Here is a 133,943-nt window from a genome sequence, read left to right as displayed (position 1 = left end):
TTGGGAAGCATTGGCATAAAGTTCCGATCATGCATGATACTTCTTTGAGATCGATTTCTTTAGTTTGCCATGTCACAAGGAGATTATGCATTTTATGCTCCAGTATGAGGTCGGCAAATGCAAATTTTAAATCAGTTTATGGCCACGATCCCAGAATATTATACTCTGCCTGTAGGTGACACTTCAACCCTCCCTGTGAGATAACAGATCATTCACATGGTACAACATAACGACTGATCCATAAGACAACATTCTATTGAGCTTTCCAAACATCTTGGACGTTACATGCTCAAAAGCAACTTTTAGTTATTGTAGGAGGAAGATTTGGAGCAACAAAGATCATTTTTCAGCTAGCTGATTGGCACAAGGAGCTCTCAGATTAATAATAGCAACCTCTAATTTTCAGGGCTATGACCAGTCCTCAGCCATAACATGTGACATTACTAGCAGTACATTCCGTTAAGAACTACACCATTCCTTTCAATGAATGGGGAGGATAACGATGGCAAACACGACATGTGCCTCTACTGCCTGCCAACAAGCATTTCAGCCAAAAGTAACACTCAATCCAATTCTTAAATATCATTCAACAAACATAATTGCAAGAAATACACATTACTCTTTAATTAGGTTCACTTTAAATGAAACAAAGCCACCAGATAAAGAGTACTAATGCACAGAAATTTTCTCCTTGGTGCTCAGACACAAACAGATGGCACCAGCTGTATTGAAGACTCGATATTAAGTAATATAACCTCTTCGTAGAAACAGATACACTGCAAAAAGTATATTTAAAATCTTCAGTGAATGCCAGGATGATTTGCACAAGGAATAACATTAAGCAAGCACATGTAATATATCTGATAGCCCAAAACAGAGTGAAGTGCCAACAACACGGCTAGAAAGGAAACCAATACAGAATCTTCTAACTTGTGCATAAGCAAGCTAGCTTGATTATAGCACATTAATGACCTCCTATCTACAATCAGCCATTTTATATATTTCAAGCCGGATAGCTGAATCCAATCCCAAGAAGCTATAGGCAGGGTCTAAGTTACATTCCCCAAATACCACGAGCTGTTGCCACCTTATTACTTGGTCGTGATGTCAATTCAAACAATATCCTGGCAAATGTATCAGAGTATCTCCCATCAGAGAAAAGCATCTCAGCAAATGCATTTTCATATACTAGCAGCAGAGGCTTGTTTTGTGGCTCTGAGACAAGGTTCTCCAAAATCATTGCAGCCTTTCGGCAAACTTCTGGCACCGGATGTGGTGCCTTGATCACTTTTAGTAGCCGATCAATTGCCCTGATATGATTTCACTGAATGTTAGAACAATATAAAACTTCCTTTTCTCAAAACAACTCTATTTTGTGTTGAAACCCGAAACTTAAAATATTAGACAAAGCATCTAACCATCTCTCACTTCCAAGCTTCAATCGGCAGTCCATATTGACTTCTGCAAGGTTATATAGCGCACCAACAGCAGCCCCTTGGGCATTAGTATCTGGCAGGCTCATGATATCAACTAGTCGCTTATGCACCTGCAGATTCAAAAAAAATGGTCCTTAACAAGTTGAGTAAAAATAACTGTAGACTAAATGGGGGATACAGTAAAAAGGTAAACCTGTGGAGCAAAAGGAAGAAGGAAAGGTTCATTATCAGGATTTATTATCAGACGTCCAAGTAATTCCGCAGCAGCACAATGCCAGGCTTTTACAGCAGATCCCAGCACTCCCATGATGGCCTGGACTGCTCGTTTTTCCCTAGTAGATCATTATACATAATTCGTAACATGTCAACAGGAAGTGGTATAGACAACACAGAAATGAAAATCTTACGTTATCTTAATGTAGGAAGGCTTTGAAGAGCTAAAAATCCGAAGATCCAGCAGATGAGCCAAATTCACAACCGTCTCCAAGGCATTTGTTACAAGCTCCTCATCCTCTGCCAAAACAACAAACATGAGACCAGGACAAGTATTTGGATATATCTTTCAGAAAACAACTGTGCTTATTTGACGAGAGAAAACATCATCAAGGTGAAGTTCCTGAAATGTAAGAGACAAACATTTAGCAACTCAATTTACTAATTTCTTTACCTGTCACATAATCTTCTATACATTGAAATAGTGTTTCCAAACAGTGACGATGCTGGGCCATTATGACCTCATTATCTGGCATGAATGAGAAGTTGCGTATAATATTTGAAGCACCAACAGCACACAGCTGCTTTTCAGCCCTCCCTTCCTCATCCATATTAAACAGGCCATCTTCTTCAAACCACCAATCAGCTGGGCGGGGATTACTAGTATTCTTCTGTACAGAAGCCTCTTTACTGCTGGAACCAGCCGCAGAGCTGTTGCGAAATAAATTGTACAAATCAGGTGTCCAGTCCATGTGATCATTATGAACATAAAACTTTCAATTTCAAGCATAAGATACTCATGCCAAACAACCTATGAGCAGCTTCATTTTTGCTCAAGGCCTCATATTCATTCCCAAATCCAGTAACAGCAGAATTTGCACCTAGCATTCTCACTCTTGGCGTTTTAACTAGCACCCTTGGCAAGGATATATCACGCCAGTCATCTATCTGCCCGAATTTAGATAATTCAGTGCAACAGAAATTACTCATATGCATAAGTTTTGCTGAATGACAAGAGACATACAACTTGTAATAAAGCATCGAGCAAACCAGGAATCTTGGCAAGAGGAGTTGCATCTTTACGAACTTCATCTTTTTCTTTGAAAGACAGCAATGTGAGAGTGTTCAATGCCCATGTCAACTCACTCTTCAATCCACTCTGAAGAGCGAGAACTATCCTTTTGTTATTCTGCTCTGGTGAAAACAATTGAAATAATGTGAATGAAAATCCATCAAATCCATAAGGGCTCAAATCTGAAGCATCCAAAATCCATTTTATTAGGCATAATGCAAGCCTATACAAATTTTCATTTCTATATTCCACATTCAATCATGAAAAGTATCCTCTCTTTTGCACCTGTTATCTGTGAACCGACTAAAGTGACTTGCACAGTTCCCAAACACTATGATAAATTAGCATTTCATCACATCACCTATGACCAAATAAGATATTAAAGAGCCCAATAAGCCTAACACAATAAAATACAAGCTTAGTTTGATATTAATAACGGGCTTAAAATTGTTTTCGAGCTTGGCTAGATTATTGTTCGACCAAGCTCAAACTAGCTTTGAACTCTAGTAACTTGGTTTATTAATTCGTAAATTTTAGCTGATATTCCCATTTTTTGAGATCAAATCAAGCTTAAAGAGCTGATATTCCCATATTCAATCTTCTTCAAACTAAGCAATCTCGAAAAAGCTCTTTTCCAGGCAAGCTAGCTGAGTTCATCTTTTTCTCCTAATGACCTTACTAACAGTCCTTCACTGATTGCAAACTTTTGTAGATATTCGTAAACCTAACTTTTTTCAGCGAATTCCAGAAAAGTTAAAACCCTGAAGGTACTTAAACCCCTCTGCGAAAGAATTGACGAATCACAACAATTTAAGGAAATTTTCACCATAATCTCGGACAGAATGAAATAAAGATCAAAACTTTATTAATCTATCCGTGTGTAGACTGACCGGCAAAGGCGGAGTGTACTTGTAGAGAAGGACCGAGGAGAGTAGAGGGAGCTGCAGAATCAGCTGAGCCAGCTGCGCCAGCAGCTGTGGCAGCATTGCCGCTTCCGCTCCCGAAAGGACGGCCTCTCTTCGCCGCCGGCGTGGCGGAGCCTCCTGCTCCTCCACCTGCTTTGCTTTGGTCTCTCTTCTGCATAGCTGCGATTCGGTGACGGTCAGGACTGGGCCTTAAAGTTGAGAAAAAGAAGGGGGAGAAAATATCATTCGATGTCGGCTGACGGACGGATAATGGCGCAAATATGAGCCCAATTAAAAATTTTAGGCAAAAAAAGTGGGCCGCAGAAAAACTGGACTTGGGATGGATTTCCATGTGAATTAATTCACTTCTAAATTATTTTCACTCTGAACAGAGAGTTGATGATTGCCTTGAAAAACCCACCCATTCTACATCTATTCAAATTATTCCTACAAAAATAACAAAATAACATGTTCCCAATGCAGAATATTTTGTTATCCATCATACACTGTATAGTTCAATTATACGTTCATACTCCAATTTCATCCATAAATGAAGGCTGAGTAATGAAATTTGTTTGGACAAATTAGTCTTTTGTGGTGGGATTCGAGTTGTGAACTTGATTTGATCCTAAGACTGTTTAAACTTGGCGTAGAACAAAATTTGTTATGCACTCTTGAACTACCGACGGGTAGAGTCGAGCTCTACTCGAATAAAAATACTCGAACTCAAGCTTTGTCGAATTTCTCGAAAATTGAGGTCAAGTTTATACTACCTTTCTCAAGTTTGATCAAATTGAGTTCAATCGAATTTAGTCAAATTTAACCGAATTCAATTGAGTTTTCAAGTTCAATTTTTGGTAAATTCTATAACCATCTTATCTGTTAATGTAACTTCACAATAAACAATTATAAATTATATTATAAATGTACTATTCGATGAAATTCAACGAGTGCTTTAATTTTTCCTACTCATACTTGACTCGAATTTTCATCTGAACTACTCACGAATCCGAATCAATCAAGAAGCTTCGTTAAGTTACACCCCTCCTCTCACTCTTTTCCACTGTGCTTAGCTTAACGACATTTATTAAGTGGCAAACGTATTAAAACCTTATCACATCTTCCGAAAAATTACTGATAGATTGAAAACCTGCTTGTATGAAAATTTTATCAGCCGAGGCACAATTTTTGCTGTTGCATTTCTTAAGCAAACGCTTGAAAGAGGGTATCACTACTATTTTTGCTGTGAATGAGACAACGTACGTAACAGATCCGATGTATCTTAAGCAAGAAAATGAGTATCACAATTATACTAGCAAGGAGTCGAAAGGGCAAGGATCCATAATTTGTCCTAAAAAATGTGTGCTGCCTTCGTTGTTCATTTCTTGAGGAAACATTTCTTTAGTAATTCAGTCCCTAGTCTTTACCTCTCATGATATCCATTCTGGTTTTCTGCCATTTCTACCATGGTTTGGTAAGGCCCCAGTTTTCTTAATTGTTTTTCCATTCTGCTATCTCCTTTGAAGGCAATATATTCGCATTTGGCAGCTTGGTTTTATGTCATTTCAACCATCATTGGATCTGTTGAAGATTCCCTGCACCATAACAATGGATTAAGACGTGCACCAAAACCTTCTATCATTCTTGTTGCTTACAAGTTTGATAGAGCAAGCATTAATTCTGGTAATTCTAATCTGCGGAGTCAGGTGGCCAGCGTCCCTGGAATTTTCAGCGATATCCTTTTTGTTATTATCATTTGCTATGCTCGCAAAAAAGGCCTTCTTGGATCCTGAAATTCAGAATTCATCCAGTAATGCCATGTTGAAGAGGATGCATTCTACCAGTTGCGAAACAAAATTATTGCCTCTTTTTTGTTTTTGGTTTCTTGGACTCGTGTGTGGTGCCTGCCATACTTGCTAGTTAGTCCTTTCGTAAGATTTCAGATGGTAAATATTGGACAAGTAATTAGAATTTGGATAATATTTGGAGTAATCGAGTGATTGTTAAATGGAACCGGACCTCCTTTCAATGAAAAAACAGAGAGAATTTTTTTTTTTTTTTTTTTTAAAAAAAGGAAATCCTCATTAGCTCTCATTTCTTAGTGAATGATAACTTTTTCAAGTAATAAGTCGTAAGCTTAGTTATACAAGTAGTGAGTTTTGTTATCATATCATGTAAAAAAAATGTTTTATTATCATAAAATATGCTTACTTATTACCAAAAACCCAATCTTACAACTTCTAAAATATGCGATTGGTGATAATTCTAATATTTTTATAATGGGCTCTTTTTTCTATTATATTCTATGATCGGCTGGTTCAAAACATGAAAACATTTTAAATAAAATTAGTTTAAAAAGTAATATTAACTTTTTTTTTTTATGATAGGAAAAAGTTTGAATGTGTTCAACTCCGATATTACAAGCTAGAGACTATAAGTTGCTCGTAAATTGCCCACCAAAACCGTTCTCGGATCGGCAGTAGATTCCATGCGCACGACCTTTTGTGCAGATGTAACACTGAATCCTTGACTTTTTCTTTTTTTTTTATATTAAAATGCATACAGGAGAATTCGACAGAACTCTTTCAACCGTTTCGTTTTTGCTAACAAAATTGCTGAAGTCACTCCTCACGTTCTATTATATATCATCAAAAAAAAAAAAGAAAGAAAAAGAAAAGAATCAGAAGAATAGCTCAATTGTGTACCAATTACATTATTAATGAACTTTAGAAGACTTCACAAATTTATTTTTCTCCAACTTATTCTTCTGATAGAAATGCCCCTAGAGGAGGAGTACAGTCCTACATATCATAATAATAGGTTTTAACTTTTATAGAACATATAAAAGATTCTTCAGTGAAGCAGCGGCTTCAGTGATGGCTAGACTTGCAATCCACAGAACTGGCAGATTCTTCGCTCCAGATGTCATCAGTTGGCTGGATGAGAAGCTTCTTCTTCATGCTTCCATAGGATTTTTCAATTTTAATCACGGGGACGTGACGGATTTTGTCACGATCCGGTCCTCCACGCCCATCGATCCCATGAATTCTTTGGACGATGAATTCTTCAGGCATTCTAATTTCCAACTTTCTCAGTGTTGTAATAAACCTCAACCCATCAGGAATCATCTCCAGTTCTTCACAATACGCGATTGCAAGATGAGATAGGTTAGGCATGGATCCTTCGGCCACCACCCACTTTTCTAAGTTTTTTATACCAATGATCCGCAGAGCTACGAGTTTTGGAAAAGCATTTGCATCAATAATCATCACATTTCTCTCCACCAAGTCCACAAACGCCAAAGTCAGCCTCCTCAAGTTTGGAAGATTTCCCAAGACACTCATTGGATCTCCTTCAATTGAACACCCCTGCAAAAGTAACTCACTGAGGTTCGAGGGGGAAAGGGGTGGTTCAACTTTTTGAAACTCATACCTTCCCCCGATTATGTCCAATTGGTGGAGACAATGGCAGGACAAAAGATCTAGAAAAGGAAGCACTACTTCTTTACCAGAAGCATAAATCACCAATTGAGCCTCCCGTAGCTTGTGTAGGTTGGAATTCAAGTAATTGAGCATCTGAGGGAGATCGTTCTTCTCTTTACTGATATTCATAATTGCATGGAGGAACCTTAGATTATTCAACCCTGACAAATGTTTCAAGTCTCCGACATCATCGTCAAAGCCAACTAAAGTCTCCAGCTTACTTAAGCCAAGAAAACTTACCTCTGTACGGCGGAGGACTCCAGAAAAATACACATGCTTCAATCCTTTCAATTTGCACAAGACATCAGGCACCCTCATCGTTACACTGACTCGTATATCAAGTGTCTCCAGGTACTGTAATTGACCTATGGATGATGGAAGTGTCTCCAAGACACTGTCCTTTACACTGAGGAACCTCAAATTGACCAGCTTCTTTATTCCTTTAGGCAAACCTTTGCCCGTGAAATCATAACCCTCGAATTTGAGAACCTTTAGATATTTGCACTTGTTTGAATCAAATATTACTCGAGGAAATCCACAGCCACCACTTAATGTAAAAGAACGCAGTTGTCCACTGGCTTCCAGTGCCATACTTATCATAGAGTCAACATCACCCAGACCATGCTTTTCATCATCTTCCGTGTGAATGGAACATCTAGGCGTACTGTCGTCGCGCTCTGTAGAATAATCCGACAAGGGGTCATTTCCTCCTCGAAAATCAAGCAACTTGAGAAATTCAACTTCTTTTCCACGGGCCAGGCAGAAGTCCCTCATCAGATCATGAAGGTAGCATGACCTAACCTTTCTCGCTGGCGAGAACTCATACAACTTCACCTGAAGCATTGACCTACTAGCCATCTCGTACAAGTACCTTTCAGCTACATCTGTCAGAGTTTCTCCTTTTCCGCGATGATCTGATGAGACCATCCCTTCTGCTGTCCACATTCGATACAACATCTCTGCATCTATGTCCTCATCCTCACGAAATTGCCCCAGGTAAAGAAAACATGGCTTCAAGTGGTTGGGTAGCTCGTCATAACTCAGAGCCAACACCTGCAACACGGCTCCATACCCTTCTTTGCCACCTTCACTCATCCTTATATACGAATCCACATCATTCTTCACTGTCTCCCACTCCTCGAGTGAAGTCTTTTGACTCAAAACTCCTCCAATTGCAGAGATTGCTAAGGGTAGGTTTCCACACTTGAGAACAATTGCCCTCCCTACTGTTTCCAACCGTGGATCACTTTCACAATCTGCAAGAGAGAAAAATGTAAATTACGTTCCTCTATAATTTGTCAAAAAGATGTACCTTTGTTTTTTTGGATGTGAAAATGTAACTATTCCACTTGGTTTGGAGACTAACGCTTCTAAATTTGCCAAGTAAAAAAAAAGCTAACAGAAATGCATACAGGTATGAACGGCATAGAATCTATAGGAATAAGTATCAAACTTTTTATTCTGTTTTAACTAATGCAAGTCAGATATATGTACTTCACTAGAGAAAAGCTAACCTGCGCCATTTCTTTTGGCAAAAGCTCTCTTTTGAAGTAACTCCCAGCCTTCATCCTCGTTCAGAAGGTTGAGTGGATAGGGGAATTCAACTTCTGCGAGTTTCTGGTTCCGAGTTGTAATCAAAATTTTGCTATCCGCCTCTGCAAATGGAAATGCTACACTGAGACGCTTCCAGTCCTCAATTTCCCACAGGTCATCAAGAACAACTAAGCTTTTTGTCTCTTTCTGCACTCTATAAAGCTCTCCTACCAATTCCCCCTCATCCATCTTCTCAACACTTTCCTTCCTCTGCTCCAGGACAAGCTGCTTCAGAATGTCTCGAAAGACAGTCATCGTATTGCACTGTTGGGTAACGGAAACCCAAGCAAACTGTTTGAAAGCACGTTCTACTTCAATGTGCTTGTAGATCTTCCTGGCAAGAGTGGTCTTACCGAGACCGCCCATCCCATGTACTGAAATAACTCGATGTGATCTAAGTCCCTCATCAGTGATGAGGGACACAAGCTGTCTTATATCATCTTCCATCCCAACAAAATATTCCTCAACGTGATGGGGATAGGTTTGTCTCAGCCGCTGTTGATTCTGATCCAATCTCGCATTGGAACTTTGCCCGTCTTCAGTACTGCTCAATGCTATGACACCATAAGTTTCCAGATTTGTGGTGAGGCTGTTGATTCCTGATTTGATGCTAGCTATCTCTGAACCAACTCTGTGAAGAGATATTCCTTCAGAAATTAGGCACGCAAATCTTCTGAAAGCCTTACGGAAGCCGTGGCCTCTTCTCCTGGATTCGATTTCAACGGCAAACTTCTCCAAGACATCTTCAGTTCTGTAAGCAAGACGCCTGATCTCCCTGACATAATTACGGACTGTCGAATCATTCAATTGCTTTTTGTCGGCGTCTTTCAAGAAACATTGCATCCGTATCAATTCTACTTCAACTTCCTTGACTTGATCCGCCACTCCGCTCAAGAATCTGGCTTCTTCAGCTAACAAATCCTTCACCGTTCCCAAAGCAAAGGAGACAGCTTCGCTACCCATTTTGGTGCAACAAACAAAAATCCACTTTTTTTTTTCTAATTCAATTTGCTCTCTTACGAGCTGTATCTTGGATGATGGATACCCAAACCGATGCAATATAAGTATGAGATTGGTTTGTACGGACTAGAACTTGTCTGAAAATAGTTAGTTGAGACGAAATAATTGAGCAAGGCAATCAAAATAACAACAGAAAAGCATTTGTATTTTATGCGTACCGGAGTAAGAACCCAGATAAGTTTTTCATGACCTGTTGCTACCTTTATGGCAAGCCTGCTGATGCCTTGCACACCAACTTTCAAATGGCATATGTTCCTTTGCTGGGTTGCACGTCACTCTGTATACAACTCAACTCCTTTCTTTCTTTCTTTCTTTGTCATCCAAAGACCTCACAAGAAGCAACAAAATATGCTCGCTTTCTTTCTTTCTTTGTCATCCAAAGACCTCGCAACAAGCAACAAAATATGCTCGCTTGCACGATGATCATCCTGAAACCACTTTAATTGTTCTTCTAGTCGTGCTAAAATATGTTTCTTTTCTTGTCCTGCGTGATTAATTGAGCCAACCACATGTGTGTGGGATCGTAAATAGAAAATTTTGAGTTCTAAACCTTTCACTTTTTTTTTTTTCTAAAAACAAAGCCAGCCAAATAAGTTGTTATGCATGAGCATTAAATCTGACCTTTTAAGAAGTTTGATTATGGAGAAAGGCATTGCAATGGTAGGATGGAACTTTCCTAATTCCTCATAATTAAGAAACCATTAGATTATTTGTTTATGTACGTGAAGTAAAAAGGTGATTGAAAAATATAAAATAATTTTAGAAAAAAATGACAGTACAAACAAGGTAATAGTACTACTTTACATACTAAGGTAGAATGAGAGAATATGCTTCAAAAAACAAAAAATGAAGAACCAGAGAAGGCATAGGTGTAAACCGCAAGGCTTAGAAGGGAAAGCAAAAACAGAGTATCATTTGAAATATTATCTAGAATAATTTTTGTAATATTTTTTATGATGTGATGTATATAAAATAAAAACATAATATTATAGTCTGTAACACTACAATTGATGCTTGATGTATTCTTGAAATAACGTTACAATTGATGCTTGACGTATTGTTGAACAAATTAGATTTACTTATAAAATTTGAGGAGCTATATTCTAAAACTAGACTTTGAAATCAACCCCAAAACGAAAAGGAAAAATTTTCTAATTAGGACTCTTGGTTTTTGAACTGTGACGATCCCATATTAGAACAGAACCTTCTGGCCGGTCCCAAATTGAGGTCAATTATGGACGCTACGAGATGACGTCCTTGTGATCTTATACCATTTTGTTGAATTGGATGTTCATTTTGAGTATTTGACCAAAAAAGAAATATTCGTTTCCAATGATTGCAAAAATTGAAGGGAAAAAATAGTTATACCAATATAAATAGTTATTAAACCTAACTCTATCCATCCGGCAATTAAATTGCTTGCTGTGATGAACTGGCTCAAATTCTTAATGTAACTAAATAAGGAATTGATCGAGTCAAACTCATTATATCCCGCTTGATTCAATGGTTCAACCATAAATTTTGTCGATTTTTTCATAACCTAGTGGATTTTTTTTTGTGCCACAAATGTATGCTTTTATCAAGATTTGAACCTTAGATCTCTTAGTTAAAGTTTTCACTCGTTGATAAGATGTCTCTTCAAATATATTTTTATTATACAATCAATTCAACTTTCAAACTAAAATTGTTATTTATTGTGTATAATAAATAAAGTAATCTTATTTTATCATTAAATACATTATCTATATTTGTTAAGTATGATATAAGTAAATTGAGTGATTTATTAGTATTTACATATTCGTAATATATCTTTTTTAATACAATCAATGATATTTAAAACACTTTACTTATCAATTAATATATTATATGTATTTATGAATAATCTTTTAGTGACCTACTAGTCTATCCATCGATCCATCAGTTGAACCATCTTTTAATAATATAAGATTATACCTCTTTAAGGTTTCGGCAACCAACTAACATAATTGGTAGTGGTATATTAAAACAAGAAAAATCATAATGAGATCACATTATCATGATTGAATATTTTCCCCAAAAAAAAGAAAGAAAGAAAGATATTCAGCTAAATTATGAATCAAAATAATGTCATTTTGGTTTACAAGTGGAGAACTCTAGAGAAACATCAAAGAAACAACAAAAATAAAGCTTAAAAATATTCCGTTGGCTAGAGGTGCAGAAAATCAAAATGTAATACAGCTGGTGGGTAAGCAACTCGTACTAAATAAAATGAGGAAAATAAATTTATTAATTCTCAAAAAATAACAAATAAATACATTTTCCTAACCAATGATGTATGGACATTGGACAATAATCAATATGTAATTTATTTATATTTAAATGTATAAAAGCACAATTATTGTCACCATGCATGTATAGACTTTCCCAATTTTAACTTCAATCCTTTCTTTCCCACCATATTGGAAAAGAGTTAGTTCCTCGAAAAAAAGGTAAATATGCATTTAAAAAACATTTAAAAGCTTAGCCGCCGCTTTGTCATCTGTAGCACTACAAATAGTAGAGCAGGGAGGAGAAGTGAACGGCCATAATCAGGGATCCAGTTTTTGACCGAAACAACGACTTCTATAGCATATAATCTTCGTCTGTCTTATCCCATATATCATTCGCATATTTGTGGACTCCATAAGGCTAGCTTTCTTTGGACATTGAGGTAATAATTCAGTATTTCAGTATCATCTCTTTTTACTCTGACCATAAATGCTAGTCGTTATTGATTTAATCAGTTTCTGCTTTTGAGTTTTATTGAAACTTTTCTGGGTTTCTTGAAGTTGACCATGATCGATAAAGGGTCGATTTTGTTTGGTTCGATTTTGATGGTTTTGGCTGTTAGTTTGCATCCTTTGTTTCTTTACTGGCAAAAGCTCTAATTTTTTATATCCCGTGCGTTTGATGCTCTGCATATGTAGAATGGATGATTTGTTGGATTATTTTCTTATGTAGTTAATCCCAGTCTTTCCACTCTAGTTTGTGAAAGCCGGGAAAACGTTTGTTTTTAGTTATTTCAAGTTTCCCCCCGTTTTTGTAGAATTTTTAGGATGCTCTGCTGTTTCTCCTTCTCTGGGATGCTGGTTTTATATCTTTCTCTTTAAGGGTTTGTTTTGCATGTTCTTTGTCAGATCATAGTAGTGCTAGAATGAGTTTCATTACCTTTTAATAACATTCTGTAAAGTTTTGTTCTTTAGGCTTCTTTTGTTGTGTCATGGTTTTTATAATTTGACTATTCACTAGCTAAGAGGTAATTTTGTTACTGGACCATTTACTTTCCTTGAATGAAATCTGAGTTATTGTTCTATTATTAGCATATCTTGTTATCTGGCAAGTTTCCATCTTTCAGTGTTTTGGCTGTTTCCCTCCACGTTATTATAGCAATGATGATAGTTACATTTGTCTAACTTTCATTCCTAGTTCCTGCTTTCCTTCCATTTTGTTTCATCTACTATCATTAACTGTCTATTGCATGCTTTCGGAGAAAATGGACCAATCATCTCTCACATTTTGCCACTTGACTTCCTAGGAGCGTTTCTTCATCTGATATTGTTCCCTACGTTTGTGTGCTCCATCATAAGAACTGTTCGTGGTTGTCTAATCTAGAAATTTCTTTCTTCCACCCTATTGATACGCGTAGAATGGGAAGTAACTGTGAAACAAAATATGCGGCTTACACCTACGAGAATCTTGAGAGGGAGCCCTACTGGCCTTCGGAGAACCTCCGAATTTCAATTACTGGAGCTGGTGGATTTATTGCATCACATATTGCCAGGCGTTTGAAGAGTGAGGGCCATTACATCATAGCTTCTGACTGGAAGAAAAATGAGCACATGACAGAAGACATGTTCTGTGATGAATTCCACCTCGTTGATCTCAGGGTTATGGACAACTGTCTTAAAGTCACTAAAGGAGTTGATCATGTCTTCAATCTAGCAGCAGATATGGGAGGCATGGGCTTCATACAATCCAACCACTCAGTCATCATGTATAACAACACAATGATCAGTTTTAATATGATTGAAGCCGCAAGGATCAATGGGGTCAGAAGGTCTGCCATCTCTACCTGCTTAATATCCTTCAATGTGTTATTATTCGCAAAGAAGATAAAAAAGACATACCTTCATGTTAGCGTTTCAAATTTTCACAGATTTATCATGAGATAAGATGTCTAAGTTATCTGTCAAATGTATAACTTATTGCCTTTTGGAGAAGTTAATTTAGACATTGTATGGTAAAGTTGATCTTGACGGAAGTTGAATGACTATCAAACCGCTTTAGAGTCTACCTGCTTAATAATTACTCTAGTCCATCTGAGGTCTGATCATATGAAACAGAGGGCTGTTAGTCTTACTTTTTCATGCTAATAAATGTCAAAAGAACTACATGTATTACGAAATTTGAGTTTACATCTGATAAATATTAACATCTTTCATCGTGTTTATAAATTAAAGTTTTCCCTTTTGGTAGCAACACTTCCACGTCATACGTCTCTAGTCCTTTTAGTTGCCAATGTTTTCTTATGCATGATGTTTACTTCTTCATATTTGAGTTGCAGGTTCTTTTATGCATCCAGTGCTTGCATCTATCCTGAATTCAAACAATTGGACACTAATGTCAGCCTGAAAGAGTCTGATGCTTGGCCAGCTGAGGTCCTCCCTTGTTTCTAGTAAAAGATGAATATTATTCAATGGGGCAATTTTTAGATTATGATTTAGTTTTGTATGAATTGTGTTTTAGCCCCAAGACGCTTATGGCTTAGAGAAGTTGGCAACTGAAGAAATTTGTAAGCACTACAACAAGGACTTTGGAATTGAGTGCCGGATTGGAAGGTTCCATAACATTTATGGTCCATTTGGGACATGGAAAGGTAAGCTTCGACTTCTGGTAGCATCAGATAATTGGTATCTTGTACTCTTGAGAAGTCTTCCATGATATCTATTAACTTCTTCATTGACACCTGTAGGTGGGAGGGAAAAAGCACCAGCTGCATTTTGTAGGAAGGCCATTACCTCCACTGACAAGTTTGAGATGTGGGGAGATGGGCTACAAACTCGATCTTTTACCTTCATTGATGAATGTGTTGAAGGTGTTTTGAGGTATGCTCCTGTCCGTTGTCCAAATACATGATTTGGGGCTTGTGATGAAATGATGGTTTAGCTGATTGAATTGCTTGCTGATGATAGCAGCATGGTAAAATGGTGAACTCTAGATTCCTCTCATGAGTTGTGAATTATCAAAAGGTGCTAATTCTTAAAAGATAGCAAAATCATTCAGGAGGTCTATATGTCAAGCTAAACCTAGAACATGCTCACTGTCAAATTCATAACTTCAAAATGGCAGATCTGGATTAGTCTGATATCTTCTAAAACTGTGATTTCATATGCTGCTTCCTGTTCTTCAAATGTGCACTCCTTTATGGTCATAGAGAAAGTGCTCATAGGCTAATTAGAATGCCTGTTGATGATTGTGGTCTTTATGCAATGCTACCCTAGACATTAATGGAAAAATCATGTAGGAGCCTATATGCTAGTGCATATTCACTGAAGAATAGTTGTGCAGTCTATTCACTGCCAATGTTCAAATTTGTGAATTTAGAGTAATCATGATATGAATTCTGATGTGGTTGCTTCATAAGCTGCTTCTGGAATCCTTATATGAACCCTTCTCTATGTTCAGGTTGACGAAATCAGATTTCCGAGAGCCGGTAAATATTGGAAGTGATGAGATGGTGAGCATGAATGAGATGGCTGCGATGGTACTGAGTTTTGAGGAAAAGAAGCTTCCCATCTATCACATTCCTGGGCCGGAGGGTGTTCGTGGTCGAAACTCAGACAACACTCTCATTAAAGAAAAGCTTGGTTGGGCCCCTACTATGAAATTGAAGGTACCACCAAGTTGGAGCCTTTGGTTATCATGCCTTTCCTTTCACCCCCTGTATGACTCACTGATCCTATCTAGACCTTCTAAATTCTATAGGATGGGCTCAGAATTACATATTTCTGGATCAAGGAACAAATTGAGAAAGAAAAAGCTCAGGGCACTGATGTGGCCATTTACGGGTCATCAAAAGTGGTGGGAACACAAGCTCCCGTTGAACTGGGATCTCTTCGCGCTGCTGATGGCAAAGAATGAAATCAATGAGAACCAGCTTGTTTTTCACAGTTTCAGTTTAACGATGATGCAGCTTTTAGACATTGTGCCACCATATTTCCCTCGATTGAATTGTTTAAACACTAGTGTCATTTTCAATCTTCAAGCCCCTACTTGCATTTTAATCTTGTTGGCACTTAATCCTGAACAAACTGTTGATGCCCGCATTTTTTCCATCTTTAAGCCACTTTGTAACCAGGGCTTCTGCAGAGGAAGAAATGAAATCATAATGAGGCCAGTGCACTAAACTGAATGACCAGTTTTTCTGTGTCTTTTATGTATAAGGATAGACAGGTCTAGTGAGATTGGTGTTCATCGCATGTGGGTTGGGGAGTTGATAAATGATAATCTATAGCATAGATCGACCTAAAGAGGATAACGAGAAGAAAGGCAGATTCCACAAGTTGGAAATCGAGACTATACACGCTATTTTTAAGGTTCCCAACATTGCAGGGCAAATTTGAAGTTGATTACCATCCCAGAAAATGGATAGTGGCCCGCAAAAGCAACGTGTCTACAGCAATTCATGGGCCTGGTTTTGTTAGGAGACCTGTCCTGCACATGCCTATGGACGGTTTCCACTTTGCAGGAGAGGTCCTGCTTGTCTTCAGTGATTGTACAAATGAAAATGGTGTATGGGTTGGAGAGGAAAATCATTGTGAAAGTTAAGAGTTCAGCATCTGCTACCTGCCGCATTTAGAGGTCATCGACTCCTGCTTAACTGATGAACAAATCTGACAATGAGGTTTGGTAAGGATGAGAAAAGTTACACAGTAACAGTCAACTTTAAACCAAAAGGCAAAAGAGAATTAATTTTCTATACACTACTAATAATTTGAATATGAATTTGAAATCCGAATCTTATATGCATCTAACTGTGATTGTGTATACATTGTCATTGGTGTATATAAGACTAACTCAAATAAATAAATAAATAAACCCTTGAAATACTAAAGTGGGACAATGTCTGGGGCTGACCAGCTGAAGTAATATGGTTTAATTTTAGTCAGTATACCAAAAAAAAAAAAAAATTGCACCCTATTGAGATCAATCAACGATTAAGTGATGGAGATGTATAGCTTTACTTGCTAGTAGTTAATCCAAAACCGACACGGGATAATCTCTGAAATGAGCAATTCTTTAACTTTTGTATTCTTAGTCCGCTACAAATAATAGTTTGTTTGGATTGTACATTATTTACACCTTATTTACACGTACTGATTTGTTTGTATTATCTGTAAATTTTTCAACCATCTTCTTATCTCACATCTATCATATCAAAAAAGGTCCTACAGCATATTTTTCAAAAAATTATCCGAAATAATCTCTTGGCGCTAAAAGCTGCCTGGAGTTTGTCCTATTCAAAGGACAAAAGAGCCTCACTGATTACATTACAGGCATTTGCCAATTATTCAAGATCGGGCAACACTTTCGGATTGTTGGAATTGCAGATTCATAAAATATAGCACCATGTCAATGGGAAAGCAAGTTGATTCTTGAAAATTAAATATCCTTGTCAGAGTCAGACTTTTGCCAGGGTACCTTAGTTCAACAAGAAAGGAAGCTAGCCACTGATTAAAGTCCTTGACAGCAGAAAATAAATGATGCAATTGCACCCACCATAATATCTGGACACTGAAAGAATCAATCAGACCTTAAAAATATGAAGATTTTAGGAAATGAGATTGTAAGGTATATAAAACATTCATTACCTATTATAGATCCCCATTTGTCCAATGGTTTACTACCTTCTAACTATTCAAGTCATTACTGGTAAACAAAATCAATGGTGCTGAAGAGGTTTAGTTTAGTGGTTAGAGTTGAAACTCCAAAAATTAAAATCTTGGGTTCAAATATTCCTTCCTCCTCCTCCTTGTTTTTTAATACATCTCTCCAATCTCATCAACCAGTCAACTGTCCCTTCATCCCTGAACCTCCGTTACACCCTAAAGAAAAAAGAAAAGAAAAGAAAAAGAAAACTGAATTGGGCTTAATATGAAGAATTGAACATCGAGGTGAAATATGTGCTGGTACAATATTTATTTCGAAGTAAGATTAATCTGATATTTCCTGCTGAGATGCAGAGTCTTTTCTTGTAAGAACAAGAGGATTCTTAACCTAGGTCGCACGTATAGGCTAGCATATGTCATATTCAGAAGCTTCAGTAAAAAATTTTCTGAGACAGAATTCAGAAAAGTTGCTGACTGCAACATTTATGCATGAATAAAGATATTACTACCATTATTGCTGTTTTACCATTCCTCCAAGAATATCTATTAAATAATATTGGTTTACTTTTAACATTTTTTGATGGTAAGAATTCATAGAGATATATATATATATATATATATATATATCGTTGTTGTAAAGAATTTTACCATGCAGTAAACCCTTATATGTTGTAGCCTGCATATAAATCACGTACACTAGGTATAAATTTTTTTTATATATGAACTCACCCATAAAAGTTTGAATCTTGGTACTAAGGATAGCCTGGCCAAAACTTTTCCGTATGGATTGCTATTTGTTTGGAATTTTTGTAAAAAAATATACTGTAGCGATTTGATATATGTGAGATAAAAAATTAAAGAAAAAAAAATATGTTCACAAAAAATGTAAGAATCTTTTGATAAAAAACTGCAATCCAAACTGACGTTCTCGACCATCCACTGAACTATCATTTTTTTTTTCTTCTCAAAAAAGTAATAAACTAAGCAATTCCTTTTGTAATTATAGCGTAATTCATTATTTTCAATAAACTTATACACATTAAACAAATTGCCGCTGGTTGATACCTACTCAATCATTGTTGCCAACCAAATTTTATCGAACCACAGAACAACAAACAACAAGGGAACAAGATTGGTTTATCAATATACCTATCATCTGTTGCTAAATATTCTTCAATCATCTTTATATATGTTTTTTTTTTATATTGCTATGAACAACAAATAAAATGATCATGTATGTATTCATGAACTTCGGGTTGCCTAGAAGCAGTTGGGAATTTTTTTGACCAAAGAACTCTTTGGTTTTACTTATTTTCTCAACAACTCAACAAAACTAAGCCAAAGTTACTGATAAAAACTTGACCATTTCCAATACAGATATTAACCAAAACTGGCCACCAAGCCTAAACCACTTCAATGTCGCTGTCCTCCTGATGATTATTATTGACAAAATTCTCTTAGGAAAACTACCCATCAAAGATTAAGCAATAATTTAACACAATACCTACCAATTATTCCCTAATCTACGTACCTAAGATGCTTGCTTGACGTTGTATAATCTTGTGATACACTACTATTTCAGTAAACCTAATCAATGGTGTATTAATTTTGCAGTTTGAAGTTCATTATCAGCCACTGCTTTTGATTGACTTGGAGAGTGCGTAGAATTAGGTTTTATTACCCACTTGCCTATTTATTGTGCTTGATTCCTGGGTCGACCTGGTTTGGCTGAATTCCTGCTAAGCATCTAATAAACTAGTTTTGCATATCAATACTACTGTATCTTAATCTGGATTAGCTAAGAGAATTGCACAATACATAACCATTGCTCTGGTTATGTATGGTGGATGCAATTATAGGCCACCTACTTATATCAAAGCAAAAAAGCTTATAAACACAAAAGGAATTATTGCAGTTCAATTGGGATTCGAGAAGATGAAGGTTGGGTTCTTGCTGCCTAATTAATATTCTGCAAGTCGTCTTCTTAGCACAAGACAGTAGTATTTAAGATTTGCACTAGATGCATAAAAAATGGAAAGAATACCTCATAGTGCAGACAATAATTACCGACTTTGACGCAGTTGTGATAGGTTCCCCAAATCAAAGGGCAAAAGAAAAATTTGTGAACTAATGATGCTCAATTTGTATAATTTTTCTGGCTTTAATCTGCATTATCATTTATACCATCCTTCCATCAATCTCTGGATCGCATGGGGTGCTCAAGTTACTTTTACTTCTTCTTATTTTTTTTTTTAAAAATTAAAGGTTCGTCAAAACAACTTATCAGTTATCACATTGATGGATTTGTAAACCACAAACCTTTAGAAAAAAAAAAACTTGGATAATGTCAAGCACCTTTTTATTGACTTAGCTAAGTGGTAAAACTTAACAAGTAAGGCATTCGTGTGTTGAATCCATCATTTAATTTAGCCCCTTTTAGGGTTGCAGTAGCTTATAAAAAAGAATACTTCTGATACAAGTATCTTTAATAAATATGCTTTTAAATTACCAAAAATTGGGCTAGCAATTAGTTACCAAACACGCTAAAAATATTTTAGTGTTTAAAAGCATTTTTTTTCTATAAACACATCGCAATCCTAAGCAGAGACTTAGATAGTAATTTTTAATGTTAGGACTTAGGATACGGTTGAGCTCATGTAATATATTACTATCTGCATTTAACTCGTTGGACCACGGAAGAAGAGGCAAGTCTCAGCTTTATATAAATCAGAACCTGATCTTTGACCTTTCTCATTGTTTATGTCACCGAAATCCCCTGATTTTGCGTACATGTAAGAGCCAGCTGATGCCACAATTGCAATTGTTATTATTTGCTTGCTGAGTTCGTGTGAACTCTGAGTTTAGCTTCAGAGTTCAGACTTTAAAAAAGTTGAAAATGCTTTTAACTTAGGGCAAAATGTTCCAATGATCCTCAAACTATTATAAATTTTAACTTTTGCCTATCAACTACTAAATGAACAGTTTTAATCTTCCAACTAATTAAGATGTACATTCATAAGTACCCTTCCACTAATTTGAGTCGTTATGTCCAACAGAAGCGGCACCAAAAGTGTCAAGAACCACCACCATTGTTCTGTTGAATATATTGGCTCAAGTTGAGGGAAGGGTTATGAGTATGCGTTTTAATTAGTAAGAGAGTTAAAAGTGCCCATTTAATAATTGGAGAGTTAAAAGTTGAACTTTATAATAGTTTGAGGGTTATTAGGGCATTTCGCGTCTAACTTAATACATATGGAATCGGTCTTCCTTCCTTGCAGCAGCACTGACAACATATTAATTAGAAAATAAGCAACCAACCAAAGAAGCTAATATTCTAATGAAACATTAGTGTAAGCAAAAGAATATTTTTTTGGCCTTGATCCTAAATATTAGACAAAATGAGGGAATTTTCAACGGCAAGTATGTATCAAATATTCCAAACTCTTAACAGATTTTATGCCGCCACATCTTACAATTCTATTGCAAGTGATCCTATATTTCGTTTTAAACTTTGTCACCATTTACCATGCAATGAGGCCTCTTGACATTTTATTGGTGGCTTCACAATTATTGGATGGCCCTTTTAGTGGTTATGAAAATTTTCAAGTGTAAAAGATTCTTGGCAGAGTGTCATATACATCTTTTCCTGATTTACACAATCCCCATTGAAACGGCAAGAAAACAAGATAGCGGATGCCCTTTGTTTTTTGTAAGTACTATCAATGTCTCTTATGATGATCTTATCTTGCCTGATGCCGCCCACAATAAACACCAGAGTGTAAATTGTTTTAGAAAGCACAGTAGTTAGGATTTGGATCGTCGTATTGTCATGCTTTCAAGATAAACGACTGGTGATTTGGATCAAGAATCTCGACTGATTATATGAAATGTAAACATAACCAAACCGATCAGATCAGGCTAAGTGCATGTGGTTAGACAACCCATCTATTAATCAAATACAAACTTTTCATCTTACGCAAGTACCATCGAATTAATTAAAGAAAATTTAAGAAGGTAATCCCATATGAGCTAGGGTGCCAGCCTTTTAATCGTGCTTTATTTACACGGGGATTGTTGCCTTGTTCTTGGTTGTTTTAAACTCTACAAAATCTGATTATAGAAATTGAATATAGAAAAAAATCAAAATTAGTAAAAACTACTCTTTTGGGATTATATATTTCAGCTAATCTATAATCGGAATATAAAAGTGATCGAAAACATTTCAAAAGTTGATTATTTAAAATCAAAATCTATAATCAGTTAAAACAATCAATCAAGAGGGAGTCATGTATCCTTTTTGGAGAGAATTCTCGAATTTCAATACATATTATGTTCTAGTACTACCTGATTCTCATGGCTCTATATACAAAAAGTATATATATTAACGAGTATGGCCATTAGAAAAGTGATTCTAGTGCAAAACCTGCAACTTTTTTTCACTTCCTAATTCCTAGTTTTGTATATGCAAACAACAGGCAACCAATTTTTTTTTTTTTTGGTGCTTTCCTTTTAGACTAAAAATGCTTTCTAGTGGGACTTTCTAAATAAATTCAGCTGGCAGCATTAACAGCTCCAACCAGGAAGAATTTGAATGATCTGATTGATTGTGAAATAGGGAAAATGATGAAAAAATGGAGAGCTAAAGGGGGCGTGGTGACCTAAAAATTGGACCACATTTGTCATCCAACGGCAGAGAACATTTTGTAACGGATAAATACAAAATGCTTTAGTATGCAAACCTGTTCTCTCCCAGAATGGATAAAGTTTTATGAGCACTCAAGTGGGTTTTCATCAACTTTCCCTTCTTTTGGCACAAATTTCTATCAACTTTCCAATGTGCCTTCTAATGTTTGGTACATTCGGTGGAATATGTTCTGTTACAATCAATTAAAAGCCAATATCACAAGAATGCCATGGTATACTGGATAGAACCCTAGCTAAGATATGTAAAACGCTCTGGATTAGTGTATGTTCTCCCTTCTTTAAATGTTCTTTAGCAAATCCTAAATTTTCTAAAAGTATTTTATGATAAAAGTTTTCTATAAAAATAAAAGAAAAATATATGCAAATAGGCTTTTCAAAATGAAAAAATCCTTTAAAACGTACTTCATATTTTGTCAAATGAGTTTTCACTTTCAAAATGTTAATTTTACGTTCCTTACAAATTCAAGTTAGTAAATATTGGTCCCAACCTAAATATCTAGTCACGTTTCAGCTTGAATCATTATGTGATCCACATGTAATCATTCTTTAAAAGGCAAAAATAAATACAAGTTGGGTCAGATCTCACTTTTTTAGCGAAAATATAAATATGGTCAGATCTAACTATAAGTGAGATCTAACCATTTTGTCCTTTAAAAAATGACCATGCATAGGTCACATGATAGATTGAAAATAAAAAGTGATCGAAAATCTAATAAGAAAGCAAATTTTATCGACTTAATTTTGTATAGGATATAAAGTTATTATTTTAAAAATGAAGAACGAAAAAATTCATATAACGAAATTTGGGAGGCATTTTGAACTATTTTTCCTTTTAAAATTAAGTTTGCTTAGGTCTCAATTTATCTGAAACTGTGTAAATAAAAAGGAAGAACACCTTAAGGGGGAAAATAGCCAATTCCATCCCTGACCTTTTCACTAGTGTTGATTTAGTACTTAACTTTTGTTCCTAACCAATTTGATATGTGAACTTATTTTGTAGTTCCAATTAAGGACTTCTGTGGCGGTTTCACCATCTAAAACTAATCTAGCACTTAATTGACCAACTAAACAAGGGTATATTGGGAACATCACTTATGGGGCTATGATAGATCAAGTAAATTGTGTAAAAAATCACAATATTAAAATTTTAAAAAGTTTTACCTAGTATTTTTTTACACGATTTAAAAGTTTTATTTGGTGATTTTTTATACGTTTTACTTGTTTTATTACAGTTTCGTGATAATACCTTTAATTAATTAATTAATTAGGAGCCAGATCAGTTTTAGGTAGTGGTGCCACCGGGAAGGTCCTTAATTGGAATTGCGAAATAAGTTCATGTATCAAATTAGTCAGAAATAAAAATTTGGGACTAAATCGACACTAACAAAAAATTTAGGAACGAAATTGGCCATTTTTCCCACCTTAAGGTGTTTGTGACTTTGCCATGGATCAAATCTTCCATCCTACAAAGATAGACACAACCCTTGTAACACGTGGCAGCAACCATGCTAGCATATCCTGACTGATATAAGAGTGAACAGTTGAAAGTAATATGTGGTTTCTTTCTTGTGGTCTTGGCAACCCCATCACCTCAAATCCCCCCTCCCCCCCCCCCCCCCCCCCCCCCTCCCCAAAAGATGTTGAAATCAAATTTACACTTCACAAGCAATCTCAGAGTAGGTGGGGTGTTGCTTTCATAAAGGCATTATTATTGTCAAACTTTGGGCAATCGCTTTTATTATTTGCTTTGTACAAAGAAAGTGGCCCTACCGCCACTAATTTTATAGGGGAAAAAAATTAAACAGATAAAGAAAGAGACCCCACAACTGTCTAAATTTAGTTCTGACAGAACTTTGTTACTGACCCTACCCACTTTGTGTAGTGTATGAGATAATAGTATGATATGCACAGCATAATGGATTACATAAGCCCCACCACAATGATTATGAGAGTTTATTTTTTAATATTATATTTACCTCCCTGACTTATAAAATGATCATAATAATCTTAATATATTAATATTTTTCATGTAATTAAACAATTCACTCCTAATCTTATACATATAAATGCATTTCACACAATTAGACTTTTAATAAAAACAAAAACAAGATTCACTTATGGAATAACCAATTATGTTCTAGACATAATTTTAACTTAGGGTTAAAAACAAAAAAACTCCATGTGGTATATCTAATACACTGAAAACCCTCAATGGTTTCAAAACATATAAAACGACACCTTATGTTTTGAACTAAATTATAAATTAACAGAATTCGTTAAATTTAACGGAATCCGATAAATTTAACGAAAATGATGGTTTCAGAAGTTAAGTTTAACGGATTTCGTTAAATTTTCCATTAAATTTATCTGATTCCGTTAAATTTAACGAATTCTGTTAGTTTATAATTTAGTTCAAAACATAAGGTGTCGTTTTATATGTTTTAAAATCACGGAGGATTTTCTGTATATTAGATATACCACATGGGACTTTTTGTTTGTAACCCTTTAATATATTATAAATTAATTTTAGCTTTACTTAAAGGATCTAGAAATGAATAAAAAAAAGATCTAAGTAAAAGATTTCAAAAGGATGGGACTGGCGTTGATACTTTAACATTTGAGAAATAGAATATTATATCAATGCAGTTGGTGAAATTTTTTTAGTTTAATAGTGCTGATCTATTTTTTTTTTTTTTTATCTTTTTTAACTTTGGTTGAGGTTTTAGAAGTTTGGGACTGATGGTGGCCGCTATGGTCATGGTGATAATGGCACTAATTTAAAATGTGGAAATATGAAAGATCTAAAACAGTAGAGATAAAAGTTGAAAGTGGATTTGAGATTTTGTACATGTTACAAATTTTAAAAAAAAAAAATTTTATGAGAAGGTAAAATGAACTTCATAATTTCATGAAAACCTTTTGGATTATTCATTCAAATTTTTTATCATTGAATAGTTTTTGTTACCAAAATGGTAAATTCAAGAGAAGTGTGTGTAATTATTAAAATCTAAAGGAAACTTTGTGAATTTATCAAAAACCTCAAAAGGAGGTTTCTGAAATTATCCATTAAAACAATCCATATAGTCTCTCATCTTGCAGGAAATTCCAGTGTTATTGAAAAGCCGCATTTCTTTTTACAAGTACTAGTATAGCTTATCTGGTAAGGTGTCAAAAATTTCAAGTTTGTAGTTCTCATGTCTTCGGAAATAGGCAAAAGATGCAGTATATTTATCCAAAATAGTGAATTTACCCGAAAACAGAAAATTTACCTAAATCTCTAGACTCATTACCTTGTAATGGGCTGTTTGGCCCTCCTCAGGGCCTTGAGAAAAAAAAAAAAAAAAGAAAGTCATGTTTCGATAAGTGTAAAAGATAAGAATTTTTAACCACAATCCCCTTAATCATTTCCTGCAAATTACTATCCAATAGTGTTGGAGTGCAAGAGGTAATACTTGGAGCTAAAATATCATTAACCGACTAAGAGGCGAGTGACAGATGCCAATTGCACTTATCCGTATTTGACCGCATCATATATAAGACGTCTCATTGACCAACGTGGTTTAACCTAATTGGTGTCAAAAAGAAGGTTTTTACTAATGAAAAATTAAGCCTTAAAAGCCTTTTTTCTTAAAAAAAAAAAAAAAAAAAAAAACTTAAAAGGCAGACATTGCCTCCAAGCTGAGTTCAACCAGGCCAAAAGTGTGATTTTGTTTTTGTAATAATTTGGCAAATTATGGATTAAAATAATTGAGGAATATGCTAATTTGCACCTGAAAAAAGTACATCACATCACATTGTCAGATATAGAATAATATGTTTGATGCTATTGTGTAAAGAAAAGAACGAAAGATAACTCAATCAATAGTCTTCTTAATCCAAGTTACTGATTAAAGGCATAAAGCACCCACACACGAAAAAAAAAAGAAAAGAATTACTCGTTAAAAGCAACTTTAGAAAAGGAATCAACTTAAATTGACTAACTGAGCCTAATCAACCGGTTAATTACTTGATTATCTTTGGAAAGGAGTAGATAATAAATCCCCCTCAAGTAAACCAAGGTGGGTAAATGAATCAGTGGCCCTAGTAAATGTAAACGGACTGATAGCAGCAGTTAAATTCTCGAAGATCAAAGCCAACCGTGTCAAGCAGGAAGCAAACGGTCAATAGGAGCAAAACCAAGAAAGTCAGAGTATTCTTTGCTTTGGGCTTTGGAGCTCTTACTACTTACTACTCTCAAAATCACAACCCCAATGCAAATCTACCACGTGTAAATGGTTCATGGAAACTCTTCAAGGACTCTAGGTTTTTTTTTTTCCTATCTCAGAAAAGATTGATAAAGACCCCTCTATCCCACTAGATCTGTATTCAAAAGCACACACAGAAAGAAAATAAAAAAGAAATTGAAAGAAAATTTGGAAAAAGTAAAAGTAAAAGGCAGCAAAAGCCAAGTTTGCTAACTCCGGTGAAGAAAACAAAGGTAAAATAACCTAACCTATAGGCTCTTACTCAAGAACCAAGGTTTTAGAACTTCAAAAACATATTAGTATTGTAAATGGAAAATTAGAAAGAAAAAAAAATCAAATTTATGGCAAATTGAACTGATCCCTATGAAGTTTATCATAATTACTAGACCTCCTCTCTAGTCCTTAAAGTTTATAAATGACCTCCCTTGAATGGTAAATTATTTGAGATAATTTTATCATATTTAATGTAGCATTTTTTTTTATGTGATGTATGTGAGTAAAAAGTTGATTGGAAAGTTTATTAATGATGCAAGCAAATTGACATGTGTAAATAAGGTGTAAATAATATGTATTCCAAACACACTTATTGTTGCGTTGGAAAATTTATCGTCTAATCCTAAATCCATAGTAGAGACAATTTCCTTACATGTTAGTACCACCTAAAAGTGAATTGCAATTCCAACCCTTTTATTATGATTTAAATAAAAGAAAAAGTTGATATCAAGTTTAAAAAAAAAAGGAGAAAGTTAAAAAGAGGTCAACTCTAATTTCAAAAACTAAAGAGAAGGTAATGTAATTATGGTGACTTTTAAGAAAATCAGTGTAAATAAAGTACTAAAATTTAGAGCACAACTAGGAGAATATTATCACATCACGGTATTCTAGTGTTACATCCACTCCCCTGGCTCCTATACACACCGTCCAAGATAGCACGAGCCTGCCGTCATCTCCATCTCATCCGCCCCTTCCTTCCACGCTCCCCCAAAAAAAAAAAAAACTCTTCATTTTCAGCTCCCCATGCTTAGCATTATTTTAGCCTCACACTTTCTCCCAAAAGATATTTACATATTTCGAAAAATGGAAAAATTAAATAAAACCACATATATAATAATTAAAATCTGCTTCTGTTTCCTTGATAGGAACATCTGGATATGGATCTAGCAAGAGGGGGTAGATTTCATTACTAAAAATTGATTTTGATTTTTTTTTTTTACATTTTCCATTATATTTTCTAATTTATTGGTACAATAATGATGATCTAGAACATTCACTTCATCATCACTTGATTGCTTCTTACATATCCCTTCTAAGAAAAAAGGAAGGGAAAAAGTCCAAAATTACAAGGAAATTAAAAAAGAAAAAAAGAAAATATCCGGTTATATCTAGTATATAAAAGCTCCGACCGATACTATACTTTTTTTGTACTTCATAAAACAGTTAGAAAATTCCCAAAAGAAAAGGAAAAAGATCCAAAATTTTCAAGGCTTCTCCTTTAGAAGAGATGCCAAGCCGGTGACCATAACCCGGTTGCCCCTTTCACAACTCTTGGGTTTTATCACCGGCGGTTGCCACGTCCCGATCGCCGGCGTCGGCCCTTTTGAAACTTCGCCGGAAATCCTCGCCGGCGACGACAAAGACGACTCGGGTTTCTCCGACGGCGTCGTTTTCTCCCCAAAAATCAGCTCCAGTTCTCCACACTCACTCCTCGCCGGCGACGACAAACCTGACTTCGGTTCCTCTGACGGAGTCGTTTTCTCCCCAAAAATCAGCTCCAATTCTCCACACTCACTCTCTTCTGAAGCCTCCTCAACAACCACCTCCTTACTCTCATCTTTCTCCTCGGTTTCAACAACAACCTCCTCAGCTTGTTTTCCCTCAACTGCAACGGCATCGTTTTGAGGAGGAACGGTTGTCCTAACGTGCGGGCTGAGCCATTTAGCTTTCATGTACTCAGCTTTACGCCACGGCGCAATATGCATTCCTTTCTTCTTCAAGCTTTGTCTGGCGGCCTCTGATACAATTCCGATGATCTGCTGCAACCTGTCCACGTTCCCGACGAAAATGAACGGCAGAGCATGCAAGATGGCTTTGTAACTTCCGGTTGATCGAGCAATCTCAAACTCTGATCGGAAGTCAATGTCGATCAGCACTCTTTCCCCTTCAGTAATCACATCAATGTAATCATATTCGCCTGCATTTTAATTTGCCAAATACATCATCAGACCAGATACTCAGATATGGAAAGCGGAACCCCCTAAAATAATGGGATCAAAAACCAAAACTGGTAAGGCCCTGATGTGATCTAGGCAAATACCTCACAAAATTTTTTAAAAAAAAAAATTTTCCAGGCACCAATAATAGTGCTACTTAATTTATTTATGAAAATTTATATAAAGAGAAAATAGTAGTGCTAATTGTGTCAAAGGAAGGGGATACAAGTCAAAACCCACGACAAATATGCAAGAAATTATCAGGTAAAACTGCAATCCTTTTCAATTTCAAACCCAAAAAAAAAAAGAATCATAATTTATACTCATGTTTGGAGGCGAAATAAAACCCATAAACGAACAAGAAATATCAGCGTAAATATGGAAGGTTAGGAAAATAATGCAAGAAACTATCAAACTCCAGAATACAAATAGATTAGGATAGAGCATAAATTAGGAGAAAGAGAATAGGGGTCTACCGGCTGGAATGGAGGCAGATTTGTCCCATTTAGATTTGCAAATGGAAGCATCGTATCCAAGTGCTAATAGACCATCAGTCACAATTTTCCTCAAATCATCTTTCCTTTTGCAAGTTTTATTCTTTTCCACCATTTTTGAAGTATCAGCCAACAGATTCCTCTCCACAGTTGTAGAACAAGGAATCAAGCTCTACAGACAACAAATAAGCCAAGAATTAATCCCAAAATCAGCAAAAATAATTTCAAGAATTTCTCAAGAAACTTCAAGTTTTAAGGGAAAGGGGGCATTTTGATTATTACCTTGAGAAAATCAACGGAATCGCCAAAAGAATAAGAGTTTGAGTTAGTGACAACATCCCCAAATCCAAAATCAAATTCATCATCAGAACTATCATTGCTATTTCCATTGAAGCAATTGCATCTATTTCTCCCACATTTCTGAGCTGTCTGAGACTGCTTCTCAAAAGCATTCTCCTCAATGAAATTCTGCACCATATTATCTAGACAAACTGAGCTGAGCTCAAACTCCGGCACTCCTGCCGCCGGTGGGGATGGTGCTGCAAAATCTTTAACTTCGCCGGGAAAAGACGCTTGCTTTTCTGTTGTGGCTGATGATATCCTCAAAACACTGTTGAATGGCCGATCAAAAAGCCGTTTGAGCCGCGATTTAAGCACCGGCGGTGGCTTCAATGATTCCAGGTAGACTTGGTCGGAATCAATCGGCTGAACCTTCATCTGAAAAGGCATTTTTTTAAAAATCCCTCTACTCAAAATTCTCAAGTAATTGAAAAATGGGAAAAATCCCTTCTACTTCCCTCAACTGAAGCTCACTTTTTCACAGCCAAAAAAAAAAAAAACTAAAAATCTGAGCTACTCATCGATAAGAACCAGGAAAATTAATGCTTTTGCGGCCAAAAGTTAGTGTTCTCCGATCATCTACTGCATATACACAAAAATCTCTTCTTGGGAAGGCAAATTGGAAAAGAAAGAAAGATTTTTTTTCCTTTAATGGGGTGGACAATTTGTATCTGTACTAGGGCTTTTCACGGAAGACGTGACGGTGGTGGACTGAAACACGGGCATTTCGTTGATGGAGAAAGGAACAGTTCGCCGGAATATTCATTTTCCGGCTAGATTTCGACCGCCGGTTGGGTACTTCTGTTTCTCCCTTTTTTTCTTTCTTTGAATTCAAGTTTTTTCCTTTTTTTTTTTTCTTTTTCTTCGGAGATGTAAAAACTAGGAAAGAATGGATAGAGTTGAGGCGTTGGGCGTATTTATATAGGAAGAGATCAAGTAGCTGACTAGGATTTTCCCTGACACGTAAAATCCTACGTGGCAGAGAAGATTGGTTTGCTCACGTGACAGCAGTTGATTAGATTTGTCGTTATTCGAGAATTGTTTTGCGACACGTGTGATCAAGATGAAACGTGGAGACAAAGCAGTGGATGAGACTGGGTGAAATTACTTTTCATGACCTGCTGGATGCCCTCACTGCCCAGTGTAGCGTGGATGACATACTTTGTGAACCCCAAGGTTATCGTGTGAGGTCGAATGGATTAATTTTGAGAATTTTATAGAAAAAAGAATTTGATTAGGTGCGAAGTTTTGGCCCTTTTTTAAGAGTGATTGGGTGAAATGGGTTCATTGTTTGGGGTTAGTGGTCACACCTAATAAGGGATATGGGGATGGTGGGGCTGATTAATTAACCTAATTGCTGCTGATTAGTTTTCTTTATCAACTGTTTTTCTCAAAGCACAGCAAAAGAGCTTTCTCATAGATCAATGGAAGTACATTTGTTTTGGTGATGCAATGTAGCTTGCAGTACAACTATCGAACTCCATTTTGTACATTGCTATTGTAGTACACTACCACAAAAACATGAGGACCTTAACCTTGACAGGTGCAGTGTTCCTGTATGAATGAAACCCCTTGGCAAAGAGTGAAAAGCAAGAAAATGAAATTGTGGTACATCAATACACTCAAAAGCTCTTTTGGATTGCTGTTTTTAAGCGTTTTAGAAGAAAATGTACAATAGCGATTTAATGTATGTGAGATAAAAATAATTATTGAAAAATATGTTCACGTAAAATGTATGTAAAAGCTTGTCTACGAAAAACTACAATTCAAGCCTAATTTGTCTAACATATCCATAAAACTGCATATGCAACAATATATTGTCAAATGTGGCAATTTGACGGCAATAAAAACGCCTTTCAATTACAGTTAGACGTCACCAAAAATATATATATACAGACATGTGATTCCAATTAATGACTACCAAAATTTTCTTACTTTTTGGTAAGTCCTAATTTATGTGAAAAGTCAAAAGACTCTATCTTTAACGTTTAGTTATCAAGAACAGACTTGCGATGAAATATAAAAATTAGGGTAAAAATCTCAACCGCCATTAAACTATTGGTCGGATCATGTTTTGGCCATCAAACTATTTTTCATCAGTAATTGGCCACTAAACAATATGATCAATAAACTCGTGACTATTTGATCGATAATTACTATTAATCTGTGAAATTAGCAGTTAGTCTGTGAAATAGGATCATGTAGTTGTTGGACAAAAATTGCCCTCACACTTTGTCACGTGTATGGCTAATTTCACAAATTAAGAGCAATTATCGACTAAATGGTCACGGGTTTACTGATTAAGTTGTTTAGTGGTTAATTACTGACGAAAAATAGTTTAATGGCCAAAATATGATCCGACCAATAGTTTAGTAGTCGTTGAGGTTTTTTGCTCTAAAATTTTTTTTTATTTTATTTTACTATTATACATGATGACAAAGTAAATTTACGCGTTGCCTTCCAAGACACGGTTAAATGAGCATTTGAGAGGCGAATAGTAATTAAGACATTTCTTATCATATTAATGTATCATTATAATCTACAAAAGCTTATCTTTAATTGTAATGTGTAATTGTAATTAGCACAGAGATGTTTTTTTCGTTGTTCTATTACCATTTTCATAGTTTGTTGTAGATAAAGTCCTTGTGTCTTCTTCTATGATCAAAGAAACCACAAATTTCAGTTTAAACAATTTCAGAACTTTTAGGGTGCTCTATCTTATCATGCGCGGTTTTTTTTTTCTTTTTCTTTCATGATCGAAAAAAACTAGAGTCCTTAAATTTCATGTTAAAATAATCCAAAGTGTGCCATTTGGAAAGTTAGATTCCGATAGCATCACAGACTGGACATATATAAAACTCTCCGAATCGTGATTTTGTATTGTTTGGATTTATAAAAATTTGTAAAGGGATTTAAAAATCAGGGGTAAAAGTACCTATAAATTGTAGATATAAGGAGATAGAATACCGAGAGATGCAGAACAATTAGTAAGTAACTCAATCTGTAAGTTTCAAAGTCAATGTTTATAACATTTTTGTCTTCCGTTTGAATTGTTATTTTTAGAAGTTTTTGTAGAAAAATATACTGTACAATTTTGATGTATGCGAGATAAAAAAACGATTGAAAAATCTGTTCACGAAAAACGTAAACATTTTTCTGCAAAAAATCATAATCCAAATAAGGAACTCTGCTTTCATTCTTCTATGTCATTAGGAAAATAGAGAAAATATATATATATATATATATATATAATCTTTTAAACTGCTTTCATCCTTCTAGATATTAACAATATCTTAAAAATTGAAATATCCCTCACCAATCCAGGGAGCAATAGTGTTAATGAAGTGTTGTTTATTGTTGTGTGTTCGTGTACTACAATCATTGATTGAGTATTTTAGACATATAAGTCACCCTTTGGTTTCCTTATCACCACTTGAATGCGTATTCTACGTTCTGATTACAACATCTACGAGGGTAGTATTAGTCTCTATATATTATACGTCTACACCTGTAACTATATATGCTACAGTTTCTGATTGCAATAACAACATCAGTATCATCCAGCTGATCAGACTCAGAGAGAGTAGCATTAGATGCATTTCTCTTCTATACATTTTTGGATTACGAAGTTTCATGCATGCATGTATGGTGCCAGTGGTCCTCCAACTTCAATATTGCAATCAATTTATGAACAAATTTTTAATGGGGATTCTTGCATCAAGTGATGAACTTCAGCATCAGTACAGCTAAAGCATGATGATAATGGAACCAAGAAATCAATTGGCATGATGTATATGTATAGCGCAGCAGCTGAGTCATGATATGTATGACCTTTGAGTTGCGGATACTTCTCCTTTTACTTAAAATAGAAATTCAGTTTTTCTTCTTCTTTTCTTTATTCAAATAAAATTTGTTTCGAAGCGTTTCAGTTCATTTTTACCTAGGTTTAAAATTATTTTTTGTTAAAGAATTTGAGCTGTACTTCTCTTTTATTCTCCAATATTTTTTGAAAAAATTTTACATTTTTCATAAACACATTCTCAATTATTTTTTTATCTTATATACATCAAACCTCTACAGTGTGTGTATATATTACAAAAACTCTAAAAAAATAGCAATTCATATTGATAATTTTCAAAGTATGTGCAAGCTTTGGCTTGAGATTTGATCCTCATTGTGTTAAGCCATGCGTCAAGGCCGAAATCAGAAGGAAACTGTACCAAAAATGCACTTTAGTCTTGAAGAGTAAGTGTATGCTTGCTCTTCACATTTGCCCTCAGATAAGATCAATCATAAATGATAGAAGAGCACTAGCATAAATGCACCAATATGCATGAACAAGTCAAATTTTGAAGTTTGGAAAAACAAAGAGAATAAAAGAAAACTCCAAAGAGCAAAACTTCACACAATTATTCCATCGTTTAATTTATTAATTATCTGTATGAGTTCTTCTTAATTGGCATCTTATGTACTACAATTATCCCATCATTTGTTTTTTGGTTTTAAGGCTTCTATACAACATGTCTTGCCAAAAAAATATGCTGAAAGGATTCCAACAACCAAACCCACGCTAGCCGTTGGATACTACATTCAAATACAAGGAGGAATGCCCAAACCTTGGGCGGAAAAAAAAAATTCTGCATGCCACTTTTTTCATAATTAGGTCATGGGAAATAAGATGGCCCACAAACACTGCACTTTCTTTCTTGACTGTAAAAATGTTCTCTTTACTTGATGCTACTTCCAAAACCCTAACCATTCCATACCATACCATATCTGCATATCATACCATACATAAAAAGGACAACCACCACCTCTAGAGTCTATAAATATGGAGACAATGGACAAGTGTTGATGAGAAAGGTAATAATGTGATGGCGCCTTCTTGACAAGTATACCACACAGTGACCATTTGAAGTTTTGGAGCTTTCTGCCTTTCTATTTGCCTTTGCTTTACCACAAGTACCCTCCAAACCCCAAAAGTCTCCCACGCCATTGAAATAAGCGATAGTTTTTTAATATTTTTTTATCTCATATACATCAAATCAATACAGTGCATATTTTTACAAAAACTCTAAAAAAAAATAACAATACAAATGGGCTAAAATTTCTCGCCTTCCAGATGTCCAATTTTGAAACAAATACAAGAGACAATATAATTGCGACGTTATCAGCACCCCACTTTTTTTTTTTACTAGATTCTCTTTCTTGATTTCACTTTCAACAGCGGAATTATTTTAGTGAAGATGATTTCTTTCGGTTTGGTGCGGTTGTGCCCGTCGCGTAAATGGCCAATCGCGATTCGAGTTCGCCACAAATGAACGATATAGAAGTCTTGGTAGGGAATTTAAATGGTGCTATCAATTCTTGGAAACGGTCAAGCTAGCTAGGCTATAAAGGTAAATTGCAAGGTGGGATGGGGAGATTGATAAGGACAAGAATTTGGTCAATTTACATGGTGTACATGGACTCGTTAAGATTGAAGAGTCGGTTTGCTATCCTGATCATAAATAAATTGGGTCAATTTGTTTTAAAATAACTTATCTTGATAAAGAATAGTACTCCATACATCTTGAAGCATTTGAATTTGGTGGACGTGTCTTTTGTAATAATTTTTAGTTCAAGTGAACTTTTAGCGAGTTTTTCTTTTCAAGTTTTGGTAAACGATGGTGGAATTTCCTTTTCTCTTTTATAATGGTTCACACAGAGTGCATTATGCTCACACAAATTAAGTGCCTATATTGGTCAATATACTTTTCTTCCTTTTTCTTTCTCCTTGATGCATTACATGAGGGCCGAATCAATGAATGGCGTTCGTTCCCCAGCTGGTAACTCTCAAATGATAAGAGACTTAAATGAGGTTTCCGGAACCTTTGAGATACGAACTTGAACTCTCACTATCATTCTTGTTATGTTTTTCACCCAAAAAAAAAAAAAAAATCATGAGTAACAGAAAAAGATTAGCCAAATGGTCATATATGTTTATTGACACACTAGATGTTTTGTTGTTAAACTGTAAAATACTACATATTTGCACTATTGTTCGTTTTTTCTTCAATGAAAAAAAGTTTAAAAGAAGAGGAGATTCACGTCATTTTAAGTTCAAGACATATTACAGACACATTAAACGATGTAAAATCGAGACATGAAACGTATTACTATCACAGTAAATAATGTAATTCTTACGAATCGTCTATCAATAATTTTTTCTTACAGCCAAAACACACACACGCTCACCAAAAAGAGGAAAAAACACACGCTCGCCATTTTAGGTTACCACTTACGGTACGCACGCACGGGTGTGTTTGGTTTGAGATGAGCGGACGTACAAAGCGCTATTACGAAGTTGAAAACTGCATGTATCGGAATTATGGTGGGCCAAACACACGTGTAGCCTAGGTGTTGTATTTTAAAGTTTAAACCCACACGTAATGGTAATGGTACAAGATTTCTGGGCTGTTTTTTTCATGTGAATTTAAAGCTTTAAGACGATTGTTGAAAATGCGTGCAAGAAACAGTAATGTTAGCTTAAGTAGTCGCTTAGACTTGATCCGTACGTACCTTTTCTTAGGTCTTATCCTAAAGCAAGATTGTCAGCCAAAGAAACCAATCTCACCCCAAAAGCCAAGAGGATAAAGATGAAACCAACATTCAATTGCTAAAATCGTTTGGGTAGACCGCAAGGTTCATAGGTAAGATATTTTCTGTAATTGATCTAACTTAGTCCAATGTCTTGTACCATAATAGTGGAATGCATTTGCAGAGTTCATGACAGAAGGGAAAAACAAAAAAGAATAGTTAACTAGTAGTCTGTATTTAGTCATGAAGGCCTTGGTCTAGATTCAATCCGCTCATTCTTCCTTTACAGGTTCTTAAATCTCATCCCTTTTCAACTAAAAAAATAAAATTGAAATAAAAAGAATTCTTGATAAAAGACAAGATGAAAAGCAAGAATATTTAACTAGTAGTCTGTATTTAGTCGATGATAAGGCATTGGTCCAGATTCAAATCGCTTATCCGTTCTTTTCGCTTCTTAAATTTTATCCCTTTCCAACTAAAAAGGAAATTAAAATAAAAAAAAAGAATAGTAGTCAATACTTTGCTTGGAAATTATTTCCTTCAATGTTTTGTCCAAATTAATAAAAGAAAAATCGAGAGTTAATAAACTATAAAGTGTCTTGTCAGAGTAAAATTTACTCTACCATAGCCCGGATTTGACTCTGAAAGATGTTTTTATCCAAAAAGCAGATAATACCTGCTTGTACCTGAATTTTCTTAATGGCGTTGTCGATTCCAACGGGTGATTCACAGCTTGCTCTAATTATTGTTTGAGAAAAGGAAAGAAACAAAAGCTTATTTTTTTTTTTTTCGACACGATAGAATTCCTATAACCTAAACTAGCCTATTCTAGAGGGGAAGGGGAGGGGACTCGATGTGAGTAGAAACTCCATCGAAACTGGTCAATGAAGACCGTCACATATTGTGACAAATTTTGTGGGAGGCAAGGTTCGAACCCTTGACCTCCCGCACCACCAAGCCTAAGAAGGCTTGGGATGACCACCGGACCAAAGGCCCAATGGCAAGAAACAAAAGCTTATTTGCTTGCAGTAAATTTGTAGAATTCAATGGGTGGGCCTTCAATTATGCTGATTTGACAATTATGCTGATTTGACTTGTAAAAAATTATTTTAAAAAATGTACACATAAAACTTAACATATCAGTTGAACTGTTGGAGGAAATAAGGGTCTACAGTGTCCGAGTTTATTAAAGAAATGTCAAGAAACCGTGAATTCCAAACAGCCAATCAAGGAGACGAGAAATTAATTGGTTTGATGGACATTTTCTAATTGCTTGAAGTATTTTTTTAATTGGGTTTTATTGAGCTACATCATTGCATTCACAACGGTAGCAAAAGCCTAGTTACTCGCAGCGGATCTTCTGTCCCATACTCTGTGCCACTTTTTATTATATTGCTATTTCTCATTCATAAACATCATATTTTAGTTCTTTTTTGTTTTCTTAAAATTCAATAACTATTAATTCAGTAAAAAATAAATACAACAGGTTCAAAAAAGTAATATATAATAGAAAATTAAAAAATACAGCAGAAAATTCATAAAAAATCTCATTTTTTATGCATTTTGATTTTTTGAGTTTGTTAAATTTTGTGTATTACCTGAATTAATAGTTATTGGATCTTAAGGAAACAAAAAAGAACTAAAATATGATGTTTATGAAGGAGAAATAGCAATATAATAAAAAGTGGGACAGAGAATGGCACGGGATGTGGGACAAAAGATCCGTTGCGCTAATTACTTGAGGCCGTTTGGATCGCTATTTTTTTTTTAATTTTTGTTAAAAAAAAATGCATGGTAGCAATTTAAATATATGTGAAGTAAAAAAAGATTAATAAATATATTCATGAAAGACATAAAAATTTTTCCTAAAAAAACTGGAATCCAAAAATTTCTCGGTATTCTTTTTCCCTATTCATTCTTTCCCCATCTAAAAATTTCCAAAAATATAGAAAGCAAAAGAATTAGAATTGTTGGCATTTCTTTAATTCTATACTTTATGAGATATGCTAAGCCTAGGTAATTAAAATTGCATTTCTTCCTTTTGGAAGGTGCCTCATATGAACACAAAAGAAAACAATTCGTGGGAACACAATGAATATAGATAATAATGATGTTTGAATCCAAAAAAAAAAAAAAAAAACCAATAGTGAGGACATCAAGAATTTTCAACACAGATTCGGTGAAGTATAATGTAATGTACTATAGTCTAATAGAAACGCTACCCTTTTTCTGCAACATAAAATGAAACAAAGGCGTCCTAACTTTTTCCCTCCTTTATTTGCTTTCCTACCTCCATTATGAGTTAGTCACTAATCTACTCGGTTTGATCTCTGTGTTGTCACTTTAGCTAGACAAGAGTATTGATGACAATTTCTTTTATGGTGTCCCTTGAAATAATTGAAACACTTTAATCCTCGTTACATCTTTCTTTAATGACTCTTAGGAACATGGGCCTGTCATTAGCTTTGGAGACTCCATTGCTGTTGTTTCTTTCACCTTTCCGTGACAGAGAGAAAAGTTTCAAATTTCAAGGAAATTTTGCTTTTGAGGGCCCAAAGTTCATAATTTTCTTAAGATTTGATATTTCCTCGAAACCTTAATCTTGATACTTCTATGCTTAATCATGAATGATCTTTAACTTTAGCCGTATGAGCACGACGCAAGTGATTAACGTTGAAGTGAGAACTGAGGACTTTTTTTTTTTTTTTTTTTAAAAAAGGTTGTGTTTGGATTGCAATTTTCTGGAGTTTTTGTAGAGAATATAATATAGCGATTTGATATATGTGAGACAAAAAAAGTGATTGAAAATTGTATTCATGGAAAACGCAGAGATTTTTCATAACTGTATTTCCCATTATTCACAAGTGTTATTTTAGCCAATTGAAGCTAGAGATATGAAGTTAATTCCGTTTGGATTGTTATTTTTTGAAGTTTTTGTAAAAAAACATACTATAACAATTTGATTTATACGAGTAGAAAGGTGATTGAAAATGTGTTTATGAAAAAACGTAAGAATTGTTAAATAGAAAACTGCAGTCCAGACACTAGATTTTTATTTAATGCCAGTCAGGGGCCAGGTGGGAAGTCTTTTGTGGTGGCTGTCCTTCGTAGCTAATTACTCAATCTATCAAACGGCACTGCCATGGCTCATATGCCGGGATGATGGCAACAGAAATGTGTCGTCTCATTCCGGTGGCTTCTTTAAGCAAAAAGAAACGAAGATTTCTTTCTTTCTTTTTTATTTTTAATTTAAATGCAAGAACTTGGTATATAGATCCATTTAATGACTAATTCTGAACAGGGAAGTTTGATTGTAGTGAAATTCTCATGCAAACTTCAATGATGAGCAATTAATTTGAAGAGATGTAACCGTATCAATGTAATTTTTTCATTTTATTGGGAGACTGGCAATAAAGCCTAATTAAAGATTTTGTTGTGTTTTCAATTTCTGGGATCTCATCACTCGACCAAGACAAAATTGACTTGTTTCCCAGATGAAGGCGTCAAGGAGGAAGTTGCTAGGAAAAAAAAATATGATGCAAAGAAGCTGAAAATTGAGATATTTTAAAATTTGTGGAGCTCCTCCATTCTTGGTTGATAGTGTAAAATTCAGCAAGTTTTCTTCCTGAAACTGTGATCTGCCTGACCAAAAGGGGGGAGAGGGCAAGGAATGGTGGCAATTGGACCTAAAAATCAGTGTCATTTTCGATCAAGTTAAAGCTGTTGATGGAGGTTTATAAGGGAGTGATGAAGTGGGTCCTCTTTGCTTATATTTTACAGGTAGATGAGGCATCATAGTCCAAGTTGAGAATTATGATGGTACTTCTTGTAATACATTCAACCAAAATGATAAAACATGGGGTCATGAATTATTGTGCATCTTAATTATATCATATCAAATATCAGACCAGGCTTATAGACGAAGTATTATCTCATCAAATGTGAGATATAGGATCAAATCAAGGGCTTTTTTTTTTTTAATTTTAGGGAAAATGACTTGTTTCATCCTTCACATCTTGCAAAAATATTCTTTTAGTCCCTCACTTTTAAAATGAAGTAAATTTGTTCCTGACATTTAAAAATTAAAGTTATTACATTCCTGAATCTAATTTTCAATCTGAATCAAACCATTCAATAACCCAGTAATAAATTTCGGAAATAGAATTGATAGATCACTCGGTCAATTTCATCATATTCACATGACATTTATCAAACCAAAAAATAAAAATTATAACATAAAAGGCCATTCTTTATCTTGAAATAGTAGAGTTTTTTTTTTTTTTTTGTAAATCTTTTCATACACCGTTAGTATATCCACTTGCGAATCTAGATGTGTATCGTAAATATAAAATTTTGTGTTTAAATTTAAATTGAAATGATATGGCGGTACATAAAAGTCACTGTATACAATGATAATGTAGGAAAAGATTAATCTTTCTTTCTTATGTTATAATTTTTTATTTTTTCTTTTTGGGTTCATTAAATTTTACATGAACATCAAGTTGAGTTAACCAAGTGATCTACCAATTACACCTCCAAAATTTCTAATCAGGTTGATTGGTGGTTTGATTCAGATTGAAATTTGGGTTTAGGGATGTAAGAACTTCAGTTTTTAAATGTCAAGGACGAAATTGCTTCGTTTTAAAACTGAGGGACAAAAAGAATATTTTTATGAAATGTGAAGGATGAAACCGATCATTTTTTCTTAATTTTATTTTTAAATTACATGTTGTTTTGATCTGCAGATTCTGGATTCTAATCCTCGCACCCCCTTTTGTTTCTTAAATTCCACTCTCTCTCTCATGTTAAAAAGAAAAGGTTCAGAGATAAAAGTTTGTAAACATTCTAAGATCAATCCTAGTTCTTGTCAGATCACGCGGTAGATGAATTTTGGTTCTTGACAGATTTAATTTACCTTCAAACATCCTAATACCCATTTTAGTGCTGAATCCATATGGATGAAGGGCTCCTACTTTGTACACGTTTACAATTCTCCTTGTCCATCTTTAGCCAATTTTCCAATATTTCTAGATGGCATCTGGTATTCCGTCAAATGATTTCGAATAAGCACTTGAAAAAGGCCATGATCAATTTTCAGTAAGTGGTTATGCTCGAGCATAAACATTTATCATGCCAAATAAAACTTTTTCGGCTTGAACTTTTTAAAGCATATATATGCAAATTTGCATCAATAGTCCATTAATTTACATAAGACCCAAAAATTTGGCATTACTAAAAAAAAGTTCTATCAATGAAAATAATGAAAAGAAGGGTTTTGCTGATAAAAATCCAACATTGACGTGTTTAATATGCAGATATCTCTAATATCAGTGCCAGATTCAGCAAACAGAGTACAGGTATTTCCTTTGAAAATTCCCTTTTCACTCTAATAAATCTCTTGTATTCAATTTATAATTTTTTTCCTTCTTTAAAATAATTTTCCACTTCTTGTTTCTCATATTTTTAAAAGAATATTTACTTCCCCATTATATTTTTATGACATACCAGCAAATGATGAAACTCTTGCCACGGTCATGACCTTCACGGCTTCACACAAGGATAGACTTTGCCACTTCGGTGACCAAACCACGAAGCTACACTAGAGAAAAATTATTATTCTTGGCGTGGTAAGTGACCTATAAAGGATTTAGATACAAATAATGAGAGGGATTAATTTTTTATGCACTGATCATATAGTAGTGAGTTTTTTACCCTAGCAATCTTGAATTTATACTATATATGCATGATTTCAATTTTAAATTTGAATTTATTTATGTCACATTATTTAGACCTAATTGCGTAAAAAAAAAAAAAATCGCCAATGACATGAGCTCTAGGATTAATTTTAATCCGCGAAAAAGAGGAAAAATAGGAGTGGTTAAGAAGTGAGACCTTTTTTTTTTTTTTACCTCCTACCCTCCTCACTTTTCATCTTCGACTGTCAAATCCAAGATTCGAAGAGTTGCCCAATTTTATATCACTTAATTTTATATCCTTTTCCTTCAACCAAAGCCTCATTTGAAAAGTTGCCCAATTTGTTCCTCATAATCTTTTATACCACTCTCCTGTACTTGTAGTAGGTATACTTCCAGAGGAATTTAAAAATTTTTATGCTGTGATATATATAATCTCCAGCAATAGTCTCCGTCCCACACAAAATAGAGTAAGTTTACTTCCTTAAAATTGGTACTTTGCTTTGCCTTGTGATTATCGTTGTTCTTTGGGCACGTAAGAAGATTTTCAAGATAATGTTTTCAATTCGTGTTCCTTACCATATGCTCTAAGACTATTTGCTGCCACTATTTACTAATAAATTTTAGCAACACGAACACTTAATCCAGATGACAGGAGAAAGGGACCATCAATGTTGATAAAATTCATTTTCCTACAAAACAACCTTGGTGCTATTTCTGCATCATCTTGGTTGAAACTACCAAGATTGGGTTTAACTTACTTATTCAACCTTCACTAAGTAATCAAACTAATACACTACTATTAGAGAGGAATTGCACTTCTTGATTAGTTTTATACCCAATGTTTGTGACGCCAAGATGGAAACCTGTAGTCTAACGTTTGCTTGATAATTTAGTGATTATCTGTTGCTTACGTTCGTAATTAAGAAAAATTGGCCTGTTTGTTTGCATCGATGGTAACAAAGTAGGCGTCACAGCCTTTGAAAAATTTATGATTTGTTTAATATCAGATAAGGACTGATGAAGACATAAAGGGGTTTGACAAGGAAAGCTACATTAGATGATGTCTTTGTATTTTGCTCATCCCACAAAAACCCAAACCCCTCCATTAGCCATTGGGTGATCATAAACTGGATTCTTGTTTTTAGATTTTCCAGCGGGAGCCGAATGAAGACTTATTTTGCTGACATGAAGATTTGCTTTAGTTGTTTGCTTTTCAACTGAGGTTTAGGTCACTCTTCCTAACAAGGCACAAAAGAACTGCCCTTGCTGTTGATAAAATCCAACACTTGGTCCATTAGCTAGCAATACGAGGTTGAACAAGTCTACCGAAATGATTACTCGTTCGAGAGATAAAAAGCATTTGTACCTTTCATGTCATTTATCTTTTTAGCAATTTTATGCTTTCCTGATTAGATCAAAGTCCTAGAAAAAAGTAGGATGAACTAATAGTAGTATATGTGTTTACTCAACTCATGAGATGTGATCAAGATTAATGTGGAGAAGCAGTGAAGCAGGTAGAATAGGATACGCTTTATGAAATCAAATCAGCTCCAAAACTTTTTTTTTTTTTTCGAGACAGGTTTGTAAAAAAGCAAGTTGGGATGTGCAAGGAAAGGGCCCAATGAATAATGAAGGTTGATGTTATAGCCTTTATCGTGGCTATTGCTGCTGCTGCTGTTGTTGTTGTGACCTGTGAGAAGGAAGCATGTGGTTATGAATCAATGGCCCCTTCAAGCCTAATGCATTGCCCCAGCCAAGATGTACTGCAATTTTTTCAGGAATATACTTCCAAGTGGCGAAGTTCTGAAAAGCACTTTTTCATTTGTACCTGCACCAAAAAATGATCTACTACAAATTTACTGAAAGTTAGATGAATCCTCAACTAAGTTTACCAGTTGATTCATCATAGGAGTACTTCGTTCTTTTAGTTCTTTTCTTTTGGCTTGAAAGAGCCGTTCGTGAGCAGCAGCTCGAGAATGCAGATTATATCGCTTCTGCTCCCTACGTTGTTCTTTTGTTTATATATCATTACTGATATATTATTATATCAGTAATAATCATGATGATTTTTAGTTCAATTTTTATCTCAGAGCTGATAAGGACCTAGAGCTTGGCCCCTTTCTTTTTCTTTTTTTTTTTGCAATGGGGTTTTCTTTCTTGGGAGATGCCAATCGAAGTAACTGGCAACCACAATCAAAGGTGATGTTTGAGTTTCATGGTCCCTTTTGCATACCGTTCTACATCCTTCTCAATCGGTCCACCCCATCTACTCTAATCATACAAAGAGTAAATCCCTTGTTTTAGACAGGTAACTACAAAATCCACACCAGCATTACCCAAGAAACGTAAAATAGATAACAAAATTATATTTTTGGCCCAATAGGATTTTGACATTATTCGAGCACTCAAACAGTTTTTACTGATTCAAACTCCACATCAATGCTGACATTTTGCTTCGGGGCCATCCAACTAAGTTCAGAGCATGTTCCAACAAAATCGAGAAAAATCTGTGGCCCCTGTGACAACATAAACTTTGTATTTAGCTTCTATATTTTCTGAGTTCCCATCCATATATATATTTAACAGTTTACAATCTCATGTACGTAATTACATTCAATAAATAAGCTTAGTGGACAGAACGGATGGTTACATTAGGATAAGTTAATGGTTTAGTCATTGATTTTCCTTCACAACAATCAATCTATCACGGGTTTCTGCTATTACATTTTCCATTCATCTTTTAAGCAACCAAAGAGCGGCGGCTAATAATTAATCTCTCAGAAAGCTACAGTTCTTTTTTGTTTGAAATTCACCGTTCAGTAATTAGGCTTTTAGCTGCGGAAGGAATTTCTCCAGATGAGCCTACTCTCTGATGCCAATGGTACTACGTAGTATTCATTTGAAGGTTCGGTGTAGGTAACCCGTGCTGCTGGCTTTGTACTACTAGATTGCAGTAAATGTTTCACGAAGGAACCTTACACTCCCCAGAATTCGGATTTTAGTGAGGAAAAATTTTCAAGAATTGTCATCCTTTATAAGGAAGGAAGGTAAGATGTAAAATACCTAGCAGAGACATAAAGTAAAATGTTTGTATTTGCAAACTTGTACTTTGAAACAATTCCAGGATCTGAACGGGTACAATCACCTCTATGTTTCCTGCTCAATTATAAGAAAAATTAGCCCAGTTGAAATCTCTTTATATTTGATTCTTTTATTTATCAAGTACATAAATCGGAACCTTTTTAGATGCCAAATTAGATTTTTTTTTTTTTTACATTTCAAATTATGGTTAACTTCATTTGTAAATGGCTTAATTGTTTCTCATGTCTAAATCCTTTAATTTATCAATTACATTACGTCGGATTTCTTTTATTTGTCACGCATATAAAAAATTTATAAAGATGCACCCAATATTTTAACTCTATTTTTAAATGGCAACTTAATTAACCTTTTGCAATCCAAATTATGGTTAATATATTTTAGCAAACATTTAACTCTCTCTCTCCTTCACATATGAAACATTGAGTGGAGTCCCAAATGACTGAGAGGAGAAGAGACAAGTGAAATTGTTAAAACCTTAGAAGAGCGTAGTAAAATTGTCAGAAACCTCAAGGGAGGTTTTTGACATTATCCCTAATTCATTGGTAGATTAGATTGGCCCGCAGATTTTTGGTGCCCAGCTTGAACACTGTACCCGAATTGGAGTGCATCCGACAAGGTCCACACCCTACACCTACAGCAAAGAGTGATGGTAGGGTAGGTACAACTGAAATACCTCCCGAGGCTGTGAAATTATTCTGCCTTTTCCAAGGCTGTCTTGATCTTCCACAGAGACAATTAATGCATTATTAGATGCCAATTACTTCCAAGAAATTGTTGGTTTTATCTGACTAGCTACAAGAATGCTGCCGGAAATAAATGTCGCCGAGGTCCCCAAGAGACTTCTAGCGGATGCGAAAATTGGGGAATAATTTCAACAGACAAGAAAGGACTGATGAGTAAGATTGAAGGTTACTCGTGAAGGTTCTATTATTGTCCTTTGTGCCCATAATTCTACAACAGAACGACTCAACCGAAGCAAGCCTCGCTATGACAATAAACCCAAGTACATCTCGAAACTTCTGGGTACACTTCGCTACAGGTTTCAATTCAATACACTAGTAGATAATGCTTGCGAACCAGATGGTACGATGGGGTAAAGAGCGGACTGAAACTGCCATCCCTCCTTTTTTGCTTCACTAGCTTAAAACAAACCTTTGCACCCGATGAGACAGTAAATATGATGCTCTTGCAGAAAGTGGTGCTAGATTCTCAAGGAACATTCATGACTTGTATGGATTGTAACATATCAGAAACAGCAATTACCAGATCACCTGATTTGATCATTCCCCGAGCCTTGAGCAAGGAGAAGGTTTTGTTGAGGTTACTTTCCATATCATCAGCGAAGCTCAAGCGAAAAGGTATTAGACCCCACTGTAGATTTAACCGTCTGCGGACGGATGTTGTGGTTGTAAATGCAAAAATTGGGCAGTCGGGTCGGCAACGCGACAGGAGAGATGCCATGTGTCCATCCTTTGTGTAAACAAAAAGTGCATCCACCTCTAAGTTGTTAGCTGAAATTTAATTGTAGAAAAGTTTTTAAAAAAATAATAATCAGAACTAGAAGGGCACTGAATTAGGCAAAAGAAAACATTAAAATAAATTTTCATGTATGTTTTAGACCATACGAGTCAGCCAGAGGGCAGACTCTGGAGCATGAGCAATGATACAACAAAAGGAAAAGGAAAAGACAAAAGAAAGAGGAGGAAAACATATAAGCAAAAAGAAATACTAAGAGATACAGCTCGGTTCCTAACAGAACACCGGAAAGAGAAATGTCCACTGGTCCCTGTAAGAGGATTCCTTAATATAGAAGAACCACAGAAATGTACAGCCATGTTAAATTCAAAGAACATCTGTGTCTAACAATGACTTAAATGGACAATGTTAAAGAGAAATCACTTGAGAAAAAATGAGGAAGAAAAGTAAGCCGGGAATATGACAACAAAATGCAATGAATTTCCTAACAAACCTAAAGGTCATTCAGAAAAGAGATTAAAAGAACTAAGATGGGCAGTAACCGCAATTGCTACTAGTAGTATTGAGAATGGAAAGGAACACCATACCAATAATGTCTCAAGAAAATGGTACACATGCTATGACACCAGCAAATTCCAATAAGATTTTAAGATGGAAAATAAAACTTTAATATTTAACAGCAACATCTTTCCAGTAGAATCTTAAGCATGAATAAGTTCAAGATAAAGAGTAAGTCATATTAGGCTTATTCAGTCCTCTGTCTTTTCTTTCTTATCTTTTTTTTCCCACCTTGTTCCTCTATTCATACAAGAAAGGTCCGAGTAAAATAAAAAGCTGGGAGCAATTTTTTTTTTTTTCATCTCTTGTTTTTCTGAGTACTTTATTATATCCTTCTTGCTTCAGCCATTTTAAGTGGCCTCACCTCAGTAACTCAGAGTCATCTTTGTCTGGTAATAGATTTAACAAAAAACAGGGACATCACTATTCATAAACAGTTGCCACTCCTACCAAGAGGAAAAAAAGCTCCTATGGCCGCAAATACTCTTTACATTTCTCTTTTAAATATTCTGGCCTCTGGTCACTTTGCCTTCAACAATATAAATAGGAATTCACAGTAGATTCAATCTCAAACTGTGCGCCAAAATGACGATAGAGCTAAAACAATCCAGTTTACCATGCACTTGTCTAACCAACCATTCACTCATTTGACTAACAGATTTAAGAAAGGTCTGTTTTAATAACCTTTGGAGAGATGGACTTGGTTGCCATACTAATCAAGACACATAACGTAAATGCAAACATCATACCCATCTTAGCTGCAGAGTTGCAGATCTCTTCCGATATGCTGTCGGCAAATGAAGAAGCTATGTCAGGGAGTTCCATAACTTCATGATGTTTCTCTTCTCTCCACCACCTCTCTATTCTCAGACTAACATTTCTGAGAACGGTCAGTGCTTTATCAGGGTACTGACCCATAGCTGACTCACCTGAGAGCATCAAAGCATCTGCTCGTTGCCTTACTGCTTCAGAAACATCAGCCACTTCAGCTCTTGTGGGTGTAGGGTACTCAATCATAGACTCAAGCAACTGAGAAGCTACAATAACAGGCTTATTCAACTGTCTACAAAGCTGAACAATCTTTTGCTGCTCTGAAGGGACCTGTTCCAAGGGGATCTGTGCACCCAGATCTCCTCTTGCAACCATAGCCCCATCGGACGCTAGAATGATCTCCTCTAAGTTCCTCAAAGAGTCAACACTTTCTATCTTTGCAATGACGGAAATATCACTGCACCATCAGACAAATATGCACATAAAAATAAACACAATTAACAAAGGCAAGAAAAAGTAATCAAAGACCACTTTTTACAAACGGGGATTCCTGCATCCCACCCACAAGAATAAAGGAAAAATTAATAGAAGGGAAGACAGACAAAAGAAAAGAAAATTTAAGCAAATAGCATGGGTAACTGGAAAGGTTTTGCAAGGAGGAAAAGACAGACTTAATGCGTAAAAGAATAGTTCCAGTCTCTCACAAAAATATTGAGTATTTATCCTCGATAAGGGAAGGCTTAAGCTTTTTCCATCCCCCAAAAAGGCATATGAACATCTATGTGCCTCGTATAAACAAAAAAAGAAAATGTCAATAAATTATACCTATCACGAGCCCTTGCTTTTATATAGCTTCTAAGGTGAGTAATGACTTCAGCAGACTTGACAAAGGATATCGCAATGAAATCAACACCTTCAGCAATCCCAAAATCAATGTCTAACCAATCCTGAGGAAATGAGATGCTGACATTAAGATTTATAATCAAACATTCACATTTATAAAAATAACAAGAAGCCTAGCAACATCATAAAGGCATGATTTATGCATCTTCGTATACATAAAAGGCAAAATGTGTCACAGGCAAAAATACATTTGCACATGTTATTTTAAGTTAGTTCACATCTGGATTAAGAAACTTCAAAGATGCAGCACACAGCTCCTGCTACCCCTATGCACATGTAACCAACATTTTGTTTAATTCCCTCAAGGCAAAATAACTGTTCCATAGAACTGACTTCAGCATTTACAACTGATCCAAATCACAGTTCATACTTCCGTAGAGTTTGAAATGTTTCAAGGAATCAAGTAATTAACAGACTAAAATTAGTACATAAATAGTCAAGAGAAACAAGATCTGAAATTTTACCAAGGACTAAACCTGAAAGAGCATTTAATTCTCATTAAGACACATTTGAAGAGTTCAGTTAAGTTGTCAATAAAAACTTGTGTCCTTTGTTTCAACGCATGCATAAGTTTCATGCGTAAGAGGACAAACATGGCAGTTCATAGTCTAATAAAATCTATGCTTTCATTTTCCAAGAGAATCACCTCATCGTCACCGTAACCATAAGATCTACTTTTCAAGTACACAACTTTCTGAGCCCTCAATACCAGTAGACTCCTACACATTTCTTCCTATTTATGTTAAATTTTACCTAAAGTATATAGAAAAGAATAGTCCATCTCCCACCAAACAAAAATACAGTTGAAAATACTCCAAACCATGAGTCCTGTCCAAGGGAAATAACTTAACAGCTCTTCACTGAATTCTTGGAACCTAAAATAACTCTTACACCTCAATCTTAAATAAGTGCAGATGACGATGACTATGCTCATTTAGAATACATATGAAAAATCACACTAAATCAGGTGTTACACGCTTATTTTGTCAAAGAAAGAATAAAATATTTTCCAGACAAAAAATTTCCTCCTTGTCCAAACACCAAAGTTGAACAGACTAATACTTAGTAACAGGAATCCTATTCCTAGCATCAGGTTGAGAATATGATATCCATTCCTGCTAAAGTCAAAATTATCTGCAGGCACTGTGCAAAAACCTTTCTTATGACCAGTTGTCACATTGATTAATACATATAACTGTTTCCCAAAAGGCAAATCTGTCTCAATGGATGAATGCAGCAATTTCAGGAAAGAGATTCATTCTTAAAAGGCAACAAGAACAATAAAGAAAAGTATTTACCTTTGAGGATATTGTCGGTAACATGGCATTACGTTCCCGTACTAAGCTCCCATGTCGCCAGAAGGTAAGATTAGCCCGAGGTAGTAAGAGTCCAGGGTCTGTGCATCTGCACTTGACATCTGGACCAATTTTCTCAATCACCTCAAACCTTACCATTCCACCATCTACTAGGAGATCATCCCCGACTTTCACATCTGTCATGACATGGATAACACAACTTTTTCCAATCAATGAAGTAAATGAAAAAATTAGAGGACATAAATAATGTTATCTTCTTTGAAGCACTACTCTCTGCAAGAGTAAGATCAGAATGTGGGTCACAAAATTTCTGACCTTCAGCAAAGCCCTCATAGTTCACATGTATAGTGCGTTCTGGAAGAGGTGACTCAAAAGCTCTAACACTGAAAATCCAAACTTCCCCATCCTGCACAATAAACCAATGCCCAATTAAGCACACTTTTCTAAATTCATTAATAACAAAATATACAATGTACAATTCCGTCCTTTTTTATCAACTACAACACACCAAACCAATTCAACTCCAATGGTTCCACATGATCTCAGATAGACAGATGGCAGAGAAGGAAACCATGTGTAAAGTTAGAGAGAACTCAATTCAGATTGAAATCAGAAGAAACCTATCCGGACACGAGATTCTTCTATTTGTCTGGAATGGAGAAGAACAACTTCCCTTTTTCCATTTCAAGCAGCCAATTATCAGACATTCATGAGAAAGAATCACAATTTTCTCAACCAAGTGAAGCAATTATGATGAATGAGACTAACAAAATTACCTTTTTTACCCGTCCATTATGTAAAGATCCAAAATTACCTCTATCATGAATATAAAAAAGTCAGATAATACTAGCTTTGATACACCAACTCTTTTGGAGTGTGTGTGTGTGTCCCTTTCGAAAGTCTGAAATTGCTGATAATGCGAAAGGATGTGGGCACTGAGTACTGTACCATCTTGCATATTTGACAACAGTTCATTCCCAAAAAGTACATCATCGATAGAACAAGCAATTAAGCAAGACAGCATCACTATGCTATGCCAATTGCATAAGCAGGCAAAGCTCATTTAAACATCATCTCATCAGCCATTATTTCACTGCAGTTGCTGCATCTCATTTTGTTTCTAACACCCCACAGGTGTGGGGAAGAGAGCAAGTGTTCAGGCTTTAACGAATAAGATATTTATAAAAAATTCGGAAAAGTCACACCAACTGAAGTGGCCAATAGAAAACAATGCCTCAATTGTTTTCACAAATTTAAGACGAAAACTTCTAAGAAGGGCTTGAGAGCACATATCTAAACTGGGAAACCATAAACTTCTGAAAACCCACAAGCTTCAGAAAAGATGGGGGAAAAAATATCCCCTCTTCAAAACCCAGAAACTTGTAACCAATTGCAAATGGACAAATTCAAGCAAGTACCACAAGATTGAAAAGCCATTTTTTTTTTAATCAATTTCATAGTAAGTAATTCATCTCAAATAAAGATGGATTAAATTGCCACTCTCCCCAGCACCTGATTCAAGAAAAACAAGCAGTTCAACTCATAATAGACCAAAACTTGTATAGATATATTGGGATACAAATTGAAAGCTGAATGAAGCAAATTCCTATCATGACAGAGGTCTGAAATTTTTCTTAATCTTCTTCTTACCAACGAAGTAATTGCAGCCTTAATCAAAAGAAGTCACTAGAATAGACCTTGATAACTCAAGTACATTTGACACGGTAACAATTCCCATTCCGAACCCCCCCCCCCCCAATCTCTTGTAGGTAAAAAACCTAAAACAAATAGCCGAATAAACTCAATTTCATACTCACAAAAAGACTAATATTGAATTCATTCCTTGTCCATGAGAAACACAACCCCATAGTTCTCTCCTGTCAGTTCTCAAGTAAACTCAGCAAAACCACCCAGAAAGCATATCACTATTTCTAAGAAGTTAACCATATTCAACTCCAATACCCCTATAAAGCACCTAACTTTTAGCTCATTATCCACTAATAAGCACAATCGATAAAATTAACCTGACATTCATATCCCAAATCAAATTAGTGAATCAACCAAAAAAGCAATCATTTTTTTTTTCCAATTCTTTACCTCAGCTTTCACGGAAGAGGCACCACCAAGTTCCCCCATGTGAATTTCACTGCCTTCAGTATCCATCATAATAGCTACCGCGTAGCCTTTCTCCTCATTCAACCTCCGAACCCGCTCGATCACTCTCCGGTGCCACTCCCTCGTCCCGTGACACATATTAATCCTAGCCACATTCATTCCCCCAACAGCCAACGCCTCCAGCTGTTCCGACCCGCACGTCGCGGGGCCGATCGTGCAAATCAGTTTAGTCCTCCGTGTGCTCCGAAACCCATTCTCCTTCAACTCGGCCTCCGTCACCGCATCCACCTCAATCGAGCCCGTGTCCGCTGGCGGCACAGCCGATAACACCCCTCCCACACCATTATCCGAACCTAGAGTCGCAGCTGCAGCGGAAGCAGAAGCAGAAGCTGAAGCTGAAGGCGCCTCCGGATCGGAGGAGGCTTTGGTAATGAGAAGCTCCGGTGGTGCTGGTGTACGTAGGCCGGAGGGTCTGAATTTGACGGGGAACCGGAAACTTCCGGTGAGGAACGAAGTTGAGGGTCTTGAAAGGGATGCGAAATTGGGGGAAGTTGGTGAGGAGGTGGAAATGGATAAATTGAGAGACTGCGACATTTTCCGGTGGGAGTTTCACTATTTTAAGGTGGCCGCTGACGGAGTTAAGATTACGCCCGGAGACTGCGGGTGCGTGACGTACTAGCTAAAAAGGGGAGAGACAAGGATGAAGAGAGTTAGGGTGGAATCGTACCAAAGAAAATAGGGGAGTGTGCGAGTTTGCTTCTAATTTGGAGGGCGGAGAAAACGAGGCGAGGGAGGAAGCTTTGAAGTTTCAGTCTGGAATTTGGGTGGAAACTCGGAAACTTGAAAGTGATGGAGACACAAATACAATGGAAAGAGAGACAGACAGAATCAGTAACCCCTCCAAAGTGAGAATTAAAAGTGTCGATTCACTTCAGGCCCAAAAGTGCTTGGAGTCCTTGGCAAAACTGGGAATGTTGTCCAAGGAGGAGGGGCTGGCAACCTTCACCAAAGCTTATGGCCAAGATTTGGTCAAAAAATATATATATATATATATAAGGTGTATATTTTACACCACGTGCAGAATTATAAAAATTTATTCTATAATTATATTTTACATCTAGTGCCATTTTTGCTCCTCTTATTCTCACGGTTGCCTGAATTTATTATGTTTTGGATTTACCCAAACATGTTTTTGGTTTGTTCGAAGAATATGCATCATAAAAAAGATATTGATTGATTTATTTATACAGACAAATTAAAAAGTGGAAACGATCATAATAGCAAACTAATCGCCCCCAACTGCTTCTCCAAATCAACTTCAAGCTCCTCATTTTAAGTTTTTTTTTTAATGTCATCAAATTTTACAGTAGTATCTTTTGGGTTAAGCCCAAGTCCGACCCTTTCTTCAATTGGTCTCAGATGGACCCAAGCCTAACTTGAATTGCTTCCTCTAAAATTATTATCACTACTCAACCCTCCACCAGGAGATTGATCAATGTTTTACCCCCAAATTTTGCTAGTAGCGAAAGATATCCAAAAGAAAATATCCTTGCAAGGTCCAGTCTAGTGATATTTAATTGCTCCTCCCGTGCTCCTCTGTTTGGATTAACTGTTTTTGGGAGTGTTTTTGAAAAATTTTATTGTAATAGTGTATATGAAAAATTTTTACTATAAATATTTTTTGAAATATTTGATATATTATATGGAAGAGATATTTTTATTTATGTATTACTGTAGTTTTTTACTTGAAAAATGACCAATCCAAACGGTTCTATTTTTGGACGTTTTATGTCTTTAACTCTTATTAACAAGAGCAATATCGTTTGTACAAGAAAGAGACTCCAAATTTGATATTACATCAAAACTTCCCTACTCCGTTCCCCTGGACAAAAGTCCAAACGCATTTTTGGTTGAGGGAGTTGAAAAGTTAGGGGGTTACTTACAAGTAAATGATAGTTGAGGGAGTAAACTGTAAATTAGCTCCTATAAAAGTTCCCAAGTTGCAAACTTTGATTAGGCGTTGAAGGAACAACGATCCTACCCGATCTCGAGATAATTCCCCAGAGAACCTCTTTCGATTTCCCCGGCTCCGATTTAGGGTCTCTTTCAGTTAAATTTCTCAATTGGAAAGGTAAAAAGAAAGCAATTTGGCTATATTATGTTCTTTTTATTAAAAATTTTGAGCTGAATTATTTGTTGGCACTCAGTTGCTCAATCGGAGAATTTTCTTTTTCGAATTGTTTCATTGATAGTGATTTGGGAATTAATTGTGCAGGTGAAGGATGGGAGCATTTTTGTCTAGGTTTTGGTTTATGCTGTTTCCGGCGAAGGAGTACAAGATTGTGGTGGTTGGATTGGATAACGCCGGCAAAACGACAACGCTTTACAAGTTGCATTTGGGGGAGGTGGTTACTACTCATCCTACAGTCGGCAGCAACGTCGAAGAACTTGTTTATAAAAATATAAGATTTGAGGTCGGTTGCTTTTTCGATTTATGCCTTGGAATGTGTTTATTTCTTAATTTGAATTCTGCGGGAAACTAGGTCTTGATCAATTTCAGGTTTTGTCTTGGAGAATTTCTTGATACGTGGCTGGTTCTGGACATGGTTGATGTAGCTGATGTTTTATATACTCAAATGCATTTTTAAGTGTGTTCGACTTAGTTAATTGACAATAAGATGTAGGAATTTCGAAGTACTAACTGATTGATATATGCTTGCTGCTTAAGTGACTTCATTGTAGATGTTATTGTTTGTCAAATTGTTACTTCAGGAAATGTAAAATTAGGTCTTAAAGAGTTTGTGGGTTCTATGTGAGATTTTGGATTCCGTGTGAATTAGAAAGGTGGATCTTTGTAGCAATTTATGGCACTCAGGAATCTTTTTCAGCTGGAGAACTGGTAGTTTGATTTAACTAGGGAATTAGAAAATATATATATTTATTGGTTTTTCGGATAAAAGTCCAGCATCAATTACAGATAGTCAAATTTTGTGCAAGATATACTTATCCTCTGTATATTGGTTATTTCACCATGATGGATGGGAACAAGGTGGTTATTACGAACCGTCATCAGTATGTAGGCAGATCACCTGTACAGATTCTTCCTTCAGTCATGAGGAAAAGAAGATGTAATAGTTGAAAAACTGAAGTAGGTTTTAGTTTGTATTGGCAAAAGGTTGACTGACATCATTGGTCTCTTGTGTCTCTTGGATGGTGCAAAATGAAGTGTAAGTCCCTGTGGTTGTACTAGCTCTTGGAGGGAAATATTACACACAAATACAAATTTGAGGAGCTTGACTGTACAGTACATATAGATCCTATATTTTCTAGGGCACTTCATATTTGCATTTCCAGAAACCTCACCTGAATCTAGCATTGGTTTCATCCTAGTCAACAAAGCAAAACTTGTGCATTCTGATGTCTTATTTCAGCTAATCTGATCTAATTTATTTGCTGATGCTACTCAATCAGGTTTGGGATCTAGGCGGTCAAGATCGGCTTAGGACGTCATGGGCTACCTACTACCGTGGAACTCACGCTGTGATTGTAGTAATTGACAGCACTGATAGAGCCAGGATTTCCATAATGAAGGATGAACTCTTCAGGCTGCTCCCGCATGAGGATTTACAAAGTGCAGTTATCCTCGTCTTCGCAAATAAACAGGACCTCAAGGATGCCATGAGTCCTGCTGAGATAACTGATGCGCTTTCCCTTCATAGCATAAAAGATCATGATTGGCACATCCAAGCTTGCTGTGCCCTTACTGGTGAAGGTTTGTATGATGGTTTGGGTTGGGTAGCACAACGGGTTAGTGGAAAGGCTCCAAGCTTGGAGAGTTGATATAAAGAATATTAAAGTTCATGTGTAGAAGTCCTCGCTCCTGTGGTTGGAATACGTTGTTTTTATTGGTTTCCCTGCACTTGCAGATTGAGTTCTCCTGTGCGTGGAAAAAGAAAAGGGAAAAACCAGAGCTGTATGTTGTACCTTTCATTTCATTTTCTCCTGAGTGAATATTTGGCAAGTTTGATTGCTAAAAAATATGTTTTAATCCTAGTCCTCTGTGCTCCTGTTGATCTGTCGGTTGGTGATTTTTAGCGGTCGCTTTGCTTTTTCGCTTGGCGGAAGACTATCGTGACATACGGTTCTTCAACCAGATTTTGCTTCGTGTGAGTGAGATTTGCTTACGTTAATAAGGAGCTTTTGGATGGACTTCAACCGCTAATGGAATATATCTGGGATAACGTCTCTGGTATTCCTCCGCTAGCTAGCCTTTCAATCACAACTTGGGTTGGGACCGCAGAAATTATTACAAATAATTGATTGAAGACCACGCATGAACTAGAACTCATGCATCGTCGACAGCGTAGGGACGAGCAAATTATAACAAATTATCAAAAATTGAAACCTGATAATATGGATGAACAACAAATAGTCGAAAATATTCGACAAATTGTAAATTTGTTTTCAGGTGGAGCTTCTAATGTTTAGCAGTAACTAAAAAAAAAATTGGAACAAATGTTATCGATTGAAAGGTATTTATAACTAATTGTTGAACGGAATTAGTCCACAACTTTTTTTAAAGTTTAAAAACACATATTTCTAATTAACATTTACCTGGTTTTAACTTGGGTTTCAGCTCATTTTTGCAGTAAATTCTTTAGACTTGTAATAATCACTAAAATGATAAATTATGCCTCTTCTTTGTTAATAACTGTTAGTATCAAATTACTTTAAAATGCATATGGAAATTTTTCTAGATGCACACTGAACACATACAGTCATAACCAAGAAATGGGCGCTGCAGCAATTAAACTGCCAAAATCACAAAGGATACATATATGGGGTGGGGTAGATAACAGAGCCAAGTCCTGTTCCTCCTGTTTCCCCACATCAGAAAGGAAAAAACAACAAACTGAAGGAAGGGCAATAAAGAAATATATGAGGATACAAAACAGAAAATTATCTCTTGGTTATAAGGTGAAATTTCTTAATCATGTTTACAAGAACATAAATGGGCATTTGTACACGATGCTGTATTCCATTCCATTTCTAGGGGTAACTGAAAGGGGAGAAAACATAGAATTTTTTGATATAGAATAATCTAGAGTAAGGAAAAATTGTGAATCTCTGCACAATGGATCATTTGATAACCTGACAGGATATTCCTATCTGTACTCTGTAACAAGCTCAACCATCAATTTAGCAAACTGCTCTAGCACCAACAATCACAGAATCCAGCACCTGCATCCTGATTTCTCTTGAGGCCCCTCAAACCATCGATCCCAGGATGGATTGAGCGGGCCATTCGTCCTGGAAGAAAGAAATGAGTTCTTTTAGAATGAGGTTTGAAAGGAACGGCAGACTTTCAAAGCATTGAAAAAAATACAAGGAGGTGTACTACGCTGGAAGTAGCGGATCCGGTCTTGTCTCCACCTTACTCAGCATCCTAGATTGCATTACAGAAAATTCATTTGAGCCATTACCATAAATGTAGAAAGGATTGTTCAAACAATTATTGGGTCAAGTAAATACTATTTACAATATTTACTTACTCCTTGCAAGAAGCTGAGGCCTTCTCCATCTTCTCAAGCTGTTCTAGTTCTTCCTACACAGAAAAACATCATCTTTAGGGAATGAAATATTATTCATGAAACACTATCGCTGCAGACAACCCGAATCAGTCATTACGTCAGGTGAAATCTCAAGCAGTCTCACAAGAAAGGATCAAAAGGTTAACGAACTAGTGCGAGTTAATAAACATGACCACCCAATATCTATCTAAAGATAATGGGGAAGCAGTCCTAACTACTACTTGGTCTCAGTCTAAGCTTAGCACTACTAACCACATTAATAGTCTAACATCACCAGTTCCAGTCCTGATCCCAAAATCATGATTATAAAATCGACAGTGAATAAGCTTAATCCAAATGTAAAGCACAAATTCATTTTGCAGATGCATTTGCTTGCATAATTCACGAGAGGATGAGGAACCCTTGCCCTTGCCATCATTTATATTGGCACCAGAGCAAGATCCTTGCTAAATTCTTTTGAGCTACACCAAAAATTAAACTAATCAGGTACAAAGAATGGTGAAATGTGCTGGTTTCTTCTGGATAAGATGAAGAGGTAGAATATAAGGAGGAAGGGATAAGGATCTCAGACAGACGCATTTTATAACAGTCACCACGAAACTGGCACCTTTTTGCAACCTATTAATCAACAAAACCACCCAACTATAAACACCAGCCACGCCCTTCACCTTCTTAGGACTAGAAAATCCAAACAACCATCAAACATGAGCAGTTTGTTAAACTGCAAACCTCCTCTTCCAAGTAGCATCATCTAGTGTCTTCTTCGAAACTTCATGCAAAGGAATGAACAGGGCCACTAAAAAGTAGTAACAGTGTACTTCTTAGTTCAGTAAAAATGTCTAACAACTGGGAAATAGAGAAATATCATGTCATTTTGGAAAGAAACCAACCGGTGCAACATTCAGCGTCTCCATACTATATTCCAACTAAAAAACAAGAAGAGTAGCTTACTTGCCACCAAACTTATAAGACAAATCCTCAGAAAATCCACTGATTATAAAACTCAAAAGCTAATAGACTGGATTGTATTAACTTCAGCTGTTAAGCAAGGAAAGAGAAGGAGAATCTCAAAGAAAAGACAAGGTTTACTCTATATGTGAAGTGAGAGGAGTTACATATAACAGGGTTTAGATGAAAACTACTTCTTGAGGTTAGCATTCACGTGCTTCATGGTCTACTGACTGACTTATAACTGCATATACATATTTTTGCCTTCACCTTGGAAGGTGATTACTGAGGTGTAATCACTGGCTTACAACTGGTCAGCCTTTTGAGTGCTTCATAATGGAGTCAATCAAAAACCTCATTATCTTAGCAGAGTCGATTCAAAATTTTGGTGATGCTGCAGGTCATGGCACGGTGCCATTTCAGATAGCAATGTGGCTTCCTTTTAATTGACCTTTGTAAGTACGAATTCTAGTGCCCTATATACAATGTGTCAAGTTCCTATCGACTAGGATCTTACATATCAAGTGTTCGTTTGGAGCAGAATAAAAGGCTACCACAACAAAAACAAAAAGGAGGGACAAGTGATACGCTGGATTTTCTCTGGATAAAACAGTGTATTATGAACTAAATGATGCTTTGAAAGCATAAAAGATTCAACACAACTTAGCCCACCAAGCCTTTGCAAACACTAATAACCAGCAGAGAACCTCAACCCAGAGCCTTAACAAATTGCCGAGGCAAATTATTACTCAAAACTACACTGATCAACATCAGAAGTTCGTCCACATGACAGAGACTAGATAGTCACGGGTCCATAGTGGGAAAAAACTGGAACTTTCTATTTTGAAGCAAGAGGCTTATATTTGAACACAAACTCAAAACTGCAATCAACTTCAACACTTTATTCACGAAAACTGCAATTGCAAAACGCACAAACCCACCTCAAAGTTCCAATTTACAGCAGCAATCGGCAAAGGCGAGAATTTGCAAACGCAAAAACCAAATTAGAGACAATACAGATGACTAACACAAAGTTTATCCCGCTTTTAAACCCTTGTATTCCTCAGCAGAAAAATAAAGGTACAAAATTTCATTGAAAAATACCACACTTTTACCTGATATAGAAAGATAAAAAGAAGAAAAACGATGTGTGACATCATTTTCTTATTGAACAATAACAATGCAAGAAAACAGAATTGGACCCACTTGAACTCAAAATCAAACCGAAAATCGCCAATCAATTGCCACAAGAGAAGGGAAAAAGAAAAATGGAAAAGAAAACGAAAAGCTTGAATGTATACTTGAAGAGGTGAAAAGGAGTTAAGAAGTCAAGCAAAGAGAGTGACCTCCAAAAAGCGAGCTTCTTGCTCAAGTCTTTTCAATTCAGCAGAAATCCTATGCTTCCCTCTCGTATCTGCCGCCGATCTCCCCTGCTCCGAGCTCACTGATTGCATCTCTCACTCGGCTTAAAACCAGAAAAGACACCCCAAAAAAAAAACCAAATTTTCTTGTCGGTTGAATATGGAAATGTGCATAGCAGCTAAAACCCAGAGAATAAAAATGGATTCCCAGCTGAAAAACTCAAAAACCCAGATGGATGATCAATTTGAGAAGGCCATTACAAGAAAATTTGTATCTTGTGTGCTGATTTCGAGGACAAATTGTTGCAATTTTTAGACAAAGGAAGGGAACTGGGGCACAACAAATTGGATAACAAGTAGAGAAGCAGTAGTAACACGTATCTATATAAATGGGGTAGGAGTAGGAAGAAACGAACAAAAGGCAAGGCAGGTTAGAAGAATAATAAAGAAAAGAAAGGGGAAAAGGCTGCTTTCTTTATTTTCTTTTTTGTTGGGAGGCGCATTTTGTCACAAATGTGGAGGAAGAGAAAAAGGTTGTCGTCTTTCGTCTTGCTTTTTCCACTTTTTTTTTTCCTTTTAATAAAAATATTATGATCATTTTCGTGTCTTTTCTGTCTCTCTCTCTTCTCTGGATATCTTCTCCTTTTTGAGTCTGGATCTCTCATTCGGTTTGGTTTCCAAGCCTAGTCTAAGTCCAGTTAATGGGGTAAGAGACAACAGCAAAAATTTGCGTACTTCTTGTCACCTTGTGTTTATCCGCCCTCCTTTCATGGCCTCGTGTGAGTTTACGATTTTCCCTATACAAAAAGTGCAGGTGAAATTCTCCTGGCCTTTTGTTTTCGGTTATTCACATTATTGTCTCATCTTTAAAACATTTCATCGCAATTTGTTTAGTGTAAAAACGGTCATATAAGTGCTAGCAAATTCACATTTATAGGTTTAGGAATGATAACACTGACTACCTCGCTCTAAACTTTTTGGGAACTTTAAGAAATGTTTTTACCTTTGAATAACCACTGGGCATGGCTTAGTGGCCATCAGGAGGGACTTAAATCCTTCCTTGGAGTGTAACTGGGGTTCAACCCTTGCCTGCTGTAAAAAAAATTCAAGAATGATGCCATAACATTCCTTTTGGTTCCGTTTGATAAAACTGAATCTGAAATCTGAAGTCTGAAATCTGAATACTGAAACAATTAATTTGCTGAATTTTAAGTACTGAAAAAAATATATAAATGTCTGAATTTTAATGCTAAACCTATTTATGCTGTTTGATAAATATTTATAGCTAAATGCTTAATAAGTTTAATTTGACAATTTTGCCCTTATATCCTTTCATTCAAAAAAGAAATAGAATCTATGATTTAATTAGTTTAAAATTGTTAGGTATGAAAATGACAATATTTATTTTTAAATCAAATTAATATAAAAGATGAAATATATTATATTAGGAGTATGGAGAAGATGTGAAAGTCATTAAAAAGGGAGAAAAGAGAAACTAAAAATCATTAGATAGAGAATATTATGTTGTTTAATTAGATAAGAATTTTGAACATAATTAACAAACAAGGGTAGATTTGGTAGATAAGATAAGGTAGTTGAAGTAATTCTATTGATTCTTATCAGAATTAAGCATTCAGTTAGGATTCTTGTGCTGAAAAAAATACACACAGGTTCAGCACTGCTTGACAAGTTCAGCAAATAGATTTTCATTTATCAAACACTCAAAACATCTGAATGTCTGAAAAAATTCAGATTCAGCACTTTTTTATGTTATCAAACAGAACCTTTGTCTAATAGGTCTGCATACATAACACACAAGCCTCCTTAAGTTTCTCATCCCCTATAGATAATGATAGAATAAGTTGTACAATTTATTATCGTTATCGGAAAAAAAAAAAAGAACCTTTGTCTAATAGGTCTGCATACATAACACACAAGCCTCCTTAAGTTTCTCATCCCCTATAGATAATGATAGAATAAGTTGTACAATTTATTATCGTTATCGGAAAAAAAAAAAAGATTAGCTCGCGATCATTTAAACACGTTTAGATTTGTGTTGCAATATAACTTTTCATTTCAAATTGAATCTCCATCCTCTCAATTTGATCAACGTCAAAGATTCACAAGCACCTAAAACTATCCACAAATCATCAATAATCTAGCGGTATGGATTTGTAAACACTAATTCAGTGATCACTGATTAGGGTTCAAAATTTAACCATACGTTATCTAAACGATAAGATTCACGAACACGATCGTGAAACCACTAAATGTAAAAGTTCTTAACTCTTAAAAGTAATGGTTTCGGGAGTACATCTTTGGCTGTCTGAAACAAAATTCTCTCAGACTTTTATTTACTAGAGAAAAAAAAAAAAGAAATTGAATCCAACTTCACTTTCAACCGTATGATCCATGAACGTGTGAGCAAGTGAATCCGGCCTTTATTCATGTGTGATGCCACTAGCACCGCTAAAGTTAAGTATTCTGTTGTCTTCAAGAAATTGACCACTTCGGAATTTTCTTCCATTCAGATTGAACAACATGCAGATTGCTAAGCTTTTTTTCCAAATTGGCTGAATGTATGAAGAAAAAAATTTTTAAAAAAAGTGAAAATAAAATAAATTGTGAAGCTCCAGCCCAAGGAGTGCGCGTGGGCATGCTTAAAGATACCGCCACAGTGGGAATCCAGTTGACGGAGGCGAATCATGTCACGCATAGAATGAGAGGAACAGTGGCAGTGAGAGTACACGCTGAGCCCGTGAAGTGGGAGCGCGTGCTGGATTTGCCCGCTTTCTGTTTGTCACGTGACTAAGGTCTAAGGGAACACAGTACAAAACCGTAGCCCTCTCCGTACTTGGTTCAGTATTATATGTGCCGGCAGACAGGCACGAGCTGCCTTCGACCAATTAACTGACAGTATTTGCCGGTTGAGGACGTGGTTTCTTACTGTTCCATTGTGACCACGCTTTTAAGAGTGCATGGGAAGTGAGACCCTCAAGGCGTGGTTCTTTCTACACATTCAACATAACCCCTGCATGCTTTTCAAGATCTTTTGCTCACTCCCTGTGTGATAGGGTACAAGAACAAACAACTCCTTTATTTGGCACCCTTTTAGTCATGAAATGTGTGGAAATTCATGCCAAAAAATTTGTTTAAGAAAGGTCTTGAAAGATGCTTTTAACATGGAAGCACGCCTTAGTCTAACGATTAAAGTTGAAATTTTAAAAATTGAAGATTTTGGATTCAATGTCCCCTTTTTTATTTGTGCTTCTCAAATCTTAAAAGAAAAAAGTACTTTTAACATGTCCCAAAATTTTTTCAAACGAAAGCACATTTGAGTACGAGGGTTGATTAGATTAAGTAATTAAAGCACTATTTCTCAAAAATAATAATTTAGGTTCAATTTTCAAGCGCCTATACGGTGGCACAATGATGGACTAAAGAAACATGGTCGGACGTGCAGCAAATCAACTTTGCTAAAGAGAACTGGGTTCGATTGGATTTGATTAAGGGCTATGGTTCCTTCTCTAATAATCGAAGGGAAAACTCAAATTCCTTTTCATCTTGTGTTCGATAAAGTATCCAAAGGAAAGCAATTTGATTGGAACTGCACCTGTTGCAGTAGATAAAAATCGAGAGGATTGAATTAGATGGTAATATAAAAAAGACGATAAATAAGGGATTTTAAATTGAAGTTCTCTTGTTAAAAAAACAAAAACAAAATTGACAATGACATATTAATTTCTCGAAAAAGAGCCCACAAGCTTATGACAAAAACAAGGGATCCCTTGCATGGAATCCAAGTGTCATCGTCGTGGCAATTGTGTCCAAGTGTCGTGGCACCAAATCCAAGTGTCACCGTCTTGTTCTTTCAAGCATTGACCGCAAATCAACAAACGTCCCACCGGAATTTCTCTCTTTCTTATAATTGTTGTTTATGCAATTTCATCAAAGCTTGATCAAGAAAACTATCTTCCTTCATGCATTATCCTCAACAACGGGGAGTATAAGACCTTCATCGCTGTTGCAAGCTTCCAACTCTGTATCATCACTCCAGAAAGTTGATCGGGCCCGTGACAACCAAAATTTTGTGCATGCTTCAGCTAAATTTGAGTTTCACCGGCCCAGATGATCCACCGGCAAAATCTCCACCGGAGGTCTCAACAGCGCCACCATTTCACAAGCCGGGTATCCCACCAGAGGTGCCACGGAGGCCCAATGTCCCTGATTTTTGGGCCGTCAATACCACAAGAGTCTTATGGAGCATACGTGGGCTATTAAGGTTTGTTTCTTAGCTAGTAGTACTTGAAATCCTCAAAGTAGAGTCTTTTTTTTTGTTTTCTTCCGAAAGGCATAATTCTGGTTCCTGCTGGATTAAAGGTTGATTTGCACTTTTTTAACTCTTGTCTTTCGGTCTATTTGTTGAAGTACTCGTCACACGGCAGTCGGCCTCTTTCACTCAAGAATTTGGTGACAAGGGGAAGAATAAAATAGAGTGATTCTCCTTGGAGCAGTCCCTCAAACTCAGGGAACCTAGTTTATCCTTTTGCAATTCCTGGATAACTATTTGGAGTTGGAATTTAGATTGAAAACATAAAAAACAGGCAAAATTGGACAAATAGTGGAACATGGCCGTCTCAGACGTACAAAAGTATTTGTTAGCAATTAGATGATTACAAAGTTCCCATTGCTCCTACCTATAAATATCATTCCTCTGCCATACCCTTGCAATAATACTGAACCCTCCTCTTGACCAATCATTGGTCTTAATATTTTCTGATATTCCTAGGCAAATATCATGGGGGTGACATCTTACACCGATGAACACACTTCGCCTGTTGCCCCATCAAGAATTTTCAAGGCTTCAATTGTTGACTCCCATACCTTGATTCCAAAACTCCTACCACAAGTAATCAAAAGCATGGATATCATTGAGGGTGATGGAGGTGCTGGGAGCATAAAGCAGATTACTTTTGCAGAAGGTAAGGTCATCAACTTTTTGCAAAGACATCAACAGTTTAGATTCATTCAACCAAATGTTAAGAAAGAGAAAAAGCGAAAACATGTTGAATCATGAAGGAAAGAATAGGCTAATAGTTCTTCCTATGCAGGTAGCAACTTCAAATCTATCAAGTATCGCATCGATGAACTGAATGATGATGCATTAACATACAGCTACACATTGGTCGAAGGGGATGCATTGATTGACGAGCTTGAGAAAATAACATATGAGATCAAGTTTGAGAAGGGACCTGATGGTGGTTCCATTTCTAAGGTGACAAGCAAATACTACACTCGGGGGGATTTCAAGCTCAATGAGGATGAAGTCAAGGCCGGCAAAGAAAAGGTCTTGGGCATGTACAAAGCAGTTGAGGCCTATCTCCTCCAGAATCCTGAGGCCTATGCGTAAATGAGCATCTCCCAAATTATATGCTCTTCCTGATCATGCTCACAAGTCTTGGTGCTCTTGCTGTCTTCTGTCTGGCTTTTGCCACCTATAATCGGCATAGTCGCTCGCCTGGCTAATCAATAATGATCTTACCTACTTTCACTGTTGTTGGTTGATTATGGATCATCTGCTGTAAAATTTGTGTTTGTGGTTTGCCTCATGGGATTAACTAGTGATTTCTATAAAATCTCATGCTTGAGTTCAGATTTCATTCCTTCTCCAAAATCCATATTCGTGACTTTGATATGGAGTTGTAATGGACATCAGTCAGACCAATACAACTTCGCTGCGTATCCAAACCTCACAAAGCAGTAACCTCTTGAGGATGTCACCATTATTCTAAGAGGGGTGCAAATTGGAGATTCAAAGGCTGTCAATTATCTTGAACAACTTAGGAGTGACAATTTTAGTTTTACCAATATCTCTCCGCGATTGAGAAGTTGTACAATATAATACTATATTAGTGAAATCTCATCAATTCAGATAATTATAGAACGCAAAATATAACAAAGAACTTTTAAAGCAAATTCCATGGTGGATTTAAAGCTCAGAGCTTGCATGGTTGCCTCAAGAAGAAAACATCTTCAATGAACAAGTTTCAAGATAAAGCAAATACAGATGATCAAAAGCAGAACTTTGCCCTGAAGAAAATGGTTATAAATAAGGAATCCCTACTCAAAAATTTGCTAGCCTTACATTTTAAGCCTGCCAGGTGTCAAATCCCAATCCCTCCCAATTGCCAATCATTTTCAATAGGGCAAATTACATTTTACCCCTGTGGTTTTTGGAAAAATCACATAACCCCCCATGATTCTAAAAGTTATACATAAATCTCTTGTGGTTTGGGTTGAAGTGTCAAACAGACAGAAAGCAAAAGTTATACATAAATCTCTTGTGGTTTGGGTTGAAGTGTCAAACAGACAGAAAGCACCCATCGTGACGATTCGTGGCTTAAACACGCTTGTGGTGCTGGTTGCAGTTAGAAACGTTCCCATATTACCCTGACCACTTTAACACACCCAATAAGGCTTGGTATTATTACAAAAATCTGGTAATGGGAGGCAATCTGTATATGAAAACTTGTACCACCATGCTATTTAGGCTTCATTTACTGATGTAGCAAATGGGAGGCAAAACAGGATGAGATTTTCCCCAGGACGGACATTAGAGAAAGAAACCTGTGAAACTCCTTCACCTGCTTGAATCAACCATGATCAGCTTGATTTTCTCATAGGTTGTTTCTCCATTCGAGAGCTCATTCGGCTCAATCTGCAAAATGGGCCTCAAAGGCAAGTATGATACACTTTGTCACTAGGATGATATACTTGTATTTCTCAAAACGCAAGTATGATATACTCGTTACTGGTGGAGTTTGTAGATACTGAACGAATGGGTTTTCTATGATTTTATTACCCAAACTTGATTGCTAAACCAACTTGCGGATATATGGTCAGATTTTCGATTTGTGAATATTCTGAGAGTAGCATAAATACAATTAATGCACGCACTATTTGCATCAACTTTGCACCGTCTTTCACTACACAAATAGAAGTGACAATCTTTTTTAACCCCACTCAGATTGGCAAATGACAAAGCCGGCATGTTGACACCAAAAAATATTCTCCGTACAAAAATCTGGTAATACATCAATTAGTTTTTACAAAACAAAATAAGGTACATAAGTACCTAATCAAAAAGTCCAGCAGACACCAAGATTCAACAAAAAGTCCAGCAACAAACCATAAACAAAAAGCATCTTATATGCTAAACTGATGTCGAAAACTTACCAGACACAGCAATAGCTTTCATGATACTCTTTCACAGCTACTTTTTGATCTTCAATGGTAGATCTAGGGTTTTAATTTTGTGGGTTAAAATTTTCTCTTCTTCTTTCTCACGACAAAGACTAGAGTAAGAGAAAATCTGACTTCATTTGCTTCCTTTTTTTATATTTATATTAGGGTAATTTGGACATTTGGCCCACAAATCGTCACGATGGATACTTTCTGTCTGTTTGACACTTCAACCTAAAACACAAGGGGTTTATGTATAGCTTTTAGAATCATAAGAGGGTTATGTGGTTTTTGCGAAAACTACAGGGGGTAAAATATAATTTGTCCTTTTCAATAAAGCTTAAAAAGGTACAGAAACAGCTAAATCCGTTAAACCTGGCGCCTTTCCTGGTTTCCTCTGCAATGCAAAACTCTAGAAGCAGACAGCATCACAACTTTCCTTCAATTTCAAGAAAATCTTTAATCTTTGCCCACATATATATAAAGTTAACATAAATGAATAAACTACTCCAATAAGCACACCCTTCGCGTAATCAAATCCACCGAAATCCTCTCTCCCCTGTTTTCTCTCCCAGAACACTCCCAGAACACTAACTAAAATATGGCTAGCCAATTTAGCTATAACTGCCTACGCGCAAGCACACGCGCCGCCCTCTCAGAACCCCGCATCCCCAAACTCCAAAACCCACATTTTATTCTCATCAAAGAACCTCCAGACCTCATCAAACTGACTAAAAAAAACAAGCCCAGAATTCTAAGAAGTACAAGAATCCATGTCTCAAGTGGCGGAGACTCGTACTTGGACATGTGGAAGAAGGCTGTGGATCGTGACAGGAAGTCCAAAGAATTTGAGAGGATTGCGGAAAACATGGCTAGAGACAGTGATGATGATGTTGGAGAGGCAGAGGAAGAAGAAAAAGTTAGTCAAGAACAGTTGGAGAGAAAAAGCAGCGAGTTTCAGAAGATTCTTGATGTTTCTACTGAAGAAAGAGACAGAATCCAGAGAATGCAGGTTGTTGATCGGGCTGCGGCCGCAATCGCTGCAGCAAGAGCACTTCTTAAGGAGAATAAGCCGCCAAAGATGCAGGAATCCAGTGAAGTGAAGGTTGAGGCTGGTGAAGATGTGGAGGATGATCACAGAGGTAATTTGACTCTTAATTTGGAAGGAAAAAATTGTTCTTTTTGTTTCTGTTTTATGGTTGTTGTCAATGGTTGAGAGGTATTATGCTGCTATACATTTATGGGATGTCAACTTAACAATTTTAATGGACTTGATGAAGTGGAAATGTATATGCTTTTAGGGCTAGTTTTAGTTGCATAATTTGGGAACTTGAGATTAGGAAGCCATTCACGCAGTACCTGCTGATTATTTTGGAAGTGCATTCTTGTTTATAGATGAGATTTTGGGAAGATGAACTTGTTTACTTGACGTCATCAGACTATTGAGCAACTGAAGCATAAATAGTGCATTAAATTTGTCCCTTTCTGTGTCAATTTCTAGTTGTATATGAGCAAAAAATTGTCATGTGGAACTGTCTAGTTTGATGTTTGTCAAATTACGCAGAAGGCTTCTTCCTCTTGATCTCAACTAAGATTCTAGAATGAAGATTAGAGTGATGCTTAAAATGGGAATCCTAGTGGTTGAAATTCGTCTAGGATGAATCGTTAATAAATTCTAAATTTCTCCTGTTCAATAAGTTTTTCTTTTTTTTAAATTTATTTATTTATTTTTGTGTAATGTAACCTTTGCCTTTTTTTTTTTAATGTATTTCAGAAGAGGTTGATTACATGAGTGTTTTATTCAAGTTTGTGAAGAATCCTGTCAAACATTAACAAGGCTTAGTAGCTTAAACCCAAGCGCATGAGATACTCATATTTGCTTCCGTCAATGTGAAAGGACGTTGTCAACATTCTTGTGCAGCAAATGTTTTGTCAGTATATTGCTCTTTGACTGGATGTTTCCGTTCTCTTCTTTCTTCGGAGACTGTCTTTAGTTGACTAAAAGCAGTCCACTTGTTATTCTGGTATGCACACCACATGAACCTGGGTAGATCTTTGAGCATTCTTAGTATTTGCAACTTTACCTCAAACCTCAATCATGGTCCTTAGTGATTTTTTTGGTTCAGGGAAACTTCAAATCTCATATGTGCGTTGCCGACTGGTACTTGTTTGTTGATATACCTCCAGGATAAGATGATAAACCCTTTCGATGCAAGTCATTTTGCTTATTCCATCTTTCCTGTATTTCAGTGGTGTTGGTTATCTTTAACTTTGAGTGCTTTGCCTCTCTGTGCAATGTCTGCAATAGCAAATTTTCACCATTCAAAGGTCACGGCATTTTTCTCAATTAATTACCTTGGTGCAAATTCATTAGTTTCAAAATTGACCAGGAGAACAAAATGGCAACTCTTTGCTGTCTCTAACTGGAGGCACTAGCACTGGAACACCAGGTCCAAATTTTTGGTCATGGATGCCTCCCTCAGAAACTGATGACGCTATAGATGGGATAAAAGCAAAGTTGGACATGAAGGCTTTTTTAGATCCTACCAATATCAGCCCTGTGATGGAGAAAGAACAATCTGCAGACTTTCTCTTCCTTCCATTTGAGAGTAAAAGTTTCCCAAGTAAAGCTCCACTTCCTCCTTTGCAATCACTTGTGGAAGTTGAGGAACTGGGAGTTTCAAGCTCTGCTGAAGAAACACCTCACCTGGAGGAGGAACATGAACTTGGTATTGCCTTTTCAGCTAATGCAGCTGAAGCTGTGCAGGCTCTTTATGAGGCAAAAGAAGTATCATCCCAGGGCTTTTATCCAGATGGATCTAGATGGTGGAAGGATACAGGACTGGAAAGACGGCCTGATGGAGTGGTTTGCAAGTGGACTCTAACCAGGGGTGTGAGTTCTGACAAAGTTGTAGAGTGGGAAGAGAAATATTGGGAGGCGGCTGATGAGTTTGGCTACAAGGAACTTGGTTCAGAGAAATCAGGACGTGATGCTACAGGAAATGTTTGGCATGAATATTGGAGAGAATCCATGAGTCAGGTCAGGCACGGGGCATGTGAATTTTATCTCACATGAATGTTTCATTAAGTTAAAATCAGTTCCTTGCAGTTAATAATAATAATTTAATCAATTGGTTCTACAAAAACAGATGATGATTTAGCATATATTTTTCTTTAGTTGGAGTTGTGTATGGGAGACAAAAATTGGATTCTGAGATCTTTCCTTTAATATACATGCTTCATGATTAGAAGCTAAGAAAAGTATTTATGCCACCATTATAGAGGGCACAAAAGGAGCATAAGAAATTTGATGCATTATAGAGGGCACAAGTTCTTTGAATTAAAAACTAAAACCAAGATCTCCGTGTACTCACTGTAACATGTCCTGACTGTGTTTCTGTGCAGAATGGTGGGCTTGTCCAACTAGAAAAAACTGCAGATAAATGGGGAAAGAATGGGAAAGGCGATGAGTGGCAGGAACAATGGTGGGAACATTATGGAGCCTCTGGCAAAGCAGAAAAGTGGGCTCATAAGTGGTGCAGCATTGATCCCAACACACCTCTAGAAGCTGGTCATGCTCATGTTTGGCATGAAAGGTACTCTAAATTTGTTCTTTGCAGTGCTTTTTGTGCTCACACTACCATTTGAGGTGTGATCTCAAGTGTGTAGTCTTTCCAGCACTTTTCTCATTGCAAAATGGAGTTAGTTCAAACTATGTTCCTTTCTTCAACTGTTGAACCTCCCGTACCTTTAGGAGTTTCTTTTCTTTTCTCAAATTCTTTTTGGATGTTAATAAACGGGTTTACCATTTTTAATACAGCAGAAGTTCATATTTTAACAATGACGCTGGAATGAGAATTGAGCAAGCTGAAATTGTAGAATCAGGTGTTTAACAGGAGAGGGGGCTATTGTTTTATCTCATGTTACACACCTTCGCCTCCTTTATTTCCTGGTCTATGGTTTTCACAAACAAATGACATTAGTTGATTAAGCATTTCCTTCTATATAAAAAACTGTGAATAGTGGGTGCTGCTTCCAAAGATAATGTTAAAGCATGCTATTCATTTCTTGGCAGGTGGGGTGAGACGTATGATGGGCAAGGTGGGAGTGCCAAGTACACAGACAAGTGGGCTGAGTGTTTCCAGGGTGATGGCTGGGATAAATGGGGCGATAAATGGGATGAGAACTTTGATCTAAATGGGAATGGTGTAAAACAAGGGGAGACATGGTGGCAAGGCAAACATGGAGACCGTTGGAATCGCACTTGGGGTGAGCATCATAACAATTCTGGCTGGGTGCACAAGTATGGCAAAAGCAGCAGCGGGGAGCATTGGGACACTCATGTACAGCAAGACACTTGGTACGAGAGATTCCCACATTATGGTTTCTACCATTGTTTTGAGAACTCAGTCCAGCTCCGTGAGGTTAAGAAACCATCTGAATGGTCATGAAAGAAAAGGATTTGGGTCAACATTCACTGCTGAACTCTGAAACACATCTTCTGGTACTAGCTGCATCTGCAGTTTCTGTTAAAGAACTGTTTGATCTAGTTAGCTATGCAGGCCACTACACGTATTCAACAATTTTTAGCTGTCAAATATGAGGATTTTCCAACCACATACACCTTTGTTAATAGATTGAACTTGTATGGATTTTCACAACATTTTACGTAACCCTTATAAACCTCTGATACAGCAACAGAAATAAAAGAAACTGAGTGCATTCCTTTATATTTATCCGTTGAGCAAATTATTCGGGTAGCCACTGAATTTTTTAAACAGCTAAGATTCAACCGCTCAACTATTAATTGTATGTTTTTATCCACTGAACTATCAAATGTGTAAATTTTGGGTCATTCCGTCTAATTTCACTTTTAACTCTACCAGTGTTTTAAGAAGCGTAGTCCAATAATCATACCAGTGTTTTAATCTGATTTCACAAACAATTTAATAGACGTACTGCATCACTTTAATAATAATCAATGTTTTAAGAAGCTTAGTCCAATAAAAATTTTAAATACAAAAAATTCATACTTCAATGAGTTGTACATATATTAATGCAGATGTGTGTGTGTATGTGTTTGGATTAAATACTATTTATAAATTTTTTTTTGTATTATAAATTATAACACTTCCTGTGATATAAACTACTATGTGCCAGAAAAGATGGTTAAAAAACGTATTTAAAGGATAATAAAAAATTTGCCATTATTTGGTCACAAAAAATTGTATGCTTCATGCTTCATTTACATAGCTAAAAGATTACTTGTACCTCCGTTGAAATTTTGCATATATATCATACATTTATTTCCACTACTATATACTAATATACATTATCAATGGAGTAAAAATTAATTAAACAAGAAAGGCTAATCAAACATATTTACTAGGTTATTGCAGGAAATCTGAAGTAGTGACCTTGTTTTAGTTACAAAGAAGATGAAAAGACACTACTACTATTAAAGAAAACTAAAATTTCAAATAAAAAAAATTAATCTTATATATACTATCACCGTTAGATATATGATATACGTGCAAAATTTGAATTTAAAATTCAAAATTTACTCACGTATCATCCATTCAAATGTGATAGTATATACACCGATAGTGTATATAAAATTTGCTCAAAAAAAAATCCTCTAATAGTATTCATAAAGTTCCCAGTTTCAAGGGTAGACCAAAACGACGCAGTTTAGAAGCAATTAGCAGCATGCACAAAACGACATAGCTTCAATCATTGCGCCTCCTGTCCCTTTCAAGAGCTTCCCTAATCTCTTTGGAAATCCTAACTTGTGGTTGTGTTTCTGCTACTCCAACCTCTTCAAACTTATTGGGATTTTTTTTTCGGTAATCTCCTTCATATATTTACTCAAATTTCTTAATCAACTTTCTCTTATTACTTATATGGGTTCGTCCCTATCTACATAATCGTTTCAAAACGTCCCACGTGAATCACTAATTAGCTGATAATTTTCAAGACCTTTGATAGCTTACATCGTGAAAGAGCTAGTTTTTCCTGGTGGGTTTTCCTTGGTTTGTCATATGATGGCTTCGTCACTGCTGAGTGGAGCTGAAAGCAAACTTATTACAGGTTTTGGGTCGGAACTCCATTTTAGGCCGTTGCCCAAAAAGGGTCTTGCTTATTATCCAAAAAGATGGTATATTTCAACTTTGGCACCAAAATGCAGTTTATCTTCATCAAGGCCAGTTTCTCAACCCAGGTTTATTCAACACAAGCAAGAGGCTTTTTGGTTCTATAGATTCTTGTCAATTGTTTATGATCATATTATAAATCCAGGGCATTGGACTGAGGACATGAGGGACGAGGCACTTGAGCCTGCTGATTTGTTTAGTAGACATTTGACTGTGGTTGATGTTGGGGGCGGTACAGGGTTTACTACTCTTGGGATTGTTAAACATGTTGATGCTAAAAATGTGACCATTCTGGATCAGTCACCGCATCAACTTGCTAAGGCTAAGGAGAAGGAACCTTTGAAAGACTGCAAGATTATTGAAGGTGATGCTGAAGATATCCCTTTTCCTACTGATTATGCTGATAGATACATCTCTGCTGGAAGGTATTTTCTCTTCTTTCCGGTTGCGATTTCCTCTTAATTTGGGTTAGATAAGGTTTATATTGTTTACTCATCAGTTCTGGTCGATTCTCCTGAAATTCCCTATTTCCTTGAAAGCTTATTTTGGAACAAAATTTGTGCTTCTTGTATACTTATAGCTTTTGCAGTAACTCTGGTTTGGGCCATAACAGTGTGATGGTAATGCTTTTTATCAGAAATATATAGTTCTTCAATAGCTAAAAGAGTAAAATGAATAATCTGCTGAAAGATGTTAGTGATGTGGCTGTAGGGGCTGTTAAGCTTGGGGATACTGTCATAATGAGCTTTTGCCATTGCAAAATTAGGATACCATGTTATCAATGATACTTTTATGAGTTTGTCTTTGTTGATTTCTATGAGTGCATCAAATGTTGAAGTCTACCTTGGAATGTTACACTCATTCTCGCTTTTTCTTCTTTTGGACCGTAGCATCTTATATGTGAACGCAGTCACACACAAAACCACATTAGCCTTCTAATTATGATGTATCTGATGCAATATTTTATCTTCTCCCCAAGTATCGAGTATTGGCCAGATCCACAGCGTGGTATTAGGGAAGCATATAGGGTACTCAAGATAGGAGGCAAAGCCTGCATAATAGGACCTGTTTATCCAACATTTTGGCTGTCTCGATTTTTTGCGGATGTGTGGATGCTATTTCCCAAGGAAGAAGAGTACATTGAGTGGTTTCAAAAGGCTGGTTTTAAAGACGTCAAGTTAAAGAGAATTGGTCCAAAATGGTATCGTGGTGTCCGCCGTCATGGCTTGATCATGGGTTGCTCTGTTACTGGTGTTAAACCTATGTCCGGAGATTCTCCATTGCAGGTAGCAAATTTTTTCTTCATTAAAAATGTTATCTTTCTTTTTGCTTCTTTTCACTTGTTTCCTTGCACATCTCATGTCCTAAAATGAAAACCTGAAGAGAAATTTGTTTTTTTTGGAGGAAGGATGTTATTGGTTTAAGCATTAATCAGAAAGAAAAAGAAAAAGTAAAAGCAATGGAAGAAGAGTAATCGAATTTGTTAGACCTCTGAATGTATCGAGAGGAATATAGAGGATTAACAATCTGAAAGAAACACGGCTTGAAAAAACCTGGGTTCTGGACCAGAAAAGAATTAAGTATGGTTGTGTATGCTGCATATCTGCCTTGAGCAGTTACTGTAGCTTCTTTTCCTGGATGTGCTTGTGAACTTGCTTATTTTTTAACAAAAGATGGTAGGTTTAACTGACAGATTTAAAGGAGAACTAGCTGGTTGAATACAAAAAGGATTACAGATATGGAGGAGCTTAAAGTGCTATTTTCTTGAGGTTATCCGAGTTGTCACATCTTTATATGCATATCTCTTACTCATTTGAACTACTGAATGTAGTAGATATTTATGAGCTACTTTCAACAGTCTAAACCACAGACATCAAATTTCATTGTAAATTCACTTTGAGTACTTATAAATCCTAATTATGCTCAACGTGTAATAGCTTTTGACTTGAGAACACTAAATACTAGGCTACCAGAGTGTAGAAAACTTGTGAACGACCATATTCTTCGGGTCCTAAATGTGAAAAAGATAGAGTTTTGTATGACAACCCTCTTTCTCAACATATTACGGTTGGGATGGAGTTTTGCATTTGAATCTCTTGTTCCCATGATTTAATGTAGAATGGCTTGATGCTTTTGAACATCAACCAGCAGGCTCAGCATATGAGTTTCGGATGTTAACTTATAACTGTATGCGAGTTTCTTTGATAAACAGCAGTGTAGACATGCTATAGAGCAGAACATCCTATGCTTTAAAGACTCCCTGTACAAGTATTTGAAAAATTAACATCCTATAGACTTTTGATAGAAAGTTATTATATTTCTCCACCAATTATCTATTCTAATCAGTTATAACCATTTTAATGATAAACTTAGCCTATAATCATTTGCTGTTTTAAGTAATATTTCAAGAGTCCTGCTTTGTGATTATCTGATTTGTATGCAACATATTGGACATCTGATGATCCACTTCACTTTTGGTCTTCTGATGTATACTTTGATAGGTTTTATTCTCCACTCTGGGCAAGTAAGGTTGTAACTTAATGTTGTCAGTATCTTGCATAACTAGTTTTTGGCATCAGATGTTCTTTGGGCATGGGACAAGACAATTTTCAGTTAGATTGTAACAGCTATTAAAAAGTTATCAAATCTGAGGGACTTCTCTCTTGTACTTCTGGTCATTCCGGCATGCCTTTCTTGTTGCAGAAGTTGTGAAGCAAAATTCTACGAAATTAATTTCTCATCTGATATCTTTCAGAATTTAGAACATCGAGCTCTAAATTTCTTCACGTCACATTAGAGAGGCACAAGGATGGTCAAACACAGTTAGATTGTTTGAGATGTTGCTATGCTGAGCACTGTAAATTCGGCAAATGTTTAGCTTTAGAGAATATATTGCCTGTGATTAGCTTTAGATTCAGCACATTTTCATCTTTTGCGGTTTCTTGAGAATAATTCCCTGCTGCAGCTTGGTCCTAAGGTGGAGGATGTGAAGAAGCCTGTGAATCCATTTGTGTTTCTCACACGTTTCATTCTTGGAGCATTGGCAGCAACTTATTATGTGCTTATTCCAATATACATGTGGATTAAGGATAAAATTGTACCCAAAGGTATGCCTATTTGAGGGTATAGAAGAAGAGAGAGACGGAGAAACAAACTAGATGCTTAGACGTTTTCGCGGGATAGCAGCAGCATTATCACGACTATGCAGAAATAGCATTTTTAAGTACATGTTAAATAAGATGACTTACTGGAAGACATTTAGTGTTGCCTAGGATTTAACAAGTAGTTTAAGAAATTTTTTTTTTTGCCCCTGGGGTTTGGGGAAAGTACCTTGTTAGTGGAACTGCGAAACCCTGCTATGAATTTTGTGAGCTACTGGTATCACAATTCTGTAATCTTTAGTAGAAATGTTCGAAGTTTCTTATGGTCTACCTCATGTTCTAATTTTCTCTACATTTTGCTGTTGCAACGATTAAAATTTAAGCCCTGTATAGAGCGAAAGAATTCTATACTTGGGAAGGGACTTCATTCTAGTGGGCTGTTTTGTTATCGTATTTTAAAATATTGTTTTGGTTTTGGAATCCCTGATAATGTGGGTTGATCTCAGGGAACATGAAAAATCATTCTGGAAAAAGTTTCAATGGCACTGATATGAGTCTAATAGTGACAGTTTGAAGTTTACAATAAATGTAGCAATATAGGGATGCCATTTAGAACTTAGAAGAACAATCTTGGAGTTGAAATTTTCAGCAAGAAGGGATCAAACCAGTCAATAACATCTAGTTCTCTTGACTCCTTCAAATGGACAGAGTGAGTCCAAAAGTTAGACCATCACCGACCACTTTTCTTTTTTCCAGTTCTTTCTACCCAACTATAGCCTCCTCAAGAGCCTTAATCGCAAGGCATTGTCATTTTCTTGGTCGAATAATTCTATTCACCCCTTCAACACTGCAGATTTTCGAATTCAGCAGTTCATTTGTCTTTGGTTCCGTTTGATAAAACTGAATTCTGAATTCTGAAATCTGAATACTGAAATAATTAATTTACTGAATTTTAAGCACCGAAAAAAATATATAAATGTCTGAATTTTAATACTAAATCTATTTATACTATTTGATAAATATTTATAGTTGAATGCTTAATAAGTTTAATTTGACAATTTTGCTCTTATATCCTTCAAAAAAGAAATAGAATCTATGATTTAATTAATTTAAATTTGTTAGGTATGAAAATGACAATATTTTTTTTAAATTAAATTAATATAAAAGATGAAATATATTATATGAGGAGTACGAAGAAGATGTGAAAGTCATTAAAAAGGGAGAAAAGAGAAACTAAAAATCGTTAGATAGAGAATATTAGGTTGTTTAATTAGATAAGAATTTTGAACGTAATTAACAAACAATGGTAGATTTGGTAGATAAGATAAGGTAGTTGAAGTAATTCTACTGATTCTTATCAGAATTAAGCATTCAATTAGGATTCTTGTGCTGAAAAAAATACACACAGGTTCAGCACTACTTAACAAGTTCAGCAAATAGATTTTCATTTATCAAACAATCAAAACATCTGAATGTCTGAAAAAATTCAGATTCAGCACTTTTTTATGTAATCATACAGACCCTTCGTGTTTTGACAAAAAAAGCAGTTCGTACTGTACCATGCCATGTTATTCTTTGATGCATGTCTGTTTATACATCTGCAAGTAGATAGATACATGAAATATTTTTGTATTTCGAACACATTAATCTATTTATTATTTTTTAAATCTAGGACTGGATTCTGTGACTGGTCTTTTTGTGAAATTACCTTAAATCAGGGGGTTTATTGAAAATAAATGTTCTAGCCAAAAATCAGATTTCTGGAAATAAAGATTGGAAAAGGAAATGCACCTCGGCAGGTGAGCCAATGGCAAGTAAAACCGCGTTGCCAGCCATGCAACATTTATGTCATCCGATTAAATTATTCATCGATTTATGTTACAAATCCTAAGGTATTATTATTATTTTATTATTTTGATATACAAATCCTAAGGTATTATTGGCAATAGTAACATAAGTGGTTAGAGCGCAGCGCTCGAAGTTGTACACAATTACTAATAAATTAATTGTAAGCACCAAATAACTTTCTTAGGTCCTATTTGAAATCGCGGTGCTTTTACTTAAAAAAAAAAAGGTGCTTTTATAAAATAAGAATATTTTTAACGCGTTTGGTGAACATCTCATTTCTTGAAATGAGCAGTAAAGTTTTTGCCCAGTAAAGTTCTTTTAGTATAAGTTCAAATTTGGTACTTTCAAAACAACTTTTCTATTCTAAATAATAAAAATAACTTTAATAATTGTATTACAAGTGTTCGAACTGAATGAAGAGATAAATATGTATTAGAATTCAAAATTACACGTTATCAAATAGAAGAAGTACTTATATAAGTATGTATCCGAACAATAATGTGATTAAGCGCTTAACAAGTACTTTGATCAAAAACTCTATTAATTAAGTGGCTTTTAATAAGCCACCTTAGCGTCAAACAGGTCCCACATATTTGGTTTGGAAGTGGTGTGGATTTCATTCTATTAAAAAGTTAGATCAATTTAAAACCCAACTCATAAACGGAAAATGATATAGTACATGATCTACACTTCTATTCCTATTAAATATCGTAATCATCTACCAAACAATAATATATATAGTGATTTTAAACAATTTAGTTTGTTTGGATAGTGAATTAATCTCAAATAATATTTTGTTTGTATCATAAATACAATTTCCAACTCACCTTTTTATACTTTCAATCACCTTTTTATTTCATATACATCACGTCACAAAAACTGCTACAGTAATTAGTTCAAATAATACTCTATCCAAACAAACCTGATATCATTAGCCGTTCCTGCTTCTCATAGTCGTTTACCAAACACCCCCTTACTCATATGGAACAAGAAGTAACGTAGTTTTTTTTTTTCCCCTCTTTTTGGTTATGGTGGGGAGTGAAAAGGGTATCACTAAGTAACGTTGAAATGGTGTGTTTTCTATTTCTTTGTTTCTTTCCTAACAAAATTATGATAAACACAGATCTGCTATATATATATATGTTCAAAAAAATAAGAAATAAAAGAAAATCCCCATAAAGATTGCACCATAGGTTAGTGGCTCAAAATTAATCAAATAAAATCAGGTGTAAAAATTGTGTTGAATCAGTAGTGTAAGCCTGGTGAAAGTAATGCAGCTCGACCTGTGGGTGAAAATTTTTCAATGCTAAGCACAGTGCAGAGCCCACACCTCCCAATACGGCCATACGCTCACTGGTCTTCTCTTTGAATGCTCTTTGTCCCCTCAGTATTGAACCAAAACAGCTGGCCAAAATTATCTTATGCAAAATTCCCATTTCTCACAAGATTAACCTAATATACGAATTTTATCCATACATGGAATTAGTACACAATGTGAACAGATACATTACATCGAACCAAATCGTCTAAGATTTGAAGGGTCAACCAGGGTCAGTCAAGCTGATTAATTATTTTGTTACATGTAGTTTGGAATATATATATATATATAATTAGTTTACTGTAATAATTTTGTGATGTGATGTATATATATGAATTAAAATAAAAAAAATTGTTAGAAAATGTTCAAGAAAAGTTTTTTTAATAATTCTTTTCATAACCAGATTTTTTTCTTTTTTTTTTGTTTGGGTATTTGTGGGCCGGTTTGGCAAAGGAGTTTTTTTTATCAAATTTTTTCTACAAATTTTTAAACAACTTAATTATAGTAATCTAAAAAAATTTCTTAAAAATTTCAAAAATACACTTTAAAATACTAAAAAAGACACAAACAAATTACCTTCCTTCCTTTATTCTTATTCCTTCCCCCCTCCTCAATCCACCACCATCTCCGCCGTCACGATCAGATTTGGACAGAGAGAGAGAGAGAGAAACAGAAAAAAGGATCGCGGGCGCTGATTGCCTGTGGAGGTGTTGGTGACGATGGTTGGCCAATGGGGGGAGAAGAAGAGAAGAGGAAAGAAAGGGAAAAAGAAAAAGAAAGAAAAAAGTAAAAACAAAAGGAAACAAGGAAAGTTTTTTTTTCTTAAAGAAAAGTTTTTACTAGCCTCAAAAAATTGTTTTTACAAATTTTATAATAAATTATACTAAAATTTTAGATAAACATAAAAAAAAAAAAACTTATTTGTCAAATGGGTTTCCGAGACAAAATCTCATCCAGGAATATAGCACCAAATTATTCAAAGTCATATTCTCATTTTGAACCGTAGTCTGTTCTTTGGTGTGGAAAGAACTTTTTGAATTGATTGACATCATTTACTTTCCAGCTATCGAAAGTCTTTTTCATCGAGTCCTAGCCCTTCCTCTACTCGCATACATTACCCATCCCGTCACAAACAAGTGTGTTTTGATAGAGTAGTATTATTTGAAATAATTACTATAACACTTTTTATAATATGATTTATATGAAATAAAAAGTAGTTGAGAATATAAAAAGATGAATTAGAAAATATGTTTATGATGCAAGTGAAATATCATTTGAGATAATTCGGCAATCCAAACACAATACTCAGGGAAAAGCTAGTTTACATTTGTCTAATTACTGTGATGTTTGACTAATTATCACTACTACTACTTGTTTAATATACTACTATTTCACTTTTGAATTTTCTGGCAAATTTCAATGCAAGGATATTGTAGTGGTGCGTTGTCACATTAGAATTCTTCCTACATAAACCCCAGCTAAGCTTGAGCTATGCTCATCTCGCCCCCTCTCTCTCTCTCTCGCTCTCTCTCTCTCGTTTCACAATTTGTCTCTTTAGTCATTGCCTTCTCTCTTTCTCCCTTTTTTTGGTTTGGTAGACCTGACCTCTTCTCTTTCACACACGCTTTTTCAAGTTCCAAACTCAAACAATAGGAGGAGAACCATGGGAGAAGTACTCAATCAAGAACAGATTGTCGAGTTCAAGGAAGCCTTTAGTCTGTTTGATAAGGATGGAGATGGTTCGTTTTACTCCATTCTTTCTTTAAATACAACAATATATATATATATATATATATCTTCATCTTTCTCATTTCGTCTTTTGCTCAATCTCATTATAACACTCTTCTGCGAAAAACATACGGCATACTATATGGGTATCTGCACGAGGGCACGTCTGGTCGGGAACATTTTTGTATAGCAAATGAATGACAAAAGGAATTGATCATTTTGTACTGACGATGTGATTTTGATGACTAATATCACAACAGGTTGCATCACCATTGAAGAATTGGCCACTGTGATAAGGTCACTGGATCAAAATCCAAGTGAGGAAGAACTGCAGGACATGATTAGTGAAGTTGATGCTGATGGAAATGGAACCATTGAGTTTGCGGAATTCTTGAACCTCATGGCCAAAAAGATTAAGGTACAAAAGTTGATGTCCATATATACTATATACACACATAACATGATCACAATAGTAAATATACTAATAACAATGATGTATGATCACTCACGATGGTATTCTTATCATTTTTTTTTCTGGGTGCTGAAACAGGAAACCGATGCAGAGGAGGAGCTTAAAGAGGCTTTTAAAGTGTTTGACAAAGACCAAAATGGTTACATTTCAGCCAGTGAGGTAAGAGCTGGCCGATAGTCCCCATACCAATTGCTTTTGTCTTGAAATTGCAGAAAGTAACATAAATAAATAAATAAAAAACGTTGTTTCACACTCCTTTTGAATCGAACTGACATGTAAACCCTTATTTGGTGCATTCTTTTATCAAGTTCTTTTTTTGGTGGTTTGTTTGGGGGGGGGGGGGGGGAGGAATTTACACAACCATGAATATACATATAATGAGTTTTGGTACTTTGCTCTGTTCTTGATCAGGCAGGAATACTTTTAGGAGTGTTGCAGGCCATGATAACTGTTTCACTTCAAATGTTGAAAAGACAAAGTAAATAAGTCGTGGCTAGTATGAATGGTCAAGTAAATCAAAATATGGTGACTTTCCAAAAGATAGAAAAGTCTGGCATACTGCCTTAAAGAACCCGTTTGGACATTTATTAGTTTTTGAAGTTTCTATAGAAAAAAAAATAATGTAACAATTCAATGTATATGAGATAAAAAGGTGATAGGATAATATACTCACAAAAAACGTAAAAATTTGTTGGGAAATGTTCCCTTTTTGAATCATTCTTTTTTTTTTTTTTTTTTTGAAACTTCCGAATCATTCTTGCTGTGTATAAAACGAATGTGGTTCCATGCGAGCGCTAAAATGGTACAGCGAGTAGTTCACATGGAAATTGATCTGTCAATGCTTCAAAGTTTCAAATTAGTTAATAAATTAGCATGGTTTTACAGTTGTTTCATCTAGCTTACTGGGGCATCTCAGTTATATTAATATATACCAAGAAATGTCTTATGCAATGAACTTCACCCAAGAAGGAATACACCTTTTTGACTTTCTTTTTCATGCCCAATAGTTTAGTGATTATTGTGGAGTCTGAAGGAAAGCAATAACAAAAAAGAAAACTCTTTGATCCCATGCAGCTGAGGCACGTGATGATCAATCTAGGGGAGAAACTGACTGATGAAGAGGTGGAGCAGATGATCAGAGAGGCTGATTTGGATGGTGATGGTCAAGTCAATTATGATGAATTTGTTAAGATGATGACGACCGTTGGATAATTGCTAGGACTTGATTTTCATTGATTGTGATCCATTCAGATTAATCTCTTTTACTAATTTGTATTCTTAAAATCTATTTCTTTCAATGGTTTGGTCAATTGTTAACTTAGTATAGGGTGATTGTAATCCAATTTAATTAACTATGTATTGGATTCTTTCATCTTCTTGAAGGAAACAAAAAAGTATTTATTGTATTCTTTCATTTGTGATCCAAGCCAATTCTTCACGAGTTTTCTCCTTTCAATTCAGGCTCCAATGCTCAAATACTACTATTCCAGGTAGTCTTATATCACAGTCAAAACTTGAAAAAAAAAAAAAGACACATTTCGTTCCATTACATCATAATTTTTTTTTATTCTCCAACTCCTTTTCATGCTCTTTCAACCTTCAACTAGCACTCAAACCCTAACTCTGATAGTGGAAAGAACTCTAAGAACCCTTGTTTGATCAGTGGACGGACCCTAATGGTTCCATTACACCATAACTTGCTTCTGAATTAGTAGTAATTCATTTGAATTAAAGACAAAACATCGATTTTATTGACTATTTTCTTGATGATCGGCCTTGTTTGGATTGCTGTTTTCCGTCGGAAAATTACGTAGTTTTCCGTGATCCCATTTTCCTATTATCTTTTTCCCTCACATACATCAAATCGTTACAGTAATTTTTCCATGAAAAATGATGGAAAATGCAATCCAAACACAACTCTGCTATATATCAAAAATGAAATGGAAAATATAACAAGTCATCTCTTATTTTTGGAACCACTACCATTGTCGTAAATTCATATTGCAATTTCTTGTATGGTTCACTACTAACCCCAACAAAGTTGACTATTTTGTGGTAGATTTAGGCTCCTTAACTATTAAGAAGAAAAGTATCACTGTATTAATTGTTGGTTTTCTCCCTCGACTCCCAAACATTTTGCAGTTCATGGACCGATGTGTAGTAGTACAGTCATACGCGTTTTTGTTCTTGGTCATTGAAGACTTGGATGATACTATCCAATACTGACAGGGAAATAAAGGAGCTTAAATCACGAATTTAACAATAAAAACAAGAATAACCTTTTTTGTTTTATCATTCATGATTAGTATATACTCCTTCCATCCCAATATTAGAGTCGTTTTTTTTAGGAATCTAATTTTTTATGAAGATATAGTAATCATTATGTTTAGATGAGGCGATATTGATGAATTTACACACACACATATATATATATATATATATATATATATATATATCCTTTAGATTCAAAATATTTTCTTGTTTAATGTGCATTGAGATTTTAAAAAGTTGTTTTTTCAAATGGCAAGATTAAAAAGTATGTGTTAAATTTGAAATGGTGACTCTTATTTTGAAATATCAATAAAGTGCAAATATGACATTAACAATGTGACGGAGGGAATACTTTTGTTTCATAAACTATATCATTGTGTAATAATTAGAGCTGAAGAATAAAAATTTCTCTTACACCGCAAACTCTTTGAAAAAATTATACGTATTCTTTGCGTGCTTATTGCCCTTTAATTCTTTGCTTTCTTATAGGTCAACTTTAATTTAGTCATACCTGTTATTTTCATCACCAAATACTGGTTGTTGAAGGTTTGTTGCTTTGAAATTTCAGTTGACCTCTTCTGGAGGCATTGACTGAGAATCTAACCCCTATTCTTCCCTATCCAAAAGCTGCATATGTAACTGCCTCATTTCTTAGTCGTTTATAGTTTATTTAACTTCTCAAGTGAAGCCTAATATGGGTTGGACCTACTACTCGAAGGTCTTTTCCAGATTAAAATGCAAATGAAATTTTGTTGCCTCACTTACTAGAGAACAAGCAAAGCAATGATCGAAGTAATGCCCTCTTTCATAATGGTGATCGGAGTTGAATTCATCTGTACTTTTTTTTAATAAAAAAAGAGTAAATCTTATATACACCGACAGTGTATACGTTATCACTGTTGAATTCATGACATATGTGTAGAAATTGAATTTCACTATCTCGAATTCAACGGTGATAGTGTATATAGATTGTCGGTGTAAGAAAGATTAATCCTAAAAGAAATGATCAAAGTAGTTGGATGATAAGATTTATCTAGACGTCTGAAGCTTTTATGATTGGCTATTGGCCATCTAAGTTTTAAAAAAACAATGGAATCAATAATCAGATATAACTCCCTAAATTAGCTCTAAGTTAGTAAGTGTGTCATGGCCAAAGATTGTAAGGTATTTCATCGATTGCCAGGGAAGAAAGGGGAAAAAAATATTAGTACCCAAAAGTACAAAGGAGACATCTCTATTTGAGAAGTGCAAAATGTGGCAGCAATAATTTTAATTACCAAACATAGTCTATAGGTTCTTAACTGAGAGGTCAAAGCATCAACTCAAGCCATTAAGGGCGTAAGTAGGGAAAAAATTTTAATAATTCAATTCCCACATACCATATATTACAGTAGCAGTTAAAAGAAAGAAAAGAAAATGAAAAAAAAAAAAAACCACTCTGTGCCTTAAATTTGGTCAATTACAATTACCTAGACTTTAATTTGATCATGCTTCTAGAATATTGTATTTTTAAAAGGATTAAATAGCTAAATTAAGGAGTCTTCATCAGACACAGTTAAGCGATGACCTGGGGGAACCAGAATTTCCCTGTCAATATTTCAAGGTCATAAATTAATATTGCATTTGAGGGGCAAAAGATATTCAAAATGCTGAATCAGTCCACAAATCACAAGGTAGGTGATCACCGACTCTAGCGTGGGTTTTACGTAAGCAAACTGATCATCGTTGAGTTACAGGAGTCGGTGTCGTGTTCCCCAGTCCCCACCCAATTGCCAAACATTTTATGGAGAAAATCCCACCTAAAAACAAAAATTTTGTATTATCTCTTGTGTATTGCTCAACTATGCTAGTACACATCATATACTCATCCAAGAAGAACTTTTATTATGGTTTGTGAAGGACAAATTACCAAGGAAATTATTGCACAATTGCATGATCGAAACCATTTTTGTCAAAAATAGAAGGAAGCTTTCATGCAATTTGAATCAAAACAAAATTACTAGAAATTCTTGTTTTGCACCATTTATGTCTGCTCATCTCTATGTCTTTTTAGACACAGAATGAAGTAGAAAGTAATTAAGACTTTGTTCTCGATTGTTTTAGATTTTACAAAATCTGATTACAGAAATTGATTATAGATTTTATTTTTTTATCATTAAAAAATCTATAATCAGAATACAAAAGTAACTGAGAATATCACAAAACTGATTATCGAAAATCAAAATCTATAATCAATTAAAATAATCAACCGAGAAAAAGCCCTAAAGTTAGGACGCAAAACAAAAATTATAGGCCAATCGTTGATTGTATAAGGTATAGTTTTTAATACTAAAAATGATTTGTTTTGAAGTTTTTTTTTTTTTTGGGTGTGGGGGTGAGTTGTACATGAGGAAGTAATAATTTTCTGCAGTTTCTAAAGGATCTAAAATAGACATGATATATTTTTTCATAATTTAGGGGCTGCTGCACCACCTTCGCCAAAATCCAGCACTAGCCAGTTCTTCATAGGCGTGAACAGTTTACATTTGGAGGTTGAGGCTTTTGACACGAAAAAAGCGATTATCTCCAAAGGAGCAAATAGAATTCACGATCTGAAAAAGCAATGGCAACAAATCCAAACAATAATAGTACTCTTATCCTCAGATTCTTGAAGTTTACATGTGAAATCGGAATCCAGAACTACAATCAACACGAATAATAAATTTATTCAAAAGCTATATAAAAAAAAAGGGCAAATTTCACTTTACCCCCTTGTGGTTTAGCATTTTTTCACATAACCCCCCTATGATTTCAAAAGCTATACATAACCCCCTTATGGTTTGGATTAAAGTGTCAAAGTAACGGAAATAGTTACTCGTAACGGCGTCACCTAAAATGTCAAAAATACCCTTATGCAGGGTTGAAATTTATGTATTAACCAAGGGGGGTTATGTGTATATTTTGAAAATCATAAGGGGGTTATATGGTAAAATATTAAACCATAAGGGGGTTATATGGTAAAATATAAAAATCATACGGGGTTAATGTGTCATGTATTTATAAGGGTAATTTCGACATTTTTAGAAATTCCGTTACGAGTGATTATTTCCATTACTTTGACACTTTAATCCAAACCATGAGGGGGTTATGTATAGCTTTTGAAACCACAAGGGGGTTATGTAAAAAAAGGGTAAACCACAGGGGGGTAAAATGTAATTTACCCAAAAAAAAAAGAACAAAACGAAGATTGATAGCCATGGCACTAAGAACTTCTTTCAATTTTTCTTTTTTCCACAATTTCGCTCTTTCTTCCTCAAAGACATATTCCTTTCTCACTTCTTTCAATCTCTCAAAATCATCTTTTAAATGGTACAAAACAATCTATGGAATCAATATCACAGTGTTTTGCAAAAAAATTAAATGAAAAAAGGAAAAATGATAAGATTAAACAAGATAACAACCATGAAAAATAGAAATGTAGAAGGGAAATGCATGTTTCTTCTTGGCCCTCAGTTGTTAGCTGCTGTACAGCATATGCAGGCACTCAAAAGGGAAGATCTTGGCCTGCGTTTTCCACTTGTTTTGATTGAAGTCAATGCAAGTTCCTCAGATGATGGCGATTCCAATGCCTTGTCATCAGCAATATGGCTCTCTTTTTTCTCTGGTGCAAGCTCAACAGTTGGCTTTTCATCCTTCCTCAATAAGCTGGTGAATAAATCTCTCGAGATGTCTGAATCGCTTCTTTCCATTCTAATGGTCTTTTCTTCCACTGCTACTGGCTCATAGTCTAATGACTTTCGACCATAATCAGTTGGGACCATTGAATTTTGGAATCTTACGTTAGCATGGCCTGAGAAGCTTCTGGCTAGAGACTTGTCGCGAACCAGTAGAGGAGTTTGATCAGATTCTTCGGATCTTGCATCAATTGGGATGCCAAATTCAAAGCTGGGGGACTTTCTCTGCTTAACTCGGGCAACTGGATGATCTGGATTTGATTCAATGCTTACCCTTGCTGCATTTTCTTGTGCTTTTGAACTTGGCAGTGAAGATGTTTCGCTTATCAAGTGTTGCTTGTAATCTCCTTCTGTCACTGAGTTTGCTTGAACATTCTGTTCAAGTTCTTGGACATGGTTTACCTTTTCTAGTGCACTGCTGGGATTAAGAGCTTGGATGGATGCTTTTTGTGCATTGGAAGTAGATACTTCAGCAATAAAGACATCAAAGCTGCTGCATTGTTTCAAGTTGACAGTGCATTTGTTCCAATCTTCTGCAGCCTTGGAGCATAATCCATTGTCCCATTGTTGATTAAATGATGAAGTGGGAGAATCTGCAGGCAGATCATTTTCCAAGTTGAATGTTGACGTTAGAGAAACTGGAATGTTTTCCCCTTCAGATGACTCGAAGCTGGACAAAGACTCCTCTGCTGCCCCTGCATTATGTCTGCCATTTCCTGTTGAAGTCGAGTCATCGTTTCTTTTTTCTGTTTCTTCAACTAACAGATTCTCTGTTACCTTCTCTCCTTCATCATACTTATCCATAGACCTCAATCCATTTGACACTGAAATCGTTTTAGGCACCACAAGGACCACCTTTTTATCCCTGCATTCTTCTGGTTCTTGTTCTGCAGCAGTATAAATCACTTTGGTCCCCTTATTCTGATTAACCATGTCCAAATCAGGGCTAGAACTCATTTTAACCGTATTTTCCTCTCCATTCTCCTTGCTACAAGCTTCTTGCTCAATCATTCCTGGAGTGGCATCATCCATCAAGGCCATCTGATCAGAAAAATGAGCACGACCAGAGTCAGGCTCTTTCTCTGGATTTTCTGATCCATCACTGGTCAAATTGATCTCTTCAGCAAGGACAATATGCTTCTTTTTTGGATCAGGAGTTTCAGATGAAGGACCTATTCGACTGACTTCTGGAACTGTTTCAGTTGGTGAACTTAAAACGTCGTTCAAATTATCTTTCAGGGGTAGTTGAATATCACCATTATTTCTATGACCATGCTGAACATTTTCCTCTATAGCCTTGCTGACACTTTCTTCTATGCAAATGTTCATTTCCAATGATTTATCTTCTACATCAGGAGACTCCTCTAGCATCAAATCGTCCCTATTTCCTTCCCTATGGATCTCACTGCAATCATGTTTTTTCTCCTCTACGTGACATGTGACACTCAGTTTTATGACTTCCTCAATCTGATGGGATGATGAACTCTGATGCTCTTCTAGCGGTGTGGTGGTATCATTAACAGTTTTTGAATCTTGAAAAGTGCTCTCTATGTTGGAATTTGAGTTAGTGATCTCAACCTTCTGTGCATCGGTTTCTGGCATGCAAATGAAGAAAAAATTTTAAGATGGAAAATATCTCGTCTCCCTGAAACTCTTCTATATTTGTATATTAAGCTGTTAATAATACTACACAAGGTGATCTTGATGAGATCGTAATCTAACTTCATAAATGATGTGCCTTCTTATAAGAGAAGTATTAGGAACTGACCTCTTGGAATGATGCCGTTTTCATGACTCTCAATCTTGCCATTTATGGGCGTAATCTCGCCCAGGTTCGACTCTAGTGGTTTCTCATGGTTTGCCTCATAGGCTGAATCAGCTTCATCGACATAATTCTCCTGACTGACTAAATGATCTGATTCTTTTGCAGCTTCAGGATATGGAGGAGGAGGCTGATCAGACTTTTTGTTTCCTTGCTCTAACATGAAAACTACATGTTTTCAACTTACTGTAGTTGAATCCGGGAAGCATAAGTACTAGATAAAAATTATATGTTTAGAGTTATAAGGGGAAGCATTAACCTTTTTCATCTGACTCATGCCGTTCAGCATTAGAATCTGTAGTAACCGAGAAATCATCAGAAGATTCTGTTTTCTCCTGGAAATCCTTAGTGTCAACTTCAGGAATTATGTGGTTTTCTCCTTTCATTTCGTCTTCGCGAGCTGCTTCCTGGGGTTCTTGCGGAACTTTAACTGTTGCTTTCTCCTCTTCTACAGCAGATAGATATAAATTAGACATGGTCATCAACTACACATATAAGTTCAAACATAAGAAACTACAGACTTGAGCATCTGATACAAACATGCCTTTTATTCCTGATGCATTTTGGTTCCCCATCTCTCTTTTCATGTTCAACTGCTTGATTCCTGCAATAGAACAGTACTCTCAAATAGGCACTTGATAGCCAATTATGCATTTTGGTAGCAAGTCTTTCCAACGCTGGTTCATTAATCATAACGATTCCAAATCACAAAGTTGAATAAAACCATACCATCATTATGATGATGATCATGATGAACTGCACATGCTAATCGCTAGAAGCTTTGGAGAACAACACATTTTTGAACTCTTACTGAGACGTCCAATGTGTGAATACTAAATTGGCACGGCCACTTCACTTGCATTACTTTAAGCTCAAGACTTGTTTCTTTGATTAATCAGGAATCAGATGAACCACATAAAAGTGCCTAGTACAACCTGCATTGCTGTTCCTGTTTTCTTGTTCGTGGCTTGATGAGAAAATTGTAGTTTAACTAAAGATCACTTTGCTGTTGGACAGGTTTCTTTCTTTAGCCTTTATGTTTTTCTGCCTTTACATAGTTTATTGCTATGTCTAAATCTCTTGGTTGGGAGGAATATCCATTGCCAGAATGGCACCACTTTTTCCAGGCCAACATACTGATAGTTTAGCAGCTTGGTGCTATTTAAAACAAGAAACCTAGCAAAAGGTGCATTATGCGGCTTGCTGTTGTGTTTTTTAGGAACATATCTTAGCTTGCGAGCACAAAGAAAGAAAAACTGTAAAAGGAACGTCTTAGATCCACTTCTACCTTTCTTGTAGAACTAATTTACTCTACAATGCACATATTTTTCTTATTTTATGCAAACTTTCCAGGACTTCAAACTCCATCAAGGAAAAGAAATAGGAAGCTTGATGCCGCCCTATATTCACATGTGTAACTCACATACTATGAATTGAATTAATACATGATTGGACCAGAAATTATGCAAGGGTGGAATTTGGCTCGAGAACTATTTGGTCTCACAAAATATATTTGGTATTGATCCATGGCCCTGCCTCGTGAATGGGGAATTATGATTCCAATAGGGGGATTGTGATATGGTGGGTCTCAATTTTTGCATCTCTTGGTGTTAAAGGCTAACTGCAATTAAGATTGCTACTAATGCATATACTCTCAGTGCTAATCTCATCATTAGCTTTGCATTTTCATTAATCAGAGCCCTCTTTCTTTATGCACATTCTAAACTTGAAAGTTAAATAGATGGACCCTCTTAATTCTTTTGATCAATTAGAGTTGTAGTAAAGTTGTTGGCGAGAATCCACTCTACCATGCTTTATTATAAATCAGCTCTCTAAATCATCATAGCAAATCCCATTCATCTTGATTATGGAGAAGTTTGTTAAAGCTTTTCTTTTAGTTGACACAGATCAGATCCTTATTATATATATATATATATATATTTTTGGTGATAGTGGATATGATGAGAGAATATTGCTTGAAGCACTCGAATATATTGACGTCCTTGAATTCCTCCGGTTACTTATACTATATCTAAATTACACTTAATTTATAATGGGAATACACATACTTACATTTACTGGTCCATTTGTATTTCAATATTTTCTCAAATCAATTTTACTTTTGTAAAAAATTAACACTTGAAACCTCTCATTAAGAGCACTCGTTAACCAACACTTTAAACAATATAGAAATTTTTTTGTCATAATGAATGACTAATAAACACTCGTCAACACATCTAAATTATACCTAAATTCACATCTATTCCATCTCTATATTTAGATAGTTTCCCAAATTGACTACCCTCTCGCAAAAAATAAACACTCTTAACGGGTGCTCAATAATATAATCCCCTAGTTCTGGTGTGCAGACTAATTTTCTAAAAATGTATAGAGCCTTACCTCAAGGATACACAGCGAGGCAACCAGTCGGACTACTCGCGGGGCTGGTCTTATTACTTTTTTTTTTTTTTTTTTTTGCCAAACACGGTAACAGAGGCTGGTCTTGCTACATACTATTGACTAATTTGCTCCCCCCCAAGCCCCTCTGATGGCTGACCATTTTGTTGGGCCCTAGCTTCCAACAATTAATTGGGCTACTGAGCTTCTCCACATCCCTCAGATAACCAATGTATGGTTTCCTCGAAGCGGCCTGTAGAGTTAATCTACTGGACCCATCAGCCACTGAACTGGAAAATATCAGAACAATTATCACTTATTTTTTTTTTTGAAAAAAATTAGGTAATTGCCATGACGATTGCCACTTTAATTCGTGGGGAAGGAGGGAAAACAAAATGGAGAAATAAATCACAAACAACCACATTCCCTTCTACCCTCCTCTTCAGTCTTTATAGTAACCACACTATTTTGACCAAGAAAGTGTTTCGTCGTGAGAAAATAGAAAAAAAGTACAGAAGAAAGAAGAAGGAAAATTGGACAAATGAACACAAGCATACCCTACATCTTTCACTACCAATTTAATGCCATCGTCCAACGTCCAACATACATCCTCAATAACGTGTACTTGGGAAATAATGCAGTTGGAGAGATGGAAAAATTTATTTAAAAAAAAAATTAGAGAAGAATAAGAAAATGGACCTTCTAAGTGAAAATGTGTTACATGCAACACCATTATTGGTCAAAAGCACATTCTATACTTTTGTGCTCTTAATGGAAATGGTCTTTGATTACTACATACTTTCCAAAGCACTTTCAATACCATTGACTGGATTCTTTTTTTTTTTTCTTCACATTTATTTTCTTCCACTCTTCTATTCTATCCATAAAAAAAAAAATGCAGCATAGTGCGAATGCAAGTCATGTTTGTATGCTAGTGTATATAGCCAGTATACAACCACCAATAACATTAATTGTTGGACCAGGAAATACTGCAAACCAAAAAAAAAAAAAAAAAAAAGGAAGAAGAAGAAGAAAGAATTTGCACTGTGCATGTGACTTGACTTTGATCCCTCGAGTTTCCTTTGAGAAATCTGCCGTAATCTTGGACGATCGATAACCGTCGTAAGTGGGGTGAAGACTGAAAGAAATCACTAAGAAAACAAGAAGCCATGCAATTCCAAAAAATGGGACAGATTCTAGATATTGCTTGTCACGTAGACTGTCTTGTAATATAATATCCATGGGTAATGGAAAAGACGCCTAGTTTCAATGCACTTTTTTTCCCTTTCAACGTGACTGCTCTATTCTATCCATTTGTACTGGAAAATACACAGTTTCAAGGTACTTTTTGCCCTTTAATTTGACTCATATCAGTACTTCATTTCTCATGGTTTTCTGTTTTAACTCTATTTTTTTTTTGTAATGGAGAAAAGGGTGGAATTTAAGAAATTGAGAGGGAGAAAAATGAGGGATTTGAACTTAGAACGTCTAAAAATCTTGAGGTTTTATTCACCATACCAAGGACTCATCAACCATTTCTCATGTTAAGAGGCTTGTTTGCGAATGGCATCATTACTATGGACAGAATAGATGAGAATTCAAAAGCCTCAGGCAATATAAATAAAACCTATTATCGTTTTCATAGCTGTACAAACGCATTAAAATGAGATGGGGCTGCACTTTTTGAAGAAAAAAATTGAAGTGGAGTAACATGAGTGCATTGTTGAAATTTTGAAGTTCAAACAATTTAATTGACTCTGGCATAAAAGTGCATTTGGTAACATTGAAGTCGTCTGAAAGTACATTTTGCCCCATGTTTAATGTCTTCTTTTTTACCGAAACGGTCAAGACTTTTGCTTATTAACCTGATCCCAGAAGACACCTCAAAAGCCGGCAACTCTTGAGGAGCTCCCAGGGATTAATAAACCCAAACCCAAACCCCCCCAGGAACCGATGTGGGATGGAAACCCCACAGGGGCAAGCCAGTAGAGCCGCCCGACTATGCAGTTCCTCTAGACCCCAGTATAACTCCCCTGCGTGTCCCCATCGTTTGTCTTTTTTACCGAAACGGTCAAGACTTTTGCTTATTAACCTGATCCCAGAAGACACCCCATCCTTTAATGTCTTCCAACTGCTATTATTGGTCAGTTTTTCCACTAGATTAGATTAGCTATAATTATATCTCGCACATCAGATAAAAATAATTAAAAGAACAATGATGTCTGTATCGGGACTATCTTTGATCAACCATACGTACTGCATGATATTTCGATAGTGGAGAACAAAGTACTATTTCCTCGTCCCGCTTTAACAGTCTAATTTTTTTTTTCATATCTTCTAAATTATAGTTGACTTTTCAATCGAGAAATATAGTTAATTTATAATTTCTTTAAAATATCCTTATTTAATGTATTTTGTTACCAGGGAGCATAACCCATCTTATTTAATACGATTAAATTTTTCATCAATAATTATTTTGATTCATGACTTGAACGGTACAACTTTCCATCAATATTATTGTTGTAAATAATGTAAAGTTATAATAATTAGTCATACACCAGTTTTAACATAAGAGTATTTTAGAATAATAGCATGTCACATCTATTTTTTTAATAAAGTTAAATAATTTTTTGAAATAATGTGAAAAAAAAAATCAAGACTATCGAAATGAGACAGAAAGAGTATTAGTATAGACCTCGTGAAGTAAGTCGAAGATGCCAAACATCAAATTCAACGTTAATCTGTTAATATTTCTTTCCAAAAACGCATGTGTGTTAGTTGATATGGACTTGTATCAGCACTCGTGTTAATGGAGTTTAATCCTCGCGTGGTTGGTAACTTTAGCTTTTTCAATTTATTGAAAATGAATGACTTCCTGATATTTGTGTTTCCAAAACGTGGAAAACATTAAACTTATTAGGATTTTGTTTTCAGAAAAAAGAAAAAAAAAATTATGCAGTGGAACGCTATTGATTTTATAATATGATCCATACTTAAGCTTTGTGCTGTTGGACTAGCTTGGTCGTATTTTATGAGTCTTCTTCTTGAGGGGCAGAAAAGAAAGACTAATATTTTCCTACCCAAAATTTAGCTGTTTATTCTCGCTGGTCATTGGTCATCTTTCAACTTGTTCCGACCCATTACCTTCCTAAGAATGATAAAAGTCGTTACGCCATTAAGAATGGTTTTAAGCAGATGAATACGCATGCCGTTCTTTTTGGGTCAAGACTCTAATAATTTACAAGTTCCAATTTGGATTGAACACTAGCACCAGTACTTGCAGAAAACTGAGGTTCAAGAAGAAATTTGAAGAACAAAAAATGTAATCTACTTTTGTTGCTGAGTTTTCTTGAACATTTTCTTCAACTTCGTGGACGTGGTTTATCTTCTCTATTGAACTATGAGACTTAAGATTTTGCATATATAGATGCCTTTTTTTTTGTGCCTTTGAAGTAGAAAAAGCAAAAGAAAAAAAGAAGTAGATACATCAGCTTATGGCTCCCCTGTGATTATCCAGTTGGGGTGAAAGCTAGTACTAATAACATAATAGAAACCCTACAAGTTCTCTCTCTCATTTTTTTCTCTTTTTTGGATCGAAGAGACCTTGATCTAGTAGTTAGGGTTGATACCCCAGGAATTTAAGATCTTCTATTCAACTCCCTTTTTTTCCCTTCCTGCTTCTTAAATCCCACCTCTCTTATTCTTAAGAAAAAGAGAGAAAGAAAAGTTGTTTCTTCTTTTTGGATGAGAAGAGAATTACCAATTCAAGGAAGCAAGCTATCTTTGAGACTACTAGTACTTCATTAAATATGATGTTACAGCGTAAATCCATATCCTAAATGCACTAGTCAGTCCACTAAATGTTTCCCATCAAAGTGTCTCGGAGGATAGTCATATGGTCCAGACTTGTTTACTCAAACACAGCTCGCGAAACAAAACAATTATGTGACCCAGTACAGACAATAGACCAAGTCCACCAATATGGTTATAAATTAACAGGAACAAATTTTTTTAGGTATTTTTTGGCAAGGGTTGACGGAAGTGTGTGTTAAAAAGTCATACACCATTAAAGATGGTGGTGTGTTTTGGACGAGGGCTGTGCCGCATATACCCCAGTAGCATAAATTTGAAGACTCTCAAAATGTAAGAGCATAAAATGGTAATAATTTCATGCACGTAAGCATTCGATTCTCCATTGTAAAGCTTTTAGCTAATATGTCCGGCATGATCAAATTGTGTTAATTGGAGATGGTTGTGTTCTCCACTTTCGACCTTTGACTGATTTGATTCATGGTACAAAATCCCGGAACCTATCAGTATTAATGGAGCCTCTGATTCTCAGCTCTTCCACGGAATCTTGATTCTTCCACATATGAATAAAAATTGGGTTCCACCACCAATTACAGCTCTGCCCAAGAAAGTGCATGGATAATATCTAAGTGCCGGCCAGAGGAGAGGTGGCAGGGGAGTGAGCACTATATATTGACATGTCAGTCATGCCGATTCAATTCAAAACCAAATTCATTCCATTTCATAACTCCAATTGCAAATACTTTTCTCCTAGATTTTTTTTTTGTTCTTTTCGAAGCATCAAGAGGAATTTTAATGAATTCAAGAAATTTAACAGCTGACATTTTGAAATCTATTCTTGTCCTTTACCTTACTATGATCCTCTCAGCTGTTATTGCTTTTGTTCCATTCTTTGGATGAATTTCTCTTCTGTGTATTCAAAGTCCATTTTGTTTGTCAAGTGACAGTCAATTTACTTGGTAATTGTGAAATATTATGCTTCATCTTCCTGGGATTTGACAAAATGTCAGCAATGACTCGAGCGAAGTTGGGCTGCAGAATCTTTTCTGTACATCTTCCACCCAATCTTGGTGGATACAATATAAAGATACGGGATTCTTGTCTTCTATCAGTCCACTGCTCAAGGGGCTTCAAAGGAGTCCATACCAGCGTTAAGAGCATAACTTGTCTCATTCCGTCTCAATCAACAGCCAAAAATTGGAAAGAAAATTCAGCAGTTGCAACTGACGATAGAGTCGTTATGGACATTGTTCAGGATCTGCCCTGCTTCACTATTGATCAGTCAAGCCTGATGCACATTGTTGAGATGAGAAGCCTTGATCAGCTCCATAAATTTGGAGGCGTTCATGGGATTGCTAATTCTCTTAATAGTGATGTGCATCGTGGAATAGATAGTGATGACAATGCAGGTATTTCACGTAGGCATGAAGCCTTTGGTACTAACACATATAGCAAGGCTGCTGGAAAGAATTTGTTCCATCTTGTTTGGGAAGCTTTTGATGATTCGAAACTCAATATTTTCCTGGCTTTTGCTATGATGGCTCTTGGTTTTGACATTAAGAGCAATGGACTAATGGAAGGGCTGTATGATGGTGGAAGCATATTTTCTGCTGTTCTTGTTGTCCTATCCATCGTGGCCAGTACTGATTTCAGGAAAAACAGAAACTTCAGCGAGAACTTCATGGTTAGTGACAGTAGTCCTGTTGAAGTCATGAGAAATGGCAAGCCGAAGCATATTTCAACATCAGAAGTTGCTGTTGGAGATGTTATATGCTTGAAGATTGGGGACCAAGTACCTGCTGATGGACTGCTCATTGAAGGGCAAGCTTTACGTGTTGATGAATCCAGCATGACTACGACTGGAAGTTTTCATGATCATGAAATTCAGCATCATGACCAGAATCCCTTCCTGTTTTCTGGCACCAAGGTGACTGTCGGATGCGCTCGAATGCTTGTTACATCTGTTGGGATGAATACAACTCGAGGAAAGATGCTAAGTTCAATGAGCAGTGAGTCAATTGAGCATACGCCTTTGAAAGCTCGAATCAGCAGGCTAATATCATCAATAGGTGAAGTTGGTTCAGGAGCTGCAGTCGTAGCTTTTGTTCTGAACTTAATCCAGACAAAAAGAAATTATAATCTCGAGAGAAGAAAGAAGAAGCTCAAAGAACTTGCCATGGTCTTCACTGCATCCTCATCTGTTGTTTCCTCTATCTCCAGGAATGTTTTTGGCGTTGGAAAGTACATATCCAAGCTGCTAAAAGTTGAACAGCAGACTAGCATCGGTAATGCTTTACTTGGCTTTGCTCGTCCTCCAAAGCCACTCTTAATTGGCATACCATCAGAAGCTGGAGTTTTCCCAGTGCTGTTGTTCATTCATGGCTATCTTCTCTACAACTCTTTCTATTCTCAGCTTGTGCAACATATAGCTTCTCATGGCTTTATCGTCATTGCTCCACAGGTCTACATCTTTTACTCTGAAATTTTTGGTGCTATAGTTGATACCACAAACTAATGCATCTCACTTGTCAGTTGTCACCTCCTCCTCCAAACCCCCCCCCCCCCCCCCAACACGAAACAACTGATCACATTCATATATTTCTGTGTTGACTTTTAATGCACGATTATCACAATTGCAAAATCATTTTTACCACATTTTGGATATTGGGATTCCTCGAGGACCCAAGATTGTCAGCCTTAATGACCTACATATGAGAATGGACAACAATAGCTTTATTGTTACAATCGGAATGTGATTATCATCTGGGCTTGGTTTAGCCTACTGCTGGTTCCATCTTTGAGTTTCTTTCAGGCAAAATTTTGGGAAACATTTCATAGAACAATTGAAAAACTGCATTTTTCTATAACAATTGAAAGTTGATCTTTCATCCCTTGGCTCACAAATATATTCCAATTGCGTTACATCAGTTATACAGCATGGCAGGACCAGATACAACAGAAGAAATTAATGCCACAGCTGAAATAGCCAATTGGTTATCAGAGGGACTACAGAATTTGCTACCACCCAAGGTTCAGGCAAACTTAAGTAAGCTAGCACTTGCAGGGCATAGCCGCGGAGGAAAAGTAGCTTTTGGGGTAGCTCTAGGAAAAGCGGTGACTTCACTGAAGTTTTCAGCATTAATAGGCATAGATCCTGTGGATGGAGTGGAGAAAGGGAAACAAATGCCACCAATTCTCACCTACAATCCTCATTCCTTTAATCTTGACATGGCAGTATCAATCATTGGATCAGGATTGGGCGAATTAAGAAGCAATTTTCTTTTCCCTCCTTCGGCTCCTAAAGGAGTGAATCACAAGGACTTCTACAATGAATGTCAAAAACCAGCGTGTTACTTTGTGGCCAGAGATTATGGCCACCTTGATATGCTAGATGATGACACTTCAGGGCTTCGAGGCAAGGCCACGTATTGTTTGTGCAAAAATGGGGAGTCCAGAGACCCCATGAGAAGATTTGTTGGAGGAATCATGGTTGCTTTCATGAGAAATTACTTGGAAGGTAACTCCAGGGATTTGCAGGCTATAAGGGATGGGCATTTAACAGCACCTGTAGAGCTGCAAAATGTTGATTTTCTTGTATAAAAGTGATTGAAATCCTCTTACAATTGTTAGATGCAGATCTCTGCCAGCTTAAATCTGCGCATAGACAAGCATCTGGTGCTAGATTGTTCCATGTTTCATCATGTCGGGTAGATTGTTTGAAGTTAAAATGAAAATATCATGTTTCAATAGGATTTTTCTCTAGTTTCGTAGGAAAACAACAGAAAAATCATAGAAAACACAAGACAGAAAATAATAATATTCAAAATCATAGTTCTATCATATAGTTTAACAGATACAACTGGATAAGCAGAGTCTTGCATTTGATCTTTCCAACTTAATGCAGGCCCTTAATAGGCTCAGAATTAACGAGTCATCGTGCTGATGAATTGCCCTGTTGTCGGTGCATCTTAGGTAGGCCAATCCCCGGTCAGCTACGCTACCTCTGCAACAAAAGTTTACGTACTTTTTCTTGTTCTTTTTTTAGCAAAGAATGAAAACTTTCATTGATCGCAGCACATGGACAGTCGCCCCCTCAACATGCTACAACTTCACGTACTTCAATTGGGTGCAAGACTCGAATCCTTGATGCAAACATCATCAACTCTGCAGCCTCCAAAACTAAAATTTATAAGAGCACTAAACAACAATTGACCCTTCCTCCTACATTTCTTCTCCTCAATTATAGGTCGTCATGGTAATTTATTTCTACAAAATCGAAAGTTCTTTAAGAATAATGTGGTTTTTTTTTTTTATATATATTTCTATTCAATTATTATTTCCAGTACATAGTATACTCTCATTTTATGAGATGTAATTCAATATCATAATTACTTTTTTTTTCTCTTTTTTATTTCAAGGGATCAATAGTGATTCTTACTTTTTTTAATGAGTCGAACACATGACTTACTCGTTGCAGATGAAGTATCTTACTACTACCAAAGATGTATTTCGCGTCCTTGTTTGGAAAGGCATTTTTTTTCTCAAAAAATTTTTACGTTTTTCGTAATCACATTTTAATCATTTTACCTCACATACGTCAAATCGCCACATTATATTTTTTTATAAAAACTTCAAAAAATAGCATTCCAAACAAACGCTGTACCAAGTGATGAACCACTATAGTTTTTTTCAAGCACATTGGGAATTTTCTCGAATTCGCTAAAACATCCCAGTTATCTCCTCTCTTATTCTTAGGGCGTGACTTCCAATTCGCATTTCAGACTTTGCGACTGTCAAAATCAATAAAAGGTGTATCCGGAATTAACGGTGCAAGACTACTGCAATTCTTCTGCGAAAACGAACTTGTTGAATGCGGTTTGTCTTATCCGTTTTGGAATTTTAATAGCAAATCCGTTTTGGAAGTTGTGCTTGTATAATAGAATTTCTTTCTCAAGAGTCATGATATTGCTGAGGAATGATAACGGGGTTCATATACCCTTTCTATAGATTTCGAAGGTTTATGTTTAGATTGAACGATTTGACGAAAGATTTAAAATCTTATCAAATCATTCTAGTTGTTTAGATTATTTGAAAGGTATTTGAATTTGTAATTACTGATTATTTTAGTATTTAAAATGTATTTTGATAATTGATGAATTTACAAACTTAAATATTGTTTGAACTATATAAACTATTGAAGCGATTTGGGTGAATTTCAAATTTTTCATCAAATTCCTTGATCCAAACGAAACTATACTACGTACTCCCTCCGTCCCGTTTTGTTAGTCTTGTTTTCCTTTTTCGTCTGTCCCAAATTGTAGTCCACTTTCCCATTAAAGAATGTAGTAATCTTTCAAATTGTCTAAAATACCCTTATTAAATATCTTGTTATTAATACATTGTTATTAGATACTAACCCACTACATTGAATACATTGAGCTTTTCCAATACATAGATAAATGAGAAGTCTATCTTTGTTATTTATTGGCACTATTGGCGGTAATTGAAACAATCAGGGTGCACTATTGGCGGTAACTGATATTTATTGGTACCATTAGCTGTAACTGATATTAATTGGCACTCTTCATGATTAGCATAAGGGTATTTTAGGAAATTATTAATCTAAATTTATGTTTCCAACCAAATTAATTACACTTTCTTAATCTGTGTGAAAAAAAAACCAAGACTAACAAAACGGGACGGAGGGAGTAGTATTTATCATACATATTGCTAGTTTCTAATCTATCAGATTCATGTTTGTTTGGATTGGGTTTTATTTCCCCAAATTTATTTGCTTACATCATCATTACAATTTTCAATACACCTTTTTACCTTCCCAATTACCTTTTTATCTCACATACATCACATCACAAAAAGTGCTACAGTAAAAATATCTCTAATAATTCACAATCCAAACAGACATTTTAAAATTGTGAAATTTCCGCCAAACAGCTCCCATTTTCCAACGCCTTTGCAATTTTCTCCTCTCTAACGTTTATCTTCAAATTCACATTCAGACTTTGCAACTGTCAAAGTCCATAAGCAGCATATCTGGAAATTAACACTACGAGACAAGAGTATAGCAAAATATCAGAAACGAACTTGTTGACAGCGGTCTTTCTACTCTTGTCCGTTTTTGGAATTAATTCCATAGCAAGATTCTTCATGCAAATCCATGGAATAGAATTAGATCCCTTTAAGTCTGCCTTTCTCCCGAGTCGTGGCATTCCTGAGAAGTTAAGCCAAAGCAACTCATCGAGTCAGTAGTCAACTGAAAATGATTCGACATGAAATTTTTTCTCGGAAGAGACTCAATCAGCCTTTGCGGCGTAATTGTGTGGAGAAACCAGAGTTATGGATGCTTTACTTTTAATGCAAATTAAAAATTATCTGAGTCAAATTATAATGCTTCTTTATCACGCTTGCAAATTGATTTGGAAAAAAAATCATCTGGATGATTTGGTTCAAAAGTCCGTCCGATCAAGTCGATTGTATAGGTAATGTTTAATCAACATCTAGTAGTGATTTATTGCTTTCTTATTTGCCGACACGCCAGCGACGCGCTAGAGTCGGCAAGGCTCTTAGCTTCTTCGTTCTCAGTTGCTTGGCATTTATTAGTCAGTTCAGCTGTCACAAGACTTGCTCAACGTGATTGGTTGAGTGACTGAATAACTGCACAATACTTAGCCTCAAAGACACAACAGATATTTGTATTACGTTTGCAATTCAAGTTTCAAACGTAGTCCTACAATTTGCTGTGCATTGACATTTTCCCCTCACTCTGCAACTGTCTCGCGACATAGCACTAGTAAGTTATAATGGAATCTAAAGATGACTCACCATTTCTACGATTCTCCCCCTCTCTCTCTCTCTCTCTCTCGCTCTCTCTCTCTCTCTCTCTTTTAAATAGCTAGTTTACACTGTGATGCATTTACCCAAAAGGACCAAAAAAAAAAAAAAATGAAAAAAGTCTATACCGTGCATGTGACTTGGGTTCTTTTAATTAACAGTGACGGAGTTAGGATTTTTTTTTCTCAATGGGGTCAAAATTTTTTCTAATAAAATTATTTTAATATGCTATATTCAAAAAAAATTTTATCACAAACCACCCAAGTTACACATTATGAGAAGATACTCCAATATGTCGCTTATGCCAAAAAAAAAAAAACTATGCAATATAAATATAACTATTTTTAATTAAAAAATAAAAGTTATGTTAACATATACTAAAATTTCAACCTCTTTTCTTAAAAATAAATTGAGATTTACATTCTTTTCTATGTATACAATTAGACAATTATTCAAGAAACTATCTTCCATCTTGTTTCAGAATTGTCTTGATTATCTTCATAATTGAAAATGCCCATTCTGTAGATGCAAATGATACAGGAAGAGTGCGAATGAGTCTAATCAATTGGACTAAATTGTATATTTGTATATGAGCCAATAAAGTAATTACTTTTGTTTTAGCCCATTGATAATTATGAATTGGGTCTTTTATTATAATATATCAAATTGATTTAATTTACTATGGATTATCGATTACATGTTTACTTTTTTGAAAGTTAAATAATTATGACAATGAAAAAGTAAATAATTTTTTAAACAAAATATTAATTCAAAGATGGCTATTTCATATATATATATATATAAACTCTCGTAATATAAACTAAAATTATGAAAAATTAGGAAGGAGGGACAACTTTGTTTTACATGCATATTTACACACTATGAACTAAAATTTTCAAAATTCAGGCGCCCCATGGCTCCATCATTGCTTCTTAGGATTCGGATCAATCGAGAAATTCCCAAGGAAATTACATGAATGGGAAGGTTGCTTGATACCCGGAACCCTATGATTAGCCCGTTTTTCTTTGGCAGATTGTTCAACTTCTAAAGCAGGTGGTCGACAAAAAAGTGGAAATTATGAAAACTTCGCTCCCTCTCTTTAAGACATTAGCGCGGCCAGACCGCGTAGACGGCACCGTTGACAAAGTCAAAATACTTTTGTACTAAGGAACGATCAACTTAATTTACTAGTAGCATTCCTTTCAGTCATAAAGACAGATTCACCTTTCTTTTTCTAATAATTGTCCCAAATTGCAGACTTATTTCCCTTTCAAAAGGTAGTAGTTAGTTTATCAATGCTATTTGATGAACCAAAACTAGTATTAATGGGAAGGCATATGAGTAAAGTACTAAGCAGAAATGATCGCATTAACTACATTAACTTACATTTTTAAATAGCGTCCATTTACAAAAAAGGAAATCACTACATTTTAAAACTATAGGTACAAAAATGAAATTTTTAAAATTAAAAAGGCGGACCATTTTTTAATTTATTTCTGTCGCCAAGTTTGTATTATCGCTTAATATAAAATTTTTCTTTTAAATATGCGTCAAAGTGGAAGTGTATTTTCATGGGACGGAGGAGGAAGTAGTAATTATAAGTAAGTCTTGCCCTTCAAGTTCAAAGTCTTTCGTCTATATTATTCTTGGAAGTTGGAACTCATAAAAATCTTCAATTCCCGGAGCTCGAGCATGAACTACCAAGAAAAAAAGCATTAGTAAGAACAGTTTTACCGCATTAACTACCAGTAAAGCACAGTTTTATTTTAATCCGACGTAAATTCACACTTCACAGTACTTTGAGCTGTAGCAGACTGCAATTTGTATAACCCGCGTACGAGTCGTTTAAGAAGAATAAATCGGCGCTGGAATCCTATATAAAGGCAGGCACCTGAATTGGAAATGCAGCATCATTGGTTGCTCATTTTGCTCTGGTAGGAACTTAGAAGTTGGAACTACAGCACAAGGAACTTGTCTTTTCTGTAGGCAAGACATATTATACGTACATTGGCACTACGCAAGAGAAGAAAGCGTGGAAGTTTATATTATTGTGAGTCTTCCATTTCTTAGCTTTTGTTCTTATCTATATGTATTTTGGTTACTTTTTATTTGTTCCTTCTTTTGGTTTGTTTCTAATGGTACATAATAATATAAGTTGCAAGCCTGCATGCCTTCCATTACTTATAACCCAAACTAAAGCTAGCATTCCATACTTGCATCAGCTTCCTATCAATTTTAGTTTAGTGTACATATATACTCTATAGAAAAAAAAAATGAAATAAAGATAAGTACTAAATTTTGTTCTTAGATTTACTTAGAAAGCTTATCCACTTTGACCCGTCAAATAGCTCGAATAATTCAGCTAATGCGAGTTCGAGCTTAAACCTTGACCGAGCAAGTTCGTGAGCTACTCGATTAAGGTAGTCTTGTCTGCAATCCTACTTAGGTTGAAGCTTTATATCTACAGAGAAAATTAGATACTTCCTTGCTAAACCACTGATCATAAGCATCCTAAAAGTAGAGTAGTGTTAAATGGAGTTTGTACCCCAAATACAAAATTTTATTCCCACGGGCCACGTAGTACATCGAATCATGTTTATAACTTATACATGGATATCAATGCGGCTGGTAGCTTCACCGACACGGATTAACAAAGCTAGTTCGAGAAGTTTTTTTCTTTTTCCCATGATTTCTTTTTCAACATTTTTCTCAACCGAAATCCTAGGATCTTTTGGATTGAATTTGAGAAAATAATTTTTTAAAAATTATTGAGTTTTTCAAAAATTAGTTTTTCAAAAATTATAAAATTTTTTAAAAAGTAGTCTTAATTTTTTTTAATGTTTAAAAAATATCCCAAAATATATTCTAAAAACTCTACTACTCTACAATATTCCAAAATATATACTAAAAATATTTCAAAATATACTCTAAAAACTCTGCTATAGTAAAATTTTTCAAAAACACCCCAAAAAACAGTTAATCCAAACGGAGCCAATTTTTTTTTGGTTCGTAAACTAGTAAACACTCAATAAAGCGCGTTCAGCCTACTTTTGCCATTCTTGTTTGTCTTCGTGGAAAACACTTAAAATTTTTTTGCTCATATCATTAATAATTTTTGTAATTTTTTTAAAAAAATTTCAGCCAATTTTTTTTTTATCTCATGTACGCATAACACATTACAAAAAGTATTATAATATTATTCCAAAAAAATATTTTCCACACAATCTTCCATCCAAACACATTATTTACTTTCCAGATTTACCAAGGACCCCAGAATGCGTGCACTGCATGTGTACAAGAACAGCTCTCACAAATGCATGCACATCCTTCTGCAATGCAGACAATGCATATCTGGCGACATATCCTTCTGTAGCACCATGATGAATATAGCAGCATATCCTTCTGTAGTGTAGACGGTGCATCCCTACTTCGTTCTCATTATATCAAACAGTAGTACAATGACAATATGATAATACATCCTTAAGGTAAAAATAAACACATCCAATGGTATATGGCGATCTTATTTAGTATCTTCTTCAATAAGGATAACCATTATGATGTTTTCTGTTTGTAAAAATATATTGCTAGTTACTATGGCTCTGAGTAAATCACATTTACTCAAAATATTATACTGTTTCTCAAAAAATCACATTTACTCATAATGGACCAGTGTAGAACTGATGTTTTGTGAGACATCATTAAGTTTTCTCACTTTCTTTTTTCTTTCACCAACTTTTAGGAGAATATGTTGGCAATAATTGTTGCAAACTTACGTTGCAAGAGCTTGGTTAATCAACTCAGTTCAAATAACAAAAGGAGATGGCACTCGGCTTTTGTAACCATATATTGTTCAAGGGCCTTCAAATATGCTCTGATACGTCGTGCTAGCAAGATTTTGCTTATTCCATCACGAAGAGCAACGAAGAAAACAAGCAATATTTCACAACTATCTCCAGATAGAGTCACTATCGATATTATTAAAGATTACTCCAACTTTTTCAATGTTGATCAGCCAAGCCTCACAAAGCTTGTCCGGGACAAAAGCCTTGGTCAGCTTGTCCAATTCGGTGGTGTTCAATGTATAGCTACTTCTCTCAATACTGAAGTTCAGCATGGATTAAATGGTGATGATGATGAAGATATTTTAAGCAGAATTGAAGCTTTTGGAAGCAACACATATCGTAAGCCTCCCAAAAAGGGATTCTTCCATTTTGTTTGGGAAGCTTTTCAAGATCCTACAATTGCCATTCTTTTGGCATGTGCTGCACTATCTCTTAGTTTTGGGATAAAAGAGAATGGTCCAAAAGAAGGATGGTATGATGGTGGAAGTATATTTGTTGCTGTTTTTCTTGTTATTTCTGTTTCAGCTATCAGTAATTTTAGGCAGAACCTGCAATTCGAGAAGCTTTCCAAGGTCAGCAGCAATATCCCAGTTGAAGTTCTGAGAAATGGCCGGAGACAGCAAATTTCGATCTTTTACATCGTTGTTGGAGATGTTGTTTGCTTGAAGATTGGTGATCAGGTACCTGCTGATGGATTATTCTTGGAGGGACATTCCTTACGCATTGATGAGTCAAGCATGACTGGAGAAAGTGATCATCTAGAAGTTAATCACAACCAGAATCCGCTCTTGTTTTCTGGTACTAAAGTAGCTGATGGATATGGTCAGATGCTTGTTACTTCTGTTGGAATGAACACAACTTGGGGGGAAATGATGAGCTCTGTTAGCCAGGACTCCAATGAGAAAACTCCTCTTCAATCGCGCCTCAATAAGCTAACTTCAGCAATAGGTAAAGTTGGTTTAGCAGTTGCTTTCTTAGTTCTTTTGGTGCTATTAGTTCGCTACTTCACTGGTCATACAAAGGACGCAAATGGAATCAAGGAGTACAATGGCAGCAAAACAAAGGCTGATGATGTGATCAATTCTGTGGTGAAAATTATTGCTGCAGCCGTAACAATTGTAGTTGTTGCAATTCCAGAAGGTTTGCCTCTGGCTGTAACACTTACACTTGCTTATTCGATGAAGAGAATGATGGCTGATCAAGCAATGGTGAGAAAGCTTTCTGCTTGTGAAACAATGGGCTCTGCTACAACCATCTGTACAGACAAAACAGGTACTCTTACTCTGAATAGAATGACAGTAACAAAATTTTGGCTGGGCAAGGAATCAGTAGAGAAAGATAGCTACATTTCTCTCTCAACCAATGTTCTTAAATTGCTTCGTGAAGCTGTGAGCCTAAACACAACAGGAAGTGTCTATAGGCCGATTAATTTAGGAACTGAGGGCCTCGAGTTCTCTGGAAGTCCTACTGAGAAAGCAATTCTGTCTTGGGCTGTGATGGAATTAAATATGGACATGGAGAGAGTAAAACAGAATTGCTCCATTCTTCATGTCGAAGCATTCAATTCGCAGAAGAAAAGAAGTGGAGTGTTGATGAAGAAAATGGTGGATAACTCGATTCATGTCCACTGGAAAGGAGCTGCTGAAATGATACTAGCAATGTGCTCGCATTACTGCAACCTTGAAGGAGAAGTGACATTGCTTGATCATCTTGAGATGAAGAAATTTGAAGAAATAATACAGGGCATGGCTGCCAGCAGTCTGAGATGCATTGCATTTGCTCACAAGCAAATTACAGAAGCCAATGATGCCAGTGGAGAAATACAGCAAACATTAGAAGACAGAAACTTGATCCTTTTGGGGATTGTAGGCCTAAAGGATCCCTGTCGCCCCGGTGTGAAGAAAGCTGTGGAAGATTGTCAATATGCTGGTGTGAAGATCAAAATGATCACTGGCGACAATGTCTTCACTGCAAGAGCAATAGCCACTGAATGTGGAATACTTGAGCCTGATCTTGAGGCTAACGATGAATTGGTGGTAGAAGGTGTCGAATTTCGCAACTACACGGATGAGGAACGGATGGAAAAAGTTGATAAAATTGTTGTAATGGCGAGATCATCTCCTTTTGACAAGCATCTCATGGTCAAATGCTTAAAAGCGAAAGGTCATGTTGTAGCGGTGACTGGAGATGGAACAAACGACGCGCCAGCATTGAAAGAAGCTGATATAGGACTTTCTATGGGGATTCAGGGCACTGAAGTCGCCAAGGAGAGTTCAGATATTGTTATTTTGGATGACAATTTTGCTTCTGTTGCCACAGTGCTTACATGGGGAAGGTGTGTATACAGCAATATCCAGAAATTTATTCAGTTCCAACTCACAGTAAATGTGGCAGCTCTAGTGATCAACTTTGTAGCAGCAATCTCAGCTGGAGAAGTACCATTAACAGCGGTTCAACTCTTGTGGGTAAATCTCATCATGGATACTCTTGGAGCCTTAGCACTAGCGACAGAAAGGCCAACAAAGGATCTCATGGACAAGCCTCCAGTGGGGCGTGCCGAGCCCCTCATCACCAACACCATGTGGAGGAACTTAATGTCTCAAGCCTTGTATCAGATAGCAGTTTTGCTGACATTACAGTTCAAAGGTAAAGCAATCTTTGGTGTTAGCAAAAAGGTCAACGATACATTGATCTTCAACACTTTTGTTCTTTGCCAAGTGTTCAATGAGTTCAATGCAAGGAAACTTGAGAGGAAGAATGTGTTTGAGGGGATACACAGGAACAAGTTGTTCTTGGGAATTATTGGAGTAACAATTATTCTTCAAGTGGTGATGGTGGAATTTTTGAAGAGATTTGCTGATACAGAGAGGTTGAATTGGGGGCAATGGGGAGCTTGTGTAGGAATTGCAGCTGCATCCTGGCCAATTGGCTGGATTGTCAAGTGCATACCTGTTCCAGACAGACCAGTGTTCAGTTATCTCAAGTGGGAGAATTTCAAATGCATGTAAATTGATCAGTATGTTCAATATCCCAGCGAAAGGCATTCTGTACGTAGTATCCTTGTATAATGTACTTCTGTAGTAAATTTTTGCTAGTTCAATGTTTAAATTTACCAATATTATAAACTTCTACTATTAATATTATTATATCATGAGAATGGAGCAGGAAGGTCACGAGCCCCCCACTTCTTGTTTTTTTCAAAGTTGCTCTCAAATTTTACAAGAACATTGGCAGGGTTGATTTGGAATTATATTCAGTGCCGCAATATTAAGGCGCAAGGATTAGAGCTCAATCAAGGAAGCTCAAAAAGACAAAAGACACGCATATATATGGATTAGATAACAAATAGAGGATTTCAAAATTTGTGGTGGATAGAAATTTTCCCAAGCTTACTGTCATGAAAACCAAGCAGGCTCCAAGAAAATGTATAGAAAATCTCGACAAGAAGTATGTACCCTGACGAAAACATGACCTGAGCCGCCATGATCTCATCTTTAGACCTGACAGATGCTGCCAATGGAATGATCCTAGTCAAATACTCCTTCAACCTTTGTTTTTTCAAGATTATGAGTGGTTCTTTGGAGCTATCAGGACAAACTACTCATAGTGAACGGATCTTCTAAGATGCTTCAGCTGTCAGAGTGATCCACTGATTAACAATTTTTTGTCATCTCGAAAAAACTACGGAATTTTCTTCTCTATCTTGGATAGGGAACACCAACACAAACATTGAGAAATTCGTCCACAATTTACTTAAACGCGGTAGTCGAATATTCGAACCCTCAGCAGATCCATGATGTGAAGTCTACAAGCACTCAAGCAGACACGTTGTAATAGTAATCAACGTGTTGTGATTAGGTGATAAGGTGATTGGAATAAGAAGAGGGATATCTTCAGATTAGGTGATCAAGACTTTTAAGCTATTGAAGCAAACATTCATACGACGCACTAATTCCACTTCCTTTGTACGGACAGAATCTTAACTTATTCCGCTAGGTACAAGACAAGCAATGAAAGACAAACGTCAACTCATGGAGTCATAAAAAGAAGTATAAGAACAGTAGTTTTTGAAAAGAATGGAAAATGTTTTCCACGAAACTTCTTTTATGTTTCGATGCCAAAGATATACGCGGTGTGCAAATCACAATTCTATAATATGCAAAAACGAGATCCAAGCCAATTACTCAACCAACAGGAATTGCTCACTACCTAATTCTCTATATATAGACTGAGAAGAGATTACACCGCTTCTCATAGTCTCAAAACAATGGGTGACACACTTGAAGCTAGTTTGGATGCTGTCGGCAGCATCGGAGCCTTCTCCCTTGTCAGAGAGGAAGTAGTGGACAACCAAGGTGTGGAGTTGACACCCATATATATCGATGCTCAGAAGAGGTGGCGTGCAATTTCCACAATGCTCCGTAGCATCAATGCCTTCTCCCGAGCAAGGGATAATGCAGCTGAAAACTACAGTGGGCTGTTGGACAATCTTCTGCCATCTCCATCTGACACAGTTGTTGATATCATACCGGAACGCCTATCTGAGCTTGCCCGCCTCAAAAACATTGAGCAGCTTCGTCAGCTTGGAGGTGTTCCAGGCGTCGCCTCATTTCTCAGAACAAATGCTGAAAAGGGTATCCCAGGTGATGATGAAGACGTTATCCGTAGGCGCCTTGACTTTGGTTCAAACGCTGTTCAGAAGCCAACTCCAAGGGTTTGGCACACAGTGATTGAGGCCTTCGGTGATCCCATTATTATTATCCTACTTATCTGTGCAACACTTTCACTCTGTTTTGGTATAGCACGTCATGGGCTGAGAGGATGGTCTGATGGGGGAAGCATATTGGTTGCCGTCTTTCTGGTGATCATGGTCACTACTTCGAGTAACCTCTGGCCTAGAAGACAATTCTTTAGGCTATCAAAAGCTCGTGATAACTTCTCTGTCTTTGTTATCAGGAATGGGCAGCAGAAGTACATCTCAGTGTTTGAAGCCGTTGTTGGTGATATTATTTGCCTGAAGACTGGAGACCAAGTTCCTGCTGATGGCTTGTTCATAGACGGGAACTCTTTACAAGTGGACGAGTCAAGCACGACAGCAGGGAGGGAATCGATTGAAGTCAATGAAAGCTGTAATCCATTCTTTCTCTCTGGCATGAAGGTGATCAATGGCTCTGCTCGAATGCTCGTGACTGCAGTTGGCCTCAACACAGAAAGGGGGAGGATGCTGAGCTCAAAAAACTATGATATTGAGCAAAGACCTCCATTACAAAGGAAGCTACATGAGCTGACGATACAAATAGCTAAAGTCGGTTTAATGGTTGCTTTCTCGGTCCTGGTAGTACTGCTTGTTCGTTACTTTATGGGGAATATGCGGAATGGGGAAGGAAAATCAGACTTCACTGCAGGGAAGACAAAAATCCATGAAGTCTACAATGCTGTGGTAGGGATTCTAGCCACCCCAGCTGCTATTGCTGCAACTGCCATCCCTGAAGGTTTGCTTCTAGCTGTCATGATAACCATTGCTTACTCAACCAAAAGGATGGCATCTCAAAAGGCAATAGTAAGAAATCTTTCAGCCTGTGAAGCAGTTGGTTCCACAACTGTAATCTGCACGGATGAAAGAGGAAGTCTTACCCTGAATCATCTGATAATAAGTGAATTTTGTTTTGGCAAGAAGCTTCTCAATGCAGGAACTTCCTCAATCATCCCAAGAGATGTTCTTCAACTGCTCTGTGAAGGTATGCTTTTGAGAAGCACTGAAGTCTCATCAGGATCTCCCATTGAACTTATTGAGAGTCAAGTTCACAGTGCAATTCAGGCATGGACTGTCCAAGATATGGAAGTCAATGTTGAACAAGTTCGAGCAAATTGTGCCGTTCACAGCCCAGAAAGCTTCAATTCTGAGAACACTCAAAGTAGCATATGGATCAAGAGGAATACCAGTGATACTATTCATGTGCACCAGAAAGGCCAACCAGAAATCATATTGGCCATGTGTTCACATTATTATGATGAAGATGGGATCATCAAACATATGTCTATTGATGCAATAAGAAACTTGGAGCAAATATTTCAGGAGATGAAGTCTAAGGGTCTCAGGTGTGTAGCATTTGCACATAAAGAAGTGTCAGAAGAACATAGTGATGACGCTATAAACTTTGACCCCAAGCTGAAAGCAGAAAACTCAGCTTTCATAGGGTGCCTAGGCTTGAAATACCCATGTCGGCCAGAGGTACAAAAGGCTGTGATGGACTGCCGGGAAGCAGAAGTGGATATCAAACTGGTCACAAGAAGTGATCTTACCACTGCTAGAGCCATAGCCATTGAATGTGGTATTATTGATCCAACTCAAGATGAGACAACAGAAGAAATAGTGGACCGTCAAAGCTTGCAAAGTAATGCAGAAACAGAGATAAAAGAGAAATGTGGCACAATCCGTGTCATGGCACGAGCTTCTACTTTGGATAAACTTCATATGGTCCAAGGCTTGAAACAGAGAGGCCATGTCGTTGCAGTTACTGGACATAGCATAGGGGACGCAATTGTGCTAAGGGAAGCTAATGCAGGCCTCTTTCTGGAAATTCAAGGGACTAGCCAAGCAAAGGAGAACTCGGACATTATCATTTTGGACGATAATTTTGATTCTGTAGCCGGAGTATTGAGGTGGGGTAGAGGTATGTATCACAAAATCCAGATGTATGCACAGTTCCAACTTTCTGTTAGCATTGCTTGTCTTGTGATAGACTTCGTAACAGCAGTTTCTGCTAAAGAACCTCCCACTATCAATATTGTTGCGGCCATTTCATCAGGTAAAGTCCCATATGCAACATTTCAAGTACTATGGGTGAAGTTGATAGTTGGTGCATTGGCTGCACTGGCTATCACCATTGAGGAACCACCAGAAGAGCTCAGACAATTGCCAAGAGTAGACCAGGAGCAGCCATTTATAACAAGCATCATGTGGAAGAATATAGTGGGACAAGCTGTCTATCCTATCATTGTTCTCCTGACCATACAGTTCAAAGGTCAATCAACCTTCAACCTGGATGCCAAAATAAAGGATACCATGATCTTCAACATCCTTGTTCTCTGGGAGCTCTTTGTCATATTCAACACGAAAAGAGTTGAAGGAAACTTCTTCAAAGGGATACATAAAAGGAAAATGTTTTGGGGTGTAATCCTAGCGATAATTCTTCTTCAGGTATTGATTGTGGAACTGTTAAAGGAGTTAGCAGATACAAAGCAACTGTCTTGGAAGCAATGGATTATATGCATTGGAATTGCTGTTCTAGCCTGGCCAATTGGGTGGCTAGTCGAGAGGATAAAATGTCCATTTTCTTCACATTTATAAGCTGCTGGAGTAAAACTGATATGGCCCATCTGATAAGTATTTATTAGCAAAGTTAATCTTCTGTAATTTCAACTGTTAGGTTGAGCCATCTGTAAATTTTTCTGCTGTTTGCTTATCTTTAGTATCCTAGGTACGGAAACATAGTGGCTTAGAGATCTCAGTATAGCTTAACCAACCCTTTGCTGTTTTTTATACCACTTGAGAAAATAATCAGGAACAAATTTCATTAATGTCTGGTAATTTTTCATTTCTCATGCTTAATAATTGACATTTTACAAATCAACACCACTGATGACATAGGTTTTGCTGTGTACTCTATCATGCTCTACTACAGGTGCTATGGATTGCAGAGTACACTAGTATAATTAATGCATCTAACACAGCAATAGTCTAGAGTCGCTCATATGACAGTTAACAAAGAAAATAATCCTGAACTTTATTGTTTGGAAGATGTAACCAATCCCTCAAGCTCTAGGTTAACTCCCAGATGCTAAGTCATATAAAATACATGAAAGGATTGAAATAGCTAAATTTATATAAACTTTCATATTTCTTTGCTTTATACGGACTGTATAACAGAAACCATTCTTGCACTCAGTGTCTCACGAAATTTGCTAAGAAAGTTGGGCTAATGGGAAATATATAGAACTTGATTGGTTGAGTTCTGAAAGAACTTTTATCACTCCCACACAAAGACTAATTGTAAGAGAGTAACTCCATCTTACAGAAAGAAGATAGACAGGGCAATATGTGTGTCCAAATAAGTAGGCAAAACAGGAAGATCAGAGTAAACTCCATTTTACAGAAAGAAGATAGACAGGCCAATATGTGCGTCCAAATAAGTGGGCAGAACAGGAAGATCAGCTACGAGGATACTCCGAAAGTGGAAAAGAATAATCACGAACCTTACTGTAACTCAAAATGGTAAATTTTAGAATATCAGAAGCTGTAGTTGTGGATTAATAATTCCTATCCAATACAAGAGTTTCTAGCTATTAAGGTTTTCAAACATCATCTTTCTCTTCTAGACATTTTGACATACCTTAATTGAGATCTTTATTCAGTTTATACACCAGCAGGTTTGAACAGTTTAGAAGCAAGTTAACCATGGTCTTCCATATCATGAGAAGGTAAACACAGTCTACATCATTCAACATCTTTGTCAAACATACACATACCATGTTCTTGAAGAAATTTGAACTCTTGGTGAATTCCATTTCTTCTTTGGCTTTGACATGTTGAAACCTTACCTTTTCTTCAGACTTATCTAGGATATTGATGTAACTTATTAGCTGATGGCAGAATCCGAGACAAATGCCCTGATGATGCTCCTCACAGAAAGCTCAAGAGGAAACATAGGATGGACATTAGACAAGTATCATATTAGAACAAGTTGCCCCATGCCATCGCAAAAACTTAGTGAAAAGCCTATCCAAATTCACCTAGTTCAGGGCAGATTTAGAGTCAGGCATCAGATTCAATTTGTAACGAAGACTGTGGTGAAGAAGTTAAACTGCCGTTGCAGTTAAAAACCATAAACATCTGAAACGTCTCATTCCACGGATTCATTAATTGATTTGTGATCTTATAACCTAGATTACATACTGCCTATAAGAGAACCAAGTTCATAAGACACATGTTCAAAGGTGCAGCCAAAGTTAACAGCCGTCCAATCCAACAAAATGTGCAAAAACCAAATTCATTCTCCTAAATTGATTTGGTTAACATGACAGCCAATGTATCAGAAAATATTCAAAAAAAAAAAATGCTGTAATGGAGCATATATTGTTGAACAAGATAATTATCCTCAGTAAGTGAAGTTGTCCTATGTCTAACTAAATAGAAACATAACAGGGACGTTTCAAAATCCGTCCAACGGAATAAGAATTCAGAAGCTTTCAACTACAGTAAAATTGTTCAGATGGGTTTTACCCACACTCCAAATGAAGCGAAAATCTCAGATTTCTTTTATTCATGCTTTATTCCTCCCTGGTAGATATGCTTTCTTCTGTTTGCAGTAGTTATTTAACAAAACGTTATAAACATCTCTCCTTTCGGCTTAACTTTTGAGGCCAGCAAACGAAGTCAACGAGGCATTATACAACTAGCAGTTCTAAAGAACCCATCAAAAACACAATCAATGCATGCAATTTCAAATTCATACAAACCAAACAAATAGAACTGCATTGTCTCGGAATGCATGCATAATTCGAGGCAGAGGGGGAAGAAACAAACATGTCTAACCTGAATTGAGCAAAGTAGCACCTCAACTGATCAATTCATACTTGCTTCACCTCTCTGCCCAGTAGTTAGTGTGCAAATATTTGTAATTTAATATGTGCTAGGGAGACTGAGAGACGACTTGGGCTCTGGTGACTTTGTGGAATTTTGTGTTACGTCCGTTGACTTCCGTCTCACACTTTTTTCTTTTGTTAGTTTTGATCGACCTTGGACTTGAGAGGCAGTTTACTTTTTCTTCAAGCATATATCGTAATATTCATGGCTGTGCTGTCAATTTTGAGTGCAACATTCACCAGTTGAGCTATAAGAAATTAGAGATCTTGGATTTAAATTTAACTATTTTGCGGGTTGAGTTGTAATTTGTTTGTAATAGTTCTAAAATCATGGATTAATTACAATCTTATTAAGAGAAGAAAAAAAAACAGTAGAAACAACTTACTGGAATCCTCAGTTATACACTTCAGATTGGTTGCATTAAATTCATCGAAAGTAATCCTTATAGTTGTAGTCGTTAAAAAGTGTAGGGAAAAAAGGTAAAATTGTGATAATTGTTTTTCTTTTTAACAAGAAAGGAAGAAATGAGGATTACTAAGCTCAAAGATGCAATGAAATATAGCTAAAAAACTATTAATTTGTAGGCAAAGAACAACAAAAAACGAAATTGCTCATGTAGTCCTTCAACTATGTTTGTAATGTAAAATTGATGTTTCCGTTTGACTGACATTATTTACAAAAATAATCATAAATCCCTCACTCATCCGGATAAGCTAATCTTCTCTTTTAACTAGAGCTTGAGCCATCTGTTCAATTTTCGTTTTAATTATTTGCTTGTATTTAGTATCTGTTACAAAAATAGAATGGCTTATATATATATATATATATATATATGTATAACCTTCTGCAGTCTTTTCGAATATGCACAGAGCACAAGGTTTGGATAAGAATCCAGAAAACGAATTAAAGTTTGGAACCAAACTCCTGTTCGTTCCAGATTATCCTTTGCTTCATTGTCATATCTAACTAACTCTCAACTATTTTAACTATAATTACTAACATTATTTCCCTAACATATACCTATAAAGAAAATTGTCAGGAACAATTTTATTTGTCAGGAACAATTTTATTTGATGGCTGAAATTTCACGTTTCTGATGCTCAGTAATTGACATTTTACAAATCAGTACCACGAATGACACAGATTCTTTTTTTTTTTTCGAAGGAGAATGACACAGATTCTACCTTGTAGTTAGTATTATGTTTTACTACAAGTGCTATGCATTCCATGGTACAGTAATAATGCGCTGCATCTAACGCCCCAGGGCAGAGCTGAAACTGTTACTCATACCGCACCTAAATAGCAAAGGATCCATTAACTTTATTAATTCTAGAGACATGAGAATTCTCGAGATCTATATAGTCAACTCCCACATGTTAGATTGAAATATCAGTATAAAAATAATAGTGAAAGGATTGAAATAATAATGTCATATTAGCTTCGCTACTTCGTTGCATTTTATCATTAGCTGGACTATAGAAAATATTAAGCGTGTCTTTGTATTCCATATTGGGAGTTTAACAAAGAAATCTCTCCTTATAATTGTTATAAATATAGTGGATTTAAATGAATTTAAATGTGCTAAATACATCAATCCAAGTGTCGTATGCACCAGTTCAAAAGAGTTTTGAGGGGCTTACGCTATAATTTGAGAGGAGTTTTGGTTAGACATCAAACTAAAAGAGCAAGTTATGGACTTCTGAACCATTAAACATTTATATTATTTAGGTTTTTTTGTATTTTCGGTTTTAACTGTCTTTTGAGCTTAGGAAATATTTCTCAGGATTTTATACTCTCACCTCTTCACCTTAGGATTTTATACTCTCGCCTCTTTCACCCATGGATATAGATCAATTTAATTGAACCACGTAAATTTTTATTGGGGTTTCGGATAAAAATTTTCATTGGAGTTCAATTGGATTTTGAAAAAGAGTTATTTGATCCATTGAAACTCGTTGAGGGTTTTGTTCATTGGAGTTCAATTGGGTTTTGAAGAAAAGTTATTTGACCCGTTGAAATTCGTTAAAGGTTTTGTGAAGAAGGTGGAGTAATATTACTATGTTCGTGATTTTTAGTTTGTTGGGATCTGCTAAACCTTTTTGTGAGTTTTGACTCGTTGGGATCCATTGAATCTTTTGCATCCTGATTTGTTGATGGTTCGTTGGGGTTTGTTGGGATTTTGGTTGTTCGTTGAGATTCGTTGAAATTTTTATGTAGAAGGTTGAGCTTGTTTGCTATTTATCTGCTATTTACCGATGTTGGATACACGCCAAGATGAAAATTTGTTAAGTGTGTCTCTGTATCTCACATTGGGAGTTTAACATAGAAATCTCTATGTGTGCTTCCTTATACTATATAAGAATGAGTTTGGGTCAAAAAATAGTTTTGAATTTCAACCGCAAGAGTAGGGGTATTTTGGGATTGTGAGATTGTTTTGAGTATAGTTATAGTATTAGGTATTACTTTAGATAGCATGTGTTTTATTGTGTTTACTGAAATGTCCTTGAATTCTAAAAGATGCAGTGATAATTTATTCAAAGGTTTCGGTAGTTTGGAAATGTGAGATTATTTGGTCATCTTTTCTACAATGGGTACAACCCATAATAGCTTCTTTATTTGTGTAATTACTTAAATGTCCTTGCAGAGACATTTATTTTGATTTGTATCAATTATTACTATTACTTTGCTATTATAACTTGAAGAACTTCAAACGTCATTTTCATCTCAATTAAAGCAAGGGCAATGTGGTTTATTAAGGAATTTATTATTGAGCATTAGTTTCAACTTCAATTCTTCAAATGTTTGCCTCTTCGCATTCTTCCGTTATGTTTCTTTCGTCTTCCGGTAAATACTTATTTGTATTGTCATTGTACTCTGGATTTCAATATGGTTCTCTGGTGAAGCTATTCTTGATGGTTCAACTTGAGGTGAGGTGTCATTCTTTTTTTTAATGGTATGATTTGCTTTGTATAATCATAATTTCTATTGTTAGATAAATGTTTTCATTCCAAAATTGGATACTCTGTTAGTGCAATTTAATGTTGATATTATTGTTTCCCCATAAAGTTGGTTGTTCTATACAATTTAAATGGTGTGATTTTGTTGGAATAGGTTTGGAGATACAAAACTTCCTCTTTTGGTCTACTTACATGGTGGAGGCTGTTTGATCAAATATGCCTTCTCTCTTACATATCACGCGCACCTTAATATAGTAGTTGTAGAAGCTGGTGGTATAGCAATTTCAATTAACTATCGGCTCATCCCTGAGCATCCTTTGCCTATTGCTTATGAAGATTCTCAGATTGCAGTCAAATGGGTTGCCTCTCATTCAAATGGCGAGAATCCTGAGGTATGGCTTAGGAATTATGCTGGCTTTGATAGGGTGTATTTTGGTGGGGATAGTGTTGGTGGCTGACAGGCGTCGAGCTTGTGCAATAATAATAATAATAACCTAAATACCACTAAAAGTAGTCAATAATTAATCTTAGGTACTGGAGTAGGGACTCTAGGTGTGCAATGAATTACTTGATTCACCCTATTCCCGAAAAATTTGCTTAATCCGATATATCAGAATTAATTAGTCGACAAAAATTACTAAACAGTAAACAGTGGCAAGTAGGGTCGTCTCCTCAGGGACTGGGGATATTTGTCTCTTTGAAATTCCAATTGGTAAAGGGGGCTTTATCAGAATGAAACTAAAAACAATTAAACAATTCAACTAAAAAATAAATAATTAACTGGCACGGATATAGCAGGAATTAAATCAAGAATAAATAAATTCTAACCAAGGATGCAACTATTTAGACACAGTCCACTTACCTAATCATTGATGCAAGAGAGGTTCACTTAATTTATTAATAGACTAGTTATAGTCGCCGACGAAGTCTAACGACCAATTTTTTCTTAATTTATTGATAACCAAGGTACGACCATTGATTACCCCTAACCAGAAAATACTCCTAGGTACGACGGTAGGAATTAATTTTTCAATTGCATTAATAACTAGAAAAACTTAACCCCAATCAATAACTCGCTACGAGGGTTATTTAAATTAGATTGCACGTTCCCCTAATATATAAACACACCAGTTGCCACTAATATTAATCAATCAAACAATTACGGATTTAATTGACTAACTTGGCAGGAGATTAATAAATTACATTGAACATCGGACACTTGACATCCAATTAATAAAATAATCCCATGAAAATTCAAGCAAACAACGTGCAAATATTAATAAATTGAGAACGCGTGAAAACTAATTAGATCTCACAGATTTTCGGGACTGCGCTGTCGAGTTGATCCTTGACTAGATGGAAGACTTAGCCACGCCGCATAAATAAATCTCTACACAAATTAATTGATTACAAGGGCATCAAGTTTTTCACTAGGACGCGAGAAATAAAAGATGTTTTTTCCGTTGGGGAATATTGTCGAACGGTAGGCGTGCGTCTGACAAAAGGAAAAAAGAAAGAAAGAAAACTAAAAACTATCCTAAAAGACTAAGCTCTGGCGTGCGCCTCACAAAGGGAAAAAGAAAGGAAAAACTCAAAACTAAAGCTCAAAACTAAAAACTCTTCATCAGAGCTCCCCGTGCGTTTTCCTTCTTTAAGCCAAGATATGACTAATGCCTCCTAGTCTCTGTGGTCCCACAGAAATTTCAAAAGCCCAAGAATTGGAGCCCTCTGCCGAAGTGCTTGTGTGGAGGACTCCTAGTCAGTTAAAAAGGGAATTGGAAGTCTAGTTCTTCTCAACAATGTGGGCCAGGATTATGAAGTCTTTTTAGAAGTCTCAATTTTCTCCAGGATGATCCTTCTTTTTTGTACTTTTCTGTTCCACTCCCTGAAATTAATTCCAGATACCAAATATAAGTAGATATTAATAGTTAAAACAATATTTGGTTGGAATAAAAGGAAAAATTAATAATAAAATTGTCAACAAATAATACCCTATCAGTGGCAATTTAGCACATAACATGGCATCAAGGGTTTGGCGGGAGATACTAGACGACTTCGATCTTGATCTGATTTTTCTCAATTGTCCTTATTTTTGGGAGAAAGATCTAATCAGTATTGAGTTAACGAAATTACAGGCGAAGGCCTATGTTAAGGGCATTTAGCATTATGTTCACCCAAAATCTACGGGGGTTGATGATCCATTGTTGAATCCTCTAATGGAACCAAACCTTTCCAGGCTAGGCTTTGTCGTTTAGAATGTTGTGTAGATGCATCTTTAAGTGAATAATCACTTTGTTTATTGCCATTCTCTGAATCATTTCGGTATCTGTTTAAAGTTCATTTAGTCTTGTTAATGAAAAGCTCATATATAAGTATTTGTTTCAAAATATATGAACCAAGCAAGATAGCATGCATAATTTCTTTCTCCATCTTCCAGTATACATTAGATATTTTGTTACTTTATATTGTTATTCAACGTGCGTGAGTTTTTTGATATTCGATTGAACTACCGTAAAATCTTCTTTAACCACAGGCACCAAACACCCGCATGATGCGCAGGTATTCCCCTCCTAGTGTTAAAAATATAGTAGATTTAAGTGAGTTTAAGTGTGTTAACCGCACCAATCCAAGTGCTGTATGCACTAGTTCAAAAGAGTTTTGGGGGGCCCACGCCCCAATTTGAGAAGAGTTTTGGTTAGACATCAAACCATTGTTATTAAACTCGACCCGATCTGATGGTTCAACCAGTCAACCTGGTGAACCGACCATGAAACCGGGCTGGGTTAGTAATTTGATCGTTTGTGCAAGAAATCCGTTGACTTTTCAACGGACCGGCGGTTCAACCAATCCTCAAGTACAAAGGCTAAATACACTCACCACTAGTCCAATAGCCCATTTGGTGCTTACTTAGTCCTTCTATATTATATATTAGACTTTTATTTTTATTTTATTTCTTCAAAACAAAATTTGTTTGGAATCTTTTAATAAAATTTTATTATCCCCTAAATTCTATAAATTATGAAATGGATTTAAAAAAGGGTAAAAAAATAAAAAAGCCCCCTGTGGTAAACCTAATACACAGAAAAGCCCCCCGTGGTTTCAAAATATACAACACGACTCCTCATACTTTGAACTAAATTGTAAAGGTGATGAAATCCGTTAAACTTAACGGAAATGGTCAAAATGACCAAAATACCATGATATAATTAAGCAAAAGACAGCTCAAAAAAATTATTTGTTTTATTTTCTAAATAGAGAGAATTGAGGGTTAAGGGGTAGAATTGGTATATTTGATAAAAAATAGGTATAAAAAAATTTTTTTAGGTTCCAATAAGTCATTTCCGTTAAGTTTAACGGATTCCGTCACTTTTACAATTTAGTTCAAAGCATGAGATGTCGTATTGTATATTTTGAAACTATAGGGGGTTTTTCTGTGTATTAGGCTTACCACAGGGGGTTTTTTTTATTTTTAACCCTTTAAAAAATAACATATTACATAATTGATTTTAAAGACAAATATTATTCTTAATAACCTTTTGCACTTAAAATTCATAAATAAACTAGATAATTACACTTAGATAAAATTTTATACTTGAAATTTGGTGGATTACTAATTAAATTTAGGTTTTGTTAATTCCTATAAGAATTAATGATTTTACAATAAATTGAATTAACTGAATATTTACTATAGCATAATTTATTATAGTTTCAACCATATCAAAAATTATGAGACATAATATTTAAGTATATTTAGTGACTCATGATTGGGCCACTCACCCACTGGTTGAACTAATAACCCGTTGACCCACTTCTTTCACCGGGTTCCTCCCTAAACCAGATTTAATAACTATGCATCAAACCAAAAGAGTAAATTACGAGTCTTTGAGTCATTAAACATTTTTGTTATTTATGCTCTTTTGTGTTTTCAATTTTAAGTGTCTTTTGAACATATGAAATATTTCATAAAATTTTATACTCTCTCTTTTGTACTCTTTTTTTGTTATAATAAATGTGCTACTCTTTTGTCTGTAGACGTAGGTCAATATAATCGAATCACATAAAATTTTGTGTTTTGCTGTTTAATTTATTTGTTTTATTATTGTCATTATTAAGTTGGCAAAAATCCGATTATTCTTGTTAGTTAATTTCTTAAGACCGGACCTAACAGAAAAAATAGAAATCATCCTTAAACTTTGTCGCACAAATTTACTTGAAAAATGGGTTATTGGAATTTGGAATATATATAGAAACTCAAGGGTTGACTACTTGACTTCCAAAAAAAATTTATTCTTTCATTCCTACATAAGAACCAATAATGAAAGAGTAGTCTCCATTTTACAGAAGAAACTTAGAAAGGGCAATAGGCTCCCTTAATTGCGTAGGCAATCATTTGCTATGATACTCTGGAAGTGGATAAGTGGTTTCCTAATTCTAGGCATGTCAATGAATCAGGTTTTATCCATATCCAATCTAGATCCAACATATTTGGGTATGGTTTGAATTTAATTTCTCAAATCCAGACCCTACCTAAATTCAGACCTTGACCCTGTGAGAGAGTCATGAGTCTAGGTAGGATCTGATTTTCTAAAATTTATATCTAAATCCAGACCCATACCAGATCCTACCCAAATCGATATATATTTAATTAAATAATATATATATATAGATATGTATTAGTAAATTTATAAAATAATCTAATATTTTATAGCTATTGGATCAAATACAGTAAGATTTCATGATATCAGAATTTGCATTTAGTGTTGGTGGTTGGATGATTGATGAAACTCGTGCTAAATTGCTTCCAGATATGATTGAAACATTAGTAACTGCTGATGATTGGATTGAATAAAAAGAAATAAGTACGTGTTTATAAATTTTCTTATTCTACTATTTATTTGCCATCGATTTTTAGTCAAATGACTTTTATCTCATTCATTATTTTAGTGCTGGATTGCGAGACATCTACTAATATTGAGATTTAAATGAGAAAAAGAGGTACAAAATTATATATTTTTTAATAAGGCTGAATATTTATATATGTTATAATTGTTTACTTTTTTAAAAAAAATAATTCTAATTGTCATTGTAATTGGTACAAATTTTTTTAAGAAAAAATAATTGATAAAGGCGAACGAATGAAACATTAGATGTGGATAAAATTGAATCTTTGAAAACATATAGAAATAGTCAATAATAATTCTTTCTTTGAGTTCACAATATTACATTCAACTTGTTAAATGTTAAATTTATAAGTTGAAAACAAAAATTAGATGGCATTTATATTATTTATGAACTCTACATATTTTTAATACATTTTTACTTTAATATGTTCAGAAAATACCCATAGATACCCATTGGATATCCCAATTCACAAGGGTTTGGGTATGGATTTACTTTTTCCAATCCAAAAGGGTTTGGATCTGAGTTTAGATCTAACTAAATTAAATGAGTTTGGATTTGAATCAAAGGGATCCAATCCAAACCCTACCTATTGACACGCCTACCTAATTCCAATGCTATAAAAGATGTGTTTGGGATTCCTTACACCATCCTATTTCCTTAAGGTGTTTTGAGTTTTGACATGCTTTAATCGAGACATTTATTCATCGCATTGACCTGTAGCTTTTAACCATGTAAAAGGAGTCAATTGAGGTCCCCTATACCAACATTCCCTTGAACCGAGACACACCATTCTCCTGAAGAACTAGTAGTTCTTGGTGAAAACATATTCTTCTTTGGCTTCGCCATGTTGAGATCTTCACTTTTTCTTCATAGTTATCCGGGATCGATCTAGCTTATTAGCCGACGACAGAATCAAAGACACATGCGCTCCCGATGATACTCCCCACAGAAAGCTTAAGGGGAGGAAGAGGATAGACAGTTGACAAATCATAATGGACAATTTGCTCCATGCCATCCCAAAAACAGACGAGTTTTTGGAAGACCTATCCAAACTCACCTAATTCAGGGCAGATTTACAATGGTGCATCAGATTCACTTTGCAACAAAGATTATGTGTGGATGTCGGTTTTGTTCCAATGCTTTGTGAAACATTGTTGGATGTTTTACTTGGTACCTAGAAGAGAACCAAGTTCGTAAGACCAATAATCAAATATCAATCCAATCCAACAAAATATGCTAAAACATTGATGTTGGTTAACATGACAACCTACCCATCAGAAATACACCAATAAATAAATAAATAAGGAAAGAACAGAAGAAGAAAGAAAATTGTTGTGTTGAAAACTTGAAGCATATATTGTTGAAGAAGATTACTTATTCTCAGAAAGTGGAGAAATGGTCCCATGTTTAATTGAATGAATACAAAGAGAGGGAAGTTTCAGAATTGTTCCAAGAAAAAGAGAATTTTGATGCTTTCGACTACACTAAAATTGATCAGATGTTCTCCAACATGTAAAACTCCAAATGAAGCGAAAATCTCAAATTTCTTTATCCATGCTTTTTCACTCACTCCCTGGCACAAAATTTTTTTTTTCTTTTCTCTGTTTGCAGTTACGTATTTAAGAGATTGTTATGACATTTATCTAGGCTTGGAAACGAAGTCAACAAAAAGGGCAGTAGCATGCATTATATTAACAGTTCTAAAAAAAACCCATAAAAACTACAATCTATACATGCAATTCCAATTTCCCAGTGCAAATTTCCCTAGAAAAAAACTACCATGCTAAGTGATCAAAAGAGTTGTATATTAACATGTCTAACCTGAAGGCTGAAATTAGCAAAGTAGCACCTAAACTGATCGCACTTGGTTGACATCTGCTTTTGTAATGTTGGGACTCTGTTGTTGGCTTGTGGTTCTCATCCCCGCGGGCTAGGGAGACAGAGAAACGCAGGGATGGGGATCAGGTACTCGCGAAAGTGCATTTAACCAAATCCTAACCAGTTTACCTGAGCTTTTTATCAAATTTTATTGGGTAATCCTACGAGTTTTTATTTTCATTACTAAACTCTCTTGCTCGCTTCGGATTACACGTCGAGTGTCCCTCTACCCAGTCAAACATGAGCAGAGCCATAGAACTTGCATGAGAAAAAATTAAGTTTTTATGAAAAGTTAGATCAACATTCTTCTATTTTTAATCCCAACTATCTTCATTCGAGACTTTTATTTAAATTGTATCTCCGACTATTACCAATTTCAGCATATATCCAAAAGAAATTCAAACACTTGTTCCCACACACACACACACACATACGTATATATATTCTAGAGGTACTTGGTCTGTGCAAAGCACTGTTTGGGCCCTTAGAAATTTTAGTGGAACACATAATATCAAATTATTTTGGCACATGATAAATGAATAGAAATATAAGAGAAAATTGAGTATCAAAACAATTAAAATTGACAAATATTATTTGAACTCTCATTTTTGTTAATCATACTTTCACTATTATTTTTATCATATAGTTTTTATTTATTGTAGGAATACAATTAACAAAATACGGAGTAGCCCTTAAAATTTCCCTCAAATTTTGTTGTGAAGAGAAATTTCATGTATGAAGTCAACTCCCCTATTTATTGTGATTTGAATAAAGCTTTTGAACCACTATTATGATGATACCCAAAAAGGAGAGAGAATTAATACACTATAAGTGCATTGTTGTATTAATAGTAGCATAGTTTTAGTTGTAACTAATCCAAAAGTAGTCATACTACTTTTAGTACTTTAATAATGAGAAAAAGTTTTAAAAACCACTAAGATATGGCACAATTTTTAACATCAATATAGCTTACTATAAACTTTCACATTTTTCTTTCTTTTGATAGGAAAAGCTAGTTCATCTATTTAAATCTCGCCTAAAGGTGACAACATTATCCTACAACTCTAGAATATAAATAGTAAGGTTAGATAAAAATATAAATTGCTATGTTTCTAGATCTACATATACAAATTAGAACTAAACCATTTTTTTTATTGCAAAACATCTTCCTAATCAAAGTTGAATTTTCCAACAATTTTTTATCAAGTCATACTCTAGGCTGAAAGTCTCAATTGTGACTTCCATCACCAACTACAATCCTTGTATGCCAACCCAATTGATACTACAACACTTGACTAATTAAAAAACAAACAAAAATTAACATTAGTTTAAATATATACAAAATCTTATTGAATCTTTCAATTAAATTGAATAGACCATAAAGTAATTGCAAAAGGGGGGTGAGGGAAAGAAAAAAATAGAGTAAAACAGAGGTAGAAGAATGCCTTGCTAAATTTATCTTGGTCGAAGCATCACATGATATATCTTTCTCCTAAAAAAATACACAAAATTGTAGATAATTACAAAATGTAACCAAAAAACAAAGAAAAGGAAAAAAAAATGTGAAATGGGAAATCAAATTTTGGGAGAAGAAAAGAAAAGAATGAATTTTTGTTTTATTCTTCATAGAAGATGACCGCTGGTATAAAATGGATTCTAAGATCTTTTTACATAATTTAATATTTCACCTTTTATCCATGAAGAAATACCAAATAAAAACATCATCCTATAAATTTAACAAACAAATACCAGTTGGCTATAACATTATGATCGAAAAATAGAGCAAACATGAAAGATTAGAGATGAAAAAAAAAAGAAGAAAAGAAAATGTAAAATGGGATCAAAAAAATAATAAAGACTTCTCTTTGCTAAGTAGCTAATCATCTCGACGAAAAAAAAAAGAACATGGCAACAATCTTAGTTAGATTAGTTTTAAAAAACAAAAAAGGTGAGGAATGACAGTAGTGTTGTAAGAAGAAGAAGAAGAGATGGAGTTGATTTTGTGAAAGACAAAAAACATTTTAATGCTTTTGGCCAAATTGAATCAAAAAAAGGAAGGAAAAATTTAGCTAAAATGACCAAGATTCCATTTGTAAAAAATATATGCAATATATGTATAAAAAAGATGGGCTGTTACAGTAACTTGGCTTTCTTCTTATATATAAGGTAGATATATATGTATATATATATATTTATGGAAAAGTCTGAAGTAACGATCGTTATAGTAACGAAACTGTTTTTACCTGATATAACAGGTAAAAACACTTTTAGCGACCATTTGATTACCTGTTGTACTGGTCATCTAAATAAAATAGTACCTAAAATTTTGGTTAGTAAGTTTTACATTAAAAATAGTAAATTAACTCAATAAATTAGTAACTTTTATGTCTCAAAAAGTAAATTTGAATAAATATAGAACTTACTTTTTTTTTGAAGTAAATTACTACTCTATATCTAAAACTTTTAGTTTTTGGAGAGTAAGTTTAGTTCAAGTAATAGTAAGTTTTTATAGATTAATAGTAAATATTGTTCATAGAATAGTAAATTTGGTTAATCATCAAAACTTACTAGTTTGTGGCATAAATTTACTATTTTACTTAAAGAAACTTATATGAAACAAGTATTAGGAAGTTTATTTGAAATAATGCTAAGATTTTTTTATTATGAAAACTTTTTTTTTTTTTTTTTGCATATGACCTTATAACATATGTAAGAATAATTTGTCATATTATAAATTTTGAATTATTTATGAATTTGTTAAAGGTTAGAAAGTTTGGATGACAGTAACAACAAATCTTTCGAGTTATATATAGAATTGCCCTTATCTATACATCACAATTTCCATATATTGACACCTATGAATATAATAAAATGGTACACAATTTTTCATATATTAATGCCTATGAATTTAATAAAATGGTAAAATCTTAATAAATTTATTTTTTGGGTCACAAGTATAAAAATTAAAGTTGTATTGACATAGCATAATCTTTGAAAATTATAGTAAAATTACCCATATGTTAAGTTCTGTGACTTTCAAACATACTTTGTATCATTTACATTATGGATTTGTCTATCAAACTCTTTTTTTATTGGCATATGGTATATAAATTATTATAAAATGTCATGTGCACGTTGATTGTTATAAATTATTATAAAATTATTAATCATAATTTTTTATAGATGAATTTTATGTAAACTATTAAAATTATGAATTGACAAACGACTAAATCTGACTACTTTATGACATATATTAGTCTAAATGACTAAAAAATTATTGTAATCATGTGCACGTTGATTGTTGAATTGAAATTTCCTTTATTACTAGTACAAGTTCTTCTAATCAAAACAAAATAAAATCAAATATCTTTTCCTTTTGTATGCAGTAGTTATGCTTAATAGAAAATTATTAAACCATTTTTACAATTCATAATTTCTCCTAAAATTAGTAACATTTTCCATGACCTCTAACCTTGTCAATAATACTAACCACCGACATGTAGATAATCTTAAAAGCAAAAGCCATCAATATGACAAAATAAAAATGTTTTCATGCTGAACGAAAAAAATTGCGATTCTATATAAAATCGCAATTTATTCATCATGAATGAGAATGAATTGCAAAGTTATCGCATTTCTAATTTTATATGCATTCAGAATTTCACGCAACATTAGTTTAGAAGAACTTTCCTTTTTCACACTAAGGAACCAATCTCAATCTCTACGTCTCTTTTATTTTTTCTTTAACCATTAAATGGGGTCAAAGTTGTTAGCAATAAAATAATAAATAAATTTAATTCCATTTCAATTTCTTTTTTTAAGTAGCTATTATTTATTTTATTACTTAGGTTAAATATTTACATATAAAATAATAGCAATAAAATGCCAATCCTCGGATCAATGGAACTTCAATTATTGTTAATAAAACTAATTTTGCATTGATAAAAATTAGTCTACAGAATGAAAGGTCAATGGTAACAATTGCTAAAATATAGCAATTTTTAATTATGGGAAAATAAACAACTAAGTTCCCAAAATATTTCACTTTTATTGTTTAAAAAATCTCAACTTGTTGACTAAATTCAAAATAATTCTATTGTCAAAAATATTTTTTCTCAAATTAACTTTCATGATTAGATGTGAGATACAAATATGGTAAAACATCCCTCATACATATGTCATGGATATTTCAGACTTTTAGTAAAAAAAAATTTTGTTGTTAAAATAACATTTTGTACTAATGTAGCATAATCTTTGAAAATTATAATAAATTTACCCATATATTAAGTTTTGAGTTTCAAATATATTTTGTATCATTTACAATATGGATTTATATGCACATTTTTTATCAAACTTTCTTTTAATTGGCAAATAGTATGTAAATTACTATAAAATGTCATTTTATAATAATCATAATTTTTATAGGTGAATGGTATATAAACTGCTAAAATTGTCAATTTATAAATGATCAAATCTTACTACTTTATGGCATATATTAGTTTGATCAACTAAAAAATTACTGTAATTAAGTGTACGTTGGTTGTTGATTTGAAATTTGCATCCCCTGTCACTATTTTGTTATTACTACCACAAGTTTTTCTAATCAAAGTAAAACAAAGTCAAATATCTTTTCCTACACATGGCAGTATTTGTATTTAGTAAAAAATTAAAAGGGTGGTTTTCACTCCACTAAAAGGGTGTTTACCTACAATTGGAATCTAAGGGCACATCAGGAGTAAAAGTAGTACTCATGTACATCTAATTGTTTGCCTATTTCTTTTTGTTTCATACGGCTAATGGCACTTTGTACTTTCAACCATACTTAGATTGCTACTCTAATTTCTAAACTTAAAATAAGACACTTTAGTCTCTACATATAAAATTTACCCCTTTCGAGACGGTAGTGAGACAAGTTTTATACTTAGGTAGAAGAAATTTTGTACTTTCTAAAGTAAGACAGATTGTATATCTTAGGAACTAAGATGGGACCAGATTTATACTTTAGGAATTAAAGGGTCCTATCTTGAAATTCAAAAATCAAAGTGGAAATTTGGTTCATAGTTGAAGGATGCATCCATAGGTTTAAATAATTTATTTAATAGTTTTATCATCTGATTTTTTCTTTTAGTCTTGAAGAAATAGAAATTACTGAACAAATTAGTGCAATCAACTTGTCCTCTTAAATTATGCATAAAATCAAACTTTTGTATGCCTAATGAAAACACTGCATGGTTCGAAGTTAAAATGCTTGTTGCATTTGACAAATACATTACTTTGTTTGGGTCGGTGGATTTGAATTCAATAAATCATTCAGTTGAATGGATTTGGAATTATGATCAATTGAAATACATTGTTTGGCTGGTTTTTCAAACCAGGGAAATTCCAAAGTTCCCAAATATAGTTCACGCTCGAATTTATTGTATACTAATTTATTCTCACACATATACGAGATATTAAATTGATCAAAGGCAAAGCTTAATTGATGAAGCCTTCATCCTGTACAACGTTGCTTCTTTATGTACAGAATGGATTCTTACAAACGCATTACAGCACAGCCATTCAAGCAATAAAAATATGTAAGACATGTGATTTAACTACAAGAACATAACTTTAAAAAACCATTCCATTTTGGAACAGGTACAGGCAGAGAAAAGATTGAAACCACTTCAAATCATAGAAACTGCAGTTTCAAGAAGAGCAAATAACATTTCCAACTGGTAAATAAGCTTCATAAGTAATCACTACGTAAAGAGAACTCCATAACATTTGATTATTTGGATTTACTCTTTCTGATTTAAATCATGCAAGCAAAAAGTTGCAGAGCACAAGACTGAAACTAAGTTATTAAAAAATAAAAAAATAAAAGAATAAAAAGAAGGAGCGGTTAATACTTTTGGGGTTTAATTACATTTACCTCCTTTATAGTTTAACCAAACTTATTGTAAAATTAAAGTATCAATTCTTACCAATAAATGATGAAGTGCATTTGACATTTTTGTTTCCTAGTACAAGTTGGCCGGCGTAATTGAAATTCGTCAACTGTGGTTTTAATCAAGTTGTTCGGTGCTTTCTAACCCCGTACAAGCATCAATCGTATCATACAAATTTCTTTTGAACATTTCACCAAACACCTTATATGCATTCCCAAATTAACCACTTTTCACATAAACAACGACATACTACTACCATCATTTTGTTTGCAACTATACCTTGCTGGAAGGGCCTTTAAACGGCATCCAGTGGGAGTCATTGCCAGAAGATGTATAAAACTTAAATAAGAAGGAACAGAAGATGCACAAAATACAAAAGGATACAATTTTCAATTCACCAGCAAAAGCCTCTCCTTCATTGTCATCTAAAACTACGATAAAATCAAAACAAAAACAAAAAGGAACAACGAATATGTAGAAGAATATTCAATTTTCAGTGGAATAACAAAAACACAAATCATTTTGTTTGCAACTATACCTTGCTGGAAAGGCCTTTAAACGGCATCCAGTGGGAGTCAGAATCTTCGTTCTTGAATCCGTCCAGCGATTCTCGATCAGAACTGTCGTAATCTTGCCAGGAAAAAATTTCTATTCCATCATATCGTGAGGTGAGAAGAAAATAAAAAGAAGGCAAGCAACTTTAGAGATATGTGATAACCCAAAACCATTTTCAGAAACCGGTGATTTTTTTACTTAAATATGTAAATTTTTTACTTTTAGTATTAGTAAGCTTAATTTCAAAAAAAAGTAAATTTTGTCAAATAATAAGTAAATTAAATTACTCAAAGTGTAAATTTATATTTCTAACTGAAACTTATCTTTCAGGCATATACTTACGAGTTTTAATTAAAAACTTACTAAAGTTAATATTAATTATTTTAATATAATATTTAAAAAAGTCGCTAAAAATTTTGATCTGTCACTAAAGGTAATAGAAACTTATAATAGTAGGTTTCCCTAATATCGTTACCATAACTATAGGCACTATAGCATTGTCCATATATATATAGTAGTTTTGGATTTTTATGATCTTCTTATTAAATCCCATTGAATTATCCATCACCAATCAATATCAAACTCCAACGGATAACCCATTGGTTGTCTGTTATTTGACATGCTAGATGATGGCGCTCCAGAGATTCGAATGAAGTCCATATATTGCCTGTGTAACAAGGGATGTCCAGAGAACCCATGATAAGATATGTTGGTGGAATTGTAGTTGCTTTCGTGAGAAATCATTTGGAAGGCAATCCCCGGGACTTGCTGGCTAATGCCATCCGGTATGGAAATCTAAGAGTACTTGCAGAGCTCCAAGATGTTGATTTCCTTGTATAGTGAATGATTCAAACGATTGTTCCAACAAAAATAATGAAAAAAAAAAAAAAGAAGTTGAGGGAAATACTTCAACAAAGCGCGGAAAGTGGATCTTTTTTCCTAGACATAGATTTTGCAAGCCACTTGCACGACCTTTTATAAAACTTTAAGAAATCAGACATTTTTTTCTTCAAAGTTTCTCTTCACTTTCATACAATTGTCTCGTACAACCAATAAAACTTATTTCGTAGTTTCATAGCATCTTTTGGTGATGATTTAACTTATTACATTGGAAAATGTGTGAAAAGGGCGCACTAGAATGATTAATTAACAATGCAATTTTGTACATTTGAGAGTACATTTATATCGGCTCCTCCACTAATTTTTTTTTTTTTTGTGTACATCTAATTATACATGTTGTCAAAAAATTTTGTATAAATACCCTTGATATAATTGCATATTTTCTTTACATTTTTTGCCCCTTGGACAAAGCCCCATGTTATATTTGAGAGTCTTGCAGACCCGTTCCCGTTTTAGTGATGAGTAAAAAGAGGGCAAAATTGCATCGTTCATTAATGGACAATCTTAGCAGTTAACACTGCCTTTTCACTAATCTTGGCTCTCGGGTAGAAAGACCTGCGAGCCTGTGACCTTAT

At 35.4% G+C, this 133,943-nt stretch overlaps 15 protein-coding genes and 2 long non-coding RNA genes across 24 annotated transcripts; 9 read left to right on the top strand and 8 right to left on the bottom strand.

The window, feature by feature from the left end:
• Positions 1-832: 832 nt before the first annotated feature.
• On the bottom strand, positions 833-3,863 carry LOC113734198 (armadillo repeat-containing protein LFR). Of its 2 annotated transcripts, none has more exons than XM_027260592.2 (8): positions 3,612-3,863; positions 2,700-2,843; positions 2,461-2,593; positions 2,104-2,360; positions 1,844-1,949; positions 1,630-1,768; positions 1,419-1,546; positions 833-1,310 (listed from the first exon to the last, which is right to left on the bottom strand). In XM_027260592.2, the coding sequence occupies exons 1-8, from the start codon at positions 3,802-3,804 to the stop codon at positions 1,055-1,057; spliced, it is 1,356 nt and encodes a 451-aa protein (XP_027116393.1). In that variant the 5' UTR covers positions 3,805-3,863; the 3' UTR covers positions 833-1,054. The 2 variants fall into 2 exon arrangements, with proteins under 2 accessions (XP_027116393.1, XP_027116392.1); XM_027260591.2 differs by having other exon boundaries at positions 2,461-2,597; positions 2,674-2,843; positions 3,612-3,862.
• A 2,375-nt stretch (positions 3,864-6,238) lies between these two features.
• LOC140038860 (putative disease resistance protein At1g50180) lies at positions 6,239-10,160 on the bottom strand. Of its 2 annotated transcripts, XM_072084407.1 has the most exons (3): positions 8,623-10,159; positions 7,059-8,364; positions 6,866-6,994 (listed from the first exon to the last, which is right to left on the bottom strand). In XM_072084407.1, the coding sequence occupies exons 1-3, from the start codon at positions 9,662-9,664 to the stop codon at positions 6,967-6,969; spliced, it is 2,376 nt and encodes a 791-aa protein (XP_071940508.1). In that variant the 5' UTR covers positions 9,665-10,159; the 3' UTR covers positions 6,866-6,966. The 2 variants fall into 2 exon arrangements, with proteins under 2 accessions (XP_071940507.1, XP_071940508.1); XM_072084406.1 differs by having other exon boundaries at positions 6,239-8,364; positions 8,623-10,160.
• Positions 10,161-12,265: 2,105 nt separating this feature from the next.
• LOC113734197 (GDP-mannose 3,5-epimerase-like) lies at positions 12,266-16,146 on the top strand. 3 transcript variants are annotated; one of them, XM_072084404.1, is made up of 7 exons: positions 12,266-12,410; positions 13,386-13,796; positions 14,304-14,397; positions 14,486-14,615; positions 14,712-14,844; positions 15,425-15,632; positions 15,725-16,146. In XM_072084404.1, the coding sequence occupies exons 2-7, from the start codon at positions 13,387-13,389 to the stop codon at positions 15,878-15,880; spliced, it is 1,131 nt and encodes a 376-aa protein (XP_071940505.1). In that variant the 5' UTR covers positions 12,266-12,410; position 13,386; the 3' UTR covers positions 15,881-16,146. The 3 variants fall into 3 exon arrangements, with proteins under 3 accessions (XP_071940505.1, XP_071940506.1, XP_071940504.1); XM_072084405.1 differs by having other exon boundaries at positions 12,274-12,410; positions 13,275-13,796; positions 15,707-15,882; XM_072084403.1 differs by having other exon boundaries at positions 12,277-12,410; positions 13,275-13,796.
• An 11,684-nt stretch (positions 16,147-27,830) lies between these two features.
• Positions 27,831-30,510, bottom strand: LOC113734194 (uncharacterized). The gene is made up of 3 exons (XM_027260584.2): positions 29,563-30,510; positions 29,263-29,452; positions 27,831-28,767 (listed from the first exon to the last, which is right to left on the bottom strand). The coding sequence occupies exons 1-3, from the start codon at positions 30,007-30,009 to the stop codon at positions 28,055-28,057; spliced, it is 1,350 nt and encodes a 449-aa protein (XP_027116385.1). The 5' UTR covers positions 30,010-30,510; the 3' UTR covers positions 27,831-28,054.
• Positions 30,511-45,893: 15,383 nt separating this feature from the next.
• Positions 45,894-53,147, bottom strand: LOC140038859 (pyruvate kinase isozyme A, chloroplastic-like). Its single transcript, XM_072084402.1, has 6 exons — positions 52,118-53,147; positions 50,336-50,426; positions 50,003-50,196; positions 48,627-48,748; positions 47,780-48,258; positions 45,894-46,507 (listed from the first exon to the last, which is right to left on the bottom strand). Exons 1-6 carry the CDS (start codon positions 52,727-52,729, stop codon positions 46,206-46,208), a joined length of 1,800 nt encoding a protein of 599 aa, XP_071940503.1. The 5' UTR covers positions 52,730-53,147; the 3' UTR covers positions 45,894-46,205.
• Positions 53,148-53,961: 814 nt separating this feature from the next.
• Positions 53,962-56,188, top strand: LOC140038858 (uncharacterized). 2 transcript variants are annotated; one of them, XM_072084400.1, is made up of 3 exons: positions 53,962-54,266; positions 54,411-54,609; positions 55,607-56,188. In XM_072084400.1, exons 2-3 carry the CDS (start codon positions 54,418-54,420, stop codon positions 55,973-55,975), a joined length of 561 nt encoding a protein of 186 aa, XP_071940501.1. In that variant the 5' UTR covers positions 53,962-54,266; positions 54,411-54,417; the 3' UTR covers positions 55,976-56,188. The 2 variants fall into 2 exon arrangements, with proteins under 2 accessions (XP_071940501.1, XP_071940502.1); XM_072084401.1 differs by having other exon boundaries at positions 54,065-54,234.
• Positions 56,189-57,074: 886 nt separating this feature from the next.
• Positions 57,075-60,550, bottom strand: LOC140038856 (guanine nucleotide-binding protein subunit gamma 2-like). The gene is made up of 4 exons (XM_072084399.1): positions 60,021-60,550; positions 57,688-57,740; positions 57,537-57,581; positions 57,075-57,445 (listed from the first exon to the last, which is right to left on the bottom strand). The coding sequence occupies exons 1-4, from the start codon at positions 60,126-60,128 to the stop codon at positions 57,361-57,363; spliced, it is 291 nt and encodes a 96-aa protein (XP_071940500.1). The 5' UTR covers positions 60,129-60,550; the 3' UTR covers positions 57,075-57,360.
• A 3,373-nt stretch (positions 60,551-63,923) lies between these two features.
• On the top strand, positions 63,924-65,695 carry LOC113734989 (major allergen Pru ar 1). Of its 2 annotated transcripts, none has more exons than XM_027261822.2 (3): positions 63,924-64,317; positions 64,825-65,017; positions 65,147-65,695. In XM_027261822.2, the coding sequence occupies exons 1-3, from the start codon at positions 64,294-64,296 to the stop codon at positions 65,443-65,445; spliced, it is 516 nt and encodes a 171-aa protein (XP_027117623.1). In that variant the 5' UTR covers positions 63,924-64,293; the 3' UTR covers positions 65,446-65,695. The 2 variants fall into 2 exon arrangements, with proteins under 2 accessions (XP_027117623.1, XP_027117624.1); XM_027261823.2 differs by having other exon boundaries at positions 63,925-64,317; positions 64,464-65,017.
• On the bottom strand, positions 65,303-67,397 carry LOC140038857 (uncharacterized). The gene is made up of 2 exons (XR_011842390.1): positions 67,272-67,397; positions 65,303-66,753 (listed from the first exon to the last, which is right to left on the bottom strand). It is a non-coding gene; the product is annotated as an uncharacterized lncRNA (long non-coding RNA).
• A 262-nt stretch (positions 67,398-67,659) lies between these two features.
• On the top strand, positions 67,660-72,007 carry LOC113734190 (protein LIKE EARLY STARVATION, chloroplastic). Its single transcript, XM_027260579.2, has 4 exons — positions 67,660-68,419; positions 69,668-70,317; positions 70,683-70,873; positions 71,353-72,007. The coding sequence occupies exons 1-4, from the start codon at positions 67,879-67,881 to the stop codon at positions 71,726-71,728; spliced, it is 1,758 nt and encodes a 585-aa protein (XP_027116380.1). The 5' UTR covers positions 67,660-67,878; the 3' UTR covers positions 71,729-72,007.
• Positions 72,008-73,029: 1,022 nt separating this feature from the next.
• On the top strand, positions 73,030-76,860 carry LOC113734189 (2-methyl-6-phytyl-1,4-hydroquinone methyltransferase, chloroplastic). 2 transcript variants are annotated; one of them, XM_072084398.1, is made up of 4 exons: positions 73,030-73,123; positions 73,255-73,854; positions 74,409-74,715; positions 76,395-76,860. In XM_072084398.1, exons 2-4 carry the CDS (start codon positions 73,319-73,321, stop codon positions 76,548-76,550), a joined length of 999 nt encoding a protein of 332 aa, XP_071940499.1. In that variant the 5' UTR covers positions 73,030-73,123; positions 73,255-73,318; the 3' UTR covers positions 76,551-76,860. The 2 variants fall into 2 exon arrangements, with proteins under 2 accessions (XP_071940499.1, XP_027116379.1); XM_027260578.2 differs by having other exon boundaries at positions 73,053-73,854; positions 75,931-76,479.
• A 4,344-nt stretch (positions 76,861-81,204) lies between these two features.
• LOC140038855 (calmodulin-like protein 11) lies at positions 81,205-83,322 on the top strand. Its single transcript, XM_072084397.1, has 4 exons — positions 81,205-81,435; positions 81,685-81,842; positions 81,975-82,055; positions 82,971-83,322. Exons 1-4 carry the CDS (start codon positions 81,360-81,362, stop codon positions 83,106-83,108), a joined length of 453 nt encoding a protein of 150 aa, XP_071940498.1. The 5' UTR covers positions 81,205-81,359; the 3' UTR covers positions 83,109-83,322.
• Positions 83,323-87,482: 4,160 nt separating this feature from the next.
• On the bottom strand, positions 87,483-90,178 carry LOC140038767 (uncharacterized). Its single transcript, XM_072084034.1, has 3 exons — positions 89,962-90,178; positions 89,649-89,858; positions 87,483-89,475 (listed from the first exon to the last, which is right to left on the bottom strand). The coding sequence occupies exons 1-3, from the start codon at positions 90,176-90,178 to the stop codon at positions 87,656-87,658; spliced, it is 2,247 nt and encodes a 748-aa protein (XP_071940135.1). The 3' UTR covers positions 87,483-87,655.
• A 6,480-nt stretch (positions 90,179-96,658) lies between these two features.
• Positions 96,659-99,658, top strand: LOC113734829 (uncharacterized). Its single transcript, XM_027261566.2, has 2 exons — positions 96,659-98,370; positions 98,838-99,658. Exons 1-2 carry the CDS (start codon positions 96,913-96,915, stop codon positions 99,507-99,509), a joined length of 2,130 nt encoding a protein of 709 aa, XP_027117367.1. The 5' UTR covers positions 96,659-96,912; the 3' UTR covers positions 99,510-99,658.
• A 5,029-nt stretch (positions 99,659-104,687) lies between these two features.
• LOC113734859 (putative calcium-transporting ATPase 13, plasma membrane-type) lies at positions 104,688-109,731 on the top strand. The gene is made up of 2 exons (XM_027261608.2): positions 104,688-104,808; positions 106,498-109,731. The coding sequence occupies exon 2, from the start codon at positions 106,504-106,506 to the stop codon at positions 109,606-109,608; it is 3,105 nt and encodes a 1,034-aa protein (XP_027117409.1). The 5' UTR covers positions 104,688-104,808; positions 106,498-106,503; the 3' UTR covers positions 109,609-109,731.
• A 1,136-nt stretch (positions 109,732-110,867) lies between these two features.
• LOC113735371 (putative calcium-transporting ATPase 13, plasma membrane-type) lies at positions 110,868-119,661 on the top strand. The gene is made up of 2 exons (XM_072084033.1): positions 110,868-113,905; positions 119,358-119,661. The coding sequence occupies exons 1-2, from the start codon at positions 110,868-110,870 to the stop codon at positions 119,659-119,661; spliced, it is 3,342 nt and encodes a 1,113-aa protein (XP_071940134.1).
• Positions 119,662-131,436: 11,775 nt separating this feature from the next.
• LOC140038602 (uncharacterized) lies at positions 131,437-132,648 on the bottom strand. The gene is made up of 2 exons (XR_011842180.1): positions 132,452-132,648; positions 131,437-132,344 (listed from the first exon to the last, which is right to left on the bottom strand). It is a non-coding gene; the product is annotated as an uncharacterized lncRNA (long non-coding RNA).
• Positions 132,649-133,943: the final 1,295 nt, after the last annotated feature.

This window comes from Coffea arabica, chromosome 3e (assembly GCF_036785885.1).
Source record: "Coffea arabica cultivar ET-39 chromosome 3e, Coffea Arabica ET-39 HiFi, whole genome shotgun sequence".
Lineage (NCBI taxonomy): Eukaryota > Viridiplantae > Streptophyta > Magnoliopsida > Gentianales > Rubiaceae > Coffea > Coffea arabica.
The sequence above is the reverse complement of the archived record's forward strand: the minus strand, read 5'-3'. Positions and strand labels throughout refer to the sequence as shown.

Excerpts from the sequence above, each read along its gene's own strand:
- LOC113734198 (XM_027260591.2), bottom strand. The coding sequence starts at position 3,804 with ATGCAGAAGAGAGACCAAAGCAAAGCAGGTGGAGGAGCAGGAGGCTCC. Across the intron at positions 2,598-2,673 it reads TCGATGCTTTATTACAAGTT|ATAGATGACTGGCGTGATAT; the intron begins GTATGTCTCTTG and ends AAATTCGGGCAG. Across the intron at positions 1,311-1,418 it reads AAGCTTGGAAGTGAGAGATG|GGCAATTGATCGGCTACTAA; the intron begins GTTAGATGCTTT and ends AAATCATATCAG.
- LOC140038860 (XM_072084406.1), bottom strand. The coding sequence starts at position 9,664 with ATGGGTAGCGAAGCTGTCTCCTTTGCTTTGGGAACGGTGAAGGATTTG. Across the intron at positions 8,365-8,622 it reads TGCCAAAAGAAATGGCGCAG|ATTGTGAAAGTGATCCACGG; the intron begins GTTAGCTTTTCT and ends TCTCTCTTGCAG.
- LOC113734197 (XM_072084404.1), top strand. The coding sequence starts at position 13,387 with ATGGGAAGTAACTGTGAAACAAAATATGCGGCTTACACCTACGAGAAT. Across the intron at positions 13,797-14,303 it reads AGGATCAATGGGGTCAGAAG|GTTCTTTTATGCATCCAGTG; the intron begins GTCTGCCATCTC and ends TTTGAGTTGCAG. Across the intron at positions 14,616-14,711 it reads TCCATTTGGGACATGGAAAG|GTGGGAGGGAAAAAGCACCA; the intron begins GTAAGCTTCGAC and ends TGACACCTGTAG.
- LOC113734194 (XM_027260584.2), bottom strand. The coding sequence starts at position 30,009 with ATGCCTTTTCAGATGAAGGTTCAGCCGATTGATTCCGACCAAGTCTAC. Across the intron at positions 29,453-29,562 it reads ATTCCGTTGATTTTCTCAAG|AGCTTGATTCCTTGTTCTAC; the intron begins GTAATAATCAAA and ends TGTTGTCTGTAG. Across the intron at positions 28,768-29,262 it reads ATCTGCCTCCATTCCAGCCG|GCGAATATGATTACATTGAT; the intron begins GTAGACCCCTAT and ends ATTAAAATGCAG.
- LOC140038859 (XM_072084402.1), bottom strand. The coding sequence starts at position 52,729 with ATGTCGCAGTCTCTCAATTTATCCATTTCCACCTCCTCACCAACTTCC. Across the intron at positions 48,259-48,626 it reads AAAGCAAGGGCTCGTGATAG|TGATATTTCCGTCATTGCAA; the intron begins GTATAATTTATT and ends CTGATGGTGCAG. Across the intron at positions 46,508-47,779 it reads CAACTCTGCAGCTAAGATGG|CTAACAACTTAGAGGTGGAT; the intron begins GTATGATGTTTG and ends ATTAAATTTCAG.
- LOC140038858 (XM_072084400.1), top strand. The coding sequence starts at position 54,418 with ATGGGAGCATTTTTGTCTAGGTTTTGGTTTATGCTGTTTCCGGCGAAG. Across the intron at positions 54,610-55,606 it reads ATAAAAATATAAGATTTGAG|GTTTGGGATCTAGGCGGTCA; the intron begins GTCGGTTGCTTT and ends CTACTCAATCAG.
- LOC140038856 (XM_072084399.1), bottom strand. The coding sequence starts at position 60,128 with ATGCAATCAGTGAGCTCGGAGCAGGGGAGATCGGCGGCAGATACGAGA. Across the intron at positions 57,582-57,687 it reads GCCTCAGCTTCTTGCAAGGA|GATGCTGAGTAAGGTGGAGA; the intron begins GTAAGTAAATAT and ends AATGCAATCTAG. Across the intron at positions 57,446-57,536 it reads CCGGATCCGCTACTTCCAGC|GACGAATGGCCCGCTCAATC; the intron begins GTAGTACACCTC and ends TCTTTCTTCCAG.
- LOC113734989 (XM_027261822.2), top strand. The coding sequence starts at position 64,294 with ATGGAGCATACGTGGGCTATTAAG. Across the intron at positions 64,318-64,824 it reads AGCATACGTGGGCTATTAAG|GCAAATATCATGGGGGTGAC; the intron begins GTTTGTTTCTTA and ends TGATATTCCTAG. Across the intron at positions 65,018-65,146 it reads GCAGATTACTTTTGCAGAAG|GTAGCAACTTCAAATCTATC; the intron begins GTAAGGTCATCA and ends CTTCCTATGCAG.
- LOC113734190 (XM_027260579.2), top strand. The coding sequence starts at position 67,879 with ATGGCTAGCCAATTTAGCTATAACTGCCTACGCGCAAGCACACGCGCC. Across the intron at positions 70,318-70,682 it reads GGAGAGAATCCATGAGTCAG|AATGGTGGGCTTGTCCAACT; the intron begins GTCAGGCACGGG and ends GTTTCTGTGCAG. Across the intron at positions 70,874-71,352 it reads GCTCATGTTTGGCATGAAAG|GTGGGGTGAGACGTATGATG; the intron begins GTACTCTAAATT and ends ATTTCTTGGCAG.
- LOC113734189 (XM_072084398.1), top strand. The coding sequence starts at position 73,319 with ATGATGGCTTCGTCACTGCTGAGTGGAGCTGAAAGCAAACTTATTACA. Across the intron at positions 73,855-74,408 it reads AGATACATCTCTGCTGGAAG|TATCGAGTATTGGCCAGATC; the intron begins GTATTTTCTCTT and ends CTTCTCCCCAAG. Across the intron at positions 74,716-76,394 it reads CCGGAGATTCTCCATTGCAG|CTTGGTCCTAAGGTGGAGGA; the intron begins GTAGCAAATTTT and ends TCCCTGCTGCAG.
- LOC140038855 (XM_072084397.1), top strand. The coding sequence starts at position 81,360 with ATGGGAGAAGTACTCAATCAAGAACAGATTGTCGAGTTCAAGGAAGCC. Across the intron at positions 81,436-81,684 it reads GTTTGATAAGGATGGAGATG|GTTGCATCACCATTGAAGAA; the intron begins GTTCGTTTTACT and ends ATATCACAACAG. Across the intron at positions 81,843-81,974 it reads TCATGGCCAAAAAGATTAAG|GAAACCGATGCAGAGGAGGA; the intron begins GTACAAAAGTTG and ends GTGCTGAAACAG.
- LOC140038767 (XM_072084034.1), bottom strand. The coding sequence starts at position 90,178 with ATGTCTAATTTATATCTATCTGCTGTAGAAGAGGAGAAAGCAACAGTT. Across the intron at positions 89,859-89,961 it reads GCATGAGTCAGATGAAAAAG|AGCAAGGAAACAAAAAGTCT; the intron begins GTTAATGCTTCC and ends TTTTCATGTTAG. Across the intron at positions 89,476-89,648 it reads AAACGGCATCATTCCAAGAG|AAACCGATGCACAGAAGGTT; the intron begins GTCAGTTCCTAA and ends TTTGCATGCCAG.
- LOC113734829 (XM_027261566.2), top strand. The coding sequence starts at position 96,913 with ATGTCAGCAATGACTCGAGCGAAGTTGGGCTGCAGAATCTTTTCTGTA. Across the intron at positions 98,371-98,837 it reads TTATCGTCATTGCTCCACAG|TTATACAGCATGGCAGGACC; the intron begins GTCTACATCTTT and ends GCGTTACATCAG.
- LOC113734859 (XM_027261608.2), top strand. The coding sequence starts at position 106,504 with ATGTTGGCAATAATTGTTGCAAACTTACGTTGCAAGAGCTTGGTTAAT.
- LOC113735371 (XM_072084033.1), top strand. The coding sequence starts at position 110,868 with ATGGGTGACACACTTGAAGCTAGTTTGGATGCTGTCGGCAGCATCGGA. Across the intron at positions 113,906-119,357 it reads GTTCTAGCCTGGCCAATTGG|GTTTGGAGATACAAAACTTC; the intron begins GTGGCTAGTCGA and ends TTGTTGGAATAG.